We start from the raw sequence: 130,840 nt of genomic DNA on the forward strand, positions 1-130,840 counted from the left end.
TAGTTAGCAGATGTTACCATGCTCATAATGCCCAAGTATCATTTGAAGTCAAAGCATCTTATACACCACAAACTTTATATACGAGATGGATGTAGCCTCCTGACACGTGATAGGCACTGGTTTTGAAATCCCATTCTGGCAACATTCAGAGGAGCTTAAGCTAGCAATCTTGATTAATAAGCTAGGAATGTAACGATGTGCTGCAAAAACACAGATAAACTAACTATTAGTGTTTCACTCAGCAAAACTGGAGGACAGATTTCTTGGAAGTGCTGTCCGTAGAAGTAACCGCAGCAAAATGTAATGTTTGACTTCCTTAAAAATGCTCCAAAATGCAGTAACACCACATAATTAGCTGAAGTAAATCCTAGCAGACAGCTACTGTCCTAGCCAGCACCTGTCACTCATAGCAGCCCTACAACTAATGATTTATATATATATATTATATATATATATATATATATATATATATATATATATATATATATATATATATATATATATATATATATATATTTAGGAATTTTAATAGATGAGTACCATCTTGTAGTTGTCATGAAGGAATAAATTGGCTAAAGTGACCAAAATAGTTTTTGCACCAGATGTAAAAACGCTGTTAGGTGGGGCATTTCAGCACAGCAGTCTATGGGCATAGTCGCTTTTGGATCCAGTCTCAAGTGTAGTTTTTGACATTTCTGCGTTTCAGCTACTTATGAAGCCACAAGCATAGCTGTAGAACAAGGAGTCAAATCCGGGGGCCAGAATCGGTCTGGCAAAGACTCCGATCTGGACTACTGGACATCTTTGGAAAATGTGAAGGACGGCATAAATTTTGGATACAGTTTTCACAGCTGGTCCTACTGATAAATACTTCCCCTACAGCAAATCATACTGCGGTAACAAAGTAATAAACAAATGAGAGAAAGTCTAAAGAAATGTGTTTCTTTGGGGGTAATTAGTTAAAAAAAAGAAGAAGAAGAAGAAGAAAAAATAGGATATTTTCTATGAATTAACATAAACTCTGCACTTTATAGTTAGAAGACACTCTTGGCCATAAGATACCAGAATTTTATACATTTATTTCTTACAATTTAAACCCAAAGAGTCACACTGACAGATTTCTTTCATTACTGCTGCATAATTTCTTTATCATGTAGAAAACTACAATATACTCTTCTATATTATGATATCTCAGGGATTAAATGTGCCAAAAGGGTTTTTTCACCAGGCCGGCCCACTGAAGATCAAAGTGGGCTACATGTGAAACTCGGTGTAAAATATATTTGACACCCCTGCTACAGAAGCTTTGTCTGGTGTTGCCTGTTTTTAAATCATGGCTCCACACACTTGTTTTTTTGTCAAACCACTAGTGGAGAAATCTTTGAAAAGTCATTTGATAACCATGGAAAAATTTGTTTTGTTTTTTTAAATTAGGGATTTTTTATTATTATTATTATTATTTCCAACTTAAATTCATCTTCTACTATATAAACACAACAATTCAAAATTCTCCTATCTCCAGACTCTATATAAGCTTTATCAGCCTCCCTCTAATAGAGAAATCTGTATGCCATGTCTGGCCCATGCGTGATAGCAGCATCTATTATGTACACATACTACACACAAATGGAATTTACATAAACGTGGTTAGGGAATTAAGACGGTTAGGGGTAAGTGTCACTTGGAGCTAGGGGGGTTGGGCTAAAGATATATTTACAGTTGTATTATGGGATTTCTAACAATGTGCTTTTGAAGTACTTCTTCCAAGACAGCATGCATTTGATACAAAGCAGAAAACATGAGAGCAAGATGGCACGCAGCAAAGGTTGTGAGCGGAATAAAAAAAATCCCCGACATCAGCTGCAAATGGTACATGTGTCTGCTGAATCCACCACTTCACCTTTGGGAGTGAAAGAATTGCAGGTGTGTACACAAAGGTTCTCCGAGCTAATGCTTGCTCATGGAAAACAATCTCTTCTTCGCTTCCTGCTCCCAGCATTATACAACATCCAGATTGATTTTGCGCCAGTGTTTCAGAAGAATACAAATATTCTCAAACAGTTCATGGCTTCCAAATGTTTTTAAACCTCTGAGCGCTGTGATGTGCGCTCAGTCTTTGTGTCGAGAGCTCAGTCATCCCGTGTCTCTGACATGCTAAAATAATCGAGGGGGAGGGCGGCAGCAGGGCAAAGTTGGCATCGGGGTTGTCGCTGTAGACCGATTCCAGATTGGGTCTTCGGGGGTTGCGGGGGTATTGTGGGTTGATGAGTGGTGGAGGTGGTGAGAATACAGTTGGCAGGGCTGTTCACACACTTAAGGCCAGGCCTGAGGGTGTGTGTGTGTCTGGCTCCTGGTGCGTTGGCAGGATGTGCGCTGGCAGAACCCCCCGTCTGACACCACTACAGTTGGTCCCCTCTGGATATCCTCTGCACCCCCCCGCTCTCCTGTTCCACAAACTGCCTTCCCTCCTCCCTCCTTTCTTCCACAAGGATGGTTTGTGTGCCTTATCCAACTTTTTTTCCCCCTTCTTCTCCCTCTCATTCTTTATTGCGAGCCCCTGATCTATTTTCCTTCATCTCTAAACCTGATTCTGCATGAATTTCAAAAGCTGGCACTTTGAGACCAAAGATGTTGCTGCCCAATATTCTGCATGGTTATAGCTAGCATTTAATGCAAAAAAATTAATTCACAAAAACTATAACTGAACAGTAAAATAATGAAACATAGCCTGCGCAGAAAATAAAACTTTATTGCAGGTTTTACAGGCTGTTTTCAGGCAGCTGTGGTCAGAGTGGAACTGCCATCATATTGGCAGTGGATGCCAATATATGATATGTAATAAAAAAAGCAGTAACGGCTCGATGTAACTGCGGACGATATATCTGCCTAACAGACCCATCGACTCTGTCTTGGTGTTCATTTGCGAGCTGCGCGTGCGCCCGAAAGTTTCCATAAAACTTCCAATAATCCAAATTTCCTTTTGACTGGAACAGATTTCTCTATTAATATTTACAAGTTTCCACTCTATCAAACTCATATCTCTAACTAAGAGTCAGAGTATTCTTTTCACATTAAAAGCATAAGAACTGTTTGTTCAGTTTTCATAAGCTTGGAGAATTAAGCCGTTCTAATCCCACACCACAAGTACAGGTGCACTTTTTCCATATATTTTGAACTCCCCCCACCCCCCCATCAGCCATCCTGTGCCTCTTTGTGATGTCTTTGTTGCCTCTCTGCTCCTCATCTGTTCTACGTTCAGTCAGTCAGCAGTACTCAGTCAGTCTGCTCCCTTTATTTTCTTTATTTACCATAGGAGGCCGGAGACAGCTCCGGTTTAAAAGAGACAAGCAGGCAGGAGGTTCTGGATATACCGTCCCCAGGCAACAGGAATATTCTGAGGTGATTGTGTCTGTGTGTTGTAATGTAAAGAGAGAGAAAACCACACACACACACAAAGAAGAGAGAAGGGTCAAACCCACTAAAACTTCTTGGGGCTTCAAAGAGCACATCTGTGCAAAAGTAAACTGAAAATTTACCGTGAAGACTGTTTCTTTCTTTCCCTCTCTCTCTGTTCCAGGTTTCTCCTGTGCTTCAACACACCCCCGTTTCATTTCCTCACAGCCCTGCCTCCCCCCTTCCAAAATCCAACCTCCCCCTCCCTCAAGACAACCTCTCTCCCCACCCCGTCCCCTCCCTCTGTGCCTCTCTGTGGCAGATGGGCACTGTGTGTGACAGCAGGGTCATCGGGTCACATCCACATGGGGTAGGGGTCTCCTTTGTGTGTGTGTGTGTGTGTGTGTGTGTGTGTGTGTGTGTGTGTGTGTGTGTGTGTAATTTGACCTTCCGTGTACACACATGTATTTGTTGGTGTGTGTGTGTGTGTGTGTGTGTGTGTATATGTGTATATGTGTGCATGCTAAGGTGTACTTTAATGTGCGTTTGTTGTATTTTTCCGTGGGTGTGTTGTTTAGTATTTTTGCATGTGTCACTGTAAATGCAGTGCAGTTGTGCACGTCTCCAAGAGGGTGCGCATGCGTGTATCTGTGTGTTAAGGTATCAGACACAGTCCCATAAACCCTGAAACTGTTGTAACCTTAAGCATCCCCTTTTAGCCTCACCACACACACACACACACACTCACCCGCTGTGCCTCCAGTCTCAGACATGATATGCGTGACTGTGTCTGTGTGGCACGGTCACGCATGTTTCCATGTGTGTCTTAGCATGTGTGTGTGCGCGTTTGTGTGTGTGTGTGCATGGGTGAAAATACACACAGTCTGCATAGATGAGAGTATTTACATGCAAAAGGGTGTGAGACAGAGTGTTTGTGTGTGTGTGAGTGTGAGTAAGTGCCATTGTGTGTGAAACAGAAGCCTGAGGGCATGCTCATCAGCAGAGAGACATAGATTTGCATAATGAAATTCCCTCTATCGCACTGCCGCAAAGGACAAAATAAAACAAGACCCTTAACAAACCCTTTAAACACTTAGGTGAATACAACAAAAGTACACACACATACACACACTCACTTAACTTTCGGTCTCCGATTGGACCTCGAGCCCGGCGAGGAGCTTTGAGACTTCGTTACTATAGGTACCCTTGATGGATGTGTTTTCCTTCCTCTGTAGCACTGCGTCTGTACGGCTTTCATAAAGAACATGAGCGTGTTTAACTCTTTCAGAGCCCAAGCAGGCAAGTAAAATCAGCTGCTCGCCCAGTTGTTCGGTGCTAGGGTTTGTCACCTTCACCTGGTGATTCGGTCGACGTGGCCCAGTCATGTCTGCTGATCTGTGTGCACGTGAGTGAGAGACAGTCTGCGCTTTGGTGCACTACAGCGGCAGCAGCGTATCTGTCAGGCGAGGTACTAAAGGCAACCCGGGGCTTTCACATGTGCACGCCTGGTAGACAGGAAATCTGCCATCATCACTGCTCTTTGGCTGCCTGTCTGAATGTAATGTGGTACATGCTTCAGGTGCAAGGGGGACCGAACTGGGGTTGAGCAGTGTGTGTGTGTGTGTGGGGGTTAACTGGTTGATAGAGGAGAGGAGGTACAGGAGGAGGTGAAAGAGGAGGAGAAAGAGATCAGTTTTGTTGGACACGCATCATTTTTCCTCCAAAGGACACTGGCAGCTGTTGTGTGTAATTGGGGGTGGCTGCTGAAGGGACAGGAGAAAGAGGAATGGGGTGGGGGGAATGCCGTCAAAGCATTGGGGAGGAAAAACCTTCTTATAGCTATTCTGGAGAAAACCTATGGGGAGCAGGAGCTTGTGTGTAAAGCAGGGAGGAGCGGTCTGTGGGATCTACACGGAGACCACCTGTTTCATCAGAGGGAAAAACACAAACACGGAGCTGGAGCGTGTCAGCAAACAAGCACAGAAGCATCAGAGAACTTCACAGGTCTGAAGGATGTTATTCCTCCGTGCGCCCTTACATCACAGCCTGCATTTAACAGGTCCGTTGAATGAGGCCTTCCATACGCACTCACTTGACATTTTCCAGCTTCTGAAACAGTGCTGTTTCCTAAAACGCTCTCCACACTGTGCACATTTTAGGGCGACTGAAGCTTTCTGAAGCTCCATGCAGCTGTAAAATTTCGCAGACGTGATTAGGCACTTATGGTTTCCTTCGCCTCCAACTGTCTCCATGATTGCTCGTTTTGTATATCAATAATGGCAATCACAGCGTCTCGACGCAGCAACACAGGAAATACCATTAGACGGTGTTCAAACCAGCACTGGCCTCTGAATAAAAAGTGCAGCCCCTCATTTATTTGAATAGTTAGGTTTGACTCTGAAACAAAACAAACAGAAGCAAATTTGTTAAGCAAAATAACTGAAAGCGGTGCAGCTTTTACAGCTTCGTCTTTTGAGGTAGCCACTCGCATCACACACATGCTGCATAGATTACAAAGCATTTCTGTTTATCTGGCTCATCGCCATGAAATATTAAACGACTTACTGTAGTAAAATCGTTCCATACTACTATATGCTGCTTGGAAAGTATAAGAAACTTCAAGCTCATGAATTTTTCCACACAGCAGATGTAGCATGAGCAACTTATTAGAAGAGCAGCTTCACTGTTTCTATATCTTCAGAGTTGATTTAAAAAAGAAGCTGTTATTTCACAAGGCTTAAAATTCATCTTAAATACCTTATGCTTGCTTTCCTCATATGATTTTATATTTTTAAAGAATATTATGTTGAGTTCTTCTTGCCAAAGTTTTAGCAGATTTAGCTAATCAATGAATAATGACACTCTGGAACCCAAATTAGTCATTAGATAGTTAGCTAACTAGCTAGCTAGCGGCAATCTTACTAGCCAGCTAGCTAGATAGATCAGGAACTCTACACGTTATTAAGGCATATACAGTTAGGTCCGTCATTTCTTTGGCCTGTTCGTTTGTTTGTTTGTTTGTCTGTTTGTTTTTCCTTTGTACACCATAATGGATTTTAAATGAAACCGTGAAAATGTAATTGAAGTGCAGACTTTCAGCGCTAATTCAAGACGATTCCAGATTCAAGTATTGCAATAACTGTGTAGGGACTATACGTTCACAATTACAGGACAGCTGACTGGTAACTAGTTTCATAGCCAGGTGAGGCCAAATCTGGTACATTCATGCATATAAAAATGAATGGGCTGACAATCTAAGCAATAATTAAAGGCAAGCAAAGAAAAGCAATTTCATGACATTTAACGTGGAGTAAAAATTTATTTTACAGTGAAGAGATCCCTTCATGAATGGAGATACAAAGTTTAAAGCAATGTGCAAATGCTAAAACAAAACATAAAAGAATCCCCACATTTCTGATGATATCAGACAAGACAGACAGATGAAACCAAGATTAACTTGTAGCAGAATGAGAAGAGAGAAGTATGAAGAAGGAGCAGAACCACTCATGGTCTGGAGCTGTCAAACATTGTCTGTCAGTTGGCAGAGGCAATGTTATGGCATGGGCATGTGTGGTCGCCAGTGGAACCAGGATGCTAGTGTTTATTGATAATGTGACTGCTGATAGAAGCAGCAGGAATACTTCTGAAGTGTATCGGGCTATGGTCGCTGCTCAGATTCAGCCAGACTTGGAAAAACTGATTGGACAGTGGAAAACATACAAAATTAGGAGTTCCTCAAAGCAAAGAGATCTGGATATTCTTCTAAGCAGAAACTGAAGAAAGGAAACACAGCTTTTTGGTGATGTCCATAGCATCCACACTTCAGTTATTGACTGCAAAGGATTTTCTAAAGTTATTACATTTAAAATCTTGTTAGTTTGTCTGTTACTTTGGACCCCCAGAAAGTGAAGAACTGTGCATAAAAATGGCTGTAATTCCTAAACAGTTTCATCTAAACTTTCATCTAAACGTGTGCGCTTCAGTCACATCTTTATTGATTCAAAAGGGTATGTGGAGTATGTCTCACTTTAAAATCCATTCCAAGTGTGTAAAACAGGGGTAGACAACTCCAGGCCTCGAGTGCCGGTATCCTGCAGGTTTTAGATCTCACCCTGGGTCAACACACCTGAATCAAATGATAAGTTCATTACCAGGCCTCTGGAGAACTTCAAGACATGTTGAGGAGGTAATAAAATAAATAAATAAATAAAATTTAGCCATTTAAATCAGCTGTATTGGATCAAGGACATCTAAAACCTGCAGGACACCGGCACTCGAGGCCTGGAGTTGCCTACCCCTGGTGTAAAATGTATCTGGTCCTGTGTGTGCCTAGAACAGGGGTGGGCAATCTCAGTCCACGAGGGCCGGTGTCCCTGCAGGTTTTAGATCTCACCTTGGGTCAACACACCTGAATCACATGATTAGTTTGTTACCAGGCGTCTGGAGAAGTTCAAGACATGTTGAGGAGGTAATTTAGCCATTTAAATCAGCTGTGTTGGTTCGAGGACACATCTAAAACCTGCAGGGACACCGGTCCTCGTGGACTGAGATTGCCCACCCCTGGCCTAGAACATCTTGCACATCAAATGTTTAAGTTTGGGCACACTTTGCCACCATGTTTTAATTTATCCACAAATGTCTGTGTGTAGACAGCATTTGTAGGTCTACATAATTATGTAAGTTTTTAAGGGTCTGTATAACGTGCTCAGGTTTGCATAATTGCACAACATCACAATATTTTGCTGTGTCCGTTGTGTAGCATGTGTGCATTTTTACTTAAGTGTATGCCCATGTGTTCACACTCATCCAAGTGTACTTGCATGTGCGTTTTGAGCTAAAATATGCATAAGTACTTTGTGGAGGCATGTATTAGTTTACAAGTGTGCTTGTGCGTGTTGGTGCATAATTTTCTGCATGTCTGAATGTATGTATATCCATCTGGACTACACGCACAAGTGTGTGTGTGTAGAATATGAGCATGCAGATTACTCAAAGTGAGGGTTAACAGTACACGCATGAAATTCTCTGTTTTTCCAGCATCAGTCATACATGCACTTTGTCTGTGTGTGTGTGTGTGTGTGTGTGTTTGTGTGTGTGTATAATAAACGGTGCCTTTGTAGATGCTTTATTTCAGTGGTTTTAGTGATTTTCACACCTCTCTTCTCCATTTAGAGACATTGGAGTGTTTTTTGACCCCCACCCATCTCATCCCATCAACGCTGCCCCCATCCCAGAGATAAAAAGTCTACCCAGCAGCCAAACTTCTTAACCTGCACCACTTCACAACACTCTTCTCCTGCTATTACCGACCACTTACCACACCTCACACACCAGCGAGAAAATCAATACTTTTACCGTGTGTGTGTGTGTGTGTGTGTGTGTGTGTGTGTGTGTGTGTGTGTGTTAGCAGTGGTGGGGGCTCACCATCCCCCTAGTTTGCTTTCAAAGCAAAACACCCTATCATGGAACTCCCACCACCACCACCACCCGATCCACACACACACACACAAAACATTCAAAATCTCCACTCAACTACCCACACCCCCGCTCTCTTCCACCCCTGCAACTGTTCAAACACTCACACGCACTCACGTACACCCGCATCTTTGAAACAAAGCACGGCGAACACCTTTGTCTGCAGCCAGCTGCACGGTGTGTAGTCTGAAATGTGAGCGGTTTGAATGCAAAGCACGCATGCACGATGACACACTCTCTGAGATAAACTTAATGAGGCCTCGGTGAATGTAAAGCGCTAACCATAAGATGTCATTGGTACAGTGAGGCAGAGCAGGGGCCCTTTGGTATGCTGACCACACACACACTGAAATGCACACACATGTCCCAGTACTGAGCCTTGTGTTCTGTTTCCTTTGGCAACGGAAGTTCAGTATTTAAGCGCTGGTAGACAAAACAAATACCCCTCTCCACTCTTGTGTCGCTCTCTCCCATCGTTCTCGCTCCCAGACTCTTTCACCCCCGCGTGTCTTTCCATCCCTCATCGTATTCCCTTCCCCTCCATGTTTCCCTTGTGCAATTTCTATCATTTGTCTTCCCCTTCTTCCATCTTCCTCTCTATCTCCCTCTTTCTTATGCCCTCTCTCTGCCCGGTTCACACACTAACACGGCTCAGTGCCTCCCTGGACACACACCATTCTCCATGCTTATTGTTCCCCCTGACAGCTTTTGTAGTAGGGAGAAAAAGCGACTTCTCCCCTCCTCCCCTCTCCCTCCATCTCTTAAATTCACCAACTCCGGCCCCTCCTCTCCTCCCCGCCCGCCTTCACCCTTTTACTCCCCCCCCCACCTTCACCATCGGCCCTCACAGCCGCTGGTCCACGCACACACATTCCACAGGCGTAAAGGTCAAAGGGTGCAGCTGCCTCAATAAAGAGATGGGGGGAGGGAGAAAGGGGGAGAGATGGAGAGGGAGGCGGGTGACTCATTCACTTGCCTCCCTTTCTGCAGTGGGCAGAGGGAGTTCGAGTTTGGGGTGCGGGGGGTATTTTGATGGTTTAGTCAGGGTTTGAGGAAGGGGGGCGATGGCTCGTTGTTTTGGCTTGTCTTACACCGTTTGGAATAGCAGTTGTTGTACTTCTTTCTCACACTCTGTTTACTCTCTTTGGCTGCAGCAGATGTAAACACAAAACGGTTGGTTACAGCCATTTACCAGAAAGGAGCCTTCTTTGTATTTATGATGACCAACATGCTGGATCTGCTCTTGGCCACCGGACAAAATCCTCCACTTCTGGGTGTGTGTTTTATGTGCGTCTGATAATACTGGCCTTTTTGTTGAAGAACAGATAGCAGCCTTGTCATCTGCTTCTGATAAGATGAGATGGAGATTTCTGTCTGATTGCAACTCGAGCGGATAAATACGGAGAGGTGGGAAGATTTTTTCCAAAGGTTTGGCCGACCACCGGAAAATGGTCAGGAGCTTCAGCAGGAAACCACCATGGTGTAACTTGCACCGATGCATTTTCTTCTACAGCAAATATTTTGACGTGCTGTGGTGCATACACATTTCCTGTCACAGGGTTACAGCTCACCGGGACAAACTGAGATGGTCACCTGTCTTTGGAATAGGATGGATGTCTGTCCATTGAGATCTATAACATGCTGTAGTTTCACATTTTAAAAAAGACTCAGTTATTCATATTGACATTCATTAGTGTAAAGTTGTATTTTTTGTGGTTTGTGTTTTTTGGATGTTGCAGGCCATATGAGAATTTGCTTAGTTAAAAACTGTCCAAAAACTGAAGCTACAACACAATTTTAAAAATAACAGTTCACCCTGTTATTTTGTTGGTTACCTACACTGAACGTGCTGCAGGTGTAGACAGTAAAAAGACACCTTTAGCCATTTGACTTACAGCAAGGATTTACTGCCAGAATCAAACTGGACTTATTATTGTTATATTTGAACTTTTTCAGCTACCACAACACATTAAATACACTGAGGTTCTCTGGGAGAAAAAGCCTCATTTATGAAAGAGGTTAGAGGAGAGAGGCCAGACTGCACAGAGCTGATAGGAAGGCAACAGCAACTCAAATAACCAATATTGGCAAACAAGGTGTAAAGTAGAGCATCTGTGATAAAAACATGTCAAACCTGGAAACAGATGCGCTACAGCAACAGAAGACCCCTGACTGCCAGTCTCTGATGTCCATGTTGATGCCTAAATAGCCACAGCGTGCACATCTTCAGCAGGAATACACACCACATCAAAAAACTCATATAATCTCAAACTGGTTTCTTGAACATGACAAGGACATTCACCTGATCTCTGTCCAACAGAGCACCTTTGTCATGACTGAAAGAAGCTGCGTCAGGCCCAGTTACCCCAGAGGCCGCTAGTAAACCTCTACAGCTCCACCATCGAGAGCCTTCAGACTTACTGCTGCACACTTTGGTTCAACTGCTGCACCGCGGAGGACAAGAGGAAACTGCAGCGGATGGTGAGGGCAGCAGAGCGGGCAATTGTACCTCACTAACCCCCCTCAGAGACATTTTACTGGCAGACTTCAGCAGAAAGCCAGTATCATCATCAAGACCCCTCGCACCCTGGACACTCCCCCCCCCCCCCCCCCCCCCCCCCCTTCCTTCCCTCTGGTAAACGCTACAGGTCCATCAGGCCAAAGACAAACAGACTTAATAGAAGTTTTTACCCACAGGCTGTCAAACATGCCCTACCTCCACCCTGATTGGAGGATAACTGCACTGCCAACACCCATGGACATTACACTTTATTTATAAACTGTATTTCTATGTATACTTTAATGCAACCAACATCCCTACCTCTTTAAACTGTATTTATTATACCACTATTTCTTATAGTTGCAACAGCAGCAAGAAAGTTTCATAAGACCGTCTTGAAGAACCAAGGTGGTCACACCAAATACCCACTTTCACTCATCAGAACTGTACAAACTATTCCTTCCTCATATGATGTATTTCCATTTATGTAAACATGTTTCAATAAGTCTTTGCACTTATTTTGCATTTTCCAAGCAAAATATAAAGAAATGAAACTTGAGGTCAAGAAATGAGGTCAAGACTTTTGCACATGACTGTTTTATTTAGAGACGAAACAAGTTTTCTTGCCAGTTCTGCAGTGAAACCTGAGATGTTTTGGGAAGTTTCGACCACAGACTGCCTCGTGATGGTTCCTGCTTCTTCCTTGAGAACGGGGTTGGATTTTCCCCCTGTGGTGACGGTAGCAGTTTCGCTGTTTGGACTGTTCTGCCTTTGTCCAGTCTGCTCTTTGTTTAGAATTTGTCATGGGTGAAAGGTTAGATAGCCTAGTGTTCAAATGGTTCTAGATTTTAAAACAGCAAATCAAGCTATTCATTCCTTTGGGATCCTATGACTCAGCAGCCTGACTGCTGCTCTGTCTGTCTCCTCCAGGTGCATCACATCGGTGGCTAGTCAAGAATCACATCCATACCCGTGAGCGAGGCCTTTCAATATACACACGTTCTTAACCAAACTATCCCCTTTCCTTCCAAGATTCAAGGAAAGTAATCTCCACTTAATTCTCAGATTTAGGTGCTGTCATCTGGGATCTTTTCATCAGAAACTCTTGAATGTGCGTTTTTTTTGTCACAAAAAGGCAGGATTGTGGTATTCCTACTGATAGTGACTGCGGTCATTCGAGAATGTCACATTAACCTTCTTTAAATTGCCCCAAAGTGTCAGAGGATGATTGATATCTTTAATATCGAAAAACCAGTGGGATGTTGCTGGAAGTAAAGTATATTAGATTTAACATCTTTCAAAACACCTTCCGCTGGATTACAGTTGGTGTCCAAAGACTGTAAGCTCCAAAATCAGGGAATGAGTCAGAGAACTGTGAAGACAGAGAGAGAGAGGAGAGAGATATTTTGCAAAAAAATATTCAACTCTCACTGACTGCTGCTACCTGCAAAAGCAAATGGGAGGCTGCCACAGCACAAGTGGTGTGAAATCCTTCTTGATGGATTGAAAAGTGTCTTTAGGGATCCAAAAGCTCGCCTGCTTGAGCATCTCAAAGGGTGTGGCGCTAACCAGGATGACTTTGGCATGATCACATTTAGACTTGACTGAGTGAAAATTAAATCAGATTTCCTTTGAACAGGATTTGCTTTGAACTCTGCCCAGGCATCATTTAGAGAAAGGTCTCATGACACAATTTGATCGTGGAAATGTGTGCAGGTAGAAATCCGCCTCCCTGTGGTTAGTCCTAAACTTTGAACTTAACATGAAAAACTTCCCAGCTCTTCATGCAACCTCTCATCTTGTTATGCACACACTTCCTCGCGGCAATGATGATGCATTAAAGACTTGAAATAGGTGTGACATGCACAAATTGGTGTGATGAAAACCGTTCTGTATCTTGCCTGTTGCCCCCTTCTTTGCAAAAACACAGTGAGTCTTTCATAGTTAATTAGTTTGGCTTTGCAGTGCGTAAAGTTCCAGCACATTCCCAATAAATTCCAGAGATATTCAAACTGAAATAGAGTAACTACAGAGTCAGCTAATGATCCACGTAGGGAAACTGTCTTTTCTTCCTCCTCTGTAGGAAGACGTCAGTTTGCGCTACAGAACGCTGAACCCAGCTGGTAAAGATTCACGTCCAGAATCACCGAGAATGCTTTGTGAGGGCTATCTGCATATTTTCTCTGCTTCAGTTGGTTGAAATGTACTTAAAGGCTTTTTTTTCTTCATCTCAGTCTTCAAAATTTATGTAAGTTGTAGCACAAACACGCCTTAGATGATGAGCACAGCTCGTCCAAAAAGCCCCCTTCATCACCAATCGCAAGAGCAAATTGGGTGCTTCAGCTGTTAAGACTAATCCAGCAAGTCTGGCACCCGTACACCCTAAAGCCTCGACATAACTGGAGCTTGCTCTGATCTGATTAAAGATTCTAAGATGGAAAACCTTTTTCCATTTCTTCTCAGGCTGTCACTGATGTAGGTCTTACAGTGAAATGAACGATTAATTATAATTCCATTTATTCTTTGTGTAGATGGGTGCTGGGCATTTTGGGAACATCCATTCGCTTCCGCTTATCCTTTTCAGGGTCGCGGTGGCTGCCGGAGCCTATCCCAGCTGTCATAGGGCGAGAGGCGGGGTACACCCTGGACAGGTTGCCAGTCTGTCGCAGGGCTAACACACAGAGACAGACAACCATTAATTAGTTAACCTATTCCAATAAACTGCATGTCTTTGGACGGTGGGAGGAAGCCGGAGTACCTGGAGGGAACCCACGCACGGGGAGAACATGCAAACTCCACACAGAAAGACCCCGGCCTGATGTTGGAATTGAACTCAGGACCTTCTTGGGAACAAATACACAAAAATAGGGAAGTGCAACTTTTGTTGCCCTGTACTGAGTCCTAGAATATTTACTGCCAACATTTCCATTCAATTCAGCAGTGGGAAGGAAAAACTCCCTTTGACAGGAAGAAACCTCCGGTTGAACCAGGCGGCCCTGAGAGGTCAAGTTTACTGCAAAATACCAGCACCGCACTATTGTTTGATCTTCCATTGCTGTTTTATGTGCTTTTGTGGCACTTTTCTATTTGCTGGTGTTTTCTTAAGTTGCAATACATTTGAACTCTCAGGGCCACCGTATTATTAATCTGCCAGTAAAATAACATTATTGGTGTGGAGGAAGAACGACAGCAAGGCAGTCAGTTGTGTTAGCTTTAAAGGACTTTTATTTTAATAAGATACTCTCCAGTTATAGTCATTGTTTTATGATAACGTGCCTCTAGCAATACAAATGTTTATTTTTGTACATTAAATCTTAACTGTGCTCAACACAGGGTGATTGTTTCATCATTACTTGACTGGCACCACCTTGGGCGTTGTGTCCTTTCTTATAAATTTCCTCCTTTTAAAGAGTACGACAGCAGTAGTGTGTGAGGCTGTTAGACCAACTAGCAGCTCATAGGATTGTGCAATAGTCATGTAACACTGTGAAAGAAACCAGCTGTCACAACTCATACAAATACCTATATACCTTCAGATTTGGTCATTTTGTGTAGTTTCTTACATGCACAAGCTCTAAGTCTCTCCAGGTTCCAGTGTCTTGCTCGAGGACACTTCACCAGGGTAGATGTTTGTGAACAAAGAGCTCTCAATCCTTCAGCTGTGGGGCTCTCTGACCACAAGACCACCCTGATGCCAGTAACACAGCTTCTTTGTCAGACATCGAGGGCATTTCTTCAGTTTTGCCCTGAACTTCAAATGCCAGTAGTTTTATTTGAATTGAAATATAGGAATAAGACTGCTGAAATATAGAAAGCAGAAGATGAAACAACGGAAAGGTGTTTAGGAAATAAACTTTGGCCGTGATTCACCAGTATGAAAGGTCTGTTTTTCGAGATCGGAATTTCTTTGAGAATGCGGTTTCTGTGGTGTTTGTCTGCTCTGAGTGTCTAGATGAAAGAGTGGAATGTATTTGCTTACAGTGTGTTGCTTTGCTAGAATGGTGTATTGTTCTTGTGCGAGTGTATGTGCATAAAAGCCTCTAAGTCACATTTGTGAGGCACTTTTACAGTATCTTTGTTGAATCAAAACACAATCAGTAATATCTCCCTTTTAAAGATATGAAACTCATTTAAAGAGGGCATTGTGAATTACTATCATTTGTTGCAATCAAATAAAAAAAACAGCAGTTTAATGTTACTTTGGAGAGTTAGGAAGCTGATTAGGCTTTCAGTACAGATTACAGTTATAAAGAAGGATTTTAACAAAAACTAACACTTTTATGAAGGTAGACAAAAGGAAGTGTTTAACAAAGCCACAGTGGGCTGAATCCAACCACTAGGGGTTCACAAGCCAGTGTACTCTTAGTGTCAAACCCAGATAAATGGGTTGCTTCAGGAAGGGCCAAATCAAGTTAACAATGATGCTGGTGCTGTTGACCAGCAACTGTTCTACTGTTGAGCCTCTTCTAGACTTCTGCAGTGAACCTTTGTAGAGGCTATGAAAGAGACCAACATCGTTGCTGGCATTTATAGTTGTGTGTGACGTATTAATTACCTTGTGGTTGTGTCCCTGTGTTTTATATTCAATGCCAGCCGGTAGAAACAGATAAAATGCTGGGACTTTTTTTTTTTGTTGTCGTGTTTTTTTCAGGGGTAAACATTTTATAGTTTTTGTGGATTTCCTCACTTCCATTCCAACAGCGTCAGCAATTTATTTCCAGCAATTTCCAGCTGGCATTCATGAGTCCTTATGTTGATGTGCACCTCCCTAGTGAAGACAAAAAAAGAGGGGGAAGGCATGTTCGGATGTAGTGAGAGAGAGAAGGAAAGGTTGGAGTGTGGAGATGAGAGGAGTGACTTGATGGATTGTTTACAGCTACTGTAGTCAGGAGCCTCGTGGAGTAATCTGGGTCCAAACTCTGCTTCAGGTTCCAAAGTCAAACGAACACTGCAGCATCACTGAGAGTTAAAAGCTGTCTAAATTCTCAAGTTAGCAGAAAGTTAGCTCGCTAGTTTCCACCTAAACATGATATAGCATGTTCTGACTGAGAGAGTTCTGAAAAAATTAAGACATACAGCTCTGCTATAATTTCCAAAATAAATGAAGACAGAAAACTAAACAACAGTGACGTTTGTAGGGTTACTGAAGTTTGGCTAGCTGGTATATAATGATGTGCTACGTGATTGCTAGCGACACAGCTATGTTAGCATAACATAAACAGTGAAGCTGGAGGACGAATGCTAACTTTTTTCCACTCGATAAAAAGTTAACCTGAGGATTCCTGATGGTTAGAGACAAATGCAGGATGCTGTAAATGGACCAATTCAGTCAGGAGAACAACTGAGATAATCCATCCACAATACAAGGTTAGTCATTAATATACTGCAACAACATGGGAATAGAGCAGTTGCGAGAGAATTCAGCATTAATGAATCAATGGTACAGAAGTGGAGGAAGCAAGAGGTATTAGTGGAGTAAAGTCTGACTTATCTGACTGTTTTGTTTCGCCTTAATACATTTTATAATCTGGTTCGCCTTGTGGTCCGAAAATACGGTAGGGATTCTGACCGGTAAGATACCGACAGGAGGAAACGCTAAAGGCCACAGAGATTTGCAGTTTATGGATGTAGTATGGATGCTTTTCAAGTGTTGCCATTCTTATTTTTTTCACTCTTTCAAAGTAAAATTTGGAAGTAATCCAATCCTTTTCGTAGCTTTCTTACTACAGCCTCGTGCACATCAAAGGAATACTAAGCTTGACAAGCATACCATGCTGAGTACCCGCAAATTATAACTGGACAATTGCTGCTCATGCGAGATGTTTACCAAACTGTCACTTTGATACCATTACTCTGCAGAACAGAAGATTACGCTTGTCTTAAAACAATTTGCACGGAGAGAGAAAAATAATAAGTATTCAGACATAATGATGGGATCCTTCTAAAGCAGCTGGGGATCAAATTTAGAGGCAAAGCTTTTTTAATTGAACACAACCTACTTTATTTCCTGCGGCCTTCGGTTGTGTGTATGCATAATGGTGTGTGTCTGTAGCGGAGGTGGTGGGGGACATCGGGGGAGCTGTTTGCGTGACAAGCAGAGGCATTACAAAACTTTAGCTCGTCTGCGACAACAAAGGCTGCAGTGGCTCTATCCACTCAGGAATATTAACAAGTTAATCATCTGAAATTAATGCTGTTATATCCTCCAGCCAAACACATAATGTGTACAACACGTCCCCCCACTGTGCAACCAAGCTATTTTCTAACCGTTTCCCTGCTTCCCTCTCTCATTCTTTCCATCAGCTCTGCATTTGCAGATTGCAGCTGCACTTGTCATCAGGCCTGTTATTAACTGTAACATTTTTCTCACTCTGAGACGCCGGGAATGTTATAGAAAGTGAAAGATAGGAGGAGGTAGGGGCAGACGGGGGGGGGACAAAAGATGAGTGGGATTCAGGTGGCAAAAGGGGAGCGAGACTGAGTCTGACAGAGAGCTGTGGAAGGAGGGAGAGGGGCACTGCGAGGAATCCCGAGGCACCGAGGAGAAACTGCCAGCATCAGTACTGTAAAATCATGGATTTTCTACTGATAATTCCTCTTCGGCTGAGGTTTAATTACTCTCCACTGGAGCTTTCTATCCGCCTCCAGATCAGGCCACACAGAGAAAAGCTTTTGCATCCAATCAAACAGCTTGACCTTTTAACCCTTCGTCTCTTTTCTAATCATGACGTGACATTTCGGGTCTGTCAGGTGCAAACCATCCCTGCACTCTGTGCAGCTCTCCTCCTCCGGGTGCTAAGGTGCTACACTACATTAATCACAGTGACATTGTAATCACAGCACTTTTTTTTTTTACCCTGATTTGGTATGCAGATTCCTCGGTATATTCCTTTGATTTAAAGTATTTCTCTATCCCCACTTCTCTCCGACTCTACTCTTATCCTTGACCTTCACTCATTCCCATGGTAAATGCGTCTTACTCGAGGATTGTTTCGTTGGTAAGTCAAGTGGGCCAATCCTTGGGTTTTAAGTTGTGCATCAGCAGCGAAGCTTTTCAAAATCTAATTTAGGGGATTATCTCTCTATTGATTTCACTTAAAACTGATTCTTTTCTCTTTCCTTCCTTCTGCTGCTGTGATAAAGTGCCAGGCAAGGAGGCTTGTGTGTTTCTGTGTGTGCGACGCTTGCAGCTTTCTTCCCTGCACGGAGCCGAAGAGGAGGCTCAGCTGTCTCACTTGGCAACACACGGAGAGCAAGCAAGACTGCGCGTGTTCGCCGTTTCTGTACACGCGCCTGAGTCGTTCGAACTTTTTGTGCCTGTCTGCATCTGTCTGTGTGTGTTCATGCAGGACACACGCACACGGCTATCATCCTCCATGGCATTAATATTCATCTGTGTGTGCATTGAGCAGAACAGATTAGCAGGAGTAATGATGAGCATGTAATGATAAGGAGACCATAGCAGTCTCGATAGTCTAAACAGGCTTCCTTTAAACCAGACTGGAAAGAAGCGAGCAAACTCATTACAGCTTAACAGCCATTAGATTAGCATTAGTTCCTCTTTGAAGAGAATATTGCTGCTGGTTTCCCCTGCATTAGCAACAACAGTAAGCTATTCACGGAGCGCTATTACTACTGGTTTGGCATTAAAGTTAGCAATATGTTGGCAGCCGCTGTGTTCTTTAGTGTTAGCCATTTCCTGGTCGGTTCCTTCAGATGAGAAATACCTACTAACCATCCACGAAGTCTACATGTGGAACTAATCGACTAAACCACCGGCATAATTTCTGATTTTAAGGCTATAGCAACATAACAGCACAGCTGTAATGGTGCTACATGTGGTATATATAAGTGGTCTAAGCTCTAAGTAACATCTTGCTATGACGCTTCAAACAGAGCAGCGTGTCCCTACAGTATACTCTAAATATATCTTTTTTAAATTCTCAATGTCATTTTTAACAAATAACTAGAGTAACATGAGTTTCTCCTGCCCCTGCTATATTCTCATTGTGTCCCCACAGTGAACTAAACTTGCTTATGGTCACTTACAGTAGATAAAATAGCAACTCTGTCTCTCTTGTTAGGTTTTGTATGTTCCGTAATTGATTTCAAGTACAAATTGGTTCGATAAACCCTCACACTGGTGTATTCACTTACCGTGGCCTCTTAGACAGCATTGCTCTGAGTTGAGCTCTTCCTAACAAGTAGATCAAACCTGTGTTTAAAAAGGTTGTCTGGTTCCTGCGCTGAGGTGAAATCAGGCAACATAGTCCAGTCAGCCACAACATTACACTGGCAGGTGTATTGGATAATCATCATCGGGTCCTGGATGTTACTTTGACATGTATCTGAACATGGTTGTGGACACTATGGCTATCACTGATGGCAGCAGCCTCCCTCAGCAGGTTAAGCTAGACACTCCTTTAAGTTGTTCTGGTCTAAGAGGTACCCTGGCAATCTTAGAAAGGTGACTGTAACAGTTTGGTTTATCAGCATAAGTGAAATCCCCATCATAGGTTATTTGTAAGAGCATCATTCCTCTGTCATAGTGTTCAGGTATTATGCAGCGCGGCCTACTAAAACACTGACTTACTGCTAAAATGTGCTACGACAGGGATTTTAGAGATTTAAAAAAAGGAAAGAAAAAAAAACACTGAAACTGCTGAACCAGGTCTCATTTGAAAACACTTCAAAATTCTGTTTATCAGTCCCAGTAAACACCATTTGCGTATATCCTCAAGGTTTATAAGATTACTACCTGCTGGACTGCATATGAACGGAGTGAAGTGAAAGTGACAAAATGCGGTGCTGACTGCAGCTGTGCCATCGATAAGAAGTCTTAGCAGATTGCCCCCAACTGAATGTTTACTTCTTGCCAAACCTCCTTTGTACTTGGCCTCAGTTACGCTGACAGGTTGTCATGGCAGAGGCAATGACAAGTGTCTTTCAAGATCAATGCCAGTGTGTGACAGTGAGGTTGTGTTTGTGTAGGTGGGCTCAGCCTGTGTGTGTGTGTGTGTGTGGGGGGGGGATTGCTTGTAATCTACTCACACACATCACAGATCAAAGGGCAAAGGCAGCTGCCTGGTCACCTAGACTTAGGCCACCCTGGTGGCACATCGAGCCCTGTAGGGGCTTTAAAACGCACACACTGACACAAACCCACATCCGGATGAAGCGAATTTTGTACAAGAGAGAAAGACGCTAACAGTTGCTATAGAAATGTTCCACGGGGCTAGAAGGAGCCAGGGGGAAATAGAGGAGGAGGAGGAAGAGGGGTATAGAGAGGGGTGATGGAGAATGAAATCAGCTCTGTCAATACGTTGCCAAGCAACGCTCAACACCAACGAAGCTGGGTTTGATAACTTGTTGATAACACCGATGGGAGAACGCGTGTGTGTGTGTGTGTGTGTGTGTGTGTGTGTGTGTGTGTGTGTGTGTGTGTGTGTGTGTGTTATTAGCAGAGGCAGTGAAAGAGCCCCTGCTGAAACGAGCCCAGAGCAGAGATAAGAGGACAGACCTTCTATTACAGGCAGGGTTAGCAGGCCTCAGGAACTCTCTCTCTCACACACACACACACACACACACACAGGCAGAACAAAAGCTCTCAGCCAGACCCCCACACAATAATGAATCACACAACGGGACAAAAAGAGTGGTGCTTAAACATTTTTGTTTGTTTTTTTTATTCAATCTTTTTTTTTTCCAAACCAGGAATGTACTAGTTTTTTCCTCTCTTTAGAGGTGTGTTGGAGGGGGGGGGGGGGGGGGGGGGGGGGGGGTGGAGGCGAGGGGAATGTGGAAGAACGGGGAGCGGGGCTCAGGGGTCGCTGTGATGAGTAAGACAAGGAGGGCAAAGGAGGAGAGAAGAAGAGGAGGAGGAAAGGACACGCACACACAAAAAAAAACCCCTTCTCACATGGAGGTGTCCCAAATACAAAGTCTCAACACGTCACATATGAGCCACCTTTGCTCCGTGGCCTCCGCTCGCTGGCTATTGGCACAAAGAAACACACATACTCACACACATTTACACACACACACACACACACGTACACTTTCACCAGCGGAGAGGTGAGGGAGCTAAGCAGTGGCTGCTTATTTTTTTTAATTATTATTATTATTATTATTTTCCCCCCGGTTCCATAGAAACAGCGTTTTCTTCTTTCTCTTTTCAAAACAACCAATGGCGACTGTGTCCATGTTGTTTTTTATCTCCTGTTTTTTTTTTTTTTAGAAAAGCCAACACGTCGAGTCGACCAGTCAAACACAAACGGTGAGAGCCAGAGACACAACTTTGAAATAACATCGACATGAAACCCAAACAATAATAATAAAAAAAAAAGGAGAAGAAAGAAAAAGTCCAAAAGATACTTGACATTCTGCTGAGAGGGAGCGGGAGAGGGAGCGCAGCGGGCTGAAAACAGGCCAGCGGCTTCCTCGTCGGAGTCGACGGCGTGAAAGTCCGCAAAGTTTACTTCCCCCCCCCACCCCGCCCCGCCCTCGTGGACACAAAAAAAATAAAACAATGAGTCGCAGAAGCTGCTGAAGGGAGAGTAACAGACACTTCATTTGGCTTGGAGGATACTTTTAGGTATTCTGAGCATGTTTCAACTTTAAACAGACATTGACTTAACAGCGTACATAAAGAAAAACACAGCACATGTTGGCAGTTGTACAAAAAGAAGAACTTGAGTCATTTCATCTTTGTCATCAATTTTCATACAGTCAAATACAAACTCCTCCACTGGGTTAAAAAACAAAACAAAACGAAAAAACGAAACATATCCGAACATCATCGTGTGCCCAACAAAGTCAGTTTAAGACGAGTGTGACACTTAAGCTTGAAACGTATCTCATTGTATGACGTCAGGTACAAAAACACGGCTGAGAAATGTCAGAAGGTCCAGATTAAACACTGGCTTCACACAGAAAAACATGGCTACAGCATTGGAGGCTTTGCGTGTATGTGTGTGTATGTGTGTTTGAAAAAAGCTCTCCACTGCCATCCAGTTTACACATAAGCCATAAGCATGTTTGAGCAACACAAAATAGCTTTATTAGTATGCACATGTGAACACATTGCACCTCTGAACACAGCGATGTTATTGCCCTCTGAGGTCGAGGTGCTCGGCACTAGTGTGTTTGTGCGCGAGAGAGAGAGAGAGAGACAGTGTGAGTGTGTATGTGTGTGTTTGTGAAAGCGTGGGAGCATCTAAAAGCAGAGGAGGAGAAAACACACACAGTCGCTCTGTTCATCCCTCCCGTGTCCGTTGGGTCAGTCTTAATCACAGAAACACAGAGTCATATGAAAGTAATCAGCATTTTTGTTGAGCGTGTGTGTGTGTGTGTGTGTGTGTGTGTGTGTGTGTGTGTGTGTGTGTGTGTGCAAGTGTGTGTGTTGGGAGTGCAAGCGGGTGTGAGAGACAATGTATGCCATTCAATGCAATCAAGAGGCATTTGTGACAGTCATTAAAAGGTGTGAAATTTGCGTTAGGTTGTGTTGGGAGGGCGTCAGAGTGTGTCAGAGAGAAGCGGGATTTTCTTTTGCGCGTGTGTGTGTGTGTGCGCGTGAGCGTGTGTGATACACAGAGATGCATTTCAACACAAATTTTGGCAGAAAAAAGGAACAAATCCAAAATGCGAGTCACAGTAGGCGTGTGTGTTTGTGTGTGTGGGGGTGTGTGTGTGATGAGATCTCTCTTTGTCGTGGTTAAGAGTTCAACTCCTCCAAAAAAATCCATTTTTGGCTGTAGGTCCGTCACCTCCATACGGGAGACTCTCCATTTAAAGAAGAGGTTTCTTTGCTTCACCGGCCACTCTTCCATCCCTCCTTTCCTCGGGATCCTTCATCTCGCGCTCCTGCCTCTCCCGTCCTCTTCTCCCCTCAGCCTCTTTTTCTTAAGTGTGCAATTCCTTCAGTCTTTCCCTCCCTCCCTCCCTCCCCACTAGCTTCCTTTTTTTTTTTTAAGCTTCTGCATTCAGACGCCGCTTTTCTCCTCCACCCCAGGCAGCTCTCCTCTCTCTCTCTCTCTCTCTCACCCCTGTTCTTCCTTTATTCTTCTTCCCCACCATCCCCACCCCTAACTTCTTTTCGCTTCCGAAAAAAATAAAAAACATTTGAAAGGAAAAGAAAAAACTTTCATAGATGTTTCTACCTCAACACTTCCACAAACGAGGTCTAAACTTCAAAACTACGGCATAGTACAAGGAGCTATAAAAATATACACAGAGTTCAGAGACCCTAGAGGGAAGGGGGGAGAGGTGGAGGAAGGAGGGAGGGAGTGAATGAGAGAGGGAAGAGAGAAACGACCTCTGTTCACCGGAAAAATTAAACAAAAAACAAAAAAGGGATTAAATTAATAAACAAAGGGGAGGTGGGGGTGGGTGGAGGGTAAACAAGGTCATTCTAAGTTGTGAAAAAGAAAAATAGATAAAAACAAAAAAAGATGTCTAGCAACAGAAGTGTAGTTTAAACAGAGTGGGTAAAACAAAACAATAGAAAACGGAAAAAAAACATCTAGAAATTATTTACTGGATATTCATATATATAATCTATAAGTGTCAATAGCGATAAAAAATCTCACTTTTTTGATATTCGCTCACTATTTTGTGTTTTGGTATTTAAGACAAGTCTAAAGAACGCACGCATTCGCACAGTCACCCTCGCACAAAGCGTGCGCACGCACACACACGCACACAGACTAAACCCCACGCGCGCATATGCAAACTTGCCGTACTTGAAGCACACTAACTGCACGCACACGTCTAATGTGGAGCAGCAGCACCGCCATGATTATTGACCGAGTTCGTAGCTCGCTCTCACAGTCACACGCATTATTAAAATATACAAGATTCTGAGAGTCACCGATTGGTCAGACCTTGCGTAGAGGCCCTGGCTCGGTCATGTGACCGCCGCTCGGACGGTGCTGATCGGGCGAGTCCGAGGCCCCCCTCTTCCCCCCGCGTTTTCTCAGGAGAAACAAACACATACAAACTAGCATCCTATTATTGAGTTAGTGGTAGGGGCCGGACTCTGATTGGCTGATGGAGTTCTGCGGTGCTAAGTGGGGGTCAGGGGAGTAGTTTTTCTTGCTGTTCTTGTCCTTTGCGTTCTCCTTTTTCCTTCTTCAAAACATCACATTTCCCAACGGCAGGTCCCTACCCCGTTAAAAAAAAAAAAACAGTGTGTGCTGCACATGCACACTGGCGTTTAGGGGAGGACTCTTCAATTCAGCATGTGTAGGGGGGCTCATTTAGCTCTGAGTTAACAAGAAGGGGGGGCAGTCAGAGCCTATTGCCTATTCGCGAGGGCCTTGTTAACAAAGGCTATGCACGGTTACGACATTGCCCTTTACACACACTTGGTTGTGTGAGAATGGGGTGGGGAGGCTTACTCGGCTAGAAACACAACTGTGGCCAGGGGTGCAGGCTCACAGGGTAGTGAGTTGGGGGTGTGGGGGGGTCGGAGGGGCAATACTGGCAGTATTGAGGGGATCAGGGTTGGAGCTGTGATGGATAGCTTTGCTGTGGCTTCATTTGGAGCAGGGATGTGGGGAGGAGGGATTGGTCGGTAACGGGTGGAGGGAGGCGGGTGCGTCCAGTTGGCCGGAGCAAAGGCCACCTCATACTTTGTAGTAGATGTTGGCTGGGCTCTGAGGCGGCATCTCCTGGACAATGTAGACAGGGTGTCCGTAGTCCCCGCTCACCTTCTCGTAGTGCGGGCAGTAGGCCGAGTCTGACGTCCGCAGAGGGATGATGATGTCGCTGGGCTCGGAGCCGTTGTTGTTGGAGCTGGTGATGCCCCCGCCGCCTCCCCGTTTGGGGCTGGTGAGGGAGGACAGCGACAGCGGAGGGTGGTGGGTGTCCGAGTGCTTGGCGTGCCGCCTCCTGTAGCACACGACGCAGATCACGGCGGTGACCAGCAGGAGAAAGGCAGAGCCTCCCGCGGCGCCGGCGATGAGAGCGATGTTGGAGGGTTGGAGAGGCCCGTTCTCACCTCTGCCTTCTTCCCCGAAGGGTCCTCGAGGCTGGCTGGAGTTCCCCGTGCCGCCTGAAACGAATCACAGAACAATCTTTACTTCCGGTAGCACAAGCTGCTCCCGGCGCCGCACAATTCATCACGACCAATGCACCGGAGCAATAACACGGCTTGCTCTCACAACTTGCGTTTTCACGAGCTTTTAAATAAACATACCATTCCTTATGGCTCTGTACCACAATAGCATGAGTAATGACGATGGTTCAGCCCAAACTAGCAGGCATAAACCAGTGGAATGCAGCAACTCTCACAGAAGCTTATATGTGGTCTCTTCATTGATGTGATGGAGTGGACAGCAGTCCCTATAAAGCAGCGAGGAATGTCCGCAGTGAGTGCGAGTGTACTGCGCAGTATATACTCTTGCGGACAGCCTGGCTGAGCCGCAGTGTGTATCAAGGTAATACACTCTATTTCCCTAACCTTAACAACTGTATTTACTTAGCATTACAGCCAGCCACATGAAGAGATCCTCCCCCCTCCGCTGCCACCACCAGACCACACACTCGGCCTGCCCGCTGGCCTCCCTGCCCGCCCGTCTGTCTTTTTTATCTGTCTGTCTGTTTATCAAACTGTCTGTCACACTCGGGTCCCGTTGCTCCCTCTGTCTGCCCCGCGTCTCGCCTGAAACCTAAGATCTTCACAGCCTCAGAGCTCGCTGTCTTGCCCGCGGGAGGTCGGGTCAGAACTCAGCAGGTGAATGATGGTGTGGAGGTGTGCGAGTGTGCGTGTGCATTTATAAAAACAGGGCTGATACGGACTGCTTTGGCACTGGGCATGTGTATGAGAGGTGCGAACTGGTTAAGGCAGGTAATGTGAGTCTTTGCTATATAGGGCCTCTGGATTGGTCTATCATTATTCTTGGCACACATCCCTCTCTGTTCTCCCCGTCTGTCTCTCTCCGGCGTCTCCTCCGTTTCCTCGCCCTCCCCTCGCTCCGTGGTTCTTTCTATCTTCGGGTTATTGTAGCCGTAATAACCCACCTTGCTCTGAGCTCAGCACCTTGCAGCACAAACACACACAAAGACGCACACACAAGCGATACTGACGTACACATCCAAGCAAACACACCTCATCCCCTTTCCTCCCCCCTGCTGCGAGCCCCCCTGCCGCGCTGGACTGACTGGGAGCAGAGCACTAATGCCAGAAGTCGATTACACTCCCCGCTCCTCCTTCCTCTTTCTTCCTCCCACCATTAACCCAACATCCCTCATTCTCCGTCTCCATTATGACTGCCGCCGCTCACCTGCTCTCCTTATTATATCCTCTTCCTTCACCTCTCCTTCTGCACCTCTCACTCCCCTTTTTTTTGCACGTCTCCTTCCTTTCTTCTGTGTTAATTCTTTTTTTCTAAAACACACAAGTTCAGACTCCAAGGCCTTATTTTCCGTTTTTGTTTCCATCTATTTCATATCATTAGCGGATTCCACCTCGGAGAGAAACACGCAACAGGTCAGAAATGAAAGAACGGGTCAAGGTGTCGTATCATCCTTGCTTCTGAGCCAGCTGTCACATTTCAGAGAGGAGTAATTGGTCTCATATTCGGTTTTTTAACATATTTTTGGAGCTGTTTTCGAACACTCGCCACATTTAGTTATGTTTCCACCGGGCTGCCGCACAAATGCAAATTTCAGGCATTTTGTCAAAATAAAGTGTGAATGAGCGCGTGCTTCCATCAGAAACCTTTTATATGAATACATTCAAGAGGATGTGACAAAATTACATAATTCCTAGAGCAGCAGTAACTCATGCATTATGGCATCTCATTGCTGCTCCCCACATAAAATGCTCTTCTTTTTTTTAAAAAACAGAATTAATTTGTCTCTTTCGATCCATTTGTACTTGGAGGATGTGCACCAGAGCCCTTCGTATAGAATCACATCAGGAAATTTGAGGTGCCACAAAAAAAGAGAAAAGCAGGTGAAAGGAAAAGCGAAAGCTTGCGGCTTGGCAACGGGAACGGAAATTCAAATCATGTCCTTGTCGTAATCAGTGGCTTAGATGGGTGCACATTAGGACTGTAATGCAAAGCTATAATCTGAATCTTTACTCGTATTTTGTTTATTTCGTGCAAATAACTGGAATGGGTGAGTCTTAGCTTCTCTCTGCTTTGCAAAACAAATTTGATAAAATAGAAAAAGTTGGGATGCTGCGTTAAATGTAAATAGAAACAGAATATATTGTTTTGCAAGTCAGTCAAACAATATGATATTATATGAAAGATCAGATCACAGTTTCTCCACACCTTAATCCACCTTAAGTGGGCTCAGGCTGAGAGAGGGTGTATTTTTCCCTTTGTACAGTACTTGAACTTTCATTCGTGGGTGCAGCGATGCCTCGTCTGTCACCTGTTTTTAACGCTAAATGCCTAACAAGCATGATCGTTCCACATTGTTCTTTGCACCGAGAAACTTCTCTGGATGTTTTCATATTGTAAACAACACATGATTAAATCTCTTTAGAAATAGTCTTACCCCTCTTCTATCCTGTCTTCCTCACCCTCACCTCCAACCAGTGGTGGCAGATGGCTACCTCTCCTTGAATCTGGCTCTATAGGTTTCTTCCTGTTAAAAGGGAGTTTTTCCTCCCCGCTGTCGCCAATTGCTTACACGCAAGGGGTCGTCTGATTGTTGGGTTTTACGCATTATTGTAGCATCAGCGCTCAGTGGACTGCTGTTGTGATTTGATGCTATATAAATATAACTGAACTAGATCGTTGTTTTCACACCAACCATGATACTAACCTTTTTTTTCAAGGTAGATGCTCCATGAGGTGTTTACTGTTACACAACTGTTCCTGTTTTTTTATGCCTCATTTTTTTCCAAACATGTTGCTGGCTGTTGTCCTCTTACTACTTTCACATACAAAATATTATTATTTTTTTTTTTTACTTTTGAACATTTCAGCACTTTGCATCAACAAGAATCATGATTCATTTGGTTCCTCTTCAAACTACCTAGAAAATAATGATTTTAAGTCTCCTGTTCTCTGACTTGGAATCCATTTATAGACGTTTATCCCCAGCGGACATCTGTAATGAGTGATGGTTTTGATTCGAGTGAGTTGAGTTTGTGGATGACAGAAAAAAAACCAAACAATCCTTTCGTATCTATTCAGAGAGCATTTCTTGTTCATATCCCAATAATGTATTTCTATTTGTTTACATCCCAAGAGAGCCACGCAAACACAATGAGAAACTGTGAATAAGCAACAGTATTCCAATTATTAGCTGAGATGATTTCGAGCGTATTCACACGAGGATTAGAAATTCTGGCATAACTGCTGTGTCGAATGTCATAACAATCATTTTTAGATATGCGGTTAAGTGCGTGTTAATATGTCCTGGCCTGAAAGTCAAAAATGTGTAAAATCCCTCTTAGGTGTGCGATTAAATCATCCTCGCCGTCGTGCTTCGCCGCTCTCATTCTAGCACAAACAATGCATACTATTGTTGCTGATTCACACATACACTTCTCACGTATATGAGGTATGGACAAGTGATTGGGAAATGTGTGAATGGTCCAATTCCCACATCTGGTATAGTACGCAAATTCGCCCAAAAAAGAAAAAAAAGAGAGAGAAGGAGAAATGAACACAGCTCAGAGTGAATCGTGTTCTTTCCCCTTCACTGAATAACTTTGAGGTGAAGCATGAATGTTGCCTCTCTCTATTTTCATCTCCTTGTTCTCTTCCCCTCTCCTCTTTGCTTTTCAATTATTCTTTTCTTTCTCCTCCTTATGTGCCTCCCATTTCTACCCACTCCGTTCTATCACTCCCCTGCCTCCTCTTCTCTCTTCACTCAGTCTCTCATTCTTTCTAGACAGAACTACGGTGCACACTACCCCCCTCGCCCCCAAACTAATGACAATAATAACTCTGAAATGTCGTCACTGCTCTCTCTCCCTCTGTCTCTCTTCCTCCTCTTGCCTCTTTCTTCCTCCCTCACTTTTTCTTGTCCTTCTCCCAAGGTAGCTATTAGCCATCCATTCCCCGCCCGCAGCACTTAGCTCGAAGGGCCGGGTGCAGAGACGAGGAGGAGAGGGACAGAGAGTAGGGGGGAGAAGGAGAGAGTGAGAGAGAAATATGGAATTAAACAGAGAGATTCGCAGATGTCACCGCTGCACATTCTCCATCTGTCGCCTCCACCCTCCCCTCTCCCTGCTGCTTTTCTTTTTTATCTAGCAGTCTTTGCTTATTCCCTCCATCCATTTTGTGGATGGATCTGCTGTGGATTATCTCTATTTGATTTCCTGCTTACCTGGGTTTTTGCTGGTGGTGCGTCCCGCTGCCGGCTCCTTCTTTGGAGGCAGTCCATATGGGCCTTGGGAGGAAAAATAAGCGAGGAATTACAGAAATACCGAGACAGCCTCCATCTTCTGCAACAGCCAAAGCTCTCTGATTCGAAACCAATAAGCGACATTAGTAAAGAGAGAGACAGCCAGCCAGAGAAATAAGAGACAGAAGAGGTTTAATAAAGGACCCCCTTCCCTTCCCATTATAGGGGAGCACATATTGACTGGGCTTCGACGTGCTGCGTATGAGCACTTTTCCATTTGTTTGAATGGGAAACTAAAGAGAGGTCGTTTGTTGTTTTGGCCTGAGCGAATTTACACAAGGCCATAACGGCTTGTAATCTGTAGTCGCTAAATCAGGCCATCTGTCTCGCAAGCCCTCAGTAATGGTGATGGCATTAAAGTGAGTTTATGTGACACATGCAAACACGGGCACAAGCGTGCACACACATGCTACATGCTAATGCAGCCGTTGTGGGTATAAGTGCTACTCCTCGAAGCTGAAAGAGATGGTTCAGAAAATACTAATTTTGTTAGCTTCTGAGCCATCTGTCCAACAGTGGGCTGCAAGAACAGAGTTGCGCTGGGCTGTTGAGTTCAACATTTCGTGCAACATAAAATGACCGCAAACTTACAGTTAATCAAGCGCGGCATTAAATCAGGCACCCCACAAAGTCGAGCTCAGCTGCAATCCCAGCAGGTCAGCTGATCTAAGTGCCGGCCCCCATCAGCTGATAGCTCTGCTGATACACTTCTACACGCCTAGCTGGCTGTCATATGTAGGGCTTGCTATTGAAGCTTCTTTAGCTTACTCACAATTACATCTGCAAGCTGCTTTGCAACCCACCCCCACCCCAGTTCCTGTTTTTGTGCTGTGTCTGATTTAATCATTGTCGTATCTATTGTCTCTCAGCTGGGGGTCTACTTTCCAGCACGCTCTAACACACAAAGTATACACATTTGATTGACGAGCGAAAGGCTGATAATTCAATTCAGTTCCACCCAGGGACACAAATTCCCGTTGGGGTTGTGTCAAGAAGGGCATCTGGTGTAAAACTCATATGAAGATGTGTTGCACTATCTGCTAAGAACTCGTGATGAATTCTGATGCACAGTTTCAATATTAACATTAATGTGCTCTGGGATGACACTGCAACCGTCCAATAATGCTGTAGTGATGTCATAGCTTTGGGACTGGGAAGTACAATAATGAGAGCTATCCACTTTACTGTAGATGGAAATAACAACCTGCTTTTGACTATAGTAGTCCTGCCTGTACAGTGGTCAAGCACAGCCATCAACCCATATGTGCTGACATTTAGAGAAGGGTAAGGATATTGGCTGGCGGCTCCCTCTTGACAATAAACCAAACAGAGGTTCGGGGTGGTGCCGGCTGGATCAATAGGAGCTGCTGTTTGGTCAGCAGGGGCTCGTAGAAGGAGGTTCGGGCTGTGTGCGTGTGAGAAAGTGTGCATGTGACAGATTCAGAGAGCAAGCAAGATATATAAAGAATAAAATACGAGGCGACAGCTCAATGTATATGTGTGGGTTTTTGCAAGTGTGGGTCCCTCGAAGCGGAGCAGAGCGCCATATCTCATCAGAGATCACCACGAGGCGGCACGCCGCTTATTTAGACGACAAACAACACAGACGTGACCTTTCAGCCACACAGCAGATAAGATGAGGAAAACAGAGGAAAAGAGTGAAAATAAGGAGAGATGGCCGGCATGCAAAGCGGAATGGGGAATTTGAAAGGAAAGGAGGCAAGGAGTGTTGCAGGGAGTAGTTTGAGTGAGGAAAGGAGAGATATTTAAAAAGAAAATGAAGAAGAACAAAGAAAAAGGTGTGTGTGCATCTTCTTCACAGAGCTGTGGTTTGTATGTGTGTCAAAAGGAAGGTAGTTTTTCCATCGCCTGTGTGGTGAAAAAGCCAGGGGAAATAAAGTGTGTATGTGTGTGTGTGTGTGTACGTGTGTGTGTGTGTGTGGTGGTATTTCTATTGAGCCAAGCTGACTATGCTGATGTTACGGGCTGATAGAGACACAACAGCGCCACTTGGCTCTTTGCTGAAGAGCACCTACAATACACAAGTCCTGATAACACAGCATAGATCAAGGAAATAGAAATGGCTGGTCGTGTTTGTACGTGTGTACGTGAGGGGGGTCGTGTGAAGGACAGGTGCCGATTATGTGTAGAAGTGTGCAGGCCAGTGAAAATGCTTAAATTAGCCTTTTTTCCCCTTTGCTGCTTAAAAAAAAAAAACACCTCCGTGCGAGGGTCATTAGCTGTGAATATTTTCCAAACAAATTAGAAGTGTGTGCAGCTACGAGTCATTAAAAATCACTGACTGTGTGCTTTAACAGAGAATGGAGTCGTTTTGTTATCATGCTGTAGCTGGCGGGACTGCTGTGCATGTGTGTGTCTGTGTGTGTTCGTTTCCCGGCCGTGGACATCTCAGGTGCATGCGTGTCCGTGTCCACTTAATGTGCACGTGTGAGCTGATGATTATGCAGACCGGTGTGTGCGCACGCGTGTGCGTCTAAGTTTCAGTGTGTGTTTAAGTGTGTGTGTCCAGCATGAGTCAGTAGCAGTTAAAAGGCAGAGTGAGAAGGGAGTCAACAGGGCTCATTAGAGCTGACTGATCCCACACTTCTTCGCTGTTCTTACCACTTAACGAGACCTAATATGCTCGGCAAGAACACACGCATTAAGAAAGGTACGTGTGTGTGCATGTGGTGTGTGTGTGGTGTGCAGACTATATGGTACGTGTGTGTGTAAGGAAGAGGAAGATTAGAGAGACAGTTTAAAAGTGGAAGAGGCTGCATGCAAGATAAGGCGCACTAATGTGTGCTGCTCTGTACTGCACAGATGTGAGATGATGGGAGATGTGGAGCTAATGCTTGTTAATATCACAGTGTGTTAAGTGATTTGTGTGTGTGTGTGTGTGTGTGTGTGTGTGTGTGTACGAGTCCATCACACATGCAGTGCACATGAGATAGCTCACATGTAGAGCGGATGTGTGTGAGAGAAAGCAGAAAGAGAGTTGCGAGGACTTACTCTGCCCCACTTTTAGGACCACCTTCATGCCTTGCGTGGCACACACTCCACCCTTCATGCTGTCCAGGCCTTGACGCGTCCCATCTGACGTAGCTGGAAGGATGGAAACACAGAAATGTGCAATTAAAAAAAGGAACAGCGTGCTATACGGACCCACTGAATATACAGCCACACAAACTCACACTCTCTCACACAATCTATAGCCAAGACTAGCTTCTATGGACAGCCCTTCCAGAGAGTCAGCGAGTGACATTTGCAGAGGCAGCGATTTAAAACTCCACCAGAAGCTCTGAAATGTCAAACTATGAGGCGGCAGCACTTTAATAAGTCCTCATTTAGCAGTCTGCTGGAATTCATTAACACCCCCGCTGCGGCGCATGGACTCAACCGACTGCAGTCAACTGCAATTGCTGCTTGGGCTGGAGAAATAGCGTTGGAGGGGGTGGGGAGGGGATGCAATTTGGAGAAGCGAAGACTGACGGATTGGGGGGGGGGGGGGGGGGGGGGAGGGGGGAGTGATGGTAATCCAATCAAGAGCGTATATGAAATCAAATGGGAGCCCCTGAGACACAAATCAGTGTGATTTGACTCAGAAACTGGACGTGATTGGTTAGAAAAGAAACTGTGGAATGTGTTAAAGCGCCACTTGGTAATACCCCATCAATACACCAACACTATCACCGCTTATGTTTTAATTAATAGAATTAAGGGGATTTTTTTCCATTTAAAATGAGGGAGGGGATGTGTTAATACAGGCAATGGGGGAATTTATTATGTGTTATCAGGATGTAAAAGCTTTTCTCACGCTGGAAAAAAATGCAACAGTTCAATCAGCACAATACAGCGATACAGAGTCAGATTTTAATCAGCGATGTAACGTCATGTAAATCACATTTTTTATCTAGTGAAGCTACAAAGGAAGTTAAAGAAGGTCAAACAGTGCTGAGAAAATATGCACACAAGAACTGTGTGTGTGTGCGTGCATGCATACGTATAAAATCCTGCTCAAAGAGCTCTTTTTACTTCACTGTTCTGTTCCAACTTGTCTGTCTGTGACCCGGAAATTGATCTCACCGGTGTCTCGCTCTCAAAGGATTTTGTAGTTCCTAAAAATGTAAGTTTTGGGTAAAAAAAACGGCTCAGTAGAGGAGCTATGGGCAAGGATGCGCAGGAACAAAGGCCCTTTGTGGGACCTGTGATGTATATACAATATGTGACAAACAGCTGAATTGCTAACACGATGAGAACAGGGCTCTACAAAGTGTTCCTTTGTATTCATAAGCTGTGGTTGTTGCAATTACACTTAGATAAAATGTGACATCTGCACATTTTTCTCATATTATTCCTCATTTATGTGCCTTATGCTGGTCAAAGATCGCTTTAGCATTGCAAACGCAGATAATAATGAGGTCAGTATACGCGAACGTGATCCTTATGAGCCAAAAGTTCTGCTTTCAGGCTGCTCTAAATGCTGCCCACAGCTGTCTGTTTATTAGGGGCAACAAATCAGAAGAAAGCTGGCTTTAAGGCACTAAAAAGGCTTCTTTGACACAATGAATGAACTCAGGGTCTGTCCAAGGGTGAGTTTAAAGTAAATATAATAAATTCTTAATTGCGCATCACACCAAGGAACTGCAGTAGAGTTTAAGACTGAAAATGCAAAGCTGCAAACGAATAAGATAAGTTCCTTTTAACATAAAAATGTTTCAGTGGAGATGCTTATCTGAGAGAGAAAGGGAGAAAATATGATGCCACATTAGACTGAACTGGCATCACTTTAAAGTGACAGTTCCTAATCAAGCTTGATTAGGAACTGTCTTGACTCCTGTCTTGTCCTTACCTCCTCCTCCTTTACTAGCATCACAAGTGGGAGGAGCTAAGATGGCAAAAGAGGAGAGGAGGCAGGAAAGGAATCGAGAATGTAAACAAAGAGAAAGGAGCAAGTGAACGACGACTAGCCTCCAGGTCACCGAAGGTGGAAAAGGATTAAGGGACGCGGAGCAGGCTGAGGATAGATGGGAATCAGCATGAAGATGAAGACACAGTGAGAAAAGAGAGAACGGAAAGAGAGAAGCAGTGAGGGGTGCAAAGAAGAGAGAGATGCTCCTAGTGAGAATCACACCTTTGCAGCCGGTGTACCATTAGCTGTGCAGCTGGTCTCAATCATTAGCACACAGATGATCCTACAGATCCTACTCACAGCAACAAATCAAAAGCTATTAAAAGACACCGAGTTCAATGTCTGCCTTTCAACTTTTAGCTGATGGAGGAACAGATGTGGTGGCTACTAAAAAATACAGTAGGCCTATTCTTTCTCCTTCCCCCACACATACACCACACCGTCTACACTCATTTTCCCTGGCTAACCTTCAATGTCATCATTCTTCCTTTATAAAAAAAAATTATATATATATATATATATACATATATATATACATATTTCCTCCCGCCACTTCCCCTTCAGGCTATAGATTAGCCAGTCTGAAGCGAAGCAGAGAGGGATGAATGGTGGATGGCTCAGGAGAGAGAGTGAGTGAGAGAGAGAGGAAAGTGTGAAAAAGAGGCAGCTTTACTTCTAACACCTCCCTCTGTCTTTCCCTCCATCGCTGCAGGATGCAGAGTGTGAAAGCAGGAGGAGGAAAGAAAGCAGGCGGAGGTCAAGGCGAACAGCAGTATGGTAGGGAAGCCAGGAGACAGGGATGGATGAAGGGATGGATAAATAAGGTTTATATAAAAGGCTGTGAAAAAACTTGTGCATTCCTCGAGTGTTTTCACTATTTGCTGTCCTTCGAGATCATCTTAAATCGTAGTATTCTTTTTTTTGTTTTTCTCCACCTGAGACCTGTGAAATTTTTTTTCGTTTGCAATAATGGAAGAAGACACTTTCATTGATTTCAGTGAGGTTCAAATAAACCGAATGAGTGTGCCAAATTAGGTACAGCTCTTTGATCAGGGCTGTCTTTCTTTTTCTACATCCTTTGCTCAGACGTCATGTTCAGGTTGTGATTTAACGTGAGGTGTGTTCTGATGCAGAGCCACATATCACTATGTTGATTTTCTTACGATAATAATTCAAGTCTATCCACACCCACTATTGCAACTGACCAGCTGTTATTAAAGTGTTACTTCAGGGCGGCACTAAAATCAAGCTCAGCTGCCTTACCAGCAGATCAGCTGATCTGACATTATTTATGTATCCTTCACCCTGCTCACAGTTGCTGTGCATGTGCAAGCCACTTTGCAACCCACCTCCACCCCATCTCCTGCTTTATGATAAATCTCTTGTCACTGATGTCTGCCCATCTCTATACCAGGTCTTTTCTGTCTCAAACTTTCCACTTGGCAGGTCATGGAGGTGCGCTCTCCCAGGACGGAGCCATGCCTCCAAATATAAATTACTGCAAATGGAAAAAAGCAGTCTCCTCATGACTGCATTAATCTTAAGTGATTTTGTTGTGAAGTAATAGCTTTGGAACTGGGAGGAAGTCAGAAGAAAGAAAGATATAAGGTGGTGGGAGAATTTTTCCTTCAGGGCTTTCTGGCAGAAAAGCTTTCTAAGAAATGGTTAAGGTTGTGAAAGTCTATTTTAACACAAAGCATGATCTTTTTCTGAACCTAAACAAACAGCAGACTAAAAATAATACGTCAGTACTGAGTTTTTTGAAATTCCTAATGGGTATACTTTATATACTTTACATATATAATACCATGATTGATGATACCATTGATAGTTAAGTAGTCCTTAACTAATAGTTACGTACTACTGAAAATTATAGTATTACAACATACATCATAATGAATTACAAAATTCATATAAAGTCCTGATTAATAGATAATATGTTTATTTAATACACACAGTCATTTTTAAATCATTAATAACATATTCTTACCCCGGGGCATGCTGTAGCTGAAAATCTAATTATTATAATGAAAGATATAAAACATACTTGAAAACAAAAATGGGGGAAAATATGTTGAGAACAAATTTTTTTATCTTATTTTCCACTGTTTCTTAGAAACGTTGCTCCCAACATACTGTAAAAACCATGCTCTAACAGAAATGTAAGTACATGACATAAGAAGGGATTACACAAGCTTCTCCTCATTCCAGTATAACCCATTACAGCGGTCACTGGGAGGCGTAAGTCGGGCTGTAGGACTAAAACTGGGCAGCAGTACTAACCGTAGGAATGGATAAGGGATTGAGAAAATACCCTTTTAACTGGCCTGAGAGAGAGGGGCCCGACAAATTTCTGAGCGTAATAACTACTGACACATGAAGGAGGAAAAGAAGGTGACGGGAGACGAGGGAGGTGAGGAAGATGAGGGGAGAAAAGAGGAGGAGGAGAGGCTCGTGCGGGGAGTTGAGGCAGGCAGGCTGATTGCCTGTGACAAGCTGTTGGTGATATGATGGGGACAAGAGACGCTGTGTGACGACAGAGATGACCCCGAGCGCGGTGGACAGAGGGAGGAGGCAAGATTTGAGGAAAGAGGGAAGAGGAAAGGGAAAAAGTTAAAAACAGAAAGTAAGGAAAGAGTTTAAATGACATGATAGATAGTGGAGAGGTAAAAGACTCTAATGTCTCCATTATGGAAAAGTGGAACAGTAATGGATACAAAGAAGAGGGAGAAACAAAGAGACAGAGACTGAGAGCCGGAGAGCCAAATTGAACCAGAAGAGCTTCCACAAATGTGATTTTGCAAATGCAGGCTATTTTTTTAAACCTCCTAATCAACAGGTCACAAATATCACAAAGGCAATTTTGTTTAAAACCGTGAACTGTATCATGGCAAATCCTTTTAAATCCATTAGACATGTTACAGGTGGCACCATTTTTGTGAATCTCCATTTCACAGGGACAAAGTGAGCAGAAGGATCACAGCCGCTTTGGCCTCGGTTCGAAAATAGTTCCCGCCGAATCTTGGTCGCTAAACACTAAAAATGCTCCAAATGCCTCGACGGCAGGAAAGTATCACCAAATCAAGGCAGAAATAATCATAGAACATCTGTGAAATCCAGATGAGAGACACAGATGAGAGCGGGAGAGATGGGGAGATGTTAGACTACAAATCTTTCCCACCTCACTTTGGGAGGATCTGGAGAAGAGAAAAAGAAAAAGAGAGACTGGGGAAGAGTGTACAGCACAATTTAGGATTAGATAAGAGGAGAAAGCAGGAGAAAGGGGAGTGAGAGGAGGGATGAGTAATTGAGACAATGATCAGCAGTGATGGGGGGGATGTGAAGCGCCGGAGGACGGAATGGAGGAAGGGCGTCGCTCCACCACCCTCGTTTGACAGGAAGACGAGCAGGACAGGCGGAAGGAGTGGAAAAACTTAATTAATGAAATAATACCGCAGTTAACCTCGATCAGACCGCACAGCACCGTAGCCCTGCACACAAGGAGGCAGGCGGCCACGCAGGAGGGTGGGAGGTGGGGAGGAGTGTGTATGTAGCCCATAGAGGAGATCACAGAGTAGATGAGAGTCTTTTTCCAGTGTCTCTGTTGTTATTACCAAGGTCAGTGTAGGGCCAAGCCATTTCTCTGCCTCCATTATCGCTCCTCAAGCTTGCCTGCTGTTATGGAAAAGTGGACAGTGACATTCCACTCAAAGCATATCTCAGATTGTTCATTCATTCAGGGGCTTAAACACCGGGTCTGCCTCACGCTCAGCCTCTGCGCCGGCCGGTACTTGCAGCGGTCGACGATGGAAAGCTACGTTATTTGAATTAATACAGACATTAGATGTCAGCGTTTGCCCTCCCCCGCTCCTTGTGCATTTTGCAGTCCTGGTTATATATTCCACACATGCTGAGTGGCAGCTCGCCTTCTGCAGCAAAACACTTGCTTCTGCACAAGCGATGTGAATTTGTGCGCATGCTGATGTTTATTTCCATCACGTTCATCTGTCTAGTTCGGGACTCGTCTCACATTTCAGCCTATTCAAAAGTCATGAGAAGTGCTGTTTTCTTGCCTGATTCCACATATTTCTGGTTGAAATTTGATTTTGCTCTAGGACATACTGACGGTTGGGAAATTAAAGGAGAAAAAAAACCCTGACCTCTACAGTTAAGGGATCCAGTGGCTCTGTTGCAGTGTGGGTGGCACGCCACTTGTCCACCTGTGGGAGAAGATGGACCAGCACCAAAACATCAAATAAGGGAACATCTTTTCCCTCAAGAAGAATTTCAGGGAAATGGAGGATCACTACCGAGGAGCACTGATAGTGCTCCAACACCTTAACACTTTAGGAGGATTTTATGTGTTCTACCTAAATGTGCAATATGCAGTGCCAGGAAATTGGCAGTTTAGGTGTCAAGCTAAAATGCATCTCTAAATCCAAATTGGGTAACTGACCAGACAAAGAGGGGCCACTTTAAGGCCACGAAAGTCCTAGAATTTAGTCTAATTAAAGATCATTCTTAGATCATTTTATTAGAGTAGTTTAATTGTACAATCTTAATCTGCTTTCACAACAACGGCGGTCACCAAGTGCTTTATATTTCGAAGCAAGCACTTGCCGATGGTGGGGAGGAAGAAGTTCCTTTTAAACGGAAGACTCTTCTTGTAGAACCAATGAAAACGACCATGAACGAGACACAGGGTGAAACACTAAGTACAAGAGAGAACAGATGCAGTTTAATGACTCTGCAGCTCAAACACCCATGGGGAGTGAGAGGGGAGTGATGGAAAATCAAATAAATATTTTTGTTGGCAAGTCCTTTTCAGTCCCAAGTAGCGTCTGCTTTCTCTCTTACAATAAAGATAAAGAAAAGCTGCAGAGCGTTCACTACTGCCTGGAAACTTGAAGCTGTGATCCACCTAGAATGACAGAGATGAGCAAAGCAGCATTTTCATCAGCTGCTCTTTTCTCTCAACCGAGTGACGGCGGTTTTATATCCGGTTGTTCAGTGATGACGCGACGAATCCTACTTCCGGGTCTAAAGTAGTCTGCGTTTAATATGGCTTTTGTGTTGTTAACATGTTTAATGTTATGTATTTTCTTCTATTTGATCTCAAAAAGCTCCTAAAACAGTCAGTGATCCCTGTTGACCTCCCTCGGCTTTTATTACCACTAATCATTTATTTAAGCTCAGTTTTTAAAACCTTAGGATGTAACTACAGCCCAGCCCATGCAGCAGTATATGAATGACTAACCTCGTATTGTGGATGGATTATCTCAGTTGTTCTCCTGGCTGAAGTTTGGTCCTTTTACAGCACCCTGCCATCCGATTACATTTGTTCCTGACCACCGAGAACACTCACGTTAACTTTTATCGAGTGGAAAAAAAGTTAGCTTGTTTATATTATGCTAACATAGCTGTGTCGCTAGCGGTCACGTAGCACATCATTATATACCAGCTAGCCAAACTTCAGTAACCCTGCAAACGTCACTGCTGTTTAGTTTTCTGTCTTCATTTATGCTGGAAGTGATAGCAGAGCTGTACGTTTTAATTTGTTTCCAAAACCCCGCAGTCAGGACATGCTATATTGTATTTAGATAGAAGCTAGCGAGCTAACTTCCTGCTAACTTCTAACTCCGTTAAATGTCATAAATTCCGTTTTCATGGATGCCTGGATGTTAAACTCAATTTTTACACCTGGTAGAGCAGAACGCTGATCATTTTATTAAAGATGAAAGACTTTAGACAGTTTTTCAACTCTCAGTAATGCCATAGTGATCGTTTGATATATGGACCTGCAGCGGAGTTTAGACCCAGACACGGCTAGTGACGTCAGACTGAACAACCGGATAGCAAGAATTACTTTTACATAAATTTCCATCAAATAAAATAAAAAAAATAATCATGTAAAACATCTCTGGGTGAAACCATCTCTATCTACGCCGATCTACTTCTGTGGTTTCATTTGAGAATGTGAGAACGAGGACACAGAGGAAGACGGAGTCAACAGGGTTGGTTTGTCCCGTAAGCCTTCAGTTGAAAACCGCTCGCATCACTTGAAGTTATAAAGTTACTCTGGGTTTTTTTTCTTATGACTGAATAGACTGAGGTGACGTCCTTTATGTGCTACTGTTTTGTATTAATAATATTATATATGTGGCAAAGATATTGCAACAGTCTAACCGAGCTAGTGCGCCACACTCTCAAATTCCACATGTGCTCTGAGCATGAAGTGGCTACATGCTTCCCCACTGACAGCAGATTAAAGGGAACAAAACTGGGAATGTGGTGCCGGGCCAAAGAGCAGATTACACAACAAACGGAATAAATAAGCAAGAAAACAAGAGCCACGAGGAACAAAGCTCACTGGTTCCGCGTTGCCTCACACTCCACGGGCAAAGCAGCTTCTCTCCCCGTTAGCTTCTGGTGTGTTTGCAGCGTCATGTGTGTGTCACGTTGACAGTCATCACAAATGCAAATGCAACATGAAAGACACAAATCAAAGTGGGAGTTTCTCTGCCCCGGGCACACGGGCGCGCGCTGAGGCTGGAGTGGCACGAGTGTGTAAACGTATCCGTGCGCGTTTGTGTGCACAAAGTGTCGCCATCTGTGCAAATCAACTTAAAACCAATGTGTTGCTTCACAGCAGCTTTGGCTTTAAAATCCTCCTTTTAGTTCCACTTGTTTAGCTTTTGGACCGCGCTCTCTGCAAAGAGCCATGAAACTAAGTTTGTCACTCGGGTGGACTGGGAAGTGTGTGTGTGTGGGTGCAGAAAGGTCTCGGGGGTGGGATTTACTGATAGCTTCCCGTTTAAATTTGTACTTCTGCACCTCTAAATACTCTGTGAGCTTCATGTGTCTCAGCTAAATGATGGAGAACATGCCATGTTGTGGAGCTAAGGAGTCAAGTCATCGTCCCCCCCAAAAGAAAAAATATCTTGGATCTCGCCGTGAAAATTTCCTGTAACTAAAAACTCCTTCATAAATCTCCAATGGCACTTTTACAACCTGGCTATGACACATTAACAAAGCCATCGCAAACCATTACCCCGCTGCGGTGGCAAAAGCATTCATTTGCGTACTGAAACAGAACAGTCATTATTTTAGCTCCCCCTTAAAAAAAACACGCAGGGCCCGTATTACTTTCACTCGCATTCCACCTCCAAACACAAAACACGCCATTACTTCCAATACGGCGCAAGGTTTTTCCAAACTTGTTTCCCTGCAAAAGGTGCAAGCTTTCTTGTTCTTATTGTTGCACACAAAGGCGCCGTTGTTGTGTTGCGGTGTAGTGCTTGATCCACAAATGGGATCAGCTACAAACACAAAGACGTCTGCATGTTTGGCGCCTCAGTCGCACAGTGACATGATGGTATGTGAGTGGTGTGGAGACGGGATAAGTATATGTCTGTGTCACATGAGGTATTTTGAGAAAAGGAAGAGATTTTTGCTGATAAAAACTTGGATTGCAAAAAAAATCTTGGCTCTGAAACTCTGTATTCTGTCATGAGCGATGTTCCCCTCTGATGCATGATGCTAGCTGAAGTGGAAAGTACTATTATGACTAAAAAGTAAGTCTTCTACTCCTATTAGAGAAGACCTTACATGACCCATGCCATATTGGATAAGATAAATCAAATTACTTTACCAGTGCATGAAAAATTTAAAGTGGACCTACATAATTTGCTCATTTTCAGCTCCATATTTTTTTTTTTCCTGAACGCCACTAGAGTAGCTCTGCATGATTCATAGCTCACAATAATCCTTACTTATCATACTGGGCCTGGCTGCAGGCCCCTGGGTCATCATCTGAGTTATGGCCACCCTCCTCTTAAGTCAAATTTCTTCTGATGTTCTGCTCTTGTAAACAACAGCAGGTGGGAGGGGCTTATGACCTCAAAAAAGGGACTCAAACCAAACTCAGTTTCACGCCCCTGGATGCCTCAGAACACAGGGATCCAGGGGCGTGTCCAGAAGGGTGGCATGGGGTGGCACTAGCCCCCCTCCTAAAATATGATTCCCCCCCCCCCCCCCTTTGTGTACTGTTAAAATCACAATCCCCAACAACTTTGGATGACAGCACAAGTGTGAGTAGGAGGAAGAATACATTTACAAGTACTTTTACTACTGTGTTGCTTTCTGATTTTGCTTCTCTATATTGTGAATCCAATTACTGCATTTTGTTACTCCACAGTATTTATTTAACAGAATTTGTTAATTATCATTTTACAGATTAATTGTTTTATTATAGCTCAAGCTACTGCGCAACATACAACTAATTAAATTCATCAACAGTTGCAACATTAAAGAGATACACAGATCAATAATTCAATCATTATAATCCACTAATATCAAGTATATGATTCTGAAGTGTAGTTACAAATGAGTACATTTACCTTAGGTACTATATATCTGAATGTACAATATGTAAACTATCAAGCTACTTACTATAACTTTTGCTTACTAAAAATAATATGTATAACTATATATAATATACAGTTACTAACTAAAAAGTCTTTCATGTTATTAAACAGTAAAAATACTTCTTTGCCCTTTGCAAAGCAACTATCATAAGATTTTGTTTAAATTCTTATGTAGCTCCACTTTTCACATAATAAGTCTGCAATGACACCCGACTCCCTTATTCTTAAGAATTCATGGGAACGCACATGCAGGTATCCGCTCATGCACACACATGCAATCCACCAAGGGAATATGATCTCAGTGTCTTCCCTTGCGTGCGGTTGATCTCTCCTCTGTGCTGTGTGACATTTTAATTCTCAGCGGTTATTCTCTTCCCATCCATCCCGTTCTATTACAATCACATACCCACCTTGGTATTCGCCCTCTCCCTCCTCTACCCCTCTCTCCCTCTGCGTCTGTGCCTTTCAATGTCCTGTGCGCTCAGAGGGTGGGCGGCTTAGAATCACATCGTATTAACCTCCAGCACCAAAACACACACACACACATACACACAAGCAACAAACTGGGCCACGGCACAGCGGCGTCCATCCTCAAAAGTCTCCCTCCTACTGCCCGTCAGAGTTCCAAAAATGGAGGACTAAAAGTGAGGAGAGCACCTGATCGCTACATCTGACAAACACACGCATGCACGCGCGGCACTGACAGGGAAAGGCTGATTACTTGTGACAGACCCGCTGCCATTTTTATGTCTTACTTCTGAGGGACTCGGGGGGGAAAGCAAAGTCGGAGGCCTGAAAATACCGCTGTTTGCTGTCACACTGTAGCTCGCCTTTGACTAAATGCACATCAGAATTTGTTAGACAGTACGGCCTGAGCTATACTGATAATCCAGTTGGGTATTGTCACGCCGGATGTGTGTGTAACGCGCGTCATGTGTGCAAAGGTCAGACGTGTTTACCGACGTCAGCGTGCATCACAAAACAATCAATACACGGCCTCTCAAAGCCACTTAAAGAGATATATAAGGGTGTGAGGAGGGGCGCGGGCATAAATAAGGTCATCAGCGGGCATAAACGCAGAAGTTGATTTCCTCCAATTCTTTCTCACGTTAATTAAATGACGGGAAACAAATCGTGGCCGAGCAAACGTAATAAGTCTGTCTGCCCAGTTCAGAAAATAATCAGCGCCAAATAAATGTGACCGCCAGAGCATAGACGTGCATAATGGACCAAAGGAAAGACAGGCAGGGGACAAAGCCAGAGAGGGAGGGGATGGGGGCAGAAAGCTAAAGCAAAAAGAAAAGAGAGAGCAGGGCCATTAAAAAAGAGAGGCTGAAAGACTGGGTTGGATGAGCCTTGTGTAGCGTCAGTAAAGTGCTAGCCATGTAGGACAGTCACGACCAATGTTCCTTACAACTGGGTCAATGTTCCCGTCCCGGGGCAGCGAGGGCATCCTGTGTGGCTCTCTGTATGTGTGACTATCTATCTGCTAAACTTCCACCAAGCTGCTAGAAACTGCCATCCCTGCAATCCCAGTCAAGTGCACCTCTGAGTGGACCTCCATGCATATTGAATGAATACTTCAATGACTACTTATCAATACTTAATGAATACTTATCAGTGAATCCCTGAGTGACTTCTACAGGACTGATTTTTTTTAAAGCTCTTTAAAAGGCACGCAGAGACCCCTTTTTTTAAGATGCGGCTCAGTATGTAACGCGCTCCGCCGCTGCCGGGCCAGAAGAGAAGAGGCTGAGCTGGCAGAGCGGGCTGGCGGGTTCACGGTCACGTTTGAAAGTCTGAATGTGATATTTTCCAGTGCCGACTGAGGTGATGCTGGATTTGCTGCAGTCACACAGAAAAAAATAAATAAAAAAGAAGCAACACTCGGAGCTATCGTAGGGGAAATCTAGCCGGACACCGGTGTGGGTGTATATGTCTGCCTCTGCGTGTCCTTGTCTGCTGGTGTGTCTGGCGGCGTGTGTCCGTCTTTAAGGTTCTCGTGTGCGTGTGGGTAGCCGTTTTTCTATTATATCAGCCACAAGATTGGAGGCCTGGAGAAATGGGTCAGCGCCAGCCTTGTCGCTTCTTCTCACTGTCTCTTCTGCTCTTTGCTCGTGTTTTTTTTTTCCCAGCCTCTCTTATTCCCAAGTCGCTCCCAGAATAAAAACGAAACACCTCCGGTTGTCCACTCCTCCTTTGCGGCTGCTTGGATCTGGGTTAAGCAAGTGAAGTCCATCACTCACTTCTTCCTTCTCCTGGTGCTGTGCGATACTGCGAATTTTGGTATCAATCGGATACCAAGTAAATACAGCGCCAATACTGCCGATATCAATAAGTGATACTTTTACCTCATAAAGGCGGCGAGCAGCGTGTCGTGGCTGAAGAAGTTTTGAACACATTTTGATGACCTCTAATCACTGGGATTTTTACTTTCCACATAAATAGATAAACACAAGTTTCAGCTGTCTCTACTGCACTGTGTGTCCGCTTCTGTTGTTTAAATGTGCTGTAGGCTATAAATAAATAGACGCGACAGTCAACACAAAAATGTTCCGACACTTTTCATAGAGCACGTTTGAGGTATCGTTTTTCAAAAATAATTAATTTAACACAATTCAGTGGGCTACATACTGAATTTAGTCTATAGAAACAGGAGCCACATCCTTCGGATTTGTAGGCAATTACATCACAGCGACGCAACAAAGTTGTGAAGACTCCTCCAAATGTGGCAACAAATACATCCTCCTTTTCCCCAGATTTGAAGGATGGGTCGGGTGTATCCTCCATGGCCCAACCTATCCCAGAATTCCTAGTGCGGCTCAGCCAATTCCAGTTTCCAACAATGGCAGCAGCTATTTAGTTTCAATATTAGTCTTATTATTCTTTCTGGGTCACAAAATAAACTTCTAACATATTTTCAGGTGAGAATGTAGCTGTGTAAACTTCAAATATCTGCTCAATTTATTAAGACATCACATATTTGCAAAAGTGCGCCGATGTTTGTGGAGACGTCTGTTACCCATCAGCTTGATAGCTGACTGGAAGGTCGAAGCTCACTAGAGCCGGCGAGAACAGCAAACTCCGGGCACATCATTTTCAAACCCCCCACGGTTTTTGGCTACTCAGGTTAAACATGATACATAAGTCACTTAGATAACTTAAAATGTTACATTTTGGGTTTTCTTCAGTGTTTTATTTGTTCCTGAGTAAATCGGTTGGGCTGAGATTAAAGTCATAGTTTTCACACAGCTGAATAAACGTCAAACAGAAAACTGATTAAAAAGAAGTTTGAGATGGTGTCCTGTTGTATTTTAGCGAGCAAGGAGCAGACGGCTGAGTTTATTAAACTCCACCAAGACAGCGGTGACGCAAATCTGAAGGCTAGACTGTCCAATTTCACAGCCGCGCACTTCTGGCCTACCCGGCCTTTAAAGGACCCGCCCTACGTGGACCGGGTAGGTTGGGTCCTTCGAAGCATGCTAACCCTGAATTTGGACATAGCTAGAGTATTCCTATCCTATCCTTTCACACTACTATCAATCCGATACCAGTACCAGCATCGTATCGATACTATAGATACTTGGATTGATCCGCCCACCTCGATTTTTCCCTCTTTCCCTTCTTCCTGCGTCCTTTTCTGTTCTCCTTTGGAGTCGAGCAAGTCTTCATCCAAGTATCTTGTCTGAGGATAAAGACATCCTCACAGCGTAATGATACAGAGGCTTCTGAACACAAAATAAGACGGCCAATTTGCGAAGCAAACAAGCCGAGCTTCAGCGTGCGGTGAGACACTCGCCGTCTCCTGCCATTTACATCACAGAGGTCGTGGGCGCAAGCAGTTTGAGCACAAGCAAATCTGCAAGATCTGATGATCAACAAAGGCTCTGATTAAAACAAATCTCCTCATCTCATTGCTGAGTAGACCTCTTTGTTTCCACTTCTTTGCAATGCACTAAAAACGAGACACACTGAAAATGTTAGCACTCTTTTCCTTCTGTAATTTTTGTTTTTTCTAGGGGGCTCGAACAGGATGAAGCGGCACGTCAGGGTGGTTACGCTCACATGCACCTGTTGCAGAGAGTAGAGTTGAGCGATTAATTGAAGCCATGGAAACGAGGTAATCAGTTCTTGTGTTATAAATCAATGCTTTACGCTCCTTTGTAAAACCCAAATTTAACTCACATCTTAGCTGAACTCGAGCCAAAATGTGGAAGCAGGAGGAAGTAAAAGTCACATCAGGCCACTCTTAGGTGAGCCTGTATCTAAAAGCCTCTGGGGGTCACCTGGTCCATTTCCACCTGCACAAAACTCGTGTCAGTTTAGCCACTGGCTGCAGGTGTCCATCGCTCTCCCCAGGTGTCTCTGGGTCTTAATCCCTTCTTGGCAACACCTCTGACTCTTTTTCTTTCTCTATTTAACACTTCATTTTCATTTGAACTGTATTTAAAGTTCAAGGCAAACCAGAGCAGAAAGAGATTTTAAAAGAATAAATAAATGGATGAAGTTTCTTCTATTTACCGACAAAAACAATCATTATCAAGCAGCACTAAGAAGCAGTAAGACACAACACAGGCAACGAGATTGTGTTGGAGCGGAGCGACGCGTCCCTCTTCCCCTCCTGAGATTAACGCCTCCATCATTCATCGTGTTATCTTTTTTTGGGTACACCAAGTCACCCTCTTAGCCCTCTCCCTTCGCTCTCCACCCTCAGACCCCCACACGCTCACACACATAAATGCAGGAGATTGCACATTCGCACACCTGCGTAAGAACACAATCGCCACATAAAAGCCCGCAGTCTCACAAAAAAAAAAAGGGACTATAACATTAAGCATTGATACAGACTCTCGCCACCTCCCATCTGTCAGACGAATTGAAGATATGATTTATAGCAATCTAGTAGTTAATAGCTAACATAAATATTTGCTTATTACTCAGCTAAAATAAGTACACATTTATAAAACTATAGACTTTGTGTGCATTTATGATTTAGAAATTAATCCCTTACTGGATGAGTGTGATTATATTGTGTTTAAATATTTTACTTTTTCCTTTACAGAATTACGTTCTGTATCCGACTGCTAAAATTTAATACTTTGCTGTTTATATATTACCGAGAGTGGCTAGAACTTTAACTTTAACAACTGCCTGGGCCACCACCATTGTTTAGTTGAATTACCTACCTTATGTGGTTTTGTTATAGGGGTTTTATGAGGCAGGTTTTTATTTTAATGTTTTGGGGTTATGTATGGTCTCTTACAAAAAATTCTTCTTATACTTATATAATTGTTCAGATAGCTCATTGGCTTAGGTTATATCCTACCATTACACCCATGTACAGAATTTTACTATACCGAACTTAAATTAAGGGTCATATAACCTGTATATCTTGGAATATTAGAGGGATCAATTCACCTATTAAGAGAAAAAAAATGTTGACATATTTAAAGAGGCAAAATGTAGATGTCGCTTTTATCCAGGAAAGCCACCTTACAGACGCTGAACATTTAAAATTACGAAGAGATTGGGTAGGCAATGTTTTTTATTCATCATATACCTCCAAAGCAAGAGGAGTCACCCTGCTTATTAATAAACACTTGAACTTTCAACTAAACTCAGTTGAAAAGGATAAAAATGGCAGATTCCTACTTGTAAATGGTGAAATAAATAGAAATAAGATATCTTTGGTAAATATATACGGGCCCAACTATGATGACCCTTTATTCTTCAATAACTTAATAATGAAAGTGGCTACAATTGAGGGACAGTATATTGTGGGTGGAGATTTCAATATGGTCCTAAATCCCTCCTTGGACCGGTCCTCACCTAAAACAGTTTCTTTATCCAAAGCAGCAACTGCATTGAACCAAGGTATGAAGGATATAGGCGCAATTGATGTATGGCGAAACCTCCACCCAGGTCAAAGGGATTTTTCTTTTTTTTCTCCAGTACATAATACGCACTCAAGAATTGATATGTTTCTTATATCACAAAATATGATGGCAACAGTGATAGACTGCTCTTACTTAGCAGCTACTTTCTCAGACCATAATCCCATTAAACTTCTCTGGGCTACCAATATATCGCAAAATATAACCTACAGATGGAGGTTCAAGAATTATATGCTAGGAGACTCTGATTTTATTTCATACATGAACACTAATATTGAAATATTTCTAGATGCTAATTCAAATTCTTCCTCACATGCTAATATTTGGGAAGCGCTTAAAGCTTATATGAGAGGTATGGTTATGTCATATGGGGCTAATAAGGCTAAAAAGGTCAGAGAGAAGATATCTAAATTGGAGACCGACATTAAAAACTTGGAACAGGAATATATTGCCACCAAAAAGGAAGAATGTCTTAATACATTAACAAAAGCAAGGTTGCAGTATGATAATTTATGCACCAATAGAGCAGAAGCAGCTATGGCCAGAACAAGATATCACTACTATGAATTTGGAAACAAAACAAGTAAATTACTGGCCTGGCAAATTAAGAAAGAAACATCGGAGAAATTTATACGGACAATTCTAACGGAAGATGATAAACTTCTTGATGAATCAGTACTTATAAATGCAGAGTTTAAACGGTTTTATGAAGATCTGTATAAATCTGAGCAAGGGGTCGATGGTACTGTTGCAAAAAGATTCATAGATGGAATAACCCTTCCTAAATTATATAATGAGGACAAAGAACTGCTTGATGTAGATATAACGGAGATGGAGGTTCTTCGAGCCCTCAAGTGTTTACAAAATAATAAGACCCCTGGACCAGATGGATTCTCAGCTGATTACTATAAGGCCTTTTCTAACAAATTATTGACACCACTTACAAATATGATTAAAAGAAGCCTTAGAAAATAAGAAATTACCGGAATCACTGGAAAATGCAACAATTACATTATTGCCAAAGCCGGGCAAGGACAAACAGAGATGTGACTCTTATAGACCACTTAGCCTTTTAAACGCAGATTATAAAATATTATCTAAAATAATTGCACATAGATTGGAAGACATTATGCCTAAGATAATAAATGCCGATCAAACAGGCTTCATTAAAAACAGACAGGGAGCAGATAATGTGCGGCGCCTGCTCCACATATTGAATGCCGCTCAAAAAAATCAAGAACCATTGCTAATAATTTCCATGGACGCTAATAAAGCATTTGACAGGATTGAACCAAACTTTCTATTTCAGACAATGGAAGCCATGGGCTTCGGAGAAAAGTTCACCCGCTATGTTAGGATACTTTTTAACGCCCCCAAAGCCAATATTATAACAAATAATGTGCTTTCTGACACCCTCTCCTTAACCAGAGGCTGTAGACAAGGCTGTCCAAGTTCTCCCTTGCTCTTTGCGATTGCGATCGAGCCACTAGCAGTGGCCATTCGTACTAATGTTGCTATATCTGGAATCAAATTCGGTACAAGTGAACATAAACTTTCTCTATATGCAGATGACCTCCTACTGTATATAACGGACCCTCTCAAGTCAATTCCCTCATTAATGAATTGTCTTAAAGAATATAGTGCAGCTTCAGGATACAAGTTAAATTATACTAAAAGTGAGATTATGTCATTAAATATACAAGATAATCGTGTTAGAGCTCTTACAGATCCACTACAGTGGTGTAACAATGGATTTAAATATTTGGGCATACAAATTGGTAAATCTGAGGATAAAATATTCAAACTAAATTATATTAAACTGTTGGAGCAAACTAAACTTAATATACAGAGATGGATGGATTTTCCATTATCCCTTATAGGGAGAATTAATGTTGTTAAAATGAACATTTTGCCTAAGTTTACCTATTTATTTCAATGTCTCCCTATAAATGTTCCAAAAAGTTTCTTCAAAGAATTAAATAAACTTATAACCTCCTTCATATGGCAAAAGAAAAACCCAAGAGTTAAACTCTCCTCATTACAGGCCCCTTATTCAAGGGGAGGACTCAACCTACCAAACTTTAGGAATTATTATCTGGCCTCCCAATATCGATCAATATTGATCTGGTTATATGCAGAGAGGAGTGAGGTTCGATGGGTTCCAATAGAACAATATGAGGTGAATCCCATATCATTAAAAGACGTCCCATTTCTAGGTACGAAAAAATGTTTATCTACACTCAAAAAAATGAATGAGGTGGATTGTTCAGTGTATATTAATTATTTATTTTCATTTTACTTAAAATATATGTTTTTGTTAAGTTAACATATGTTTTTCTAATCAAGTCTACGTAATTGTGTCTATTATTCAACGTACATAATACTAATGTGTTACTTGATCGCATAACATTTAAGTTAAGTCAATTAGGATCGATATACCTTGTATATCCACAAGGTGGCAGTAATGCAAAAACAGTTGTAATGAAACCGCGCAGAACAAGAAGGTTTCACGGCTTGTGCCTGCTCATGCGCAAGACTTCAAATTTAACTGAAAAAGGCTGTTTTGGCGCCAAGCTGCTGTTTCTTTGAGAGGTAAGACCACTTTTTTCTTTGACTATGTTGTGTAGTATCTATATGTCCAGCATGGTTATATTTTGCGTTTGTCTTACAAGACATGTTATATCGTTTGCGTGCGCTTGTTTTACATTAGTTTTACTGGGTCCTGGACATGCTTATTTTGTGGACTGTGTAAGAAACATTTTTATTGTTTTTTGTTTTATTAAGGGATTAGCTACAGGGGTTCATGGGGTTATTCTTTCAAGGGGTTATTTTTCCATTTGCTTTCTTGGGATTCCTTTTCTGTAATCCGAGAGTCGGAAATATCGAATAGGATAGCAAGGATAGCATAAAGTGACATTTAAAATCCAAAAAGTCAAGGGCGAAAGCCACTGTGACACCATTGTTCTGCTCTATCAGTAATCTGTATTATGTAAAAATGGTCTGTAAATACAGCATGTTTCCTAGCGGAGTTATACATATCAATGTAGTTATAAATTACAGTTTGTGAAAGTACACACTTAATTTTTTTAATAAAATTATTCAAGACATATGAGTGGACAGACAATGGAGGTCGACAGACCTGGTGATAATTGCTTCTATAGAAAGTTAGCACATGGCAGTGTCAATCTCTTGCTTTTCTTCTGAGTAGTATTTTATTTAGTTGTAATTCAAACAATAATTTGCTTCTTGAAATTAAGTAATGAATTTCTTGTTTTACTTTATAAATCTCAGATCCTGCCTTTACCTGCTCCCTCCTATACTGATGTGGTGTATGTGGTATTGCTGAGCTTGTATGTGGTATGTGAACTGTTATACTTTTAAAAACAAAACTGTTTTATAAGTTAAGTTTTCTTTTGTGACCCATCCCATGCCCCTGTTATTTCTTCTCCACATCTGAACCATGGTAAAGGTTGCAGTTCAAGGGCCTGAGGCATGAAATTCTTTTCAGATCAGCTGTGATCAATATTTTTTGGAACTTGATAAATAACAATAAAAGCTGTAATGGCTCCATTACCATTTTGTGTAAATGTTTGTGTTAAAATTATAGCTTTAATGAGGTCTTACTACATTAGTTTTAGTTTGTATATGTGTACATATAGTATGTATATTTACAGTACAGTATGTTGTGTTTGTTGACATATTTTCAGGTGGAAGCAGAATATGTGAGGATTACTACTGCTGCACATGTTCCAAGGCTTTTTACACAACTTGACCAATACACTGACCAGCTCATAAAAGTCTTCAAGAAAAAAGGAGGCGTTGCAGGGAAGAAAATTAGACAAACTTTGGCCCCAGCCACACAGGTGCGTTATTCTGTTGGTAGCAAAATATTATGGCTAATAAGATCATTTTCAAATTTAAACAGCTAGTGTATGGTAGCTGCACAGTGCACTTACATTTATATTAAGCAAGACAAAGTTTGGTACTCAAAACGTTGGAAAATTTAAATTACCTAAACATATGTAAAATCTGATCCCTTGATTTAGGTTAAACCAGAAGTGAATGTTTTTATGTTATGTTTTGAATGCAAAAAAGATGATGTATTAGTTTGTCTTTACCTCCATTATGGACATATATAATGTGGTGGAAACCCTGCCCAACAGGTTAACTATTCATGTCCATGTGATGATTAGTTGGTCTTGTGTACATGTCTATCTGTGCAGTGGATATGTCATTCATTTTGCGTATAATGTGAGTTTCTGTCATCCTAAAGTATATCTGTTTTCTCTTCCTGTATCTCTGCCACTCTCTACAGAAGGAAAGTATTGAAAAGGGGAGGGAGTGTGTCCTCAGGGCACTACCTTTTTACCTGAATGAAGACCCAAGCATCCTCTTCAAAGAATAATTGGTTGGTAATTTTAGTTTAGTTTTTTATCTGTATTAAACCAAATTTTGAATAACTAATGTTGTTGCATGTTGTTGTTGTTGTTGTTGTAATTTGCATGGAACCTGTTTAAATGTTTTGGGAAATCTTCTTGTATACCCAAACTATTTATATTTATCGTTGAATCTGTAGTCTGAAATAGTGGCACACTGGGGTGCATGTTCCTAATATTGTGTTTACGTCATTAAAGGGTAGCTTTGGCCCTTTTTCTTTCTTTTTTTAAAACTGGATGCCATTTTTCTATGTTTTTGTGTCTAAGCTACAGCTGTTCAGAGGGAGCTGGAACAAATTACCCTTGCTATCTTTACCATCGAAAGAGCTGATGCCAGCACTCCTCCAGCCGATGTGGGTATAACCATCTAGTGTGTCCTGCATGACCTGGAAGACCTGGCCTCTGCATGTGCACTCTTAATGGGTGGGATATATGCACTGAATCTCAGTTAACCTCAAGACTGAAAGCTTTCTTTGAAGTACTTCAGAAGCTCTTCCTTCATCTGTATGTCAGCATACTCTTGACCAAGGTACAGTTGCTCAAGAATACACTGAATGAATAAGCCAACCTTTAATTTGGATGATGAATGTTCTGTCAGATGGACAGAAGTTTTTCGGAGGCTGAATGGGAATAAAATGGTAATTTGTAAATGACAGATAACGGGAAAATTACATTTAAGAGAAATTTAGAACATTTTGAAAAGTTTGTAAACTACTACAATTTGAGAGATTTTACTGTTGTGGGGGGCTAGTAAGAGACAATCAAAAGTATTGAGATTTAAAGGATTTAATTGAGAGATGATACTGCACCAGAAATGTTGAAGGGTGGTGTGTATATTAGCGTTCAAGGCATATTGTTATGAGGTGGAAATATGTTCATATTCAGTTTGTGTTACATTGTGTGCATTGTAAAGGTAATTGCAATACATACTAAAAATAAGGGTAAGTTAGGAGGTTGATCTGATATCCTCGTGTTGGTGTTGTTCCCAGATCATCATACTAAATGTTGTTCCAGGATCAACATTGCAAGTGACCAATCAGAATGTTGTGACGTCATACTTTTGCGACTTCGGGAAAAACCGGCGTAAAACAAAAAACTGTACTTAAGCTGCGTGAAACCGCCTCTGTCCGCCGATCAACTGACCCTAACCCTAACCGTAACCCTTTAATAAACAGTAAGCAGAATTGATATTGTCCTTGCAACATTGGAATTTCATAAATGCACGAATGGCTTGGCGCGCAAAAGAATAACGTCACAACAATGTGACAACATTTTCATGATGGTCTGGGAACAACACCAACACGAGGATATCAGATCATCCAAGTTGGGAATGCAGGATGAATGTATATTTTGTGGACTTTTAAAGACGAACAATTGTTTCCATGTTAAAATGTTTCCATCTGAAGTTTTTTGCCCAAACACTGGTAAAATAAATGTTGACAGTGGCGAGTGTTAAATGGTTACTGCTGTGCTGTTGCAAAAAAACTGAACGCTGACAAGCTGTTTTATTGTTAGACCATAATGTTGGCATGTTTTGTTAAAGTTTTATTTGGGATGGTGATGTAATTTTCTTTGATTGCTAATATCAGTGGACTATTTATTATTATTATTATTATTATTATTATTATTATTATTATTATTATTATTATTATTATTGTTGTTGTTGTTACATAAATTTTTTTTAAATTGTGGCTGTTGAGGTGGACACTTCACTTTGCATTGTTAAAGGAAAGCACTTCATTGGCATTGTGTTACTGGACTGACCCTAAGCAATCATTGCAAATAGCAACTTTGCTATCCATTTTAGACACTAAAAGAAAAAAACACTCACAGACCTTACTAGCATCACATGTGCATAACTCAAGTGTCATCTTATCAATGTGTTATGTGATCTTCAATGCGTTTTTTTTTCTTCTATTTCTGGTAGATACAGACATTTAATTTAAAGTCTTGATGTTGCATCTGTCTACATACTGTTAATTACTAACCCTAATGAGCTGTTGTGTTTTATTTTGGACTGGGTTTACACAAATGCTCACTGAATGTGTTGGCAATAAAATAAATTTTAAAAAATAAGTTGGATGTACTTAATTCATTTGTGTGGAACCTGTTGACAAAATAGATTTATGTAAAACTAATTAATAAAGCACAAGGTGGCTGAAAATATAATATTTGAATTAATCTAACTTAAATTTAACATTTTACTGCCACAAATAAGAAATGTGTTGAAGTAACTAATCTAAACTATCTAACCTGAAAATATATCATCTTTGTTCATACAACATAACTTGATTTAGTTAGTCTTAAATATGTCTTGTTAATCTTAAGTAGTTTTTTAAAATTAGATGAACTAAAGATTTTTGCTTTAAACTAACATAATTCAATTTCGTGGAACCTGTTGACAAAATAATTTTAATTAAAGTCAACGTTTCATTTTTTTGAGTGTAAGCTCACAAATAATTCGATAATATTAAACACCTTCCGTGCCTGGCAGGAATCCCACTCACTTCTAAAAATAAATATTTCTTTTCTTAGAAGGACACCCCTATGGGGCAATCCTGATCTCTCCCATCATATTTCCGACTCCATATTGCGGGGATGGAAGGATAGAAATATTCGAACTGTTGCCGATCTATATAATAATGATACATTTATTGACTTCCAACAACTAAAGGAAAAATTTAAACTTCCAGACCAAAATTTTTTTAAATTTCTACAAATAAGAGACTGGATCAAAGAAAAAACTAAAGGAACATTCCCTGAGATTCCTAAAGAAAGTCCTTTTGAAACGCATCTTTGCACCAAACCATGGAAGTCAATAAAAGGAATAGTATCTTCAATATACACTATTATTAATGAAAAATTACCTGACTACAACAAAACGTCACTGAAAAGAAAATGGGAGGCAGATCTGGGCTATGTTTATGAAGAGGTAGAATGGTACCATCTAATGGAACAGGCACAGACCATGTTAATTTCTACAAATCATAGACAAATGCAATTTAATATATTCCACAGGACATATTATACACCTTACAGATTACATAAAATTTATATTAATTACTCTCCCAAATGTTTGAGATGTAAGGTGATAGATGGTGATCTTCTTCATATGCTGTGGAATTGCCCAGTAATAGAGGAGTTCTGGAGACGGACTACTGAAATAATTTCAAGGGTAATTGGGATCCAAGTCGAAATGGACCCAAAACTATGGATTTTAGGTGATATAGATTCTATAAATGTGGATTACCACAAGAAATATTTTATTTTACTTGCGAGTACTGCAGTTAAAAAATGTATTCTGACACATTGGAAATCTGAAAATTCTCCAACACTGAGATATTGGATTAATGAGTTAGCATCCTACTGTACACCTGAGAAGATATCGCATAGTGTAAAAGGGAAATACGGAACCTTTAAAAAAATTTGGGGACCATTTCTTTCAGTATTACCGTCTTTGGACTTGACAGAATATAGAGATGATGTAAATTCCTCTGGGTTTACCCTGAATTGATCCTTGGTTAGGCCCTTCTGATCAGAATTCTTGAATGTTGTGCTGATTCTTGTGTATAGACGGGTGTAAATATGGGCTGTTTGTATACACGAATGTGATGAAGTTGAGAGCCATACAGGGGTAAAGGGGTGGGGGGATGGTGGGAGGGGTTCACACGATATGTTTTTCTTTTTTCTTTTTTTTTTTCTTTTTTTGTTTCCTATGTTTTTTTGTTTTTTGTTTTTTTTTGTTTTTTTTTTGTTTTTTTTTTAATTTCTGTAATTACCAATACTGTTACTATTATAATTATTATTTTTTATTATTATTATTAATACGCCCGTATTTTCTGTGTTCGGTCCTCAGAGGGTGGAGGCTATGTTTGAAAGATAAAGATACTAGAGTGTGTTCCTGAGAATTTTTTTTTTTTTTTGGTCATAATGGCCAGTCAAGCTTTGGCTAGTTGATGATACCTACTCTGTCCCATAACTGTAAATGTCTTTTATTGTTTGTTTCTGTTTGTTTGTTGTTCGTTTTCAATTTAAAAAATGAAAATAAAAAGTAAAAAAAAAATAAATAAATAAATAAATCAATGCTTTACGCTCCTTTGTAAAACCCAAATTTAACTCACATCTTAGCTGAACTCGAGCCAAAATGTGGAAGCAGGAGGAAGTAAAAGTCACATCAGGCCACTCTTAGGTGAGCCTGTATCTAAAAGCCTCTGAGGGTCACCTGGTCCATTTCCACCTGCACAAAACTCGTGTCAGTTTAGCCACTGGCTGCAGGTGTCCATCGCTCTCCCCAGGTGTCTCTGGGTCTTAATCCCTTCTTGGCAACACCTCTGACTCTTTTTCTTTCTCTATTTAACACTTCATTTTCATTTGAACTGTATTTAAAGTTCAAGGCAAACCAGAGCAGAAAGAGTTTTTAAAAGAATAAATAAATGGATGAAGTTTCTTCTATTTACCGACAAAAACAATCATTATCAAGCAGCACTAAGAAGCAGTAAGACACAACACAGGCAACGAGATTGTGTTGGAGCGGAGCGACGCGTCCCTCTTCCCCTCCTGAGATTAACGCCTCCATCATTCATCGTGTTATCTTTTTTTGGGTACACCAAGTCACCCTCTTAGCCCTCCCCCTTCGCTCTCCACCCTCAGACCCCCACACGCTCACACACATAAATGCAGGAGATTGCACATTCGCACACCTGCGTAAGAACACAATCGCCACATAAAAGCCCGCAGTCTCACATTAGTCTGATTTACTGGCTCAATTTAAGCATGGATTCTGTGCGGCGAAGAGGAAAACAAGATACAACTGCAGCTAACTCGTCCCTTCCACGTCTCCTGTCACTTTGTCGTATTTTCGTCATATTTTCAGGAACACGGCCGCCGCCGACCGCACCCCCCTCGTAACGTTTCCCCTCTCCTTTCAATTACTGCCTCTCTGTGTTTGCAGCCTCCCTGCCATCCCCTCCTTTGTAGAGAGCATCCTCTCAGGCAGAACCTAGCTGTGACATTGTTTGTCATTGGAGGATTACAGCGTTTGGTGCCTTGCCACAAATACGCTGAAGACGCGAAGGAGGCGACCCTCGCCACGTGGCTTCTGCTCAGCCACGGGGTGCAAAGCCTACGACAATAAAAAAAACAACTCTTGAAACAGTGTAAGAATCTGAAGCCAAAACTTCCCTCTGGGACTCAGCAGTCAGATTTCCTTATTGTAAGTGACTTTGACTCAACTTTGTAGCTGGTGCTGACTGCACTCATAGACACTTCTGGGAGTGCTGCAAGCAGAGCTTCATCCTCGTGATTATTAAAGTCATATATATGACTATTTTGGAGTATATTTGGGCCATGTTTTTATGAGACTACTGCATGTATTTTCTATTTCTTTTCAGGTTTTCCCTTGAAATCTTGTGGCTGTGACAGTCATTTGAAACAGCACTTTGAACTGCTTCCTTTCTATCCAACTCAATAGCTGATGTTCACTTTTAATAACATCAATCATAGAAAAATATAGAAAAAAAACTAAAAAAAAAATCACAATGATGAAACACTACCAGCCAAGATCATTTAGAAATTCTGAGGAACAGACAGTCAAATAATGCCAGGCCTTTTTTTTTTTTTTTTTTTTGTCTTTGCTTTTGGGCTCGTTATGTAGGTTATGAGACTTTTGATAAAATAGATTTTTTTTTGGGGGGGGGGGGGGGCAGATAGGAAGCGAAGTTGTTCGAGTGAAGGACAAACGTCTGGTAAAACACGAAGCTAGGAATGATGCTGAAAAGAGGGAAGTGGGTCAACGGTCTGAAGGGAGGAATGTGACAGCAATCTGTGACATGTAGCAGGAGAGAAAGAAAGTGCGAGCAAGTGGGAAGATGGCGGCGGAGGGAAGGGAGGGGTTTCTAAATTAAGAAGAAGGGAAGCAGAAGGGTGTGAACGAAGAGGAGAAAGGAGTGAGGGCGAAAATGTGAGTGAGAAAGGAGAGGACAATGACCGAATCTGTGGGATGGAAGGAGGCTGGGAGAAATGTCGCTGGGGTGATTTTTAATGGCAAACCAGAGCCTAAGAACTCAGAGGTTAGGGTTCGGAAACACGCACCAACACTTTCTCAGAGTTTCTCCCTTCAAACAATGACTTTTGAAAGGAGGCAGTGACAGAGTGGGCCTGCAGAGGAGCTGTACATCTTAAAGACTGTAATTACACATAACTGTCAGTCTAATTAAGGCTTTTAATGAACTCCACGAGAGCTCGGAAAGGACAAAAGCCGCCAGCCACTGGAACACAACACTGTTTGTTTGTGTGTGCGCGTGTGTGTGTGTGTGTGTGTGTGTGTGTGTGTGTGTGTGTGTGTGTGTGTGTGTGTGTGATAAATGATGCGCTCGAGGAAGAACACGCACATAAACACCAACGCAATCAAACATTTTAATGAGCCCGAGTGCGACTTTGAAGTCCACCATCTAATAAACACGCACACCTTTAAGATTCTCTCATCGCTCCAAAATCTACCGAAACACACACACTCACTCTCTCTCTCTCACACACACAAACACAAACACACAGCACTAATTATTCCCATCTCTCCCTACGCTGATAAACTGTTCAAGTCCGGCCCACTGCCGAAGCGTGACTGAACCTATAGGAAAGACCTTTGAAACGATTGGATTTGCCATTAAGGAAAACTTTATTTAGGCTTTAGCTAAAGTGCCTCACAGCAGAGGTTTAATCTACATTATACATCATTAAGCTCGGCTGCTAAAACTCTTGGGTGCAGTCTCTCGTTGGCCAGCCCACCGCTGGAAAATAGAGCGCCGTCGCAGACCAGAAAAACGCCACGTCTTGATTTAGCGTCAGATAGAGAGCAATAACAAAAATCAAACAACATTTGCTTGTGGGTGGGCAAGCTCAATTACATGTAATGATGGCGTAGAGTTCACCAGTTTAGCTTGTTCCATCTTTGAAGTTGTTAAAGGAGCTGTTAAAATATATTTAAGTAAAACGTATTATTTATGCCATGTCACGGGTAGTTTTCTGTTTTCTTTGCCCGAGTTTGGAAACAGCGTTCCTGAGGTTGCTGCCAACATCTCGATACAAAGTCAGCGCGCAGGATTTTGTTGTGCTCGCAGCATTAAAAGTTGGATCTGAAAAATTAAACAGTTACATCTCATCTCAGTAAATGGAAAATGCAGAACATGCATTTGTCAGGGGAACCAGTGTTCCCCTGACAAACGATAATTGAGTTTTTTTTCTGTTCCCTAGAATTCATGTGAAGTGTTGCTGGTCAAGGAGGAAAACTGGAGTTACAAATGCCTGCTGTCTTCTCCGGTGATTAAAACTGAGCCACTTAAGATTGTTTCGGCTTTTAAGTTGAAGATCTGTGGATGTGATCTGCTTTTAGGAGGATTTGTGCAGCTCGCAGTGCTGTCCAACCTGTAAATTTACAAATGTGACCAGGTGAGCACGTTAGCCACTGTATAGCTACTGTAGGGTCAGAGGTCAAACAAACTGCAACTAAAGAAAACAACAGAAAGCACACAAAAGACAACAAAAGTGCTTTTGGGGAGACAATAACGTGATGGACCAGAAATAACAGAAGCAGAGGACTCATCGGTGCTGTAAGGTATGAAAAGATACAAGTTAATGGGTTCATATAAATAATTCATATAAAGCTACAGATACATGTTTGCTATTAGCTGTTTCCTGTTAGCTTTCGTACCTTCCAGCACATAAGGAACCTTTGAGGGACATAAGCATCACCAGCAACTGCCTTATTTAAAAAATAATTAAAAAATAAATAAAAATGTATTAACTGAGGAATTGCAGAGGTACTTTGGCAACAGCTGTGCAAACCAGATCTAGTTCTAAAAATGAAACACCAAACAGAGAACTGGACTGACATTAAAGTCCACGCTTTATAAAGCCTACGTGCAACAGTGGAAATATAACCCGATTTTTACTCATCAAGTCAAATATATCAATTTGCTCCCTCAGGCCTCCCACACAGCAAAGCAAAGTGGGGAGACTGATGATGAAGCTGAATTACAAGACAGTGGATCTGGACTTATACTGTTTTCCAGACACTATCCTTTGCCACAGAAGGATAGGTTAGTCCGGCTCTTTGAGGTTATCATCACCTGCTCTGCAGGAGCTGCAGGATGCTGAGGTCAGCGACTCCTGTTCTACCTAACAACATATAAAGAGAACACTGTGTTGTAATGGTACGTTATCTAACTCCAAATAGCATACAATGGGTGCTTTCAACACTAACAGTTGGACACATAACAAACTCAAAGGTCTAATCCCGGTAACCTTCAACTTGTTGTTGGTATAGTCAAGTTGTTGTTATGCCAACCACCCAACTGTTTAATACATTACATTAGCTTTCCTATTGGCGGGCAAATGCAAACAGAAATGCCCTTAAAGCTACCGATTTACCTCCAGGGCATCCTCAGAACTGTTTTGTCCACAGATTCCTCCACTTAATGCATCTTCTAGTAGCTCTGGAGTACCCGGGCCAAATTGGCCATTCTATTTCCAGTAGCAAGCTGTTTATTAAACCCAGTAAATGGGTTACGCAACCAAATGCTATATTGCTGCATTTTATTTTCTAGAGAAGAAAAAAAATGCTTCGAAACCATGGGAATTATTAGGAGCATATTGTGCCTTTATTAGACAGCAACAGCACAGAGAATGAGGTTAGAGAGAGATGAGGAATGATAATGATCGCGATTGGCATATTAACCCTTAGGCCACAAAGGGCAGCCCCAGAATCAGTGCATTAGGCTGCTTTTTCTGACTTACTCACTTAGTTTTGACATCTCTGCTTTCAGCAGTGCAGTGTCGTAGCTTCAGGACCAGTCTGCCGCTGATTAATGGGCTTTGCTGCTTAGCTACAACTCGATTTTCTTCACATAAAAGCCACAGTTTGACTATCCCTACATTATTCCATTTATTTTTGCATTACTATTATGATTTCTTTCCATTTTAGGGGCCACCGTGACTCTCCGTTTTAATGCCTCAACTCATAGGTAAGCTTGTAGGACAAAGAAAAACATTCTTTTCTTTTCTCCCTCAAGTTTCCTTTTCTCATTGCATGCCATTCTTTCAACCAGCGGCTGGCTATGTCATGCACTGTAGACACTGTCTACACACACACACAGAAGCACTTCGAACCTGGCTCAGCTTTAGTGTTTAAATGCACCAGCCAAGAATCGGCCATAACGCAATCCCGACGAGCAGGGAGGTCCTTCTAATGGATCGACACAGATTCAATACAAAGCGCCAGTGTGTGCTTGCCTTAAATGTCCTTGAACCATGACTGCAATACCAGAACAGTGAGATGTGCATCTGCGCGTGTGTGCGTGCTCTTTTGGTAATGTAAACTTTAGCGCATTTGCTGGAATTCTGAAATAATCTTTACCAGTACGATACCCTTCCTCTTCCTCGCCAGCCTGTCTCGCCCCTCACCACCACCGCCGACATTATTCCTGTTTCCAAAAGAGGAAAGCAGGAAAAAGACACACACACTTATACAAAACATGAGAGCCGGCCAGCCAGAAATAATACATCTTGACATCTGTGCCTGTGTGCCGCTCGAGGGAGGGATTGGACAGAGAGAAAGTGGAAAGAAGGGTGAGATATGAAGGGGAAGATGATGGACAGCAGAAAGCATAGGGCAATTATATACTGTTTACGTGCATGTGTGTGTGTCTGTGTGAGTGGGTTTCGATATGTGTGTAACAATGTGAGGAAGTGCATGATGACAGTTGGGTTTGTTTAGCTCCTCTGTGATTAAAGCAGCCTGCTAAAAACTGTGTGTTTAGCTGTACAGCAGTCTGTCTGGTTTTTTTGTTGTTGTCTTTTTCTTTAAAACTGAATGTGTGTGTGTTTGTGTCTGTGTGTGTCTGCGTGCGCAAATTCCCGCTTGTGCTTGTCTCTGCTGTTTTTGCAGAAATGTGGGTGTATTTGCACTCTGCATGTGTCACTCTGTCCTCAGTTTAAGTGTGTTTACATTTGTGCATTTAATCTTATTTGCACGTCACGAGCATGTCCTGGGGTGGATACATAACATTGTGTGTGTCTGTGTGTGAGATAGTGCATCCACACCACCACCAACAACCTTCCCCCCCCCCCCCCTCAAATGCATGTTTTAGCATCTAGTCTCCAGGTTTAGTTTACTTAAGTGAAATCATCCACGGTTGTCTGCAGTATGTAGGTCTGGAAAAACCAGTACGTGTGTGTGTCTGTGTGTGTGTGCTCATTAGTACTCAGTGCTGTCCTAAGGTTTGTTTGCATTCTTGCCTGTTTGATGCACGGTTTATTTTATCTGACAGCTGAAAGATAGCCGTCTGCCTCTTCCTGTCGCCTTAGTTTTCAAGTTCAACAAGCTTTATTAACCCGATAAGATCGCGCTCATGCTGCAGAAATAAAGTACACAACGCCAGGTTTGTTGAGGTGGATTAAAAACAAGTGTGCAAAATAAACCCGTGTGGCAACTGCTAGCTGTAAGAGAACCACCTCGGGAACATTCCTACATGCCAAAACAATTTCACGGAGACGTGATTGTTAAAAAATCGCTCCAGAGTTGCAGAGAGATATTAAAGACCTTGATAAAAATCGATATCTGTCGCTGACCCTTTAAATGAAGGGTCGCGGGATGGATCCATTGTTCAGTCAAAGTGCCCTTAAGGGAAATGCTGTACTGTACCCACTCACTATGAGGATAAAAAAACCATCCCTGAAAATATATGATATGATATCAAACTGGTTATCGTGCTTTTATTTTGTTAGTAAAGACTCGCCGTCTCGCTTAAGTGCTCTTTTGTAGGACAGATGCTTGTACTTGGTTTCCCTTTTGGAGTCTGTGCTGCTTTTTATTTTGTGACTTGTGCATCCTGAAATGGCCCAGAGTTTCATAGTGATAAGATCAGGCCATGTACAACTAACCCCTTTGACAGTGCTCTCAGTGAGAGCAGAGAAGCCCCGCCCACCTGCCATTCAATCCTGGGCCACCTGATCACCTTTTTTTTTAGTGTCTGAACTGAAGATCTGGACAAGATAACCAGTCTGAACTTGAATTTGAATCAAGCAAAGCGACTCGAGTAGAGTGCAACACTAAAACTTAGCACGACATGTACTTTATGTACTTTTCAAAGAGCTCAGTCTATCCAACTTATAGAAAAGATTTGGATTTTCTCATGGAGACAAAAAAATGCACGTCTCTGCTCTGCTCGCTTTTCTGTGCAGCTTTTCGACTTGCTGCAGAGAACTGAAAGACGGGGAGAGGGAGCGTCTAAAAGAGTAATGGGGGTTTCGTGCAGAAAAAGAGCTGGCGACAGAGTGACAGACATACAAAATGACAGAGCTAGAGAAGACTGAGCAGAGAAAGAGTTTCCCACCTGAGTTAAACTTTTAACGGGGTCAAGTGCCAGGTTCTAGTGTAAAAACGGCTAAGGCTAATTCATATTTTAAATGTGCCATTCACACGCACAGCACTGACAGCACAGAACACCAAGCTCCCGCAGGATCACAAGCCCACTACTCTTACCTCCAAGGACTGCTAGCAGCTCTTTTAAAGGCCTGAATTCTTTTTAAGCTGCCAAAGTATGCCAAAACATGACAGATGGAAGATATTTTCCACTCACCAAGTGACTGACAAAAAAACTCACATAACAAGAACTGATTAGCTGGTATAAGGATTGATATAAGTGGGATGTACTCTTTGCAGTCAGGGAGCAAAGAGAGTGCACTTCAACGTCAATGTCTTCAAACGAGGGGTACTTAGCTAAAAATATCAGTTCCACAGGACTGCTAAGTGGTTAAAAAAGAAAAAAACAGGCAACCCAAATCCCAGCAAATACGCAGAATGGTGTAAGCATTTCGTATAAAGCGCAGACCCTAAATAAACTATGACTAATTTGTCACTCGGTGTCATATTTGTGGGTTGAGCGACCTTTTTCTTCCCGAGCGCCGTCGCCAGAACTTCTTCGATTACTTTATCAGTAATCCATTTAAAACAGCGCGCTGTAAATCTGTCCCGCTCCTCTAATCTTCAATTCATCACACATTTCCTAATCACACTCCAAAAATAACAAAACCTGGAATTACTTTGCCTCTTCTTTCTGTACAGCGAGAGCCAAGCCAAATGCAAGCTATCAAAGGTTTATGGCGTGCATATGAATCACCGAAGACTAACAAACCACCCCGCCTGCCTTGTTATACTGTAAAATAAAATAAAATAAATAGGTCTTTTCTCTTAATTAAGGCTTGAAATAATTTGAACAGGACCTGTAATAATGTAATGGTGCTTTCTTGGCGAGGTCATGGTAGTAAAAGCAGTGCTTTAATCTTCAGGCGGACAAACCCGGATAAATAAAGGTTAAACCAATAAAAATAAGGCGAGCCGACCTCCTGAAGCGGCGGCGGCGGAACTGTTGCTAAATGATGAGGTAAGATGCTATTCTGTCACAACGGGGCCCACTTCCCTCGCAGCGCCACCAAGAGAGCAGCCGAGCACGGCTGGAGGTGCCAATGAATTAGTTCACTGTTTTCACTCATTACAGCGGACTGACTGCCTCACTTTTCCTCTGTCTTTATTTACGCCCTTTTCTTCATCTCCGACTTCTCTGGCACCGCACACACACAGCTAACAAAGACCCCGCTCATAATGAGGGCATAGCAGCGTCTGAGTGTGTGTTATTCTTTGTGTGGTTAGTATGCGTGTGTGTGTGCGTGTGTGCAGAGGGAGGAGGATTATGGCAGTTCCAAAGCTGTGAATAGGGGCCAGGCTGGGCCTTGGCCCTGGCTGAATTAATTACTCTAATTAGCTTCTTAATTGCATATATTAAACCAGTGGTTAGCAGGGCTGGAGCCGTGGTTAGGGCCCAGATCTGAAGCTGGAGCCGGGGGGTTGCAGGCGGACAAAAGGGTTTTGCACACAAATGGGCACACACACACATATATGCGCACAGAAGTAAAAAACTAGCTCCCCCCATCTACTTGAGATAGTCTGAAGTGGAGAAATGACAAGGGTATTCAATTATCCACCCCCCCCACCCCCTCAACATCAATATATAATCAGCACATACTGCAAGAGCAGATGTGTGGTACTAATATGGAAGATAAGCCCCCCCACACCCTCCCAGAGGGAACAGAGAGGATTAATACTGGAACTACGGGGACTACTTCAAGTTGTCTTCATCTCAAACTCTCCACTGTATCGCTTACTCAGTGCTCTGCTGCCTGTGACATTCAAGACGCCAAACCCTGCTGCTGATTTGCGACCACTGCGCCTCGCCCTGTCTGGACTCGCGGCGCATCACAAAGACTTACACGGACTGTGACAGCATCAGGACCATTAGGTCCACCGCCCGTTCCAGTGCCCCGGCCTTTTTGGCTCGCACGTTCGGCGCATTCTAAACAATTATCAAACCCTTGGCTCTCCAGAGCGGACAACATGCATCAAATTAAGCTGTTTTTTGGCTTTGGTTGAACCTCGAGTAAAATACAAGCCACCCTGAGGGCGAGAGAGAGCAAGCGAGAGAGAGATCCTCTGACCAATAAAGGCGGAGGGTTTCTGACTGGGGGGGGGGGGGTGCCAAAACAAAAAAAATCTGCAGCAAATGGCTTGTTGTATTTGTGAAATTCACCCAAAGTATCTCACAATAATGACGATTAGTCGAGAACAAGTAAACATCCAGTCCGCTAATGAATCTCTCTTCAATAAACAAGTGGAGAACACATGCATGCACGCACACAACGCGCACACGCACGAGCGCAGCGTGATAATGATGTTCTTTGTGGAGTTTTTGGGGTAATTAGGGCTGCTTAAATGGTGGTTAAAAAGGATTTGCAGCTGATTGTTTGTCCTTGTGTCTTTGAGCCGTGGGCCTTCTTGCTCCTCTGAGTGTCAACAAAGTCTTCTTCAACTGTCTCGTCACAGAGCACAAAAAATCCCTTCTTTCACCACGCCGTCCGCCGCAGACCCTTCCTCTGCTTCTCCCAGTCCCTCCCTTTCTTCTTGTGTGTGCTCAAATTCTTCTTGCTTGTCTCTTTCCCTATAATTTGCTCTCTCGCTCTCCCTCGCTCCCTTACTTTTTCTCCTCCCTCTCTACGTCTTCCTCTCCATCTTCTTCAACTGAACAGCTGCTGGGTCCAATCACGCTCCAAGAACATAGTAATCTGCTTCACACGTGCCAGAGACAAACTCTTCTCCTCAAAAACAGCACCGGCAGTGTGTCTGCACTCTTTTGTTCTTTTAAAGGAATGATTGGATATTTTTGGGAAACACGAATATAAGTTTTTCTTTCCTGAGACTTTGATGAGAGATTAACCTAAAATTCAGTCTGTGTAGAGTAAATATATTGCTCAAGTCCAGACATGGCAACTTTGTGTTAACCTTACCTTAAACGAACAACATTAAACACCTTTGACGTCTAATTCCAATTCTAACTCAATTTCATTTATTTTTTTAGTTGGTCTATGTATAAGCTTCCAGTCAAGTCTGTCACAACAAGTTTTTAATGATTATTGTGAAAAAAATTATCTGATGTAACCACTGTATGAAAAATGTATAATATGTAGAAACGCTGAGGAAAAAAAAATGCTACTAGCCAAAACTTTAACTTTATTTGATGTGTGTTTTGTACATTTTTAGCAAATTAATTACACTCAAAATACAAATTGAGGCTTAGAAATAATTTTTTTAAGTAAAAAAAAAAAAAATCTCTCCCTCATGTTTTGTCTAGGAGTAGTGCAATACACTAGCTAGCTGGCTTTTTAGCTACTACCTTATAGCTAACTTATTAACTGGAAGGTTAAGGTGCTGGATATTTTATATACATGTATTAATGACATCATATGGTTATTCAGTTGCCTTTAAAATGGCATGGTTATTGTCAAAATGTCATCACACCCACACTTCCTTCCGTTATGCAAAGCTAGGCTAAACACATGCTAACGCCAGGCAAGAATTTGAACATTTAATTACAAAATTGATTTAATTTGGACTTTTTAAAAAATTAATTAAAAAAAACAATTAGAGGTCCTTTCTTTCTGCTTTCAGTAGAGTCAACCACGCAGCTTTGTACTGTTTGCAGTTGTTATGTTAAGCTAGGTCAACCGTACGCTTGCTCAAGGCAATTTTTAGCCCACACTGAGAAAAAGAATAACTGTATGTTCCCAAAACGGTGAGCAATTCAAGGGGAGGACAGACGGGTTATCGTAAAACGTTTCAACACAAATGTCATTAGCGTGTGTGCAAGCAAATGCACACACACACACACACACGTTTGTGTATGCGGCTACACATCTGTCTGTGTGAACATGTTCATTATGTTGATCAGAGGTCATGTTTGCGTGAACCTAGGCACTAAATCAAGGCTATATTAGCGGGGTAATACGTTCTACTGATGGCAGAGGTCAGCTGAGAGGTGTGCTTGTTTAAACCCCCCTTCACCACCTCCGCCGTGCCTGATTGCCAGGAAACACATCCTTCTGCCTCAGCAGAAGGTAGCAGCACAATGATGCCTTTGTTCACCAAGTCGCGACGGGGAACGAGAAATGTATGCGTATTTGTGTGTGTATTTGTGTATGTCTGAGACATACAGTGTAGGAAGGTTAAATGAATCATACAACGTTAACCAGGCCCAGTCCAATTAGGGAAGGATTTTTCTTGTCTGACCTTTAACAGGAAAGACGTATTCACACTCACTCATGCAATCAACCCCTACCCCAGTACACAAACTTACACACACAGCAGCATCAGCCCTCCGTACAAAATCACGCAATCCCACACAAACACCCACAAATGCACCCGCCGCCCACACACACATAAGCTCTGAACCAACGTCACGCACATACCAAAACACACACGCAGAGCCAATCTCGCAGACAGTAGCGCAGCTCTGATTGCTGACCTAAATCGGCCAGGCGATCTGTCACTTTCTCTTACTCACACTCAGCACACATCTTTTTTTTCTTCTTTTTTTTCCCCTCCCCTTTCTCTTATGTCTCTCCTCTTTTTTTCTTGCCCAAATATCCCTCGCTCTCTCCCAGTGTCACTTCACATCAGCTCATTCTGGTCCCTCTCCTCGTTTTACTTTACCAGAAATGTCTTTGTCCTATTTTTACCACCGGTATAGGTGTCAGCATATGGTGCATGTTTACAGTGGTTTTGTGGGATCTGCACACTGTATTTAATTGTGTTTAGATATTTCTGTGAATACACTAAAGACCCATGCAGAGAACCTCAGAGGAATATCAAGCATAATCCTTTAAAACACTTGAGATGACTGCTATTATTTTTAATAGAGTCATTCTTCCTTCTATCCACTTTCTCTTATCCATTTAGAGATGCAGATAAACTTTATCTCTTGGGCGGAAATTAGTTGGATCCGTTGCACCAAACCCCTGCTGGCCTATTCTATTCCATTTTCCACTTTTGCACTTTATTTGAGGCTATTTTCACACATGAGAGTTTAACTGAGGCTGTTCGCCCCAAGAATTCGACGTGTTTAGTAGAGTGTGAAAAATGTGTTGCAGGCTAGAAAAGCAGTCTCGGGTCCACCTCAAAATAGTTGTCGAGGGCTGGCTCGGAGCGAACTGGAGGCATGTCCCCCGAGGGCCACAAAAGATGTGAAAGCATAAAAACACTTGAGGTTGAAAAATGTACAACACGGTTTTATTCTGTGTGGTCGGAATGGCAGAGAGCGCTTGTGTGCAGGTTCCTATTTTTAATTTCTAAGGAAAAAAATTAAATAGGTGAAGAGTTCAGCTGAGTTTTCGCACACCAGCGAGTCGCAGAACTTAAGTCGAAAAATGCAATTAACTGAGAATGAACCAGATATCCTCTTTACTCACTTTATTTGCTTACCGTCTTTTATAAAGCTTCATATACATTAAGATTCATGAGGAATTTGACTCGTTGAAGCTCTGACAGCCATAACTAAATAAAGTAAGTGCTGATCAGAGATGGGAAACATCCACTAACACGCTGCTCAAGGCCTGAATAGGATGAGATGGACACCAGTTCAGTTGTCACCTGTTTTCAGCCTAATGGGGCTTTGACAAACAGACATCATACCGTTTCTGTGACTTTGCTTCAGTTCTCAGCTAAGCCGATTCAGTTTTTCTACTAAACTACCAAAGATTACTCTTTTAAAAAGAAACTGTATAACAAAGTGGGGTTGAAAGTTTGATTGTTACCGTAAATGTAACAATATATACATGACTAGTTTCTCAGCAGGTCGGTAAAGTAGACCTGTTATGCTTTTCAATTTGTTTTATCATCAAGACATGATATTATTCCAGTGGTGGACGCTCTTATTAAATGGTCAAATTTTTGAATGATGGAGCTCAGAGGGCTTTAATTGCTTGATGTTTTCTACTTAGACCTCAGTCACACAGGTTGGTTGGTTGGTTGGTTGGAAACTACGTGGCAAACACTGCCCACTATGGCAAAATGAGTAGACTATGCCCGACTGGTTACTGGACATCGCCACTAAAGGCTGTGAAATCGATTGCTCAAACTAAACTCACGCAGACCTAGAGACCAGTCAGTGGCCCTTGATAACCACTGGTTGCTATGGAAAAATGTGCATTCCTTGACTGGTTGGCAAGTGGTTGCAGGAGGTTGCTTGCTGTTGTTAGGTGAAACTGGTACAGTATATAGCGCTGCACTGAAAACCTAATTAAAACTGCTTTGGTCACTAGATTACTGAGTTGCCTATAGCCTGCATGGAAAACTCGTGTGAAAGAGTGCAACGCAAACCAAAAATAGAGACAGTTGTTGTGCACACAGTCGTGTTTTTGAAAGGTGCTTCATCAGTAAGGCACCACTATTGTTTAAAGGCAAATTCTCTCTATTTCACGTTTGCATCAAACCCTTTGAAGTTGAACTACTGAATGGTGGTGAGATAGTGAGTGTACTGGAACTACTAGCAGTCTGCTTTGTTGCCGATTCCACCCAACAACAGCCAGCAACCACTCGCCAACTCGGGGAATACACATCATTTAGAGAAAAACACATTTACATTTCAGGTCTCCAAAAAAACCTAGTTTCAAAAAACATGAAAAGGTGAAAGGGGTGTTCAGTTGTGTTAACTAATTACTGTGAAAAGTAAAAATAAAGGTGATTTAGTGGTCATTAAAACACGTTCAGAATTTGCAGTCTTGAACACTGTTCTCCCCAGCATAACCTGCCTGTATATGATAAAAGTATTGGTAATAATATCTGTATCAGCAGTACGAGCCCCGTACCAAAATTTGCAGTATCGCCCAGAACTACTGGAAATGATGACGGTAGGTCCTCTCTAAGTTTATTCCTTCTTCTGCCCATTGACAGAAGTAAAGACGGCATATACAGGGCTGCATTTGGATGCTAGCGGGATATCTGTATAAAAACAACCCCTACCCTAGCCGAAAGCCCCTCACTGTGGTCATCTTGTTTCTCGCTCCTTCCTGCAGCTCTTCCTCTCCTCTCCCCCGTGTCTTTGGTTGCTTTAGTGCCTGGCAGGAGGCTCAAATCAGAGGGCTTAAACTTGATCAAATATTCAACAGATATAGATTTCTCTGAGTCCCTGGATTCCCCACCTCTTCCACCCAGCTGAGTTCCATCCTTCCATTATTTTCCCTGAATCTTTCACTTTCACTCTCCCGACTGCAGTCACAAACAAACTTGCGTGCCGCACACTCGCACAGCCACGCACGTATGCACACGGGGAATCATAAAGTAATGTCGAGTGGCAGAGAGGTGCAGCTCATTTAGGCTGCAGTGCAGCGTTTCTCTCTGCTTCCTCTCCCCTCTGTTGTCTCTTCTCTCCTCTCTATTTCACTCTCCGCTTCGCAGTCACTCTCCATCTTTCTCTCTCTTGGTCTGTCTCTCACTCTTCCACTTTAACCCCCCCCCCCCCCTCCTCCCCAACCCCGCCCCACGTCCCCCCTTTTTTCTGTCGCCCCTCCCTTCCCCATGTGGATTCTGTGTCATTTATTTCAGCTTAACCCTGATAAATAAACCAGAGAGTACGTCTGCATTATTGAACACTTTGACGTTCCTGTCTGCACGCGCTACCCAGTGCTGTCCAACAATTAGACCACACAAACACACACACACACACACACACACACTGCCCCACCCTGTCCAAAACTTTCCATTAAAGGCTAAAAGTCTGACATGTGCTCAAGAACATATATATCCATCCATCCATTCGCTTCCGCTTGTCCTTTTCAGGGTCGCTGGGGACGCTGGAGCCTATCCCAGCTGTCATAGGGCGAGAGGCGGGGTACACCCTGGACAGGTCGCCAGTCTGTCGCAGGGCCAACACACAGGGACAGACAACCATTCGCACTCACATTCATTCGCACATTCACACCTAGTGACAATTTGGATTATCCAATTAACCTATCCCCACAAGCTGCATGTCTTTGGACGGTGGGAGGAAGCCGGAGTACCCGGAGAGAACCCACGCAAACACGGGGAGAACATGCAAACTCCACACAGAAAGACCCCGGCCTGGTGTTGGAATTGAACTCAGGACCTTCTTGCTGTGCGGCAACAGTGCTAACCACCATGTCACCGTGCTGCCCAGAACATATATATCAATAAAAAAAATTTTAAAAATCACAAAATGATAGAGAGCAGAAACCATGACCGATGGATAGAGAAAAGGAATACAACAGAGTGGGAGAGAGAAACTCAAATTTGCAGAGTGAGAAGCTGTGACATTTAAATAGCTACCAAATAAACACATGCACCAACATATCAGTAAACTTCCCACAAAAAAAAAATAAAAAATTAGAAACGACACACACACACACACGCACACACACACACACACACACACACACACACACACAAATATGCACAAACACATTTTTTTCTCGGTTTGCAGGCTCCAGTCAGCTCTTCTATTATTCATATTAGTGGGGTGAGGTTGTTTATCTCGGCCATTGTGCAAATGCAAGCACCGTGCTCTGGGGGCCCTGCTCCGTAACCACACCGCTGGGAGTCATTCATGCTCTTGCGCAAACACAGAAAAATATGCCAATGCTACATATCCATACATGCACCTGCTAACCGCGCAGTCACACACACACAAAACGTCCACATATGCTTTCATACCTGTACCTGCCACAAATGTGTGCACACTCATACACGCTCTGCCATCTGTCTCGGCGTGCAACGACAACACCGGAGTCCCACGGCGACTGACCCGTTCCCCACCGCGGATCTGACTAAACTTTGTGCGCACTTGTGCATATGTTCCTGTGTCTTTTCGGGTGTGGGTGGGTGCGCGGCAGCTATTTTGAGAGCGTTTTGTGTGTGTTTGCGACCACAGCTCTGCACGGAGTGGCGAAGTGTGTGTGAGTGCATACATTTCTGAAAATGCCCCTGTGTACGGTGATGTGAGCGTGCATATGTTAGAGTGGGCACCGAGGAGGATTACTGCCATTTGTGGGTGTCTGTGCGTGCGGGTGGGTGGGTGTGTTAGATGGTGAGAGACAGAAAGAGTTCGCTCACATGCAAGGTCATATGTATATCAAGAGTGCGATTATTCACTGTAAGTCAGTGTGTGTTCAAACATGCGTGCGTGTGTGCGCGCGCCTGTTGCCATGTCCTTGACAGCAGCAGCAGTGATTGGAAGTGACCGAGCTGTTTCAGTGTCGCACTCCAGATGAGTGGTGTGCTCTGGTGGTGTATCAGCTGACACTCACACCCCATTCACATCAGGCACGCACATCAGGACCGGCCCACAACTGTCTGACATCTTCTTACTATTTGCTCTGTCCCTTCAGCTTTGATCCCTCAGCATGCACAACATATTCATACTCTATCAAAGTCTCTTCCGACACCATCCCTCTTTTGTCTCCCTTGTTCTGAGTTAGCTATCTTTCCCAGTCGCTTTCATCACTCAACAGTCATGCCTGGTACTTGAAATGAGCTCTAGCCAGCTTTATTGTGAAGAAGGGTGGTGTCCCTTTTGATATAAAATCAAGCACAGCATTACTTCAGGCCGGCCACAAAAGTCAAGCTGGGCCTGAAGGTCAGGTGATCTGAATGCCAGCCCACATCAGCTGATGCTCATCTAATACCTTTCAACAGATCGAGTTGGCAAATTTCATACTGGTGATGTCATTTTTCGTGCTGCAAGCTGCTTTGCAATTCCCTTCAGCCTCAGCCTCTTCTTTCACGCTGGTCTGCTGTGGCTGATGCCTGCTCTGTTCTATTTTTTGATCTCACTGTGGCTGTCCTCGCCTCTGGCTTTAAATTTATGTGTGAGGTCCCAGGACCAGGGCCATATTGAATTACAACACAATAAAGAATTACAGGAAAGCACATTTAAGTGAGATCAACGTACAAGTTTTGAAAGTGAACATTTTTGACAAGTACCAACCTCAGATTAGAAATACAGCTAATGCAGACATACCAAAAACTGCATTTCTTCCAGTGACCACTTAAGGCTTCCTCTAGAGGTGAGTGAGTCCTCAAAGACTTCTATGTTTACAGCCTGATACAAAAGAAACTCACTGGGGTTGGTTGGTTGGTTGATTGATTGAATCAATTTTTAAATAATTAATCCTTTTGAATTTTGTTAAGGTTTAAAGTCGATAGAGAGGTGTACCAAGACAGAGGGAGCTTTACCTCCACTGATCTGAGATCTAAGTCACATAATATTTGCTAGCATTAGCTGATGGATTGACGATCCACTCAATAATCCAATCTCATTGTGACTTCTGGTTCCAGAAAATGGAGCTAAACCAGAAGCTTAAACGTTCTCAAGGTCAAAAACCAACAGGTCAAAGCAACGGGCTTATCCTTCTTTGATATACAGCCCATGATCATTTTCTGTCCTCGTCCTTCTTCTGCAAATGCATTTCAATATCGCATAAGGCTTATCTGTAAACAAACACTCCCAAGATAATACAGCGTGCACCTTTGTCACTTTGAATTAATCTGTAAGAAACTGGGTGCTTAAGGATATGTTCGCCAAAATTACAAAAAGCTCTGGCTAATCCATAATACACACTGTCCTCAGATTTTATTGGGACTGTCGCTTCAGATAAAAGCAGTTCATAGTGAGGTCTGTGGATTATCCAGCAAGGCACAGCAACCGGTCTGGAGAGCACGTTGATTTATTTTTTTTAAACACAAAAGTCCAAAAGCAGATAAACAAAAGAGGAACAATTAACATAACTTGGGTTCGCCAGAGTGAAGTGAAAAAAAAGGAAGTTTCGTAATAATTTCCCTAAAGTGTCTTTTTAGTTGTAAATCCAATAAGCTGTGTGGAGATGGCTTCCTCCTGAAGTTCTCATTAGGATACACGTCATCCAGACCGCACTTTAACTGTGCAGACTTTCTATGTCTGCTCATGCATGCATGCATAAAGTGTGCGTTACACAAGGCTTTGGCGCCTGATTTCAAAGGATTCATTAAAAGCAGAGAAAGGCTTGATCTGCAGTCTGGGGTTGATGCACTGAGTGTGTGCGTGTGTGTGTGTGTGTGTGTGTGTGTGTGTGTGTGTGTGTGTGTGTGTGTGTGTGCGTGTGTGTGTGTGTGTGTGTGTGTTTGTTTGTAAAAGGGGTTAAAAAAAAACTAAAACGGTGGAGAAGATGAGCAAGCGGCAAAACACAAGACGGGAGAGCGTGACAGAGAAATGGGCTTACATAAACTCTGACCTCATGTTATGAATGCAAACATCAATCAATAAGTATGACAAATCAATTTCCCCGCTGCTTCGCTCCTCTCCCCAGGATACGGAAGTGAAGAATAACATTTAATAGGATTCAAGTAATTTGATTACAAAGCAGCAGCATCTGTGACGCGTTAGACACTGCAAAAACAAGTTTCCCCTTTTTCCAGATTCCTTGTGAGATTTTCGTCGACGCGTAAGGGTTATTTTCCCGTGCGATGATCAGTGACGGCACTTGTCGACGACTGCAATGTGAAAATCAAATCACGGAGCTTCTGCTTTGATTTACCGCGTGTTTACTCGAGAGCCAAACTGCAGGGGAAACTAATCACCCAGTGGGCTTTAAGCAAGTTACAGGTAATCTGTAATAGGTTTAACTTTAAATTAACCTCTACTGCCGAGTTTCCTCCTGCTGTTCCACCAGCCAGCAACTCCGCATTACCACGCATATGCTTTTCGCTTGTGCCCAGTCTGCAGTGTGCAAATTAAATCACACAATGCTATAGGTTAATTAAAACCAGATTTCCCTGAGGCTTCTGCATACATCGGTGCCTTTACACACACCCGCAAACATACATTTAACTAAATTCAGGGACAAGCCATAGTTCACGCTGTGTTCAGCGTGTGCAATATCCTCCCTATAGGGTTAGCACACAGGCGACAGCAGATATGTGGCACTAAATTAGCAGCAGGATTAGCAGTTATTAATTATCTCACAACCTCATTAAGTACACACAAGCTCTGGTAAGAGACTCGGTGCGATTCTTCATTAAGGACACATGATCAAAGCCCGGTTGCTCACTAAACACAAGCGATCTCTCGATGTCGTCAATAAGTTATCAGGACCGAATGCTCTCTACGATCGGATACTCCCCCTCACCTATCCGAGTCTCTCTACGAATCTGGGAGTAAACCTCTGCGTGTGCGTATGAGAGCGAGAGTGCGCGCGTGACCTTGTGCTGCAGCCGTCATCGATCGGGCTGGAGCTGTCAATCGATCAGTCTGGGCTGTGAGTGGAGATAAAGGTGTTTCTATCTCTGGACACCTGGTTGTCAGGTTGGGGTACAGAAGAGAGGGGGAGCGAAATAAAAGGTCGGAGGAAAAGATGTGAACCCTACACCTACGCGGCCCCGCAAAATGTTTCATGGCAACAACTAAATTCTACTTTGACTCTTCTTACGTGGAGGGAACTGGGCGTGTTCGACATCTTTAACTGTTCAGTCGTGTAAGTATGACAGGGAACAGTCAAGATAGAAAGACATGAAAATGGGAACACATTTCAGGTCATGTTTTGTCTACATTTCTATTAAAAAATGAAACATAATTAAAACTACAGTTCCTCTAAAGACCACTTGTGGCAGTCTGCAACAGAGAGTCAATCTCTTAGATTTTCATGTTAAAATTTCCAACTTTCTGTGAGAAATAAAACAGTTTGCAGCCTGACTTTAGTCTCTATAAATAAACCCCCTTCAGGACAACAGCGAGAGGAGATTTATTTATACGACTTATCTGCTTAAATTGAATTATAAAAGGCATGCCCCCTTGTAAAGTTATGTATCACATAGGACATGCTTACTTTGACTATCAGGTGGATATATCAGTATCTGTCTACTAGTTACTGCATTTGATTTCTTTATCTACATTTGTGCCATTAGTAACGTTCTACTGTTGTATTTGTTTGTTACTTGGAACTAATTAGCAGGTATCTATGTCTAAGCAATACAGTTTTTGAATTGTGTTTTTCCTATTAAAGCTTTCTAAGGTTAGCTAATAACTTAGCGTGCGCCTTCTTATACAATATGGTCGCTTGTAGCTACAAAAACAAAGATGCTGCGAGTCGGAATACCAAACTCAAGGCTTCAAAACCGGATTACTGAAACCACAGGACAACATTCCTGTGATACTCGATGGCTGCTCGGGTCCTCTCAATATTGAGTCCGTTACTAATTCATCTACCAGGAAGTGAGGCTTGCATTCATTTTCCTCCCTACTTATTAGGGCGAGATTCTGGGCGCACATACGCCAATACACACGTCCCTACAGTACATACAGTACACGACGGTTTACTGCACCACGACACGCTATCTCGCTCACTCACATCTAATCAGAGAGAGACACTTGTGAGCTGATATCGACGCAGGGAAAAGGAGAAATGTGCCCAGAGCCTCGCCTCTCTTCACAAACACGGCACTTTTGTGGACTGATAGTAAAAAACCGAGCACACCTGAAACAGGTGAACAAATATGGAACACCAAAAGGCACGAGGGACTTCACAGACTTGGAAAAATCTTACATTCTCTTTGTCTCTTCTGTACTCTCTCTCTCTCTCTCTCTCTCTGTCTGTCTGCCTTTCTAGCTCTGTCCCAGCTTCCTCCTCCTCCTAGCTCTCCTCTTTCTGTCGTTTTTAGGTTTTTATTTTCCACCGGCAGACGAAAAGAAATGAAAAGAGCATTTGCACACCTGAGTGAATAGACCTCGCAGGTGCGTGGGAGGGGAGCTATGGGAATCAGGGTCTCTCGCTCTCTCTTTCTTTGTCTATCCTGCTCGCTGTCTCACTCCCGAGGTGTTTTTACAGCGCCTGTGTTTGTACTAGAAACTCGTGGGCGTGTGTGTATACATGCACTTGAGTGTGATCCCTATGTGTTGCGTGCATTGCTCCAGTTGGCCCCAGGTCCGCATTTAAAAACAACCCACATGTTTCAGTTGACGCAAACTTTACCCGCCGATCGTTCCGTCCGATACAGACACCTGGCCTCGCTCGCCTCGGTGACCTCATGGGTCATCCGCACGGCTAAACTCCAAACAAGCCTTTTGAACAAACCAAAACAAACGGCGCCTCACCATCTGTGGTCACCGTCTAAGGCTGGCAGTAACAATAAACAGGCCCGAGCCCGGCGCTGTGGGACAAAGAGGGCTTCGCAACGACCGACAGCATCTCGATACGAATCTAACCGCTAAACACAAAATCCCACACATGCAGCACATCTAGAGATACTGCAAGAAGAGACAAGAAAGCATGGTAATCCCACAGAGGTGAAACTTTAGGTGAGTAAATAGTTAGTGAAAAAATCTACATCTTACTTCATTTGGGGGAAAAAAACCCTCAAATGTCATGAATGTTTTGTTTTGTTGTGTTTCTTGTTTTTTAGTGCAGTGCATGTCCTGTACTGTATCTCCGCCTGTGGGCTGGATCACACGCAATTCTCAAACCTAATTATTGTAAACACACCCGCCCAATCAGCGCTATCATCTCTGAAATAAACAAACACACTCAGGCACAATCAGAAATCAACCATGCAATCATAACAACCCCCCGCCCTCCAACCGACACCAACCGCACACTGCAAATAAGGCTCAACAAACACGCCCGTAAGCGCACATACACACATCGACCCAGCGTTTGGTCAGGGTCCTCCACTCACCGATGATGTAGTAGTCTTGCATGCTCTTGAACTCGTGGCCCCAGAGGTTGGGCGAGAACTCCTGGAACTTGATGGTGAAGCGGCGTTCGCGGGTGGGCTCGTCGCAAGTGAGCACGATGTTGGGGGGTCCCATCACTTCGCAGCGGTCCGCCTGCTCCCGCGTCGACACGAGGTAGAGCTTGTAGAACTCGTACTCCGGCGTGGACCTGGCGGTGTCCAGAGGAGGGCAGATGAGGTCCAGCCGGTCCCCGATCTGAGGGTACAGAACGTAGCCCTTGTCGTCTCTGAATCTAAAGGAAGGAGAGACGAAGATAAAAAAAACAGAAAGGAGGCAACGGAGGGAGAGAAAGGCAGAGAATCATTAATTAAAGTCTTTATAAACAGTTCAGAGCCACCTGTCCTTGCTGCTGAATGAGCAACAGATGGGTCCTTTAGCGCTACCGTTTCTCCTTCTCCTATCCTGGTTTTTGTGTCCTTCACAGGGAACAGGTGCCTTTGCAGAGGAACTGCTGTGCAGTCAACTGCACAAATAAATTTTTACTACACAAGCTCACGCAATCCCCCGCTGACCCCATAAGGTGGTGGAGAAAAACGCAGGAAATATAACCACAAATTGATGATTCACGCGGGGAAAATAACCACCGCTGAAGCCAAAAAGGATTCAGCTGTTAGAAAACCACTCATTTTCTTTTGTAAACGAATCCCCGTGAGTTCACAGATATTTGTAACTAATCAAAATCTGGTGCCTTTGAGATTAAGCAGATATTAAAATAATCAGAAGTATTCAAAAGGAAGCTTTTTCGCTTAAAAAAAATACCTATTTTGGCCAAAGTTATCTCATCTACTTGAATGGGACAGCTGTGACAGAGAAAAGAAACATGTCCTTGATTCTTACACATCTTTTTAACAGGACTTGTGCTTTTTTTTTTTATCATTTGTAGCATGAAATTATTTATATGTGGCTCTATTTTAAGCATTATATGATAAATTTTATATTCTTTTATACTTCCTCAGAGAGGGCCTGTTGTTCCTTTAGCTAATTATTCTTGCTACCTTTGTCACAAAAATTAGCATGTACTGATCAGGTATATTAATGGCTGCCTACAGATGATCTCATGTTTTCTCCATCGGTCCCTTAGTTATGCTGTCATAGGCCTAGGCTGCTGAGGATTCCCATGATGCACTGAGTGTTTATTCTCCACTCACTTTGTGCTTACACACCACTCTGCATTTAATCATTAGTTATTATTAATCTCTGGCTCTCTTCCACAGTGTGTTTTTGTCCTGTCTTCCTCCCGTCACCCAGCCAGTCCCAGCAGATGGCTGCCCTCCCACCCCTTGCTTCTGCTGGAGCTTCCTTCCTGTTAAAAGGGAGTTTTTCCTTCCCATTTCACCAAGTGCTTGCTCTTAGAGGGTCGCCTTATTGTTGGGGTTTATTTCCTAATTATTTTAGGGTATTTACCTTACAATATAAAGCAACTTGAGGCATTTGCTGCTGTGATTTGGTGCTATATAAATAAAACTGAATTGAATAATACTGCAGCTGGCAATAGTAGGTAGACGAAGGTCTTTTTAACCAGAACTTGCAGCAGGCAGAGAGTTTATGCGCCACTACCTTAAGGTCACAGATTCTGCAGAGCAGAACAGAGACTACAGAGTTTATCCACAGGATGTACAACTCACTGCAGAGACAGATGGCTTTATTGCTGTTATTTATCTGTGACAAAGTACGAGTAAAATATTTCAAGAACTGAATTACTTAATTATTCATGTAAGAGAGAGCATGTGTACAGGAAGACTTTTCACTCTGTGCACGCCATGTGAAACTACGTAGGAAAAATGTAGTACAAACATAATGTTACTATCAAAACTGTAGCAAAACATTGAGATTTTTTTCCCTCTTCATCTGCAATGCACATTTTCTCCCCGACTTCATTTTTCTCTCGTTTTTCCGCAGCTCTTGAAGTGAGAACTTCACGTCCACTGAGGAAGAACCAGGCAGACAACTTTCACTGTAGATCAACAAAGCTGCCAAAGCCAGTTCTCAGGTATGTACAGTTAATTAGTTTGCTAATTAGCTGTTTCTGTATCACTCCCTCAACTGCTTTGGTATGAACGGCGTGCCGCTTCGTCTGATGAGTTGACACCTGTCATCTATGGAAAACCTTCAGCCTGATGTGATTCTAATCCAGCAGGCTGACTAAATTCCACCAAAGTAGAACTGGGTGAGGTTGATTATCACTAGCATGACATTTTTGTGGCTTTCTGTGTGCAGCTATGTGTTTAATTTAGTTAAATAGTTTTTCTGGGTAAACGCTGAGTAGAATTTGAGGAAAGATTTTTATACGAAAATTGAAATTAATTCAGCCTACATGAAAAGAGCTGCTGCAGTTTGAAGGCTGGTGGGCTCACTGTGACTTCACAGTTTCCAGAGGTCTCTGCGGAGCAGACAACATGAAACGCAGCAGTCACAGGGGCATAAAATTAACAAATGACTAAGTCTGTGTCATCCCCCCCTCACAGCACAGGGCCATCTCTTGCTGATAAGGCCAAATACTATGAATTATCAACTTAGCTACTCGCCCCGAGGCCTGCGATGACTTTAACGCACCATGCTAGCATGACTGGCTAACAGTGGGAAAACAGAACTATGCACCATCTACCTCAGGTTAAAATAAATGTCACCACTGACAGGAAGAAGGAAAGTGTTTATAGTAGTAAAAGTTCAAATGGGGTGGGGGGTTGCTGGATTTATTCTACTGTTAGCATTCTCAGAGAATCTTACGTGACACTTTGATGTGGATGTGGGAGGAAGCAAATGCCTGTAATGTTAAAGAGCCCATTTTCTGTTACCTCTGACTCAAACGCTGTTTTCTGTTTCCAACAAATCCACACGAACACTGGGGAGTCACAGCACTAAAACCTGCTTAATTATTCTCTCTGTTCTGCTGTCAGACAACCGTTTGAGTATTAAAAATAAACAATACAGGATCACAAAGCACACAAAGACAAAGGGAGACAGGCTACATACTGCTGCTCTCACATAAACATCAAGTGACAGTTTCGTTTGTTAATTAAAAAAAAATATTGTTCACACTTTTCACTAACGCATAAATTGTTTGCTTATCAAGGATTTTCCTTTCATAGCCTCCTTTAAAAGACAACAAAGAGATCATACCAGTCCATAATGATATTAGGTAGGACTGAAAACTATTTGACTTTTGGTAATAAAATTATCTAGCATGACTTTTTTTTCCACTTACAATATGTTTCTTATTAGCTCAGTTGTAGGGATTAAATGAGTATCCCAGCAAATTAATACTGCCTGTTGTTCTGCATATGTGGGCTCGCTAAAGTCATACTAATGAAATCCAGTCGCAGTAAAGACTATAGAGAAAGTATAATGATTTTTAGTGTCAATTGTGGGTTAAGCTCCAAAAAACGCTCAAGTCTACGCATCTCACGCAATTTGGTTGAAGTGTTGTTAGAGCTACATATTTCCGAGGCTACACCAAGGCTCAGATGGGCTAACGATTTCTGTTGAGACAAAACAAGTAAAGCGGTGGCTTTCCTGATACTTTTTCAGGAACCCTGAAAGTAAACAACTACTGTCGCTAATCTGAGTTTTCTTAGCTTTAGTAAAATAAGATTATCTGGTCTCCACATTGGACACTACCTGCTGAAGAAGCAAAAATCCCATTTATGTTTTCCATAAGGGTTTTGATTATGAGACATAATGGTGCACCATGCAAAGAAGACTTACTACGAGCTCTGGCACCAAGAAATGCTGACATGCACTTCTTTAGAAACCACAACCCTGTATGATATCAAACTTTGTCTAAAGAGAAACACTTCAACAAACGACTCTGCAAACAATCCCAAACTGAAACATCTCTGATTGGTGAATGTCTGTAGTACTAACAAAAAGTGCTTAAACCTGCAAATGTCAGGTAACTGAGTTAGCGCCAAACTTCAGAAACCACAAGAGTGGGGAATGCAGTCAGGGACAAACGATTATTATCATGCAAAAATACAAAAATTGATTAAATTCTAGATACATACATACATACATACATACATAGAAGCCATTTGCTGTGCAATCTAGGATGTGTAATGCATTATGGGATAAGTAGTTCCTTCAACATTAAACTTCAGTCACATCTTATTATCGTCATGATTCACCTTGTAGCTAGTTAGCTTGTTTCAGGGCGTTTATACAATTTATATCAGTATTTTTATAAGGATATAAGAAACAGTCAATGGAGATAATGAATTTAAAAATCACTTTTAAAAATGGACGCTAAAACTAGCTTCCAGAAGTGAGACCACTACACAATGTTTGCATCGGTATGCTAATGTTTAATGTTTTCACCATTTGACGTTAGCATTTTAGCATGCTAACACTGTTAGCTGTAATTGAAGAGTGTTTTACTGTAGTTGTCAAGTAAGTATGACCAACAGATAACATTGTGATGTTAGCAAAGCTAAACAAAGATAGTGAAGAAAAGATAAAGCATGTTACACAGTTCTGCTGGCTGTTTTGAGCAACGAGTTGTTCTGATAAAATTCATGACACGCAGCTATCTAACAGAGTAAAAAAAACATGGGTGTACATGCAAATTATTATACTTTCCAATAGATAAGGATTTCTTTTATTTGGTTGTATGTTTTTTCTTTCACAATCACACGATGCAAGCTGGCAGGCTACAGCTACCTCTTAGCAATGTGATCTAAACAGCCTTAGACTTTCTAAAAATTGAGATGTAAGCTCTTCTGTCTGTCGGTGTGTTTGGCTAGCGGGCGTACACTGGAGGGAAGCTTCATAATGCAGGCTGAGCGGCGGAGGAGCTTTAGCTGAGGCGGGCCCAGAGGCCTGCTGGGAAGCCACTGTTCCACTTCTCATTACCCAGGTCACTCGGGGTTATCAGGCAATACTTAGACAGGAGAGGCAGGCACTCAGCTTCACTCAACGCATACACGCACACATTTATTTCACCTTCCTGTCGGCTTCAGACTGGTGAGCACATGTACTCATGCCATTTATAGAGCAAGAACTATAAACATGGTGTTAGTTCCTGAGGCTTGTGTAGCACAGCCTAATCAGAAAAATCTATTCAACACATACACAAACCCATACAAATGCCCTTCTGCTCAACACAAAAGGTTTGCCCAAGCACATCCACCCACATCCAAACACACACAGACACACTTGGGTTTATTTTTTCCTAAACATGAACACTAGCACACACATGAACACACCTTAACAGCAACAAGCACCTTTAGCTTCCTGCGTGACGCATTCTTTGAGTGCTATCTGATGGTACCCTGAGTCAGAGCTGAGCTGCATTGCAGAGTGGCTGAGAAAACGCACACAGACACACACAGAATGCTCTTAGAGGTAAAATGCCACTGGGCAGGTGCGGTGCTTTAAAAGAACGGCAGGAAGAAAGACGGAGAAATCAGTGAAGTGAACGAGAGAGAGGAAGGAGTGTGGACAAAAAAAATCCAAAAAAAAATCGAACACGTTAGGCAAGGTATGTAGCGACAACAAAGAGACGTGGAGAACAAGCAGAAAGGAAACACGGCCACAAGCAGCCCACAGAGGATGAGAACAAGGTCCTAAAATATAACGTGGAAGAGGAGGCCAAAACAAATGGGGGAAAATAGAAAGGGTGGAGGAAAGGAGGGCAGAAAGATGGAGAGTGATGGTGAATTCCAGCCTATTCCTGCAACAGAACTCAATTTTCTGATAGGCTCCATGCTCAGGGTGTCACATTTGCCGAGTTAACCCGGGTTAACCCTGCGTTTGTGAGTGAATGATAGTGTCTATGTGCAGTGTAAACAGGATGGAGTTAGGGAGACCTTGTCCCAATCTAATCATGCGGTAAGGGGAAAAATGCTGTGTATTTATCTCAGAGGCATGCTTTCCATGCCCTCCGTGTGAGGCCTTCAGTGTCCTGGGCTGCATTCAAACATCACTTAAACTCTTTTTTTATAAGGTGGATATGTTTAAATCCGCCTTTGAAAAAAAAAAAAAAAAAGTCTAGCCAGAAAGCGCCATTTAATTTTTAGAGCCCTCAGAATCTCAGAGGTGCCACAAGGCTGTTAAACTTCCAGAGGAAAAAAAGGGAAGCACGCACAAGAGGGGAGGATGGAGAGCCGGAGTGGGAAAAGTGAAGTGAGGTGAACTTATAAACAACTTTATAGAGTTCATCTGTGACCACATCTAAATAAATCATCCCATTCAGAGACAGCCCTGAGCAACATTAAGTTTTCCCTTTACTCTTTTCTTCTTTGCCACATTACGCTCTGACAGAGACTCTCTCTCTCTCAGTGTCTGCTTCTATTTTTTTAAATCCTCTCTCGCTCGCTCTCATCTCTTTTGCCGTCCAGTCTCTCTCCTTCCCCTTTCTCTCGGCCATTAACAATAGAGCCATTCATGTGGCCACACTTTGAAACATGGCGTGGGAGGTTGGAGGGGGCCAGAGGTGACACTGAGGGGGGTGGGGGAGGAGAAAGGAGAAGGCCGTGAGTAGAAGAGATGGAGAGGAGGGGAGGGAGGAGGGGGATGTGAGCATTACAATCTTTTCTTCTTTGGAGCTCTTTTATGAGGGCAGAAACATCATTTTCTCAACCCAAGCGTCACCCTGCCACGACTCCCGAGTCGAGCTGAGAAGACTCAAGTGTCAGTCTCCCTGACCCCTCCCTCCCAACTCCTCCGACCTCTCACACCTCCTGCTTCCCATTCTCCCGCTCCTCCCTGTCCCACTCTCTACCACTATTATAATGCAGTAGCCACTTGGTTTCTTTTACATTTTAAACCAAGAGGAGATGGTTTAAAATCAACCAAAAAGGACTTTTGAGCGTCCTCCCCGCCTCCGTCTATCTACCTGCTCTAGGTGGCATATCGGACAGCTCGAACATTTCCCAGATTCCACAGAGGCAACCTGAGCCGTGTCCAGACCAAAGCCGGGCACACAGGTGCAGTCGGAAGAGGGGGAGGACAAGGGATGGGGCGTGTTTGAAATGTATGTCTGTGTGAACTTGAGGAATATGCTACGGGAGGTGAGGTTTGGGGGATGTTGGAAGGGCATAGGAGTGTGAGCGCCGAGTCCACGAGAGGGGAAAAAAATCAGAATGGATGCTGGAAAAAAAACAGAAAAAAAATAAGGCGAGAGACAAAAGAGAGAGGTGGGATTCCAAGTGATAAAGCATCAGAGTAAACACATAAGGACAAAGAGAAAGCAAGGGAGTTGGACAGATTGCAACTGCAACAAATGTGGAAAAATAAAAGGCTAGGGCGAAAAAAAAAAGAAGGAGAAGAAAAGAAATGGGAGCGGACACTGGAGTTGGCGGAGAACACAAAACAAACCAAAATGAAATCAGTCTGGAGGATTTACTCGAAACTCTTCTAAACTTTAACCTCCTACCGTCCTCTGAGGCGGTTTTGTCCTTGAGCTAACCACAACCTGGTGTGAGCGGGAAGCCAAGGAGAGACAGCAAAGGACCGATCTATTAGAGAATAATAAACGACGGCGGTATTGGGTTCTGTGGTGTTCGAGAGTTGGAGAGGGGGGAAGATTTATGGCGGCCCCTGCGCATAAAGCTGTCTGCGCTAATCTCATGGTATACACAGTGTAATCACACACACAGGGGCCCTCAGTGCAGCCCCCCTCCCTGCACCCAAACCCACCATTAATGTACACACGCTGTCAAACGCACGGCGGGGGGGCACGCACACTAAAGAGTAGCAAACCGATCGGCTACGGGAGGAATACACACTCTACAGGACGAGCGCGCACGTAGACAGGCCCACTGAGCTGCTGCAACACCTGCAGGCCATCTAGTAGCTGTCTAAAGTAAATCCGCTGGGTCTCATTTGCTGGAGAGGTGCTTTCTAAAGTGTGCCACAATGAGCAAACACACACACACACACACACACACACACAAACGTCCATTTTGAACATGTCACTCGAGCCTTCATGGAATCTTTAAACCTGATGAAAACACACGGAGCTTCGCGCGGTGGATCCTGCACCATAATTAATTTTCTTCCAGTGCACTTTAATGAATTTTCTATCAAACAAGCATTAAAGTCTTGAAAGAATAAATAATTACTCCTCAGGTATGAATAAAATGATTTAAAAGATTTGGAAATGCAAAATTATCTCACTCCGCTGACAGACTGCATTACCCACTTTAGGGAAAATATTATTTCAAGCCTTAATGCTGGATTAAATCACTTGCTACGGTGAAGCGATTTTTTTCTTCTTCTTTTTCCTGCTCTGCAGAGAACCCACACAGAGAAGGATCAGCTATCATTTTCCACTCTTCTGCTGCAGCAATCAGAACCCCAGAAACACCAACAACACGTAACGTAAAACACATGGTCAGGAGTATATGGAACATGAATTCGGCCCAATCTTTCTTTTATACTTGTTCGCGGGAGCCGCGCCTTCGTCCACTTGACCTGTTGTCCTCTTCACGTCTCACCTACATCCCTTTTGCCCGCCGCTCCGTCTGATAGGCGTGCGATAAATGATTCAGGAGCTTTTAAATGTTACTCGTGTTGTGCTCTTTTATCTTGACCTCATCTTTGATCACTTCTGCAACTAAAAAGGGGGCTTTTCAGAGCATGTCTGAAAACCGTTTTGCAGGTTGAACTCGAGGCCTAGCTTCAAAAAATTGCTATTATCATCTTCAGCGGCACCCTTCAGAGTCATCTTATAATATATTAATACCGTGCTTGCGGTTTTCACACAGACACAAACATCAGCCTGACACGTTTATATTAAAGAAAAAAAAACCTGTGGCTGTAGCTTCTCGAGTAAAGGAAATCATTGAATTCCTGAACTTTTGACACATTATTTGTCATCTTAAGCTGTTGCTAGGAAATAATGGCTGATGATTATGATTTAGCTGTTCCAAATTCTGCATCATCTGACAGGACCTTTTGCACGCAGACACTGCAGTTTCTGCTCCCATCAGTGCGCGGGGCAGACAGACGGTTTTAAAATATCCATAATCATTATTACTGTCTTCATTAAAGAACCATATACCCTGGAGAAGAGCTGCAGAAAGTGGTCTTTGACTGTGTGTATAGAGCTGGAGAGAGATAGAGACGCATTTGTACGAGGTGGAGGGAGACAGAGAAGGGTTCGGAAGAGACAGAGGGGGAGAAGAGAGAGCTATAATGTAAATTGATGAGAGTTTGAGTCTCTCTAGAAGGCATGGCCCAGATACCTCTGAACATTTCTATTATGGATGAAATGGTGAAATGGATGTGAGTTTGGCGGGGGAGTAGGGGGGGAGGCAGGGGTAGAAGAGGGAGAATGAATCTCCCAAGCTCGCTTTCCTTCCAAGAACTTGTGTTTTATCTTTAGCGGTATATATCACATACATAGCGGGGAGTAATTTCAACATTGTAAAACGAGCTCATCGTCTTCGTCTCGCAGCGTCCCACAGGGTGGCCGGAGATTTATGCTGGGCAGTAAATCACGTCGGCAAAATAACGCATTTCTTTCTTTAATTCTAGTGGACGTCGCAAAGTTTCCAAAGATAGCAAACACGTCTGACAGAGTTTGATTTGGGAATATATTTTACAAAAGAAACATGAGAAACACTGGAAAAATATGGCGTCTTTGAGCTCTAAGTGTTGTACAAAGAAGCACCAATGAGGATGCTTTTTGTTAGTCATTTTCAGCCACTGCAAGAGGCTGCTTTCTGTAGATCAAACCAACGATTGAACGTGGGCATCAAATACGGCAGTGCTGTCAAAGTGCGCCTCAAAGAAGGTACGCTTAAAGGTCGGGGCTGTGATGCAATGTGTTGACGGCAACGGCAACAGGGAACCAACTTGTCACACGAAAACGCTTGTAAACGACTTCTTTGCACCAAATTAAAAATTATATGGGTAAGCATCCTTTTATAAGCAAGTACTTTTGTTGTTAATCTCTATGGTGCCTTCCTACAGGTGTGGCTACCCTGTGATTTCCACTCCTCTGTAAGCCGGCGCATCGATCCTATCATCACTTACCTGCAGTACATGAGGACCAGCTCTCGCGCCCACTCTCCTACAGACCGCTCCAACAGCCTTTATAGCCGGTGATGTTGTTCAGGCTCTCTGGTGAAACTTGCTTTCTCTCTAAATATGTTTTCCAAGTTGCTAACCTCGATTCTTGTTCTGCTCCAGATTCCCTACGCATGCCAGCCAGCAGCTCAGACTCTTGCTGTCCAATCTGGTTTTCCTGCCTGCCCACTCTCCAGCACCTCTGGGGCCTTCGCCGCACAGTCTGAGCCTTTGAATGCAACTTTTGAAAGGATTCTCCCGCCAGACGGAAGATTTTAAGTGCCTAAGCCTTGTGAGTCCAAATGAGCTTCATCAGCAAATCAAAATTAATCCAACTTGACTTCATCACTCCTGAAAAGCATACCGTTAAACACTGCCACATCGAGCCACCAGTGTGAGAGGAGCGCATGACAGAAGGCCAGTATTTGATGCCCTGCTGAGAATGCATTGACACGGTGATCTAGCAATTCCTTTAGGAATTGGAGGAGGCCAAAACAGAGCCAAAAGGGCAGGTTTTAACTTAAACATGTGTAAATCTGTAAAATTCAAAAGATGTGTCAACACCAGGGCACAGTGAATGTTTTCTTGGCCCAGAAGTGAAAAATCACATACATGTTACCTACACGTAGGGAAATAAAAGAGGGGAACTGGATATTGAAAGGTTAAAAAGAAAACGAGGAGAGAAATGACAAAAGATAAGCTGACTATGAACAACAGCGTGAACAAGGAAAGAGGAGCACAAGGTTGATGTAAAGTCAGTGAGTGGTGGAAAGCCCTCAGGAATGTCGGTGGTGAGAAACGACAACGCTTGTAATGCGTTCCATATGGCAAGAGGGGGAGGGAGGGCGAAACGGGAGGGGACGAGAGGAGAAGAGGTGGTGAAGGGAAAGGGAAAGCAGCACCGAGGAGGCTTGCAGGGGAGAGAAAAGAGAGGCAGAGGGAGGCGGGAGGTGGCAGTGGGCAGGTAGAGATGCAGAGCCTTGTTTGAATAGTTAGCTGGCATCGTGGGACTTTGAAGGTAACTCCGTCCTTGTCATCTCTTACACACACGCGCGCACACTCATACACACTCGTTCTGCTGTCCGGAGGCGGTCCAGAATGCTGCAGCGTCGGTGTCACATCCAGTACATATCACAACCCGGATAACCACAGAGACACAGGATGGAGGCACGCTGGATGCCTTGGCATTTGCAAAGAGCACGTACACACACACAGAGGCGCTCGCTATGTTTGTCTCCCTCATAAACACACACACACACCTTTCATCTCCCATGCTGCTGTGCTCCTGCTGCGCTCAATACCATCCCATACGATACAATGCAGCAGACGAGCGTATCGCATTAAGTTGAAACTTGTAGCTGCATCATAAAGAGAAGCGAGAACTAACTAAGCAGCTATGGAAAAAGATTCTTTTCCCTCTTTGAACAGAGCTGAGCAACGCAGCCATATCCAGGTCAACAGAAACTTTTCTCAAGCAAACATCTCCTTCCCTTCTCCTTCGTCATCTCTCCCTCTCATTTACATCCTTGTTCCTGTATTTTTTTATGTTTCTGCTCCCGCGTCTTTGGCTCAGAACTTTTGTTCGTGGCGTCTTTTGACTCCTCCAAACATTCGCTAAAAGTGAGCTCTAGACGCCGCACTGCACTCCATCTCTCATGCCTCAAAGAGCCTCCCCTCCTTGCTCTGCCTCTCCACCTCTCTATACCTTTCTTCATTAAAGTCTTGTTTTCTCTCTCCCTCTCTTCACCCAGGTATATATCACCTAATGCGTTTGCAGCTTTACAACGATTGCTGTTTCCTCCAAAGTGTCTCCCTAGGACAAAAATGGAACAATGAAAAACATCCACACATAATTATCAACCAAGAAAAATGTCGCTTTTAGTGGTGGATGCAAATATTACACATGGCCAAAGCTTTATATTAGATTTCTACGCATGTACAAGACGGGAAGGAGACAGGGAATGATTAGCCAAAAGCTAAAGCTGCTGCTCTTCTAGGGCCAGATTTATCAACTCGTTACAGCAACACAAACTGGGTTTTGGCGTTTTCAAAGAGAACACAGTGGCAAGATTACGTGTAAGAAGTGATAACTTTGAGATTTTCGTGACTGCGGCTGCGTATGTATCTCTAGAAGTTCCTTTCTCAAGGTGCAAAATATCGGGAGAAGAATAATTAAATCAAACGCGCAAACTCATTCAATAACTGTTGCATCAACTGTGCTGATATTTCATGCCAAAAAACAAAACTGACCTAATTGTTTTGAAACTGATATTTAAACGAACCAGCTGCGCCTGTGTTTGCAAAAACTTTTCGTAAATCAAAACTAAACCACATCTATCAGCGCCATTTCGGGATTGCACTCACGCGCTGTTTTGTCCAGTTTAATAAATCTGAGACCAAGTTTTCTGTTTTTGAGGGGCAGCCAATCAGAAGAAAGTTGCTTTAAAAGGAGGGTAATGGAGTTACGATACCTTGTTTCAGAAAATGCAAGAACTGAGGTCGTATGAGACCCAGTGTAACACAAATAAGGATGATTTTGAGCCGTGAATCATGCAAAGCTAGTCTAGTGGTGCCCAAGAGTAAAAACATGGTTTCTCTTTAAAACACTAACATATGCTAATTTTCTGTTAGATTTACATCTAATTTCATTGCGTTTGTGTGTGTTTTTAATAAATCGTGTTTTCCTAATATCATTCAGGATTCCTGACTACAGTCTGTGAAATCACCGAGACCCAATCGAGGCACTGACCGACCTGTAAAAGTCACCTAACTCTCAAGCATTAACTCTATAAAAACAGGCTCAGTTTCAGCTTTACAATTGCTTGAGAAAATCTAACAGGTTATAAAACGATTTGTTTGGTTTAAGAAACTGGAGATTATTCTCATCCCATAAAGAAAGGTGCAATTTCCCCCTAAGTGTTTAGTTTCTCTCTGAAAATGAACTCGATGATTAACCAGCAACCGTAAAGCCACAGACAGGTTTTTTGGGGGGGTCCAAAAGCTTTCGAACTGTTCCACAAAGAAACCTAACCATCCCTGTGGGTGATCATGTGAGCCTAAAATCATACTCTACTCCTTTTTTTTACTTCCCTCCTCAGATGTTCTCCATCTTCTCGGCTTTTTTCTGTCTCCGCCCTGCTACACTGTCTCAAACCACCATTTCTTCCCGCTCCTATATCTCTTTTCCTCTCACCTCCCCTCCCCACTTCCCCTTTCTCTTCCATTTTCAGCGTGTACTCCGGATGATTTGCAGCAGTCTGGATTGGTCCCATTAAGGTGGTCTAGTGGAGGTGTGCGGTGACAGAGTGCTGCGGGCCCTGACAGCTCTGTGTGTGCGCACATGAGTTTATGAGAAAGAGAGAAAAAGAGTGTGAGAGAGGAAGCGATCGCGAGTGCCCCTATAGTCCACAAATGGATACACCCACGCCTACCCCTCGACGGGGCTGGAGAGTACCCTTGAGACACGCACACACTGACACTACAGAAGCTTATACTTCCCAGTGAACTCTTGTTGTGCTTAAGTGTAAAGCTTATGACGATATCTACACACACATATATACGTAGACAGCAGCAGCTGGTGGTGGAGCAGTCTTTGAGCTTCAACTCTTTCACTCCATCCACCTCACTAATTTAATTAGGTCAATCGGTGCTCTGGAGGAATGAAGGTTATAATGCATGCAGTGGCTCTCATTCACATTCTCAGAAGCGCGCACCACGACCTGCCACAGTCGCCCAAATTTCCAAAGCTCCCTGCATGCGTGTGTGTGTGTGCGTATGTGTCTGAGCGCATCCACATGCAGTCATGCATGTAGCCATTCTCCCGAGGGTCCCTTCTCCCCCATCTGTGACCTGTGAGGCCACTCTTCTGTGTGTGCCTGTGTGTGTGTCGAGGTTCGACTTTACTCCTAAGAGGCCACAGGGTGCAGGGAGTCTGAAACTTTAGCTAAAGGCAACTCAACTTAAGCTCAGTCAGGCCATAGTGTCAGGAGTGCATGGTAATCCATAGGGGCCCCCGAGGGGCCACCAAGCATGCAAAGACTCATGGGACATATCCCCCTCACCCCCAGTCTTTTCTTCACAGAACGAGCAAAGGAACATGGAAATAATGCATGTGCCCAACTCAGCAGTAGTACTAGTAGTATATTGCATTTACACAGGACTATTTTTTTAGGTGTGGATTAATACACTTAGAGTCCCCAGGATTTGTGCTGTAACATAATGAGTGAAAAACAAGAAAAGGCTCTGGATACACACAAAAAAAGACCGAAATCCGATCTTTTGATTTGATTTGTCAGAGCGTTGACTTCCTGGAGTTTTGTTGTCACTGGGAGATTGCGAGCCAGTCAGCAGAGACCCTGAAAAAGCCATGGCCCAGATCAAGAAGTCATCTGGTTACCTCTTGTAAAACCACAGTGTGACATTTTGACATTTCAGTTTCACAATTTGGCATAAAATCTTAAAATAATAGAAATAAGGTCAAGGGAAGTAGTTATGGTATGTAGACTCTAATATTCCAAAGGAGTGCCCCAAGGATATGTGTTTGTTGTGTGCACCCCAAAGGGGCCTTGTGTATCTGCAGCAGCACTTAATCCACCATTGGAAATGGGAACCTGGCTTCCAGTCGGTTTTCCCCAAAGGCTACGAGCAGCGCTACCCCAACTCCCAGATTCTCAGCTACTCCGACTCCACTGGAACGCATCTTGAAGCGATTTGGGGCTCAAACCCTTCTGTTGCTCCCTCTCTCTCTCTTTTTTCACCCTCATCCTTGGCTCTCCTAACCTCGCCATCATTCCCTCCCCCCGTTCTCAGCTGAAGGAAGATTTAAGGGCTTAGGGGAAAGCGCTGGAGCGGCAGTCCCGGCTCGACCCAGGGGTTGTAGAGCCCCGTGGTAAAATCAACAGTTAGCTTGCTGCAAGAGGCGAGACTCTGAGCAGTCAGGGAGGGATGAAAGTAGGACAGGCATGGGCGTAGGGATAGCTGATGACTGGCTGAATTGCAAACAGGCGCACATAAGTGCAAGACGATGCGCACACATGCCTGCACACCAACTGCACCATCAAAAACAAAAAAAATACAATTCACTCCCGTCGGGATATTGAAGGCTGTTATGCCAATATTTCAGTGCTGATAGCTCTGCCAGAGTGTGTGTGTGTGTGTGTGTGTGTGTGGGCGTGTGCTTGAGCACGTCCGTGTGCGTACCTCGCCACTTCTCCTCCTCTTTACTTTCTAAAGAGTGGCTTTTTCAAAAAGTCACCCGGGTATTTTCAAGGGGCCTGTCTAATTCATGCGGGTGAAGTGTTTTAAAAGTTCCATTCCCCGTTTACCTGCGGGGCCCGAAAAACACACAACAGAGGTGTTGAAACCGTCACCTCCCCTCCTTCTCCCTCCACTTTTATCACAACTTCTATCCTTTTGTCCTTCACTTTCCCCCCGTCCCTCCACACCTGCCTCCTCCTTCACTTTCTTTCCATCTTTTTTCTTATCCCTCATTTTCTTCTTTGCTCCTTCGCTTACCGTCCTCCCCTCCTGCCTCCCTTTTTTACCTCCTCCATCCCTCATCCTCTCTCTCTCTCTCTGCCTCTCATAGTGTTTGAAGCAGAGTGTTTGTCTCTGGGGCTGGATGATTGACAGCTGAGAGAGAGCCAGGCAGCTCTTTGGTGACAGATAAGGACTTTGGCTCTATTACTCACTGGGTCCCACAGACACACACACACACACATACAAACTCTCACCCATCCTTCCCGCGCACACACGGATTCACTTACTCTCTTGCAAGCGTACACACACACACACACACACAGAAACACACACTCCCAGTCCCATGCTGCTCCCACAGTTCAGCGGGGAGCAGACAAACCTATTTGCATTAAGAAGCAGCGTGTAAAATAAATAAAGAATCGGATGAATCGAGGAATAAATAGACAGGAGGCACGGCTGGGGATGAGTATGACTGATTTGCAGAGTGTGTGTGTGTGCTCTCTTTTTCAACCTCTGGGCTCCCGAGTGGGGAGAGCGGCAGTGCAGCAAAAAAGAAACACCCTGCACACCCTGTTGAACACACACACAAACACAAACACACAGTCAAATATAAATGAAAAGATTCTACAAAGCCTGAATCATTATGGTAATGAAAAATGAAAGGGGTCTAAAAATACTGTTTTATTTCTCCCTTTGTTTTGTGGGAACTCCAGAGAGACCACTGGCTGACAATGAAAAGGAGAAGAGTGAGAAGGAAAAGGAGTTGTTTTGCTTTTTTATGCACATCTCCCTGCACAGCCACCCAAATATCTGGATTGCAACACTCTGCTTTAGCTTCAAAGACAAAAATTGGATTGAGTGCAACTGGTTCAAATTGAGTACATGTTTATGTTCTTGGCAACCAAAAAAAAGAGGGAGAGAGAGAAGCCTTAGTGACTTGTTGATTGACAGCTAAAAGTGGTAAGATGGTGAGAAAAGGAGAGCAGCCGATGCATAAACAGGTGCAAAATCAGAGACGGGGAAAGGAGAGAGAGGGGAAAAATAGAACGGGAACAGGAAAAGGAAAAGGAGAGCAAACATGGAATTAGACAAGAGAAGCAGAGAGCTCGAACTTACATAAGTTTGCGCAAGATTGAAAAATGGAGGGGGAGGTGAAAATCTAGCAAGCAGATAGGATGGATGAAAAGGAAAAGACGCGTGCTGGGCTACAGGTGCATGAGTCGAGGAGACGGTGGTTGAGTAAAACGATGGGAGAGATGAGGAATAATTAGGCCGACCCCCAGCAGAGAAGTGTGGCAGGTGAGAGGACGAATGGCAGGGCGGGGGGGAAAGATGGATGGAAGGGTTGAAGGCGAAGACGTGGTGACATAGGAGAGGGGGGAAAGGGGAAGAAGAAAGGAAAGGGTTAAGGCATGACTAAAGAGGTGGCAGGCTCAGCGTGAGAGAAAGAAGGAAGAAAGGAAAAGGAGGACAGAGGTTTAAAAGCGAGAGGAGGAGGTGACAGAGACAGACGCTTGAGCATGAAAATGGCCTTTGTCATCCCTTCTCAAGCGCAGAGCTGGGAGACAAAGGAAGCGTGAGCGCGAGTCGCTTTTTCCAGCATCTCTTAGATGACAATAGCTATTTGTCTCCTCATCAGAGAAAGGAGAGAGAAGAAAGTGCAGAACATACTGTTCTTCCTGTCTGTTTCTCCTCATTCACTTCTTATCGCCGGCCTCCTTACTCTCGCTTTTTTCCCCCCTCCCTCCCAGCCTCCCGTCCTTCCCCAACACATTTCTTTCTCCGGCGCACAGACACGCAAACCCTCAAACGCCGTTTCCCTTGGATCCTAAACCGCTCCAACTCTCACCCTCCCCCGTTTATTTGAGGTTGGAGGTTAAGGGTCATGCTTGAGTGCTGATGGTGCATGGAGACAGACAAAGCAGATTAACACGCACACATACGGGGCGAGCTGTGGTATGTCACCCCTCTGGGAAGCTGGGGAACAAGCCTCCCCTCTCATTGGGTGACATAGTATCATATGTTGCCGGTTGCACCAATGGGAGGTCAAAACCTTGATTGTCCTTGCGGTCAGTGGTCATCCACCTCTCGCCTGTCAGGTTTGTATTCATTGCAAACAAATTGCACAAGGATACTCTGGTTCCTCGTGCGCTTTTCCCAGACAGACATGTTTACTGAATTGCACAACTCTTGTCCTTCAGTGAAGATCAACCTGCTTCTGCTTCTAAACTTAGCATTAATCTGAAGTATGTCGTCTAAGAAAGTGTTTGATCTACTCGTCTAATACGCTTCCTCTCTGGTGACAAATTTAGAGGTTACGTTAGTTGTTTCTCCTCACCAACCTGTGATCTCCTCCGCACGAGGATAGTTTCTGTTGCCGTGAGGAATCAGTGTTGTTCCACAGAAATGTTCTGATGTGTTATTAGTTCATTTGCAAACATCTTTTTTTTCCTTTCTCTTTTTATTGTTGACTATTGAGACAATTTAGTAGCTGTTCTGAGGCTTTTGATCGTAGCAAAACCCAGTTGTCAAGCAAAAGCGGATCTTCAAATTTCCATTTCTGGATATTTCAAGGACTTCTGGTCCACATGGGCTTAAAAACTATGCTATTTTTTTGTCCTTCAGTTGCTGTTTGAGGTTGTTGTGGAAACTCCACAAATCCCCATGCAATCTGAATCAGATACAGTAATTTCTGTCTGCATTAGTGCAGAAAAATCTTATTGTCTCAAATGCTGAACATCTGCCAATGTACCAAAAGCAAATTCAGCTCCTTTCCAGGGGTAATAAAGTACTTTTCCATGAGTTGGTATATGTTTGAAATCAACAAAAATGACTTGATTTGGAGGAAATAATTCAAACAAGCTGATCTGTATTGGAAACAGTGTGGAATATTTCTGCAGCACTGGCAAATTTTAAAGAATTGACTGCAGACACAAAAGGATTTGATGGAGAGGTTTTTGCAAACAAAACAATTGTCAACTCAAAAAAAAGAAAAAATGTAAAACACCAGATCAATTTTGATGTCCTTCTTCTCAGTGTCGATCTGAGTGTGAGGTCCTCCTTCTGATCTGGCATCAGTGGTCAGCTCTGCCAGTGTGTTTAGAAGTGTTAAATGCCCCCCTGACCTGCTGCAGTCTGTTATTAGGCCTACCCACTGCCAGGCCTGCTAACTCATACTGGCATCGGTGCCCACGCCTGGCAGTGCACACAAATCGGTCAGATACACAAACTCACATGTGCAAACACTTAGAAGCAAACATGTTTCCCGCACACGCAGGCACACAAACCTGACGGGCACGCAGCAGAGGGTGAATAGCCAGTGATCCTCCTCCTCCTCCTTCCGCCTTATCAGTGAGTCGCGTTCCGCCTTAGCCATGCATACTGTACAGTCATTAATCATGATTCTCATTAATTATCTATGCACCCGGCTGGCTAATTAACACATCAGCTCAAGCAGAACTAATGCTGCATGCTAGTTCACCTCCCACTCTCACCCAACACACACACACACATATGTATATCTACAGACACACCCGATAAACAGTACTACCCTGCTTTAGTTTGTGTCCACTGCAAGGAGGAGACAGGACACACAAGAAAGCTTTAATCTGACAGCACGGTTCGGGGCGAGGAGAAGGGCATCAACATGAACCACCAGCTGCAGATTAAAGGAACATTTTTGTTAATTATGCTGAGGCGCTCACGTTTAATGTCTGATGTTGTGATTTAAATTTCTGGTAATGCTCTTCTTGTAATGTCTTTTTAGCGGTCTGTCGCAGTCCACTTACAGATTTGCCAGTTTTGCATTGGTTAGAAGTGTGAAAGATGTGTCGATGGCACACGGGCTGGGCTCAAATCTGATTAAATTTGGTTTAACATAAAGCTTTGGTGGAGACAAAGATCTGCGTTAGGAGCAGCTATTGTTTCAGCAGCTATAAATTCAAATACAAATGCAAAGACATGCAAATTTTAGGCTCTGGGTTCACCAAGCTCACCGTGATGAGACATGGAAATAAGTTGCATGCAGACATTCATTTTATTACATTTTATTTCATTACAATTTATTATTTGAAAGTGCTGGATGGATGAATTCAGTTGCCCTTGTTCTTGTTTTGTTTTTAACTTTACTTTGTTTCTTAGTCTGTATTAACCTGACAAATTCTGTCTATACTTTTTGACCAATTAGTAGATTGTGGCATCTATGTGACAGCTACAATTAAACCCCAACAGCAGATTCTGGTCTAAATCTCAGTTGCAAACATCCAGAAATGAATAACCAGAAACTGAATTTGTCAGAAAATGTAAGTGAGGCTCAAGCACATTAGAGTTTGAATCAAAAGCTCAACATCTCTTTAAATACACTGAAGAGTTTCGTGGTCCAAAACCCAAATATACACAGTTTGTCATCTAGAATAAAAAAAACAGACAGGTCCTTTTAGATTAAAGATTACAGTTACACTCTGTAAATGAAAACAATGTTGATACCTAATTTAAAGCAGTTCATTTAACTGCTTAATTTGCATAACTTCCTGAAGCTTAACTACATATACTGTCTCGCTTAAATATTAAGTAGTATAGTTATTAGTATTTTCATTGTCGGCAGAACACTACTGTACTGCAAACACTACCAGTTCAAATCCATAATTTAGTAGTATTGTGATCTTGTTTCAGTTATTTTGTGTTTAGACTTTGTGATGTTCAAAAGTTGATAAAATCCTTGTTCCTCTAAAAAGTGCGGTGTATGGGGCACATACACGCTATGTCCTGTAAACTCTTAACATAGCTCAATAGGAAAGGTACATTTTATAAACTTTTATATACTAAAATAAAATCGAATAAAAAAGGTGCAACTGGAGTGCATTTACCCTCAAATCACGTAGCAATCGTTTTCTGTGGCACCCTATTTTAAGACAATGTAACTTCTCAAATTCAACAGTGCGTAAAGTGTAGCTGTATGCTCAGAGATACATTGTGAAGTAAAAATAAATGCTGAAATGTCACAGAATAGATCTAATACCTGCTCAATTTTCTTCCAAAAATAATAAATGGTTAATTTACCACTAAAGCTCAAATAAGATCTCAGTGGGGAGAAGGCTGCATAGCACACAAAACAGCAGAAAGTGAAACTTTCGCAGTCTTGACCTTGTAGTTAAGTTAAAGTTTGAACCACCTGACGATTTTTGTTTTTGGCGCGTTTCTTCTCATTAAGGAGACACGGAAGCATAAAGAGATAACAAGCAGACAGATTGATTCAAACCAACTTCATTGAGCGTACAGTAGAAGTGTCACATCCCGCTGGGATATCTGGCCACTCCATGTGGCTTTATATGCTGGTCCAGCTTTCACAGTATTTTCTCCCTTTAATCTCCCATGAGGCCTTGGGCAAGAGTGAGATATGTGCCTGGGGGTAAAATGGAGAGTAATTCACACTCAGACATGGAATTATAATGTTTCCATGCATGAAGCCTCTGAATAATTTACAGCATTCAATGGCTTAGCATTACTCATCCCTGCGTGCACACACACACACACACACACACACACAGGTCTGCAACTGCCCAGGCTGTGGCACAGATTTAGTCGTCGCCCTCGCCTCACCGATCTCTCACTGGTGCATCACTAAATACAACCCCCTCATCTCATTCTTTCTGACAGGCTGTGCAGCATATAATTATGTCCCCCCTGAAACCAGGGCAGTAATCTCCCTTCTCTGCCTCTCTCTCTCATCTGCAGCTTGTTCTTTTCAGCTCGCCTCTGATTTCTCTATCTCCACTTCTTCATATCGCCCTTCTCTCTTCCTCCCTCTATGGGCCAAAAAAGCCTGAATGAGAGACAGAATGAGAAAAGGAACGAGGCGCTCTGACATTAACGAGATTGCTCGTTAAGAAAGGGAGTGGCGGGGGGGGGGGGGGGGGGGGTAGAAGGAGAGCGGATGGGAGGTGGAAAATGGAGTGGCTATAATTGGGAGGTTTTTGAAAAGAAGAGAAAGAAAAAGACAGAATTAGGTTTCTGTCCAGGGGCCTGTCTGTGTGTGTGTGTGGGGAGCAGATACGTAGGGGACTAAATATAAGGTGAGAGAATGACTTGTTGGATTTCTCAAGAGGTGCTAAAGGTCACACACACCTATCAATCAGGTTCATACAAAGAGCCCAGCCTGCTCCCCTCCATCCCCTCTCTCCCAGTTCCCCCCCCCCCCCCCCATCTCTATACCGAGACAAAGAAACACTTTACGGTAACAGGCTTCTGGAGACTATTTCCTCTCTGCGCTCATAGCTGCTGCACTGTCAGCAGGCCCATTACAGAAATGCATTCCACTGCCATTTCACTTCTTGTCGGGCAGGGAGGCTCGAAAGGCTGCTTCACAACACCAGACACATCCCTGCAGAGACAGCTTGGTTTATAGCAACATAAAGAAGCGTCAAGATCTCTCTGCATGTGGGTAAAAATATTTACTCTCCCTTCAAAATAAGCCTGCAGGAGTCGTGCACAGTGCACTTATATGTTCTCTCTTCAAGGCCCTGGACTCCTCTCCAAACTTTTCCAGCTCATAATACTTGCTAATCAATTCACGGAAACCGATATCCCGATGTCTGAATGAGCGAGACCACCTCGAATGAGTCTGTGTGTGGCGGAAAGCATGGGGTTTTTTTTGGATTTCTTAATGTGCAAAATACATGCCAACAAATGCGGGCATGTGCGCGTGTATGCTCGTGTAAGTCAGTGTAATCCCTCGCTATGGGACGCCCTCTCTTCTTCCTGTGCCAGATGAGGAGATATTCTGCCAAATCCGACGGGCGAGTGGGCTGCCAACCGCAAACATACACTCGCAACCGCACGGCAAAATCATACGCTGGCATGCGACGCACGCATATGGGACACAAAGAGTTTCTGTATGTCTTGTGCATGTGCGTGTTGGGTGTGTGTGCTGAGATGTAAACACACACTGTTGGCCGGGTGTGGGCAGGTTTATTCTCATCTGTAGGTCTGGAAGAGATGTTGGGGAGGGGGCGATCACAAAGAGGTAAATGGAGGAACTCCGAAATAAATAAAGAAGAAGAAGAAGAAGATGATGATAATAAAAATGTGAATTAATAAATTTTTAGATCAAGGGAACAATATGAGGAAATTAGGCCCATAGTCATGATGGCAGAGGAATAAAGGCAGGCCAAGTTGGTGCTGTGAAACAGTAAACTCCACGGCTTATACAGCTGGATGGATTATCTATACCTCTATTTCTCGCCCCTCCTGTTTCAATCTCTCCATTGTGCACCACTATAGAGCTTTATGGAGGCAGCGGGGTGTGTGAATGTGTGTGTGTGTTGGAGGGGGGGCTGAAATTCCTACTCTTTCTCCAGCTAAATTAATAATATGAGGCTCTCTATCCCTCTCAGTCTGCTTTATCCCTCTATTGCCCCCCCCTCCCTTCGCTGCTTTATCTCCGAGTATTCCTTGATTCTATTATTCCCTTGGAGTTACAGAAGTATCTGCTGGTGTGCATGTGTATTCAAAGCAAGCTTGACAGGCTCCGCACCAAACTGAGCATGAGAAGTTTTTGTGCTGGTGAGAGACTGCAGGGTATGAAAGAGGAAAAGAGTGAGAAATGGCGAGAGGTGGATACGACAAAGGGAACGCTGAGTTGGGGGGAGAGAGAGAGAGGAGCGACGTGCAAAGGCGGAGGTGTGAGATGAGACTGAACAGATCAGAGTCACAGTTTCTAATAAGGGGTATGACACATTCTCAACTTTTACCTTTTCTTCTTCTTTCCCTTTTTTATTCGTAGCCCTATTTCTTCCCTCTTTCTCCCCCACCTTACATTTGTTCCTACATCTCTCCCCTGCCTTTGTTTTTCCACGCAGACCTAAAAACAGGAGCAAAAAAAAGAAAAAGAAAAGAATGCGTGCATATATAACGCAGGCGAATTATTTATTTCACATGAGTGCGCAAATTAACAAGCAACGCTCGCTCGTGTGCACAAATCCAGCTACTTCTGTACAGGTTATTTATGGATTTTCGAGGACCTCACACCTCCTCTGACCTTTAACCTGTTGCATCTGTTTAAGCAAGCGGTATTTGTATTGTGGCATTTTAATTGGGCCGAAGCACGCCAAGCTGTGAGCGTGTTTCAACTCTGGCCTTCTGCAGCCGCGGATAGCTGCCCTGAACCATATTGTTGCGGTCAAGCTGTGAAAATCCTTTCTATTCGAACCAAATTTCAGTTTTCATCATCACTTTCGTGCGTTTATGCCAGATATAAACCTTTACTCTGTACTATAAACCGTGATTACGTTCAATGGAGTCAAATCGGACATTAGCTGGTCTTTAGCCTGCCAGTGCAAAGCATGAGTATTGGTGGATTGTGCAGATGAGCCGTTAGCGCAGGCTAGCAAGTGGGTGTAATGTGACCCTCACTTAAACCACATGGAACGTTTCATTTCCAGCAGCGCATTTAAAGCACTAATGGAAATTGTCTTTAGTTTTTGTAGTCTTGGTGTTTTGAAACCAGAAACGATGCATAAATGGTGGATCCGACCGAGAACGCTGCACGCCTACACGTTAGCGTTTCCATTAAAGTAGCCACGTTCTAAATCATACCTGGGAATAACTTTTGCTCTACATGGAAATATCATTTCAAATCTCACATTTTACTGCAGATTACTTAAAGCTGGTAGATGAGACAGACACTTCTTCACAATCAGACGTGTTTTTATAACCAGTGGAGTCACACCCTGCTGACCATTAAATGGAATTTAAGGTTCAGTGTGGGTGGTGGGTTCGCTGTCTGCTGGCATCCCGGGGATGGCCTGTCTGCCTGCAGCGAGCTCTGTTGCCAGATTGAGGCGGTGTGCTCATGTTGGTCTGTCATCCAGCCAAGAAGAGCAAAGTTATAAAATACAAGGAGGTGAAGTGTTAAAAACAATGAAGTCTCCACTGCAGTTACTGTTTGTCCTTTTTTTTAATTATTCGTGATGAATGATGATGTGATGATGACCCCACTGTCACTCTGTTTCTTGTTTTGGCCCACTTATCAACCAATCACAACACGACCTACTTATAGTGTCATAGGAGTCATTGTAACAACTACTCACAAGTACGATTACATAGATTGCAAACCGCTCTGTGTAGGCGAACATGTGCACAGATGCATTAGTGTAAATACCTCATAAGACTGTGCAAACAGTCTTCCTACTGTTTTTTCACACTAAACGTTTGATAACCGCAGACCAACGGGAGGCTGAAGCAGCAGCAGGAGATACAATGTAATGCTATTTGTATTTGTCACAAGGTAGCGAGGCACCTGTTTGAACTTGATTTTTTTATTATTATTATTTGGTTTGGGTTTTTTATCTGGAGCTTCTGTGGAAGTGGCACCCCTGCTGCATTGTCAGCTCTATTTAATTGGATGTTTTTTCGACACAGTGGTGAAATCGGGCTGGAGTTGGCTCTACAAAACAAGATATGGACATATTCTGTACTGTGTGATCAGAACCATTTTTGATATTGTAGGGAGCAATGGTACAAGCAGAAACTGCCAAATTAAGATGTTAGGCTGCAGGCAACAGGCTCGATGGCAGCTTGTGCAAACCAGCACATGTCCAACACCTTTTTTTTCTTCTTTTTCTACTTGCAATGCAACAAGGTGAAAAAATACCACATTCGCCCAGCAGAAATTGGGAAATTGGTTGTTTTGACTGATAAGTAGTGACTTCAGCTAGGGCACAGTATAAGTGGGCACCAGCCCAGTTCAAGCACCGCTCCTCACCCTCTTCCTCACCCATCTTTTGTCTCTCTTCTTTCTTTCAGTTCTTCTGTCAGCGGAAGTCTTTAATCAGAGCGTCAATCAGAGAACAGCGTGTAAGAGAATGAAGTTAAATCCAATATGAGATACACAAGATAACACAGCTGTTAAAACCATCAGTTGCCTAGATAACAACCCTGTCGCCTGCATTAAGTCTCCTCTCCCTGACTTTCACTCTCTGTCATTGTCTAATCTCGCTGTCTTAATGGGAAAATGAATGGTTGTTAAATCTCACCTTCTCTCCATCGCTTCATCATTTCTTTTCTTTTTTTTCCTAAATTGAAGTCTCTTTGCATCATAGTCTCCTTCGGGGTCATTGTTGTTAACAAGAAGTCAAAATCTAGCCATGGAACAAAATCACTGTCAGATCAGCTGAAATGAGATATAAATCACTGCACAGGAAAACGAAAAGTAATCTCTGTGAGGCAAAAGTTTAGGCTTAAACTAGTTTGCTTAAACCCTTAGTTTCAGAGAGTTTTTTTCTACCGTGGAATCTGTATGATGTCAATACGGTGAGCACGGAAGCCCCGCCCACCTGCTTTCAAACTTTCTGTTTATAATGGGCAGCCAATCAGAGTGATATAACTGCGTGAAATTTTTTTTGAACTGTGATTTAAGCAAAGTTACTCTAGTAGAGTCAAAGATGGCTGCTGGAAACAAGCATGGTTACCTTCTGAAAAAAAAACTAAACCTACATTAAACAGATGATAACAGGTTAAGATACCATCCTGTAATTAAATTAAAAATGAAATTCATTTCAGTGAAATTGAAAAAGCCCTTTTGTACAGCTAGCAGAAGGACAATCCTTCATTTCTCCCTTGTAGCGCTGTCCCCACCCCAATTGCTTCATTAAAGCTGCAAGATTACTCACAGGATTGAGGCAGATTAACCAGAAGAGATCCAGAAACTCACCATGACCCACTGCTTGCCAAACCTCAGAGAGAATCAGAGAAGCAAACAGGAGACAGTGCTTGCAAAACACAGAGCCCTTTAAAAAAACAAAAAAAACAAAAAAAACTAAAGGAGACAGCAGGAAATAAAACAGGACAACAGAGGTGGTCGAACCGGTTAAAAGAGGTGAGGAGTGAAAGCTCGTCTGGGCGCAGACAGACTTTTAAACTAAACAGACATTTTTAACAGACGGGTAGATGGGGGAGATAGTCGGCGGGGAAAAGCGATGGATTAATGGAGGGTGACTGTGGGAGGAGAGGCTGTCACCACCTGCAGCAGCCGATGGAAGCGGCGCTTGGGTTTAAAATGGCACAGTTAAGGACAGAGAGATAAGATAGGACTGCGAGCCATTCATCACATTTATAGGAAAGGTGACATTTAGCCAGACGACAGCTTGGTGTGTCTATATTATGAGGGTGCAAAGGCCACAAAAAACATATGAAAATGTGTGAAAATGGGCTTACATGTGAATGGATTCATGTTCTTAAAGCTCATTTTTAAGTATGAAATATTTTTGCTCTTGGATGCTGGGCCTGATATGACCATATTGGGGATACCACTCTTAGTGATGTCATTAAGAGCCAAGAAAAAAAAACTTTCTGAAACACTTTACAAGAGGCTTAATTTTGGCTCATTAGGATTGAAACTTCGGTCATTTTCAGAATGATCGCCCACCAGTGACAGCACGTGCACTGATCTTTTGCAACTTTTTCCTCTGTAGTTTGTGCTGCCAAACTCGTTATTCTTGCGCATGTCCGCAGCAGACACACATCCACATAACACACTAACAAGCACCTGTCACTTGTCCAGGTGAGAAATAAAACACGGGTGGGACGAAGAGATAGAGAAAGAGTGCAAAGGGCTTTGGAGAGGAGAGAAATGGGGCTTATGGAGGACAGAGGAGGACCGGATGGAAAGCTGGAGATAAACTAAGCTTCACACAGCAAAGCAAAACGTGTGTTGGGAGAAAGGCGCACTTTGTTGTGAGAGGACGCCGGACAAGCAAACTGACAGCCAGGTTTGAAGGTAGGGAACCAGAGGGGCAGGATGCAAGAGATGGCAATAAGAGAAAGCGGAATAAATGAATGAAGGGGGGGGGGGGCAAAAAGGAGGAAAAAAAGAGCGGGGTGATGAGGAGGAGGGAGGGTCCATGGGTTCATAATCCCCTTACAGACAGCTTTGTTGAGTGATTGACAGCCCAGCACGCCACGTTATAGAGTAAGCGCAGAGGGGGCCTGCAATGACTGGAGGGATTATCGCTCCCCTTGGCTTACAAATCCCCTCCCACACCACCTCATCACCACCTCATCACCCCCACCCCCCTCCCTTTCCATAGGGTCAAGTGGTACAGGCCAGTTTCTGTTGTTTCCCTGCTCTCTCTTTAATGCTCACCCAGAAGCTCGCTTTGTCTCACATGATTGTGTTGTTTTGCAAATAATGCTTAATGTGCTGATGGAGGGGAAGGGGCGGTGGAGGGGTATCGAGCATCACGGGGATGTGGGGAAGAGGAGGGGGGGTTGTACACAAACCCACGCAGGGCATGTACACAAGCACGGATACACACCTACGCATGACGCATGCCTGACATCCACACAATCACAGTTTCTGCACACAGGCAGAAACGCACGCACACACACACACATTAAAAAAAAAACCCTCCCTCTGTTCAGCATGCAAGGGCATCATGAGGGTACAGAAGCACTTAAACGAGACCTTGAGTGAATTCTTTTGTTCTAGCTAAGTACCGCCATAATAGAGTTAGCTCGCCCGTCACAAGAGTGATTAAATTTAAGAGGAAACATAAGGAGAAAGCAAAGGTTTTGATTAAAAAGAGATAACATTAAAAATACAGTTGAAGTGCGCCACTTATGCATGATAGCGCCGATGTTTGGCTGGTCTACAGCAGCTGCATTAAGGATTTGGGAAATCAGATAATGTGTACGATTTACCAAGTGCCAGAATACACCTCATAGACTGGACGTGTTGCAATATTCAGCTGTGTACACACACTGCACACACACACACACACACATATATATATATAACGGCCACCCAGGACTAAGGCTCCAGATGGGCTAGGCCTAACTGGGACTGGTGGCTTTGCTGAAGCACACAAAATAGGGAACCAAACACAAACACCACAGCAGCTGTGTGTGTTAGCCAGCAAAACCCAAGACCACACAGCCAAGGGTTATCGGCGCCACGTAACCGAAATAAGGAGTCCGTACACATAAGCGTGCGTGCACCCAAGGTACGGGCACGGTGACCCGCAGTCGTGCCGCTTGGCTAAAAGAGAGATTGTGGAAGAGAGAGGCTTTCGCCCCCACCACCACCATTGTGCACTAGCATTCATCTGGCTTGATTTTCTTTGTAGGGAAGGAGGGAGAGAGGGAAGAATCAAGAAAGTTTACAAAAAAAATAGAAAGGAGGGTGTTCCATCTGTTTTTCCCCCTCCTGTGGCTGGGGACCTGCAGTACAGCTGCACTCCAAAGGAGAGCAAGGCTGATAAAGAAGAGGAAAGATTTTTAGAAGGGGAGGTTTCAAGATAGGGTTGCTAATGAGGGAATGGCTGTGTGTGTGTGTGTGTGTGTGTGTGTGTGTGTGTGTGTGTGTGTGTGTGTGTGTGTGTGTGTGTGTGTGTGTGTGTGTGTGTGTGTGTGTGCTAGCCACGCTCTGGTTGGTTCACAGTCACCCCCGAATTACTCTGACACTGCAGTGATAGGCAATCATGATCACTCATTCTGTCTTTACTACAGAGGGCCTATTTACTGCCGGACAATGATGAGCGAATGAGAAGAAGCAGAGACTACAGATCAAAAAAGCCACCCACAAAGAAAAAGAGACACAAAAGGAGCTGCTGGGAGGAACAAGAGAAATAAGAGGAGGAAGAAATGAGAGCAATTTAAAACAAAAAAAGAGAGAGGGGGAATAAATTTTACTGGCTGCCAACCGGCTGTAACATGATAACGGCTTGGATATGTAGCGGAGGGAACTTACACTGATGGCGAGCCAAGCAATGAGTAAAAAGTAAAAAAAAAAAAAAAAGGAAAGACAAAAGAAATGAAAGGGGGATTAGCGCGGAGAAGTGGACTGGTTTTCGCAGACGACGAGAGGGCTGAGAGTGCGTGTGGGAGAGTGGGAAGCCAGCGAGCCGAGTGTGTGTGAGGGCTTTCAGTGGGGAGCTCTGCGAGGGGAGCTCTTTTGTTCACAGAGGAGCAGAGGGAGGAGGAAGAAGTGAGGGAGAGAGAGAAGGAGGACTGGAAGAAGAAGGGAGTGAGGGATATGCTACTGATAGAAAGAGGAGGGGCGGTGGAGTGTACCTCAGAAGAAACTCAACCCCTCCACTTGGACTTTTTCCAGGACTGGGAGCAATAACATTTTTCATCTGTGCATACATGAGTATGTGTGTGTGTGTGTACAAGCTCGCCACTGTGCATGCCTGGATGTGTGTAAGCCAGTGTATCTAAATGAATGCCGAAGTGTGTTAAGGTTGACTGCGAGACATGAGGACAAAAGCAAGACGAGAGAGAGGGAGTTAAAAAACGCTAGAAAGCAGCTCGCACACACAGCGGTGTATTAAAGCCAGAGCTGGGGTATCAGATGATGGGATGTGGAAGGGGCAACAACAATCCACTTCACCACTCTGTCTGTAACAAGATGGATCTTGTTAGAGTTACTTGTGCTAGACAACAAAGCGCTGCAGTGCACTCCATATGTCGTTGCTGCAAAAAAGAAAAAGAGCATTTGGAGGCAGTCAGCTACTTCACTTTAGTACACGGCCTTAAATCATTGCTTCAGGGTGGAATACTTCTATCGGGAAAATGTCTGCTTTTCAGGAAGTGGGAGAAGCCACCTTGTTTTCGTTTGACAGCCATGCACTTTTGAGTTTATTCATTGCAGGTCTGAAAGGGGTTCATAAACCTGAGACTCTGAATCATTTTTTTTTTCAGTCTCGGTGAACAATGCAGCGCTTCAACTGATGACAAACCAAAAAAAAAGGTAACACACTCTTCCTTTTGCAAATTAAAACTAGAACATATAAGCAATTATATGAAACCCCATACACTTTGGGATTTTGCTGCTACAGCTTTTCTAGATCTGGTATAACCAGTTATGACTGCAACTAATTGTTCCAGTCTTCAGAATCACACAAACAGGATCCGTGGTGTGAATTACTGAGCTTTTGGAGGATTTAGCAGGAAGTCGACACAGACTTGCTTTGCTTTAATATCCCTTTGCGAACCTCTCCGACTACGCAGGGGAAAGGATTATGAGACAAACGCAGAGGCCGCTGGGACTCTGCCCTGCAACATCCAAGTACGTGGCCTGTGATATGTTATGGGGAGCGCGGTTGTTTTAGTTAAATAAAACAAAATTAGCTGGGACAAAAACACTTAGCTAAACATAGCTAATAGCTAAAAAAAAATAGCTAGCAAATGAACTCAACATTGTGCACATGTGCGGGAACTGCCTTCAGTTTTCCTCATTGACCGTTTGGTCTAATGTGTCAACACTGCAACCCAAAGGAGATTTAGCATGTCTGTTTTCTGTTAAGACTGGGACGTCTGCACAACTGTGTCAACTGACTTAACAAAGGAGTCTGTTTGCGTTTGTGTTAACTATTTATAACCTTTTAAATTTTTGCCCCTGACAAACAAAATCATGTTGTTTTAAAACTAAAAGTAAAGTAACATCTCAACTAAAACATTTTTAGATAAAAAGTGTGTAAACCCCTCTCTGGAAACACATTGAAGTTAGTTAAATGAGTTCATTTAAAACTAATGAAAAGACAAAACAAAGCTATGACAACTTTGTTGCATCGGCTCAATGCTGAGTGGCTCGAGCGGGGAAAAAAAATAATGAGCATCAGAGTTCGCCACAGAAAGCGCAAAAGATCAGCAAAGACCAAAGAAGCACAGATGAGAAGCGCAGACAAAGGTTGCAGTGGACAGTTTTATTTGTCGAGCACTCTGCTTCGCTCTGCTGCAAAGAAGCTTCTGTACCTTTGGCTCCTTGCCTTTCCCATGGCAGGAGGATAACTAAAGAAAAGCAACGCAAACAAACAGAGTAGCTCACGTTACCGGTTAATCCACATATTTTTGACGCTGCCCCCAAGTGGCAGCAGACAGCTACACATGTGCAGAATGAAGAAAGCAGCAGCATGTTTTAAGAGGTTTCCAATTATGATTCTGTACACATAGTTTTTATGTCTGATGACCACTGAAGTTACAGCTCAGCCTCTCTTTATATATTTATATGAAGTAACAGCCCAAAGGACGGGGTCGGCGTGATGGCCCCTGAGACCTGAGACGTGCCTATATCGACTTCCATCTCAGCATGTGATTTCTATAAACTGAGATACACTGATAGCGTTCAGTGGCTGCTAAGCTTCCCTCACGTGAGGCCCGTGTGCATCTGAAAGCAGAGGAGTTCAACCTAATCTTACATTTCCATCATAACGATGCATTTTTAATGTCAGTCCCACTTAAATTAAATGTTCTACAGAACCCAGGAAATGGAGCGTGATTTTTCCCCCTCGCGCTGCTCGCCAAGGTCAGTTTCCCCGTAGACTATAGCAACAATGGGCTAATGCCAAAGCCAGATGGACTACGCTTACTGTACGGTCTTTTAACTCCTAATTAGAAGTATGCATATGTGCGCACACACGCACAAGCATCCGAGGAGGAAGAAAGCGTGAAGGCTGGAAAAATCATCAAGGTGGTGGGAGTCAGCCGTGGAGAATATTGCAAAAGATCTGAGGTAGGAGAAGCAGGACTGTGCATATGTGGAGTAATAAATGTGGCCGTTTATTACTGGGCCGGGTTTCAAGATGACTGGCTGTTATTGCAGAGGGCCATACCAGCACGCAGGGTTCCCCCACCAAAGCCTCTTAGCATGAAGATCATCTCTGACCTATTGTGAGTGAAGAGGGTAAAGATTATCTTAAAGCTAAGATGCTTTGGAGTAACAAGTCCCTACATCTCTCACACAAGAGACCAAACATCTCTCCACACCCGCTACATCGCCCTCCTCCCTACACACACACACACAAATAAAAGCCATGCATCATTTTGTAGCTCAGCACTGAATAGCTGTTCTGCTTTGTAACCGGGCTCCTTGCAGGCAGTGTGATTCATGTCTGCTTACTTTTGCGGCTCCGTGTGCTTTCTGCAAATCTCCGGATAACAGCTTCTTATGCCAAAAATATAAATGTAAAATGAGATATTTAAAGAAAACTCCACCTGTAGCCACTTCATCATTTACAACTGCAGCTACTGGCTGGCTGTATCGCATTTCTGGGTCCATTTCGCCATTCGACTGTGTACTTTTTGTTATCCCCCGACATGATTTGGCGAGATTGCGTTCCACCTAAGCTATCCTGGAGTACAATGAAAATGAAAGGGTCCCGGTAAATGTCAGGTTTCCGAGTACAGTTCACTCAATCAAAGAATGGGAATGATTGCGGGGGATGAAATCCATCAAAGACGAGGCAGAGACATCATTTGACTGAAGCCTCAAAAGACCAGAATGCAAGTTGACTTTTGAATACGAAGCATGACTCTTACAATGGCTAAGAAAATCTTTGCCGTATTATTATCCCTGTTTTCGCCCACACACGGCACTGAAAGCAACGCATGTGTGTAAAAATCAGAAAGCGCAGCACAAGTCGGCTAAAGAAGATGAGACAAAGCGGGTTCACCACTAAATGTAAATTACAGCGCTTTATCCTGGAGTAAAGTGAACTTCAAGTATTGATTGTACAGTGGAAAAGTAGCTTTATTTTAAAAGGAATTGATTTAGCTTTTGGCAAATTAACTCCATCAACACGTTGTTCTGCTACGAAGCATTTGGCATCATTTCTGCCTCCGTGAGCTTGCTTTATGTGAAGTTTAACCACTGCGTGTGTTTGCATCTTATCATATAAACTGTAGAAGTAAATACCAGGAGGGGAAACAGCTGCCAGTCTCTTAATCGCTCCGTGCTAAGTTGATCAAAGAGCTTATTCTGCTCAAAAAGTCAATGAATTCCTTTAAAGCTTACCAGGTTTCACGCTGGACTTCACAGGGATAAATATTATGGGACATGTCAGTAATGAGAAATGAGGGCCTAGCTCGGTTGAAGTTGAGCAGGAAGCAGCTAGTCATTGTGGTGACCTACAGATCATCAGTCACTCTCACTAGCTGGGACATGTCACATCATCCAGTACCTCTGTCAGACCTGGTTGTGCTGCCAAATAATCCATCTCCCTCTTCACTGTCTTTCATGGCTGTTTTTGGGGTTTTTTGTTTCCCTCTCCGAGCCTGTCAGCTCTCTGCTCTCGTCCTGTCTCCTCTATCTTTGCCTCATCTCACCCTGACAACACCCACTTCTTCTATTTTTGCCCTCCTGCTCATATCGGTCGAAGATGTTTGGCAAGACTTCAGCTGTGACAAGGCACAGCTGTCCGCTGACAAACCCCGCTCATTTGTCTCTCTTGTGTGCAGGCGCACACACGCGCGCTCTCTCTTAGCATTCAGTTACAAAACCATTTTGAGCCTGCGACCAATCAAAGCTCCACGCTGACGTCCACCGGGAGATGGCGAGGGGAGAGTGATGGAGTTGCGGTGTTGATGAAAGTGACAGGATGTAAAGCCCGAAACTGGAATGCATTCTGGCTGTTGAGAGAGCAAGATAAGGGAAAAGAAAACATTTGTCTTTTGTTTTGCATTTTACAAGCTCTGCGTAACTGTATAGGTCTATGCAAAAGAGGACTCCACCTCAACTGCCTGCGGGGAGAACAGTTGTAAAAGCACCAAACAGGTGTTGCAAAAAATGTTTTTCTACCAGTTAATTTTAGTGCTAACAATCTAGCCTTAAAACATGGAAATGAAGTCAGCCGCCGCGCTGAGAATAACTCAGTTTGGTGTCAACAGAAATCAAGACTTGAAACATGTTGTAAACAATGCTGTGGTATTTTGTGGGTGGCAGGTGGAGCTACATCAATTACCTGGATGGGCTACTCTTAACTGTTAAAAAGCAGAGACTAGCCAAAAATAGAAAGAGGAAGTACCGTCAGCTCCTGCAACGAAATGCTTGCTAGCTAGCTAGCTAGTTAACCAGCTAACAGAGTAGCATATCTTTTTCAGGTAAAACCACACACACGTGTAGCTAGTGTGACATAGCTGACACGTAATTTGAGACTACACTAGTATCTAGAAATTATTTTTTGAGGAAACAAAGATTTCAGCACCACCATAAACCACTTGATGGGAAGCGGATTTGCACATGCCATTTACAGAGCAGCCTAGAGCTCGGGGATCTCAACACACAGTTTAGTATTCAGGGCACAAACGCACACATGCCACCACATCCTCTCTGTCACAAGGCAGAATCCCGGCACACAAAATGACAAGAGTGTCAGCTGCCTCCCCGCCGCTATACTGTTTAGCTAGCTGTAGCTGCAACAACGTGAGCCCAACCCAAATGTTGTGAGGATGCAGCCGCAGAGCTAGAAGACTCTAAACTGAAGAGCAAAGGAGTTCGGAGGGAGGAGGAGTAAAGAGAAGAAGAGGGCTCGAGGAAGACTCAAGGGCAAATAAAAGGCAGGATAGAGGAGTTGCTCAACACAGTGACAGAGGTTGCTCTTATACTGCACACCCCTCTGGCGTATAAAATCCACACACACTTTGGTACTGGCTTCCCAATCCACCAGTCTGCTCCCTCTGTGTCACCCGGGGGAGGGAGAGGGGGATTGACCTGGCCCAGTCCAAATGCTGCCAGGAGGATTGGATGATCCTGCTTAGAAGGGTGTGCTGTGAAGCAAGCTAATGAGAAGGCCTGTGTGTGTCTGTGTGTGTGTGTTGGCGGGCCTCGCTCAGGGGTTCTGGGTTCAGCCACCCAGGGCACTCTGCCCGGTGATGTTGGGGACACATGTGACCCCGTCAGACCTCCGGCCTGGATTACTGTTACCACCACTATGCCTGTGAGCGTGTGTGTGTATGTCTGTGTGTTTTTGTGAATGCTTGCAGGGAAGAAAGTTGCTTGTTTTTTCATGTGTTCCAACATTTTTCAACCAGCCCAGCCAGCCGCACGCTTTTTATCTCCTTCATCCCAATCATCAGCACTTTTAACAAATACCAAAAATCCCAAAGTCACTTCGAAAAAGTCCAAGGGACCGGGGAAGTAAATTAGTTCTTTAGCTAACCCCAGCATATTTACAACAGCGCTTTATAGCTGTTATGATGTTGATGAATGTGCACTGCCCCTGCCAAATAAACTTATAATCGAGTGCTAAAATAATGAATAAATTCCGAGTGGAACAACAGCCCGTGACACGTGCCAGTTTCCTCACCTCTACTGTGTGTGTGCGCACATCTGCCCTCCTGTCTAGTCTAGTGGTAAAGGTGTGTGTTTATTGCTCACTAGCACACGCTACAAAGGAGATAGATTAGGACCACACACTCTTTACACATGTGTCCAACAGTGATGGGGGGAAGAGGAGGTCGAGCCTCCCGAGGCTCATTTGTGTATAATATGTGTGTGTATGCAGACGCAATAGATACGTCTGTTTGCATGTCTGTGTTTTCATAGTCAAACCCCTTACCTGTGTGTCCATCTGCCCGAACAAAGGAAGAAGGAAAGAGGGAAAAGGAGAAAAGATTGCTGCCTCTGGTCGGATTGGCTGCCTCCTTTTTCTCCTTCCCCTGGCCTTTCCATTCTGCCACATCAGCTGAAAGCTCTTTTCACAGCTCCTGTTGCTCTCAGCTCGTAAACTTACACACACTCCTTTTTTTCACCGAGGGGGAAGAGTGACGGTAGGAAGAGAGAGAGAGAGCAAGGGAGCGGGGAAACAAGGCGGTGGGGGGGGGGGGGGGGCTGCTGCCCCGTTGGTTTAACTCGAGCAATACGGTCCATATCATTTTGATCTCGCCTCCTCTCTCGGCCACATTCCTTTTTTTTCTGCACTTCTTCCTAAAGATAAGAAAAATAAAAAAACGCTATACCCAGTGGATATTGTCTAATCATTTCGCCCAAGGATACGTGTAGGCTTACCAGGCTCCTGCTTTCTTACCCACACAGCCCGGAAAAAGGCCTCCGAGCATGAATTATTCATGAAGTCAAAACCTACAGGATGGGTGTAAACGGGTGTGGGCTTTTAAATATACAAACAATCTGTAAACGGGTGCTGGAATGCTGCTCCCGTGATATGACCTACTAACACCTATTCCATAATAAGAATAACCTCCTCAACCAAAAACACATTTGTGGCGGTGACTCCACCAGTCTCTCTCTCTCTGGCGGCTTTTTTTTTTTTTTTTTTTGCAGTTGAAACACTTAGCCTAGTTAGCTAGTCTTTTATCCGGCGCCAATTAGCCAACGATTAATGAATTATTGAGAAACGGGAAGGGTGGCGGTGGTGGGGTGGAGGGGGATTAAATTTTAATGTGGATCTTAGGGGGAATAGTTGTATTACAAGTCACCGCAAGCAGCAAACCGGGAGACGCCCACCCTCAGCAGCCATTTACAATAATCTACAGCCATTTACGAAAGTGGGTAAAGAGGAGAGGAAAAAAGGGAGAGAGTGCGAGTAAAGGAGGGGTGAATGAGCGCTTTTTTTGGCATTAAGAACAGACGCTGAAATCAGACTTGCAAAAAGGTTCCAGAAACTACAAAAGTCCATATGTCATGATCAGATGAGTGACCGAAGCCAGCATCCTCGTCTCTGTGTGTGTGTGTGTGTGTGTGTGTGTGTGTTTGGGTCACCTGCCACCCTCCTGCCAGCCACGCCATCTTCACCCCTCCCCCCACCCGAACTCCCAAGCAGTAATGTAAGTTTCGATCTTTCATTAGGGTGGCCGTGTAAGGCCGATAATACGCGATGCTGAGATAAGGATAATATATGTCTGAGGAGGAGCTCTTCCCAAGGTGATCGTTCTGGTTCAGTTCCCTCTTCCTCAAGCAGAACCTGTATTGGCACTTGAGACTTAACTGGTATTGATTTACTTAGGGTTAGGGCCGTCTCCACCCCCCGCTCTGCTCTCCCCGCCGCTCGGTGTTTCTCTTTCACCTCCCAGCACCTGTCTCTGTTTATATTCCTCCAGGAAGGCTTCTTGTCAGGCTGTGGTAGCATCAACCCGTGGAGGGGTCTATAAAAAAAGGTGGATGTCCTGGTGCATTCTGATATTATATTTAAGGAATTAATCTGGCAGCTGAGCACCCACCCCCCTCCCATCCTCCCTCAAAAGCACCCACAGATGCCTGCTTTTCCTCCTCACCTCTGTCATCCCTCGCACATTTTTTGGGTGCGTCTGTGGCTGCTGTAGCGTCATAATTAGCGGCTGGATGTGACACATGTTTCCAATTTGCTACGTCTGGTCACTGCACCGAGGTGGTGGTGGTGGGGCGGGGGTGCAAGAGATAGAGACAGACGGAGAGTGACAGTAGGGAAAAGAGGGAGAGAATAATAGAGGGACAGAAGAGGGGGGGAATGAGAAGAGATGCTTTGATTGTAAAATTCCAGGCCAATATGGATGTTTAAAACAATCCACCATGTTTTTCCCCGTTAGTTTACCTCCTTGTTTATTCCAAGGGAAACAACAAAATTGCACAACTGCCCTGATTTAAAGCTTTCAGTTGGAACACTTAGCCAGCTCACAAATGATGTGGCACAGATGATAATTGCAAAAAAAACAAGGTGCCAATATCACAGTTTGCTAGGCTGGTATCAGTCCATACCTGCACTACTGATATTAGGCTGATATTAGAATTTATGCATCCCTGCAGAAAAAAAAGAGAAGCAGTGGATACTGAGGCGTGAGAAGGAGAGAATATAAGACAGAGGATGGAAGAAAAGATGGGAGGAGAGGTGGAGGGGAAGCTGCAAGTGGATGGTCCAAACTTCAAAGAGGCATACGCAGCAAAGGTCCAGAGGTTAACAATGTGACACCCCATTTACTACACAGACAAGATGTGAACCATACGTGTGCTCTGATTGCTGCAGCTTCTGCTTACTTTTCACCTCATTTCTGAAACCACCTGTGTGTGTGTGTGTGTCTTCCAGAAGCGTGTCCTTGGAAGAAGCAGACTATTTAGAGAAGCAGCGGGCTCTTAACATATTTCAGCCCAGGGCCAAAACCTATTCTGCCCCGAGGCAGCTGATACTAGAGTACTGCTCATGTCACGTAGAGAGCAAGGAGAAACAAGTACACGACAGCATGAAAAAGGGCCAAGAAAATAAACTGGAGGAATGACTAAGCTGATTAACTATGAATAGTAAGCTTCGTGAATAAGCTTCATAGTATAAAAAGAAAAGGGCTTTTTGTATTTTGGATGGATATATGAGCGAGCAAATCTGTGGAAATGACAGCAGAGTGTGGCGTCAAAGCCACCGCCCGTCTAATTGCGAGCCGGGCCCATTCACTGAGCCCTAACACCCACCTAACACTAAACTCCATTAGGAGACAATAGCGTGGAATCACCTGTAAGGCTTCAAAAGCCCAGGCTGTGAGCTTCTCTGTGGAAATTACCCTCCCGTGTCCAACTCTACTCCCTGTTGGGCGAATCCACCCACTGCTGACAAAAAGCCCTCATTAAGGGCTTCATGCCTGGCTCCACAGCAGGGGCCCACGCACAGTCACATCTGTGGAGAAGTGGAGAAACTGGGCAGGACGTAGCCTCCAGCGCACGGACGCATTAAAAACCTGTTAGTCTCTGAAAAAGCCCCTGGCATGGGTGTGAGTTAAAGCTGTCTCGGGGGGGGCCCGGTTGGCATAAGTGAGTCAATTTTCTCTTGTGTTTTTTTTTCTCCCTTCTATAAAGTGTACTTAGAAGAAACGGGAGCTATTCTGGAGCGGTGCTCCATGCTGATAGCCTGCACAGAAGTGTTTATCAAGCTGCAAAATATCATTGTTCCAATTTGCCAACAGAAATGTAGCTAGGATTTGCAGAAATGAATCTTTGTGTCACTGAAGGAAAAAAAAAAACTCCCCTCTTTTCCCTTCCATACAAGCCGCCTTGTTATTCTCCACCTCCCCTCTTCCACCACCACCTCCTCCTCCTCACAGCCAGCAGGTCCATTCAGACACAGGGAAATTGGCAGAGGTGTGAGAAAAGTGGTGTCAGTCATTAAGGCTGGACAGCAGAGAGGTGTTTAAAATGGCATTTCCTCAGCTAATGCCTGACACCTTCTCCGTGAGGAAAAGGAGGAGGAAAGAAAATGCAAATGAGCTCGGGCAAAGTGTGCAGACTGGGTGTTTGACAGGCCTGAGGTCCAAAAGGAGGAAGGGAGTGCTACCCTGGACTTTAATCAAGGTCATCCAGCAACAGCAATTAGAGCATCACACAAGTCTTTATCATCCTACACACACAGCTTCCATCTACGGCCTTAGAGCTCACGGGGACTTTTAGAGGCGCTGCAGCTGGACCAGGAACAATAATCAGTGTGACAAATGCAGAGCAGCAGCATTTATCAGATCACAGTTTAGACTGAGCAAACAATACTGAGAGTGAATACAACAATGACGAAATAGTCTTATTTTTTTCTTCTTTAGATACCGCAAAAAACTGTCCAAAAGGAACCCTGACTGAGAAAAATCAGCAGTGTCGGTAAGACGGGCAGTCTGCTGTAGGCCTGCACTCTGTTACGAATTTCTGACCTTATCCAACAGACGGTGATGAAGGTGCTTTTCTAAAGACACTCCAACAAGCTGTCAGAATGGCAGCCTTCACAGAAAAAAAAATCAATATTCCGAGTTAGGCCTGCACTTTGTGGTGAATTTCTGCCTTTATCCAACTTTATTTTCTTCTTTATCGCCTGTGTCATGTCGCATTACCGCTCAGCAGTGCACTCAGTTTCTTGCGTTCATAAAACGTTTCATGATTCTCCCGTCGCATGCAATGAAACCACAAAAAAATCAGTTTTCCCCAAGCATGCTTGGAGAACTTCAAGATCAACCCTACAATTAAGTCAGCCAGTGAAACTGTGAGGTCTGCGAGCGCTCTTACCTTTCGTTCAGGGAATTCCAGTAGATGGGCTCCAGGTTGCTGGCTGTCGTCCCCAGTAAATCCAGTAAGAATACCAGCAGGATCCCCAATCCATTCCCACTTCTTCGACACGCCATCTCAACCCTGACACCCAGCATATGCGGCCCCATTTAAAAGCAAGATCTTTTCTGCGGTTTCGATGCTGTTGCACACGAGGGGGGACTCTCTCAAAACAATAGATGCGCGGCTACAGCCGATCAGGCTATAGGTAGAGGACAGTCAAAGTGTGAAGCCAAAGCCCGCTCTGCACAACCTCATGGATCCGAAATGTGGCAGCTTGTAAGCGATCACAGCACACGCACTGAAATGTGCGAGGGGAAAAAGAAACTTGTTCAATCCGCGCGTCTGGGTGTCCAAAAAACGATTTCTGCGCGTCCACAGTTGCACTAATTCTGTGCCAATCCCATGACTTTCCTCGTTAATCTGTCCTTCCCTTTTATTTCTCCAAAAACTGCGCTCCTCGGCTGAAAGGTAACTCCACGGAATCAAAAATATTTAAAAGAAAAAATGATTGCCACCCAGCCTCTAACTCTGTAGCCTTTCGGTGCGCCCTGATTGTCTTTTTTTCCGAACAATGTTCCCTTGTTCTCTGTGCCGACTCTGTGCGATTTCTCTCCCATTACCTTGTTTCCTCGCAAGAATATCTAGCTTCCAGCATATCAGAGAGGAACCGGGGAAAAGAAATACTGTCAGTGTGGCAGAAGGGCGCAATCAAAACCAGGTCAAAAGTGTGAGGGTGAAACGTTTAAAATGGAAAAGATGTTACTCGTGTCCACAGCTCCATCCTCATAAAGACGTGTTGATGCTCGGCGGGTTCAGTCAGTGCGCGTTACAATCCTTAGTGGCCTCTTTATGGAATCAAAAGCAAACACACACGGGTTGTAAATCCTTAATAGACACGCTGAAAAATAATAATCATAAAAAAGATCCGAAATCGACGATAAATCCAAGAATCAATTCAAAGAAACTGAGAGGAATAAATCAAAGCGCTAGAAAAGCATCTCCACTCTAATAATGTCACACACAGGCCAACGTGAAAGTTTTGAAGTGATAGAAAGGAAAAAATAATATTAATAATAATAAGATGCGAGTTGTGAGCATCAGTCCCGGCTGGAAATTATCTGATGCGGCGCATCATTTGGAGAGCAGGACGCGTCGCTTCTCGGTCATGGAAAAGCGCTTCATTCGTTATCTCCTCCGTCTCTCTGCCTCAAAATCCCACTGCTTTGACTCGTCCTAACGCTCGCAGCACATTGACAGACCGACTGGCTTGTTTGAGAGGAGGAGGAGGAGGGAAAAAAGGGGCATGGATGAATGGAAAGGAGAAAAAAAATCCCCATCCTCCGACTGGCAGGCAGGGCGCACTGACGGAGCGCAATTCTTCCAGGCTTTGTCGGCGGGGGCGGTATCGAGTCCCTTTCAGCACCTCCTCTTTCCTCCTCCTTTTAGAGTCTCGGCCCCCCTTCTCCCCTCTCCTAACTCGGACCTTTGGACTCCCTGGCACTCTATTCTGCCTCCTTTCAAACGCCGAACAAGAACCCCCTCCACCACCACTAGCTCTCTAAATGCTCACCAACGTGCGCCCCTGAAAGTGACGAAAGAGCAAGAGCGCCCTCAATGTATTGACTAAGCATCACATGTGGCACTGAGGCAGGATCGTATTGGAAAAACACAATCCAGATGCAGTTTTACAAGGATTTTTCATTCAAATGTCCCCGCAAAGCTACTTCCTACAGGAGTGATTACTCCAGACGCAAAGCGCCTCACAGAACAGCAGGAGCTCGCGCTATGAGGCCTCGTGGATACATAAAGCAAAGTTACAGCACTGTTTCAGGGATGAAGTTGAAAACAGGAACTTGCACCGAAATGTCTCCTTAGAGAGAATTATGATATCTGGCATGATCACTGGGCCGGCCTCACCTCGCTACATCTGCGCAGTGTAAGGGAAAAGAATCCGCTCTCCTTGTGTGGGAGGACAGAGCAGAGTCTCAGCAGCTTCAAAGCGGGCAGCTGAGCTTGATGGGTTGCAGGACGATCCTGGTGGCAGGACCCGCTGAGGGCCACACACACACACACACACCAGTGTTTACGGTGGGGCCCTCAGCCTCCCCACTCATCCACGGCAACAAGCCTGAGACTGGACTGTCAAAGCTGTGCCTGTGCTGCCACCAAGTGGTAGATAGAGCGCATGAGCCTTAGGGGAAGACTGACTAATTCTTTAATCCCCCAATGTGACAGCCCCTTTAGCAGTGCATTATAAAGCATTATTGGATTTTGGTGTTTGACAAAGAGTAGATGATAAAAAAAATCACACTTTCCCGCTCTCTGTTGCATTATTTGAAAATAAAGAAAGAAATAAAAAGCACAGTTATTGCAGTAGTTTGGAATGCCAGCTTTTACTGGAATAAAGTGACAAGAACGGATCAATATTCTTTCTTTGTTTCACACCTACATACATGACATGACATCTGCATGAAGAATTCCCCCTAGTCCATGCATGACTTCCTGTTCCACCATCTGTAGCCGAGTGCAGTAGAGCCGCTGATACCTGAGAGGAAGAGATTCTGTAATATCTTTTATTGAAAATATTTCACTTCACAAAAACAAAGAGGAAGAAAACTCTACGCACCCCTGAACACGCTCTGCCATTCCTGCACAGCCGGGGAGGAGAAAGGAAATGAAAGTGGGAGAGAAACAGAGGAAAGCAAGAATGAGGGCAGCGACTTATGGGAAAGTTGTGGCTCAGCAGACTTCAATTCAGTGTCATGCTCAAGGGCACTGCAGCACATCAGCTGAGTGAACCTCCAGGCGATCAAACCGAGGGTCCGCAGGCAGCCGGGGATACTCGGAAAGACAGAAGTGCAGACGTTTCCCTCTGCAGTGCGAAATTACAGCGTGCTTTCTTACGAGGATTGTAATTGCAGGGTTATGAGAGCCAAACAAGAAACAAATGCAGCAGAGAGATTTTATAGAGCTGGTCAGAGACACAGAATGAAAAAAAAAGAAAAGAAAAGAGAGCAGAGATGGAGCTGTTTCTGTTGCACTGACCTCCAGAAACCTTGGCAGGGCACACGACAAAGCTAAATGTAGTGGAGGAAGATAGACTGGTTCAGAGACAACAGCAGTTCAGAGGTGGAGCTGGCACGAAAAACAAACCTTCTGCTCTGTCTGGGAATCTATCTGTGTGGGTAAACTGGCGGGCTTGTGGCTCTCTCGCTCTATTTTTGAGTGGAAGATGACTCGGTTAAAAAAAAAAACTGCAGAGCTATAAGACACCACCTACATCAGATCTGCCATGTTGCTGAATAACAGAATGTACTTTCTGGAGATGTATTCATCTGCTTAATATACACTCAGAGCTGCGATGTTGGTGTTTATTAGTGTTCATTTATTCAGGCTGACCTCATTTACTGCACCGACCTTCAACTCTTCTTCGCAACCACATCTTCTCCCCGGTGACTCTGCCGCAGCTGCCAGACTTCACCACAGACACACACATGCATACACCCACATAGCACACATAATGTGCTATACACGCATTTACACAAAATGACGCGTGAGCATCAACATAAGCAATTACACCAAGTGCATGGTTGACATTATGCATGCAGTGGAAGGTTAGGGATATACACACACATACACAAACACACAAACCAAGCGCAGACACCCACGGTGGCAGCAATACAAAGACCTCAGACAGGAAAACATGCACCCTGATGGGAATGAAATTCACACCAAGGGTGGTACTGATATGCGTGTGTGTCTGCGTGTGTGTGTGCACGAGGATGTGGGTTGTTGTCAGAGCATGGCACCCTCTTCCTGCCTTCCTGCAGATGATAGATCTCAGCTCCTTTTTCCTTCAGCATCCGTCTATCCCTGTGAGCTTCCCTCTCTCGTGCTCTCTCTCTCTCACACACACACACACACACACACACACACACACACACACACACACCCTCTCGTCTCCTTGTGACAGAGAGAAAGAGACATGGGCTGGAGGGGGATTAAGTAAGGGCAAGGGAGGGGTTGTGCAACATGTGATGAGCAGATCACACGTACCGATGGCACTGACTCTGGATCCGTTAAAAAAAATTGCACCTGACAGCCAGCTTCTCCCACACCTACTTGCATTCGCATACTTAAGCAGTGTCCATGTGTTTTTCTCACTTTAGTTCAAACTAAGAACATTTTTCCAACTTCTAATTGACCTAAATTGAGTTCCAATGCAAATAGCTTTCAAATTAAAGGCTTTTTTAGGCAGAGGTGTTTCTAGGATCCTTAAATGTGGTGCACAGGTAAGTGGTTCAGATATATGTGCATGTGGTAAAAGTGAAGAATGCTGTCTCACACCTTCTCTGCCATACGTCCACCTTTTCAAAGTGAAGGTGTTAGATAGTAGTTGCAAGAACAAGTGCTTTGAGGGCACATTTTTGGTGTTATTTAACATCCATCCATCCATTCATCATCCATCCATCCATCCATCCATCCATCCATCCATCCATCCATCCATCCATTCATCATCCATCCATCCATCCATCCATCCATCCATTCATCCGTCCATCCATCCATCCATCCATCCATCCATCCATTCATCCATCCATCCATCCATTCATCCGTCCATCCATCCATCCATCCATCCATCCATTCATCCGTCCATCCATCCATCCATCCATCCATCCATCCATCCATTCATCCGTCCATCCATCCATCCATCCATCCATTCATCCATCCACTTCCTTCCAGTTATCCAGTCCAGGGTCACAGGGTGACCGGATCCTATTCCAGCTGTTATTTAACATGATACAGTTATATTTACAATGTTGCATTAGAAGGAAAAGACAGGGAATCCGGCCCGCTTTGTCCCCTAATTACCACCCATGGTTGCCATAAAACGACATAATTATTGGCTGGGGGGGTGTTTTATGCCCTCACCTCATTTTTCATGTAAGATTAAACTTGATTTTTCCAGCGCTGTTGGACATCATCCTCCCATAGCGCAGGGAAATAGAGCTGAAAACATTTCTCTCTGTCTTTTCTGAGATTTGTTCGAAACGACACTCCTAAATCTCACTCTCTCGTCCCCCAGCGCCCACTCTGAACTTGCAAGTCTGGTTTTTTTTTTCATCACTTTCAACTGGGGAGGGATCAAAGCCGTTGAGCGGGAGGTCCTGGATGGCTGGACGAAAATAAAAAGCAGTCATTCACATCGGACACCTGAGACCATCCTTGAACAGGGACATGCATGACCGCCTGTTATCACAGGACCCTCAAATCTTCGTCTGGGTTATGCGACGGCAAACTAAAATGTCTCTTTGACAGCTGAGCGACTCCATCCACCGGGCAAAGGTGAGACGTGTGGATGAAAGGTTCGGGAAACACAGAGTAGATCTTATTCATGGATCTTTGCCAGGAAATAGGTACAAAGTGATGCACTGATGTCGTATACAACTGAATGTTAGGGTGGAAAAAAAAATCATCTAAGTAATAAGTAGTAAACCGTGTAGCAAATGTGGCTTTCAAGTCTTTGGCTGTGACCTTGCTTTGCGACCCTCTACAAACTGAACACACAGAAACCTCGGAGTATTTAAGACTTTCTCCTCAAAACGTCTCATTTGATGTGCAGAGTCCCAAACCCCAGAGGATCTCAGAGGCAAAATAAGCAAAGATTAAAGAAGAGTGACAAAAAGTTGCATGAAAACTTTAAATAACTTCTTGTATACCTGATCGGGGTAGCCACATCTCGTAATGCTGAGCTTTACTCTTTGCTAAAGTTTCAAGTTGTTTAGTGTGCCTCTTGCACGCTCCCATCATCCCTGCATAACCTTTTTTTTAAAATACGCACACACTATAAAAGCCCTTGAACCTAACACACCTACTGTATTCTCAGCTGTAAACACATCTCAGAATGAAACCAGGTGAAGCTGTGGAGCATGAGGTTCAGTGGGTCAGTAGTAAAATATCAAGGCTGGCCTAAACTTTGCACCAACTTAAGTGAAAAAGTCTGATTTCCCAGATTTCTCTTGCTGTCCTTTAAAAACATCTGTGAACCACATGCACTGGTATTGTAATTCAACCCAGTGATCACTGCTCCGCTTCCTTTAAGGTTCTGCCGTGTGCAGACCCCTGTTACAGGGTCCGCATCTCCTGGATTCAGTCTTTTTCCCGGGACTTGACGAGAGAAACAAAAAGTGTTGCCAGGGAATATTTCCAGCCTTAGCCTTAAAATATTACCTGACCTGGTCCCTCGTGAGGTGCAGGCCACCCAGAGTGTCATCCGAGAGGATTTTCACAATCTTTGTGAGGAACTTTGTTGCTTTCCTCATGTGGACAGTCGCTCTGCGTGTCTCTGTCTCCCCTCTCTCGCCTGCCTTTTCATTTTATCAGTAAGACACCTCTTTGCCCCTCCTAATCTCCTCCTCCATCTGTCTCCTCAGCCCCTCGCAGAGATCTTCTGACCCATCGCCACCTGCTTCCTCTCCACTGATGCCGCCGACTCTGATAAACCTCCCCTTCGGTCACTGTGCAGCGGGGGAGTAAGAGAGGGAGGGCTGTTATGAAAGGGTGCAGGGAATGGACAGGCAGGAGGACAAGAGTTGTCATGCTTGCAGCCTGAGGGCAGGTAGGATGATTTTAGGCCCTGCTTCTCTACCTTTCCCCAGAGTGCAATTACGCAGGCAATTACTCTCCCTGGGCGATGCACAGCCGCTAAACCGCCAAGATCACATCCAATCTGCGAGAGCCGACTGGGATACTGGATGCTTAATGTACTTCAATAGGCTCACCCTCATGATAACAAGCTACAAAGATGGCTGGGGGGGGGGGGGGGGGGGGATGTGTGGAGGATGAGGAGATGATGAGGTGAAGGGTAGGGACAGTAGAAGCGCACGTGCTCAGTTGATATGTATGAGGGCTTACATATCCGTGAGAAAAATATCAATGCAGAGCCTCTCGTCTCTGCTTGTCAGCGACTGTAGAATACGATGATATGACACATCTTTACTCTGCATTAATCTTCCTAGCAATTTCAGATGGATATCCATGCGTGTGTGCCTCCACATCTGGAGTGAATAGAAGGAGATCAGGCTCCGGAGTGAAATGAAACCTCTGGTGCTGTGCTTTTCCCCCAGCTTCAGAGCATGTGCAGGAGTGCAGGTGCCAATTATTTTCACATCTAATGTAAACCAGAGAACAAGGACACGTCAATCACAGCTGCAGCCTTTTGGAATGGAAATGGGATGTATTCATAGGAACACCGCTATTTTGGCGGCTGATGAAATGTGGGTTGGTTGGGATTTCTAAAAATATCCCAGTGGATTCAAGTTTTGTAAGGAAAACCTCAAGTCGTCTGAACTTCAGACTGGTCCGTCCATAATGAGCAGAAATTGTGGCGATGTGAAAATGGAAAACTATTACTGACTGTGAACAATAAGGTGTTTCAATTTTTGAGTCATGCTCATGAAAACATTTATTACTCTGGAATGTCACTCATATCCTAACCAGTGTTAACAGAAGAAGCCATTGATGATTTGCAGGCAGGCAGCCAGGCACTAACAACACATTGACGAACAAGGTGTGCTGCCATGTGAGCTCTTTTGTGAGTCTGCAGTCTAATGCTAATCAAGCAAGAATCGCTGGGCCTAAAAACAATAAATGGAGCAAATTTGGAAGTGTCCAAAATTGCAGCTCCACTAATAGCCACTTGTGGTTGGCTCCAAAAGTGAGTCAGTCCCCATAGACACCCACCTTAAAATGTCCAACGTTAGAAAAATAAACCTCTTTAGAGCCTTTTACTAAAAGTCTTTCTGAAATGAAACGAGCAGTACTACATTTATCACATATTTGGTACAATAGTTGAAAAAGATCCCGAGCCAGCCTTCCTGATCGCATTACTCAGTCTGTTGGTGTTACCAGCTTCAATTCTGCTCCCTCAGCACACAAAATACAGTGTACTTTCCACATTTTAGTGATAGAAAATCTCCATCATTTTGCATCACATATTGATGGATCTCAGCTTCTTTTGTAAATGAAACCTGCTCGCTTCCTTTTTGTTCGCGGCCTCTATTGGTTTGCTGGTTCAGCTTGTTGTTGATGTGGATTCCCAGGATAAACTCGCCCTTCCTGAAGTTAGTCACCATTTCTTTGATCTTATTTATTTACAAGTACATGAATCCTCCCAGACCACTCCACAAAATCATCCATGAATACTCTGTACTCCTCCTCATGCCCATTATTTAAACATCCAACCACTGCAGGATCATCAGATTGTTTTTGTAGGTGGCATGAGTTATACTGAGGTTTGCAGGCTGAACAGCAATGGTGACAGCACAGTTGTCTGTGGAGCTCTTTACTACACACCAAATCAAACAGAGCACTGTCCAGGCTCACACACTGTAACCTGTGTCAGTTAGTAAGTCATCCAGTGATTATGATTTTGGTTAGAGCTAATTCTTCCTTTCATAACAACTATATGAGGTGCTAAAGTTTTTTTAGAAATCACTATTTAAGGTTTAAAGCTATATACAATAGCGCTGTGGCTCATTAACGATAAAGTGGATACCGATACAGGGCGCTAGCTGTTTGCTAGCACTCACCTTTGCTAACATTAGTCAATAAACTGTCTTTGTCTTTTAGTGCATTTGTTATCAATTTATCTATCAGGTAATATGTAATATGTAAATACTTGAAATTCAAGTATCTTTTTTACCAAATGTGAGCACTAATTGGCAGGAATCTCTGTCAGTACATGCTATAGATGCACCTTGCTAACCAAGCTCGCTAGCTTAGCTCTTGGCTTAGCACTCCTTCTCTTCCAAAATGTTCAAATCTAATGTGGTAACATGACCATTATAATCTGTATAGTAATATTTATTAATATTAGTGCCTGTGGTACTTCTTCATTATGTATTTTGTTGTGAGTCAAATAAAATTCTGTCGTGGAAAAATGGTGGCCATTAAGTTGTGCACAGAAAGTGACATGTGAAGCAATGAAAACAGAGAACGTAACATCATATTTGCATGTGGGGATGATGAAATTAATACATATGAAAATAAAAAGAACTGGAATTTGTAATAAATGTTTTTTACAGACATAGAGATGTTATTAATACATATATACATACATATGCTAAGATTTTGGGGCATATTAGCATGCCAGTATTTGCTAAACTGCCCTAAACTGTAAAGGTTAGAATGATACTAAATTTTACCACCCTTTCCCTGCTCTGTTTCCATCTAGTACTCAGCTTTATCTAAGGTTTAAAGCTATGTCTTGCCCTCCATGTCATACCTGGTATTTCAGGACCAATTTGATAACTGGTTAGCTAAATATTTGCAGTCAGTAGCCATTTCTTCACCTTTTTAGTTGCACGAAAAGACCGTATTTACTGTCAGCACAGCCAAGTCGGTGAAGAATCAATTTAGCAAGGTTCAAAAACGCATTGTCACCTTACTTTTTGGTGGTACATCCCAGCTACAAATCTTTTGCCATTGCTCACATTAAATGGGGTTAATATATATTTGAATACTTTGCACTTACATTTGTTACAAAGCCTGAACTGTAGACTGTACCAAACAATGTGGGGGCTGTTGAAGTGCCGCGGATAATCTATTAACTCGAAGAAAACTCGATGGAACAACAGCATGCGGCTGCTGTGTCAGAGCAGGGTCAGAGTGAAGCCCTGTGCTAAGCGCCTGCCAAATACATTCAAAGTGTCTGAGAGATAAAGGAGGCGTCCGTTTGACATTTTAAGAAATGCCATGTATGACAACCTCTAAAAGCTACAGGAAATCTGTTCCCTCTGCTTCATGTTCTTAAAAAGCTCTTTTCCTTTTAAAGGCAGCATGAGAGTGACAAACCAGATAGCAGTCTAGACATTTTAGCATCTCCGGCTTCAGAGACGTGTATGCTCCTCTTTTTTTCCTCCATGCTAATTCAACCGGGGGTCACACGGCTGAGTGTTTGCTTGAGTGCCTCACTGTGGGATTAGGAGATTCAACAGGCAGACAGCCATTTGAATAATTGTTTTCAAATGTCTTTCTTAATATCGAGATCCCATTACTTACTATTCGCCACACTCCCTAGCGATGAGCGCCGGAGCTTTGTGTGTATGTATGTGTGCGTGTGTCTAATGGAAGGCACTTATGCGAGGCCATGGAGACTCGCTCAGGATGCCACATAAATGGAGGCTCAGAACACAGAAACACAGAACACTTGATGTGGATTGGCTCATTAGCTGCACAAGTGGAAAGACTACACTGACTGCAGCCACCTTGGGATGAAGATAACGGCTTTGCTGTCAACTGCGGGACAGCGCTGAGGTTTGGCCAACACGGCTTCAAGGAGCACAGCAGCATAGATACCATTTGTAGTGACATATATTTAGAATTTAGTCAGTGTTCTGAGTTGCTTCCAGAATATCAGCCCTAATAGAGCACATAAGCCTCCAAAGATTGATTTAATAATGGGACTGCCTCACTGAAAACCACTGCATTTAATATTAAATCAATATGCAATTTGTGGTTTTAGCCCAAGGGCAGAATGTTCTGACCATGAAAATAAAAATGTATTGGCTAATTATTAAACCGACCTGAAAAATAAACAAGGTAGTCAAGAAAAAAAAGATGATAATCCTTAAAAAAACAAAAAAAAAAAATCCATCTGTATTAAATTAATCTCAATTCAATTAGCAAATAACAACATAGTTCATATCAGGGCACTTTACTGAGGTGACGACCTCACATAATCACAGAGAGAAACTCCATGACTGCCTTCGAGGAAGCACTTGGCAACAATGCGGGATGGAAAAATGAAGGAAATTAATCCAATTTGTAGCTAGCCTTGAATATTGTAGAATCACTCCACAGCACAATAGCACTGACTCAGGGGAGGTTCAAGGCCGATGACTGATGGCAAACAGCTGAGCTGTTAGATGATGCACTGTGGTTACCAAGTAATAGTTCATTTCTTATTTTGTGCAGAGCAGCTAGCATAGAGCCGCCTGCTGTTAGCAACAAGT

The 130,840-nt window shown here is 43.5% G+C and overlaps 1 protein-coding gene and 1 long non-coding RNA gene across 4 annotated transcripts; one reads left to right on the forward strand and one right to left on the reverse strand.

The window, feature by feature from the left end:
* Positions 1-23,317: 23,317 nt before the first annotated feature.
* efnb3b (ephrin-B3b) lies at positions 23,318-121,272 on the reverse strand. The gene is made up of 5 exons (XM_086284821.1): positions 119,787-121,272; positions 79,510-79,799; positions 32,756-32,848; positions 29,666-29,728; positions 23,318-25,421 (listed from the first exon to the last, which is right to left on the reverse strand). The coding sequence occupies exons 1-5, from the start codon at positions 119,933-119,935 to the stop codon at positions 24,994-24,996; spliced, it is 1,023 nt and encodes a 340-aa protein (XP_086140947.1). The 5' UTR covers positions 119,936-121,272; the 3' UTR covers positions 23,318-24,993.
* LOC147336046 (uncharacterized) lies at positions 51,206-55,487 on the forward strand. Of its 3 annotated transcripts, none has more exons than XR_015127515.1 (5): positions 51,206-51,567; positions 52,267-52,332; positions 52,683-52,838; positions 53,291-53,383; positions 53,679-55,487. It is a non-coding gene; the product is annotated as an uncharacterized LOC147336046 (long non-coding RNA). The 3 variants fall into 3 exon arrangements; XR_015127516.1 differs by lacking the exon at positions 51,206-51,567 and adding an exon at positions 51,574-51,723; XR_015127511.1 differs by lacking the exon at positions 51,206-51,567 and having other exon boundaries at positions 51,574-52,332.
* Positions 121,273-130,840: the final 9,568 nt, after the last annotated feature.

The sequence above is a fragment of the Aulonocara sp. 'chitande type north' Nkhata Bay genome, linkage group LG3 (genome assembly GCF_057382095.1).
Source record: "Aulonocara sp. 'chitande type north' Nkhata Bay isolate Kocher_YH1m ecotype deep benthic linkage group LG3, A_spYH_male_GT1.1, whole genome shotgun sequence".
Classification (NCBI taxonomy): Eukaryota; Metazoa; Chordata; class Actinopteri; order Cichliformes; family Cichlidae; genus Aulonocara; species Aulonocara sp. 'chitande type north' Nkhata Bay.

Coding starts and splice junctions, on each gene's coding strand:
- efnb3b (XM_086284821.1), bottom strand. CDS start 119,935: ATGGGGCCGCATATGCTGGGTGTCAGGGTTGAGATGGCGTGTCGAAGA. Junction 79,800..119,786: donor TGGAATTCCCTGAACGAAAG/GTAAGAGCGCTC, acceptor TCCTTCCTTTAG/ATTCAGAGACGACAAGGGCT. Junction 29,729..32,755: donor GGTCCTAAAAGTGGGGCAGA/GTAAGTCCTCGC, acceptor TTTCCTCCCAAG/GCCCATATGGACTGCCTCCA.